General features: G+C 45.5%; 2 protein-coding genes and 1 long non-coding RNA gene across 11 annotated transcripts in view; 1 reads left to right on the top strand and 2 right to left on the bottom strand.

Moving 5' to 3' along the window:
* Positions 1-7,068, bottom strand: part of Xrcc2 (X-ray repair cross complementing 2) — an 18,344-nt gene extending 11,276 nt beyond the window's left edge. For all 3 annotated transcript variants that reach the window (XR_009588171.1, XR_009588172.1, XM_021636890.2), the window contains exon 1: positions 6,930-7,068. Coding sequence is in view for 1 of the 3 variants with exons in the window: in XM_021636890.2 (XP_021492565.1) it covers positions 6,930-6,968 (39 nt within the window). In the remaining 2 variants the exon portion in view is untranslated. The remainder of the gene's footprint in view (positions 1-6,929) is intronic.
* Positions 7,069-36,530: 29,462 nt separating this feature from the next.
* LOC132649671 (uncharacterized) lies at positions 36,531-50,704 on the bottom strand. 3 transcript variants are annotated; one of them, XR_009588151.1, is made up of 5 exons: positions 50,576-50,704; positions 49,014-49,114; positions 47,944-48,052; positions 47,066-47,167; positions 36,531-37,774 (listed from the first exon to the last, which is right to left on the bottom strand). It is a non-coding gene; the product is annotated as an uncharacterized LOC132649671 (long non-coding RNA). The 3 variants fall into 3 exon arrangements; XR_009588149.1 differs by having other exon boundaries at positions 47,944-48,049; positions 50,576-50,701; XR_009588150.1 differs by lacking the exon at positions 47,066-47,167 and having other exon boundaries at positions 47,944-48,049; positions 50,576-50,702.
* A 10-nt stretch (positions 50,705-50,714) lies between these two features.
* Actr3b (actin related protein 3B) lies at positions 50,715-142,773 on the top strand. 5 transcript variants are annotated; one of them, XM_021636891.2, is made up of 12 exons: positions 50,717-50,892; positions 86,730-86,785; positions 98,981-99,105; positions 100,552-100,662; positions 110,618-110,713; positions 112,434-112,541; positions 116,691-116,834; positions 118,679-118,852; positions 120,178-120,270; positions 139,777-139,902; positions 140,964-141,047; positions 141,909-142,773. In XM_021636891.2, the coding sequence occupies exons 1-12, from the start codon at positions 50,849-50,851 to the stop codon at positions 142,002-142,004; spliced, it is 1,257 nt and encodes a 418-aa protein (XP_021492566.1). In that variant the 5' UTR covers positions 50,717-50,848; the 3' UTR covers positions 142,005-142,773. The 5 variants fall into 5 exon arrangements, with proteins under 5 accessions (XP_060229756.1, XP_021492566.1, XP_021492567.1 ...); XM_060373774.1 differs by lacking the exon at positions 50,717-50,892 and adding an exon at positions 86,506-86,524; XM_060373773.1 differs by lacking the exon at positions 110,618-110,713 and having other exon boundaries at positions 50,715-50,892.
* Positions 142,774-143,193: the final 420 nt, after the last annotated feature.

Below are 143,193 nucleotides of genomic sequence, written 5' to 3'. Positions count from 1 at the left end.
GTGTGCTGCAGGCCAGAGCTGAAATGAAGAGGCTTCCCCATGTCCTTTGGAGTTATAGGAACATGAGAGGCAGCTGTAACCTGAGGGCACTGTGTTTTTACCTGCCCAGAATGAACTACTCTATCCCACTCATTCAAGTGTTCAGACCTGAGTAATAATTTACACAGGTCCCCTGTGATGACTAAACAAACTTACTATGGAGCCAGGCATCCTTAAGGGTCATTGACCTTTTGCTCTGGAATGCCTGGGAGAACGTAGTGGCCTGCAGATGAGATAAGAATAGGATGATGGCTGGTAGCACACGCCTTTGATCTAAGCATTGGGGAGGCAGAGGCAGGTGGATCTCTGAGTTGGAGGCCAGCCTGCTCTACAAAGCAAGTCTAGAACAGCCAGGGCTACACAGAGAAACCCTGTCTTGAGATAAATAAAGAATAGGATAATGAGCTATTATTATTATATATTGGGAAAGAAACAAATGAAGGAGGTAAAACCATTTTCCTTCCCAGTGGATTCCATGGCTAGTTGTAATACACACCTTTCTGATGTCTACTTTAAACCCCCCCCAACCTTCCTTTTGCACAGCTGTTTGACTTTAAGGCTGCTGTCCTTAGCAATAGGAACATTTAATCGAAATTTGATTCATGCCTGTCTTAGGTTTCCCCTGGAGGATTCGAATGCCATACCAGAGCCCCATTCCAACAAGAGTGCCAGGTGCTAAATACGGGGCTACAGGTTTAACATTTGTGCAGCTGGGTTTCGGCCTTGCTTTGTACTACCTGCCAGTCATTGATGTCACTGTGAAAGTAGCTTATTTGCTCTTTACAGACCACAAGAGCATGGATTTTGGGTTTTAACATGGTTTCTAGTGTCAGCACAGACCACGAACAGGGCTCCTGGTTGCTGTAGAGCCACAGACCCAGATAAGACCCTCGGATGCAGCTGGGACCGTGGACATCAACATGGCTTCTGGATGTAGCATAAACCATGGATACTGCCTGACATTCAGTGGCAGCATAGGTCATGGACATCAACACAGACCCAGACATGGCTCTCTGCAGCACCACAGACCTGGACATTATGATGGCCTTGGGTTCAGGTTCCCAGCAGCAACATGGCCGACGAACATCAACATGGCTTCAGGTTGCAATATGGACCACAGACATCCGCATAGCCTTTAGTGGTAGCATCGACAGATATCGACATAGATCTGTCCTCAGTGGCAGCACAGGCCTCAACATCACCATGGACCAGGTAGCAGCGCAGGCCACCCACATGGCATGGCCCCTGGTGGCCAGCCAGCATTTCTTAACTGGAAAGCTCCAGGTCCCAGTGACAGACTTTGTCTCAAGAAACAATGTGGGCAGCTCCTGAGGAGAAGACTGAAACTGACCTCTTGCTTGCTTGAATGTCCTCATTGAAAGAAAGGCAGGCAGGCAGACAGGCAGCCGGAATGGGCAGTGGGAAGGCTAAGAAGCAGTTGCCCTGATGTCTGTATGATTAATGTGGACATCTGGCTCTATCACAGATATTCCCTAAAAGCAGAGGACGCGCTGGCTGGCTCGTTTTTATGTCACTTTGATACGGTCTAGAATCATCCGGGAAAACAGAGCCTCAATTAAGAAACTGTTACCACCAGACTGCCTGTAAGGATGCCTGTGGGGCATTTTCCTAATGTGACTGACGTGGGAGGCCCAGGCCATTGTACAGGGTACCATCCCTGGTCTGGTGGTCCTATGTGGTATAAGAAAGCAGGCTGAGAAAGCCAGTCAGCCACACTCCTCTGTGGCCTGTGCTTTTTCTGCTTTGATTTCCCTGGATCATGAGCTAGAAGATGAAATAAACCTTTTTCTTCCCAAGTTGCTTTTGGGTGCAGTTTTATCATAGGACAGAAGACTAGAGCGAGGCCCATGACTATAGTTTCTGATGCTAGGGGGGTTTAGGCTGGGGGATCTCAAGTTTCAGTGTTGCCTGGACAATACACTGAAATTCTATCTCAAAAATGTTAAATATAATGTAATAAAATCAGAAGACTAATTCTTTCCACATGTGAAATTAGACTCCTCAGCTACTTCCAAAATTCAATTGCCCTTTACGGCATAGACCCAGGCTTGGATCTTGAACAAAGCATTTGTCTATATTACACAGAAAGACAACTGTTACTCCAGTATGATATAGTTAATCCCAGGGTTCTAAATTTATTCCCAGAAGGGCTGCTGCTTTATAATTACTTTTTTTTAAAAGCCATCATTCTATAAGAATAAAAGACAAATGCATAAAAGTCAAATGAAGCTATAAGATATGCCTATTTAAGCATTATTTTCACAAGCAATTAATGGAGGCTAGAATTTCAACTTAATAAATTAGTATTTCATTAGGTATATGATTAAGTTTTAATTGAGAAGGGTACTTCAGAGGTGGCTCCGTAGGTAAAGTGCTTGCTGTGCAAGCCTGAAGACTTCAGTTCAGATCCCCAGACCCATGTAAAGCCAGGCAAGTACAGTAGTGTATATGTGTCGCTTGGGAGGGTAGAGAGAGGAGGACCCCTGTAGCTTGCTCGCCCATCAGCCTACCTAACGGACTTCTGCATGCAGCATGGGATAGGTACCTGTACACACAAACACACAGATGTTATTGGGCAGTTACAGCAGACTCTGCTGAGAAAACACGGCATCGATTTTTTTTTAACCCCGTTGGTGATTATTGAACCCAGGACCTTGTGCATGCTAGGTGTGCTGGTTAGTTCTTTGTTGCCTTGACACATCTAGAGTCACCGGGAAGCTTCAGCTGATGTCTCTAGTGGGAAACTCTGTGAGACGTTTTCTTGGTTAACGAGGGAGGGCCTAACCCACTGCAGATGGCACCCACGTCCCACCACGCCTCTGCGGGTAGGCCTACGAGGTATCCCCTCCACTGCCTCTGCCTTGGTTTCCCTCAATGATGGGCTGTGATTGCAAAGTGTAAGCCGAACAAACCCTCTCCTTCCCCGTTGCTTTGTCATGTAGTTAGCACAACAAACAGAAAAGCAAGACAGTAGACAGTGCTGTCGGAGCCACACTGAGCCATTATTGTGTGACAGGGCTAGGCAGTGCAAAGGTTCCCCCATCTTGTATTCTTGCTGAGGCTATTTCAGGTTTAACTAGAATCTGATCTCCTTGATGGAGAATCCCATGGAAAACAACCCAGATCTACCTAGGAACCAAAGGTTAGGATGTCCTAGCTAACTTACCTGAGTTTTCGTTAAAACTATCTGTTTGTGCAGGAACCCCCTCTAGCTAACTGTTCACATCTTAGTTGCCTGTTTGTGAGGAGCTTCCTCCAGCTGGCTGAGTATTTTGAAACTGCCTGCCTCAAACTGCTTACTCTTTGAACCCCTTCCCCCCACAGCTGCTAAGAGAGATGCCTCGGTAAGGTCTCAGCCCTTAAAAACTCCATATTCTGGACAATCCTGGGTCCCTGAACACTAGAGTGTAGTGCCAGCCAGCTGGAACAAAGACTTCCAATCGGCTATAAGCTGTCTGAGTGTTCATCTCTGGTGGGCTACCAGCAACAAAAGGAGCCTGAATACTTTTAATGTATGTGAACATATTCACCTTATGTGTGCACGTGCAGCTATGGCATAGCACATGTGGTGAGGTCAGAGATCAGCCTGTGGAAATTAGTTCTACTCTTCTACCAAGTGGGTCCTGGGCAATCAAAGTTGGTTATAAGGCTTCATGGCAAGCCCATTACCTACTAAGGGCCTTGCTAGCCTCTACCCTCCTATTTTGAGACAAAGTCTCATGTAGCCCATGCTGGCCTCAGACTCACTCTGTAACAGGATAGCCTTGAACTCTTGCTACTATGCCTGCTTTTATGTGGTGCTGGAGATCAAACCCAGAACCCCGAGCATGCTAGGCTAGCATTCTACCAATTGGGCGAGTTACAGCACCAGCTTTGCAGGAACTTTGGATGGCAGAATGCCGACCACTTTCATGGGAGGTAAAGTTTGGTGACATTCTCTCATCCTCTCTGTATTAGTTACCTGTCTCATTGCTGAACCAAAAACAGCTGACCAAAGCAGCTTAAGGGAGGAAGAGAAAAAGGGAGGAGGGAGGGCCACTTTATTTTGTTTACAGTTTAGGAGACACAGACCACCATGGCGGAGAAGGTATAGTGGCTGATCACATGGCATCTACGGTCAGGAAGCTGAGAGTGATGAATACATGTGCTCAGCTCGCTTTCTGCTTTTATTCAGTACAGGACCCCAGCCCATGGCAGAGCCTGTCTTCCCACCTCAACGAACCCAACCTAGAAAATCCCTTATACATATGACCAGGGATTTGTTTCCATGGTGACTTAACATCACATCAAATTGACAATCGAAATAAACCATCATGATCTTCTAACTTTCCCTAAGGAAGAAAAGTTCATTTGCACATGCTTCCACTCCCCCATGCTCCTTGCTCCAACACGGCTTTGAGGCAAGGTTACAATAAACCTTAGGTGTCCTGGAATTCACTATGTAGTATAGGCTGGCCTCCCACGCTGGGATGCAGCACTGGCCTGGTTACAGGTCTTCTGACGGGTGTTTTAAGAACAGGGAATACTCTACTGTGTATGGCAGTGTAAAGGTCGCTGATGATGCTGATGGCAGAATTGGGTGCCTGGGAGTTAAAGAAGCAGAGGCAGAGGGCACAGCCCACTCTGTGCAAAGAAATAGGACCAGCGGTGGGAGCACGGCCAGGTAACACCTTCTCGGTTTTGTTTTTATTTAAAGTTGGGAAACATCTTCTTGGTTTTGTACTTTATCTTGTTTTAAGTTGTGATTCTGGCAAAAAAAAAAAAAAAAAAGGCCAGTAGGAAAAAAAAATGCAGAAACCAAACATGGTGGTGCTTGCCTTTAATCCCAGTACTCAGGAGGCAGAGGCATCATGAGTTCAAAGACATCTTTCAGCTATGTAGTACAAGGACAGCCTGGACTATATGAGACCCTGCTTCAGTAAAACAAAAACAACACCAGAAAAAAGTACAAAAGAAAATGACCATAGGAGTAGCATGGTGAAATCCTTTCCTCTTCATTTTAAAAGTGTACTTTAGCCAAGAGGTGGGGTTGTACATCTTCAATTCCAGTGCTGGGGAGGCAGCGGCGGGCAGATCTCTGTGAGTTTGTAGCCAGCTTGGTCTACAGAGCAAGTTCAGGGCAGCCAGGGATACACAGAGAAATTCTGTCTCACAGAAACAAACAAACAAACAAACAAACAAAAAAGTGTATTTCAGGGGCCAGAGCAAATGGCTCACTTGCTGCTCTTGCAGGGGCCCAGGCTCAAGTCTTAGTAACCACACGGTAACTCACAACTATCTGTAACTAATTTTCAGGGAATCTGAAGATAGATCGTTCTGGGTTCTGTGTGCCCAGGCATGTACAAGGTATATACATACACGAGGCAAAAACATTTATATAAATGAAATTTAAAAGTTTATAAGTTTGTGATTAGACAAAACAGTGCCTGTGTGTGCGTGTCTCTGCTTTACAACGAGAGATGCAAACTCCACCTATTTCTTAGAGCTCGCTTCCCAACATTCTGTTTCAGCTCTATAGGACCACTAGCTAGTCCCCTAAATCAGGGGTTCTCAACCTTCCTAATGCTGAAACCCTTTGATACAATTCCTTATGTTGTGGTTACCCCAACCATAACATTATTTTTGATCTTGCCACATAACTGTAATTTTGTTACCATTATGAATCATAATGTATTTTTTGAGATAGAGTTTGCAAAAGGGGCTGTGACCCACAGGTTGAGAACTGCTGCCTTGCATGTTGCCTTCCCTAAATTCAGAGCATACCTGAGCTCCCTCTGCTTAATCTGTCACCACCACTTCCTCTTCCTCCACAAACCACTTCAGATGGTCCTTAAAATTCAAGCGCGGGGCTGGGAATTGTAGCTCTGTTGGTAGATCCCCTGCTTATTCACGCCTATTCACTTGGCAGTGCAGAACCAGGCATGGTGACACACACTTGTAATCCCAGCATTTGGGAGGGAGGAGGATCAGAAGTTGAAGGTCAGGAGCTGGAGAGATGGCTCGGAAGTGAAGAATGGATACTGCACTTACAGAGAACATGAGTTTGGCTCAGGTGACTCAGTTGCTAGCAACTCCAGCTACATCTTTTCCTGCCCTCCTCTGGCCTCCAAATACATCAGCAATCATGGGCACATAACAACCCACAGACACACTTATATAAATGATGCATTTACATCATTTATATAAGTAAATAAATAAATAAATAAAATTCAAGGTTATCCTCAGTTACACAGCAAGTTCAAGGCCAGCTTGAGCTACCTTCATCCTGTCTGAACACATTAAGTCATCGCCTACCAAAATCTGTTTTACAGATCCTCTTTTGGAGAGGCATGCTTTGGCACATACTGTACACTTTAAGGCAGTTTAGATTATTTGTTTGTTTGAGAGGCGGTCTCACTATGTAGCCCTGGCTGGCCTGGAACTACCTAGTAAACCGGGCTAACTTCAAACTCACGGAGACCTGCCTGCCTCTGCCTCTTCGGTGCTGGAATTCAAGGCGTGCACAGCCACGCCTGTCCACTTTTTGTTGTTCCTTAGTATTTAACTCTTGGCAGACACAGTATTTGTGTCAGTAACACACGTGGTTAACGGTTCCATTCCTGAATGAAATGGCTTGCGTGGCTCTGAAGAGAGAAGGCGTGGTACAAGCAGGTTAGGGAGGGGAAGCAAGCTACCTAAACAACACCTATTCCATAACACGTCCACAGCTGCCTCAACGAGTGGTCCTCCCTTTCCTCAGTTCCTGCAGCACAGCTCGCCATCGCGCCACGGTTCCCTGGCGGCTGTCGCGCCGTCCCCACAAGGGCTCCGGGCCGCCGGGAGACCTCCCTCTGTGGTCCGCGGCCTTCCCGCCGCCCCGCGGCTCTCACCTCCGTCCCGGATTCGGCCCTGCGAAAGTCGCTGCACATCGCCCCGCCAGCTCCTCGGATTCAACTTTCCCGCCGCCAAGGCCATTTAGCGAGAGAGGTGACAGTAGGACCAGCGGCCCCGCGTGCGCGTGCGCATCCCGCGGGCTCGGAGCCAGAGAGGCCGGGAGCATGCGCAGTAAAGCGGCGGCGCCCTCTCGGTGACGGCAGACTCCTGCGCCTCCTTAGTCCTTTCGTTTTCGTCTGTTAGTAACCTCCGATTCTTAAATTTCACTTATTTATTTATTTGTTTGTTTGTTTGTTTGTTCGTTCGTTCGTTTGTTTGCTAGTTTGTTTATCGAAACGGGCTTCCTATGTAGCCCAATTCTCCTGGAACTCGCCCTGTAGACCTGGTTGGCCTCGAACTCATAAAAATCCTCCTGCCTCTGCCTCCGGAGTGCTGGGATTAAAGGCCTGCGGCGCCACTCCCTGCGCCTACTTGTTTTAAACAAACTTATTTTTGATTTTTCAAGATAGGGTTTCTCTGTATAAGAGCCTTCGCTGTCCTGGACTTCCTTTGTAGACCAGGCTGTCCTTGAACTCCCTGCCACTGCCTCCCTGAGTGATGGGATTAAAGGCCGGCTGAAACTATTGAACTATTAAAATAAAATTTCCTGCCATGGTGGGGTACGCTTGGTTAGTCTTAGAAATAATAGGGCAAAAGTTTACTGATTTGGGCTGTTGGTTCCTCGTAGTCCCAACAAATTGTGAGTCTGAAGGGGGATGGTCGTTTGAGCACAGGAGACCACCCTGGGTACCGCGGCGGACCCGGACCAAAAGGAAAATTAACACCTTTACTGTGCAAGCAAGCTTTTTTATGTCTTGTTCTTGAGGCAAAGGACTGGTACTGGCTGTGTTATTTATAGGTAATTAACTGGGGTCAGGGATAAGAAATGTATATTGAATTGAAAAGAACTGGAAATATACTGAGCCTGTGAATTTATCAAGCTCTTGGTTAGTTTATTATTATTTGTTTCTTCTTCCTCCTCCTCCTCTTCTTCTTCCTCCTCTTCTTTTTTTTTTAAGAGTGCTAGGAAAACAGGCCAGCACACCTCTGTATGTGTCCAGGTATGTGTCCAGGTATCAACAGCTTTGGTGCATGCTAGGTAAGCATTCTTCCAGTTGAGCTATATTCCCTGGTCCATTTTGTTAAGTTCTTGGGCCAAGGAGGGAGTGGAGGGTACAGTTTTATCACTATTGCCGGTCAAATGCTCATCGATTAAACAATATAGAATATATTTTTGTATATCTACGACTACAAGTCTTATGTACACAGTACACATGAATGTAATGTCTGTACAAGACAGACTTTTTACCATACATCAGATTTGTACGTTTCTAGAAGTATGACAGGAGACACACTTGAATGTAGTTTACAACCTAGTAAGTCAGTTACCGGAACGCTTCTGAAAATTCACTTTCCAGCAGGTGTTAGGTTGCTTCCCGGTGAAAAAGAGTGAGGTTGGCTCTATGTCATTCTTCTGTCTCTTGTCATATTCTTGAAGCTTTGTAATTAACTGCTTATCTGTGCTGGCTAGTTTTGTGTCACCTTGACACAAACTAGAATTACCTGAAAGGAAGGAACCTCAACTAGAAAATGCCTCATAAGATCTGGTTGTAAGGCATTTCTATTTCTTTTTCTTTTTTTTTTCCCCCCTTTTTTTCAGTTTTGGTTTTTTGAGACAGGCTTTGTCTGTGTAGTTCTGGCTGTCCTGAAACTCATTCTGTAAACCAGGCTGTCCTCAAACTTGAGATCTGCCTGCCTCTGTCTCCCAAGTGTTGGGATTAAAGGTGTGTACTGCTACACCACACGGCTAGGACATTTCTTAATCGGTGATCAGTGGGGGTGTGCCAACCCACTGTGGTGCCATCCCTGGGCTAGAGGTTTTGGGTACTAAAAGCAGGCTGTGCCAGGTAGGGTGGTGCGTGCTTGTAATCTCAGCACTCTGGGAGGCAGAGGCAGGTGGATCTCTGTGAGTTAAGTCCAACCTGGTCCTCAAAGCGAGTCCAGGACAGTCAAGGCCACTCAGAGAAACCCTGACTTGAAAAACAACAACCGAAAAAGAAAAGAAAAAGTCTGAGCAAGCCATGATCAGCAAGCCAGTAAATGGCACTCCTCCATGGCCTCTGCCTGAGTCCTACCTCCGGGTTCCTGCCCTGCTTGAGTTGGGCAGGAACTTTGATGATGGACTGCTATATGGAACTGTAAAACCCTCTCCTCCCCGACTTGATTTTGGTCGTGGTGCTCCATCATAGCAGTAGGAACCCTGAGACACGAGAGTGCTTTGTAAATGCCAGTTGCCGTCCTAAGAGCTCTAGATCCACTAACCAGCCATTCCTTAGCTCTGGGGAGCAGGTGCTGTTGCTTTAGCTCCTGTTGCTTTACGATGGTACTCTAATGGGTTGACAGAAAAACGTAAAACCTGAGGTAAATACCACATCTACAAACAGCTGCTTCGAAAAGCCTCAATGTGAAGGAGTTTTTTTTTTTTTCTTCTAATATACATAAGAAACCTGGGTGTGTGTGTGTGTGTGTGTGTTTGCATATTGAAAGTCTAATAGCTAGGCATGGTAGCACATATATGTAATCCAAGCATTTGGTTGGAAGTTTGAGGAAAAAAAAAAAAACATCCTGGACAATATTACCAAACACTTGATAAAATTTTTTTAAAAAGGAAGCCAAGGAGATGGCTGAGGGGTAAGGGTACTTGCTGCTGAGGCTGATGACCTGAGTTCAGTGCCAAGGCTCACCTGGTGAAAGGAGAGAACCAGTTCAACAAGTTGTCCTCTGACCTCCACAGGCATGCTATGGCACACACACATACATCCATACATATACACACATAAATACATACACACATACATTCATATATATGCAAACAAATAAGTGTAAAAATCATTTTAGAAGGAAGGGAAGGAAGGAGAAGGAAGAAAAAGACTCTCTTTTTAAAAATATGTTAAATTGTATTTGTATGACTGTTTGTGTGCATGTAGGTCTCTGCACTACATGAATGCCTGGTGTTCACAGAGGCTACAAAAGGGCATTGGACCCCCTTGGAGCTAGATCTAGAGATGGTTATAAACCACCATGTGGGTGCTGGGAAGTGATCCCCAGTCCTCTGGAAGAGCAACATTCGGTCTTAACCAATGAGCCATCTTTCCAGACCTAAAAGGCCATTCTTGATCCGTTCTACATGCAGAGCAGGGAGTTAAGAAAGACCTGAAGTATTAGGCTAATACAGTGTGTGGCCGAAGTTATTTCACTAGAGAACTGCCCATTGCATGTGTCACCTCATTCATCATACTATCCCATTGTACATCTTTTCTCCTCTCTCGAGCTTTGTAAGGACACTGGTGTTTATGCGGCAGCAAAATTATATCCTACTTTCCTCTCAGACTGTATCCCCAGAGCTAGGCCATGTGTGACTGGATAGCTCTGGCCATGAACCTCAAGATGACAAGCCAGCTTCTGCAATAGAAAAGCCCAGATCTTACATGTCATCTGTCCTTCAGTTTTCATTACAGGCTTATGGTTTTCTTAGTCATCGCTAAAGCTGCTCCATAAGTAAAGTGGGCTTAGTGGCAAGTGACAGAAGATGCTGCTTTTATTTATTTTAACAATAAATGTGCTGGGACATGGCTTGGCACTTAAGGGCACAGGCTGCTCTTCCAGAGAACCTGGGTTTCATTCCCAGCACTGACATGGCAGCTCACAACTGTAAGTCTAGTTCCAGGAAGCTCCTACAGCCTCTTCTGGGCTCTGAAGCACCATGTACATGGGGCACAGACACACAGGCAAAACACCCACACACATAATTTTTAAAAATCTGAAACAATGGGACTTGCTGAGTCACACAGAGGTAAGTCCAGAAAAAGACGGGCTTAGAGTTAGTTAATGAGAAACTCAGTTAAGACAAACAGGGTCACCTAGCAAGATCCTGACTCAGAAAACCAAACAAAGCAAAATGGCAACAATCGCAGTATACATTCTTAGCACCGGCCTTTGTCCCTTGAGTCACCTGGAAGCAAGTCAACGCTAGGAGGCCCAGGGGTCAGCAGTGAGGTAGACCAAAGTTCTGTGGGTTTGGTTTTGAGACAGGGTCTTACCAGTAGCCCAGGGTGGCCCCAGACTTGCCATGATCCTGGTGTCACTGCCTCCTGGGAAGTGATCCCCAGGCCTCCTGGGTAGAGACACCAGGATCGGGCCTGGCGAGACCTGAGTGCTCCTCGGCGCTGACCTTCTCTGAGCTATAGTGTTGTCACAACATAAACTGTAAAAACAAGCCATTGAAGTGGCTTAGGGAAAAAAACGCCTGCAGTGCAAGCCGGAGGACCTGAGTTCAATCCCCAGAAACCACATTAAAAAACGGAAAGAGAGCCAGCTCCACAAAGTTGTGCTGTCCGAAGGATGGCGATGCCCACGGCTCAAACACAGGATACTTTTTACATTAAAAAGTAGAAACTTTGGATACCCTGCAGGAAGGGTGGAGACGAAAGGCAAAATATCTGGCCCGTGGTTCACGTCAAAAATGGTGACTGTCATTTAGTCCAAATGCCTCACTTTACAGAGGAGAAAACAGAGGCCATATTAGTTACTTTTTTTTTTTCCAGAGCTGAGGACAGAACCCAGTGCCTTGCACTTGCTAAGTGAGTGCTCTACCACTGAGCTAAATCCACAACCCCATTAGTTACCTTTCTATTGTTAGGATAAAACACCATGGCTAAGAAAACATAGGAGAAAGAGTCTTCTTGAGCTCCTGATTTCAGAGTGCTACAGCCCATAATGCTAGAACAAAGCCATGGCAGCAGAAGCAGGAAGCTGAGGGCCCACATCTTGAATATAATAAGCAAGAAGCAGAGAGAGTAGGCTGGAAATGAGGAGGCTTCCTTTCTTTTCTTTTCTTTTCTTTTCTTTTCTTTTCTTTTCTTTTCTTTTCTTTTCTTTTCTTTTCTTTTCTTTTCTTTTCTTTTCTTTTCTTTCCTTTTCCTTTTCCTTTCTTTCTTTCTTTCTTTCTTTCTTTCTTTTCTTTTCTTTTCTTTTGCTGTGTTTTTGTGTGTGTATGTGTTTTGCCTGTGTGCATGTATGTACACTGCACCTGTGCCTGATGGATCCCTGGAACTGGGGTTACAGATGTTTGTGAGCCACCATAATGGTTGGTAAGAATCACACCTGGATCCTCTGCAAAAGCAACAGTGCTCTTAACATGTGAGGCTTTTAAACCCAAAAGCCCAGCCTCAGCAATGTGCTTTCTCCATTGAGGCTACCTCTGCTAAACCTCTCCAAACTGAGAACCAAGTGTTCAGCTGTTAGAGCCTATGGGAGACATTTTCATCAAACCACCACAAGGGCTTCAGTGTCCCAGGGGTCTGTCACCTGGCACAGGTCTATAGAGGGACAGCTGAGCTGCTAGCAAGCCTTCTGTCTCTGGCTCATTCCAGGACCATGCTGCTCCTACAGCACCGCTCTTCTTGGTCTGACTGCTGCAAACCTTACAGATGCAAATATCCTCAGGGGGCAAAAAAATCTCCAAAGTTGTCAGTGTTCATTTCCTTGAATCAAAGATTCCTTTCATAATTTTTCTTTTTTCTTTCTGTTTTTTTTTTTTGTTTGTTTTTGTTTTTGTTTTTGTTTTTTGAGACAGGGTTTCTCTGTTGTAGCCCTGACTGTCCTGGAACTCCCTCTGTAGAGCAGGGTGGCCTCAACATCTTCTGCCTCCCAAGTGCTTCGATTAAAGGTGTGCACCACCACACTGGCTTTTCTTCTCATCAAATTTAGAAGATACAGACAAAATATTTAAATTTCACACCTAGGTCTGGCAAGATAAAACATCTGATAAAGGCACCTTCCACCCAAACTAAGAACCTGATTGGACCCCCAGGTCCCACAAGGTGGGAGGAAAGGACAAGCTCCTGAAAGTTGCCTTCTGACCACTTGTGAACTGTGGCTTGGGTGCACACACCCTGCAGACATACCCTTAAAATTTGTCCTCTGACCTCCACGCATCTGCACTCCCTCAACCTTAGTTACTTTTCTACTGTTATGACAAAACAGCTCGACTGAGACAACTCCTAACAGAAAGCATTTACTGAGCTTACAGATCGAGAGGGTTAGAGTCCATGATGGCAGAGCAAAGATACGGTGACATGAACCACTGAGAGCTCACATCTTGATCCTCAAGCAGTAGGAAGGAAGCACACTGGGAATGACCTGGGTTTTTTGAAACCTCCAAGCCCATTCCCAGTGACACACCTCCTCCAACAAGGCCACACCTCCTAATCTACCAAACAGTTACACCAACTAGAGACCAAATATTTAAACAAAAGAGCCTAGGGGGACCATTCTCATTCAAATCACCTTCTCCTCTCTTTCTCTCTCTGTTTCTTTGTCTGTCTGTCTGTCTGTCTGTCTCTCCCTCTCTCTCTCTCTCACACACACACACACACACAATATGTATTAGACCTTTTATGTGAGCAAAAACAAGCTAAAAAGAAATATAGAGTGTGACAAGATGGCTCAGCTGGTGAAGGCACCTGCCGCCCAGCCTGAAGACCCAGGTTTAATCATCGAGCCCCCACAGTGGACGGAGAAAACCAACAGACTCCTGCAAGGTGTCTTCTCACTTCCACATGCTTGCTGCAGCAAGCACACCCAGACAGACAATGAATAAATAAATGTAATTTAAAAAGTTAAAGTCAAATGCCCACAAATTGTCGATTGGCCTGCTTACTGTTTTGTGGTGACTGCACAGCTGAAGATGATGCTAGCACTCTCTGTAGAAGGCAGACAGAGGCTTGGAGCTGAAAAAAGAGAAGCATCGTTCATTGTTCAGTAAAACAAATGCTCCCGAGAGAATGCTGCTGACCTAGGACAGAGAACTGAGACCAGCAGCCTCGACCACACCCTCATCACACTCAGGATGAAGGGTGTGGCTTCGTCAGAGTGAGTCTGGAGTCTGAGACAGAAGTCAGCACCACGGAGGCCCTGAGTTTCAGGCCACCTCTGAAACTGATGGACAAGCTCAGCAGCGTCTGAGCCACAGTGCTCACAGGAGCAGCCAACATAAATTTTGCTTTGCTTTTAATTGTAAGTCAAAATGAAAAGAAAAATTTAGACTAGGTATGGCAATGCAGGCATCTGTAGTCCCGGACTTGGGAGGTAAAGGCAGGAGGGTACAGGAGTTCATCCTTGGCTATACACTGTGAAGAGCCTGTCTACAAAGAACAACCTCCCCCAAACCACAACCAAACCCTTGGTAGGCTGGCTTATTGGGTGGGGCCCTTCCTGAAGAACTGAATTGGATCTCTGAAGCCCACACCCATGTCCACACATAAACAAACAATACATACACACACATACATGTTTTGTTTCTAATCTATGCATAGTAAATATACATGTTATAGGGTACAGTGTGATGTGCCAATAGATGTATACAATGTCAAAAAAAAAAAAAAACCCACTCAGGCTGGGTACTGTAGGGCTCACCTTTCATCTCAGTATTCGTGAAGCAGAGGCAGCTGGATCTCTGTGAGTACCGGACCAGCTGGGCCTACTTCGTAAGATCCCAAACAAAAACAAAACTAAACAAAGAACCCTCAACACACACATACATGCCACGTGGTCACTGTCCTTTATCTGGATGCTTGCATCTGCTATAACTGGGCCTGAAGGTTGATGAACAACCGGGCTCCCTGTGGAGCTAAAGTCTCATTTCCTGTTTAACAATTTACTGGCAGGCCCTCAGAACCGTGATTCAGGATTTTTTTTTTTTTTTTGACATTACGATGTATGTGTATAATAAAGAGGAAAGCCAGTCTTCGGTGATTTACGGACTATACCAGAAGTGTGCGAAAGGAGCTCAGAGCATCTTCTGGTTATAATAGGAAATGAAGTGTTTGAAGCAAAACAAAACAAAAATCCCAACAACCAAAGCTTCTCAGTGATGGGAGTATATAGCAAAGGTACACAAGAGCCAATTGACATGGCCCCAAATGGCAGAGCTTGGATGATTTAATCAGCATGAGTGTGCTGGATTATGGCCCAAAGGGGAAACTAAATATACATGATATCATACTGATAATAAGTGCCTGAATAAATGAATTATTGGGGTGATAGACAAGTCATCACACAGAGGGCTTTCAGATAGTGTATGTAGATTCTCAACAGGGAGTGCTCATCACCAGGTTCACAGCAGTAAACCATCCTGATGTGTGAATCTTCAATAAGACGGCATGGGATTCTGCCTAATCTCCATGGGCTCCTTCTCCATACCCTTGACCCCAACCTAATCATGAGAAAACCCTTCACACAAATTCCAGGGGAGAGCCATGCTACCAAACACCTGACGGTGTTGTGAAAATGCTCTGTAAAGGGAAATCTGGACAGAAATACTCCTGTAACCCCAGCAGTCACCACTCGGTGACCCTTGAACCAACGCTAAGCTACATTGCAAGTATCAGACCAGTCTGAACAAAACCTATATCAAAACAAACATGAACAAAAACAAACAAACAAAAAAAAAATAGAGAAGGGCTTTGCAGGCATCACAGCCAAGAGAAGATTGTAACACAATTTGACACGATTTCCAGGCGAGGAACCAACAGACATGGAGCCATTAGGAGAAATTCAAGGGACTCAGAATAAAGAACAGACTTCGATGACAATAATGAGGTAGGCGTGGCAGTGCACACAGGGGGCTGAGGCAGGGGCTTGGTCAGCCTGGACTGCACTGTGAGACTCTGTCTCAAGAAAAAAAAAAGTATTAAGAGTTGACAAATATAGCACACAAAGATGTCAATATATAAAATTGGGTGCCTGATATCTGGGAATGCTTTGTGCTGTTTTCTAAGTTTTTCTTTGAATAAAAATTGTTTTTGTTTATTTATATATTATTAATTTAAAAAAAAAGACTTATTTATGTATGTATTTTATGTGAATGAGTGCTCTAGTTGCATGTATGGCTACAGGCCAGAAGAGAGCATCAGACAGAAGAGGGCATCAGATCTCATTACAGATAGTTGTGAGCCACCATGTGGTTGGTGGGAATTGAACTCAGAACCTCTGGAAGAGCAGCCAGTGCTTTTAACCGCTGAGTCTCTCCAGCACCTTTATTTTTAATTTTTATCCTTTATTTTTATTTTATCTGTATGGGTATTTTGCCTTTATGTACATATGTGCACCATGAGGCCAGAAGAGGACATCAAAATCCCTGGGGCTGCCAATGTAGGTGCTAGGATTAGAACCCAGGTCCTTTGCAAGAGCAGCTGATACTTTTAACCACTGAGCCATCTCTGCAGCCCCGTAAAATTGCTCCTTGTAAAACTTATCAGGAAGTTCTGGGTTTGCTTGAGATCCTAACTTAATAAGGTAGACGAGCACTTGAGGGTTTTTGTCAACAGCAACCTTGGGCTTACACTGCATTCGCTCCCGTGTGTGCTAACATGTACACACATGTACATCACACATGTATGAAAAATAAAGTCTATTAGAATGTATGCACATAAGCAGCACTGTAATTCTAGCACTGGTGATGCAGAGATAAGAGAAGACAGGTTATCCACAGCTACATAACAAGTTGAAGGTCAGCCTGTGCCTTGAAAAGCCAAGAATAAAAACAAAGGACCTGGCTGTGGTGACGCTCACCTGTAGTCCCAGAACTTGAGGAGTAACTGACAGGAGGATCAGTAGTTCAAGGTTATCCGTGGATGTGTAATGACTTTGTGGCCAGCCTGAGCAACATTGAGATGCTGTCTGAAAATATGAAAGATGACTCCACCTCATACTGCTTTTGCAGAGGACTTGAGTTCAGTTCCCAGCACCCACGTGGGGCAGCTCACAACTGCCTGAAACTCCAGCTTCATTTATTAAAATAAAAAAATAAAGCTTTAAAAATACCCAATGGAACAAAAATAACAACCCCTCCTCGAGTATGCATATAAATATAGGAAGCTTAAAGTTATAAGGATGCTATTTATAGTGGTAATTTGGTGTGTTTTTCATCCTTTTTATTAAACAGAAGTCAGGGTGCACATGTCACAGAAACCATAGCATGTTTATGGCTGTGTTGGAGAATCCTGATGATGCTTCTGCGAAATAACTAAAGCCTTCTGTCCATATGAATTATAAAATCTTTATACATTACACATTTTAACCACTGGTGGCAAAGGACTATTCTCCGTCTTGTTTGGAAACCTCATAACAGAATCAGGAAGCTTGTTTTTACCCGTTTGACTCACTTTAGACCTAAAAGTTTGTAGTTCCTGCTAATCTCCCCCCACCTCTTGTCAAGTTGAAATAGATAACTTCTCTCCTTGTTTGATCTTAGCATTTGTGACGGGTAAATAATTGATCAACACAGGAATTCTGGCAATATATTTCGCTTCTGCTCAGCACTACACTGTTTTTAAATGTCCTCAGGCATCAGCCCAGAATGCTCGCCTTTGGCTGTTAGCTACAACCTGAGAGGTGAAGTGACAGCGCTGCATTAGGATCACGAGATGTGGCACCCCACGCGAGCAGTGACAGCTGTCAGTTTCACCACTGCTTAAAGAGGTGGTCTACTTTGTTTTATTTTTTAAAAATCCCACATATGTATCTCTCATAAAACTGTAATCTCTTTCAGGACAAAACCTTCCCAATTTCAACAGAATCCAACTAGGAACAGAACCTTCAAAATTAAGTTGAAAAAAATACAATTTAAATATTCAAATTTTGTTGTAGGCTCAAGGGGGTAAATCAGTTGCGTGCACAAAGCATGATAACCTAAGTTCGAATCCTCAGGACCACTATAAAGCCAGGCGTGGTAGTGCCCAGTCTATCATCTTACGGAGAGAAGAATCTTCAGAAACTCCTCGGCCAGCTAGCCTGGTGCACACAAGTGAATACCAGGAGAGAACTTGTCTCAAAATGATGTAAATAACGAAGATCAGCACCAGCGGTTGTCTGTCGACTGACCGCCACCCATGTACCAGGTGGCCAAACTCTCACACACAGACATGTGCACATATGTACATACCATACCTACACATATACATGAGATAAATAATGCATACATACATATAATTTTATTGTGAGCTGGGTGTGGTGAAATACTGCCTGTGATCCCAGCATTTTGAAGGTGGGAGCAAGAAGATCCACGTCAGGGTTGTTCAAAGCTAAAATGAGTTCAAGGCCAGCTTGTGTTGCATGGGACCTTCTTATGACCCCACACACACCAAAAATAAATGAATTTAAACCAAAACAACACAAAATCAAATTGGGGTAAAAATACTTAACATGAGATCTAGCCTGTTAATAGAATGTAACATACTATTCAGCATTAACTATGGGACAGCGTTTCACAGTCACTCTTTGGAATTTATCTTGCACAATTGAGACTTCATACTTATTAATTAATAACTTCCTACTTCACTTATATCCAGCCCTTTGAAGCCACCGTGCTATTTTGATTCTTGAGTATTTTAGATGCCTCATTTTATCAGTTACTTGCCTTGTTGATGTGACAAATACCTGGCAAAAGAAACCTAAGGAAGGAAGTATTTATTCAGAATTACTGTTCTAGAGTACAGTCTGTCATGGCAGACAGGGAATAAGGACAAGAGCTTTAGGGAACCGGTCAGGTCACATTGTATGTGTCCTAAGTCAGGAAGCAGAGAGACATGAATGATGGTGCCTCCTGCACCTTCCTCTTTTATTCAGTTCAGGATCCCAGCCTGTGGAATAGAGCCACCTAAATTTATGGTGAGTCTTCACACTTCAGCTAACCTAATCTACACAATCCCTACTGATATTCCTGGAGGCTGGTAAACAGGCCTCAAATGCAATAAAAAATTAGTGGTTGTCCCCATAACCTTTACGCCACTATGTCTGCTTGTGGGCACAACTTGCCTGGCAGGCTGGTTTTAGCATTCACTGTTTGCTATTGGATAATAGCATTGATGATTACCCCACTGGCCTTTATAGCCCCTTCCAACAAAAGCTGCCAAGAAGGGAGGCAGTTTTCAGGTCAGGTCCAGTTTGGTTTGTCTGTGTCCTGCATTCAAGATGTTTTATGTCTTCAACTGTAGGCTCTTAACCATGGAGTTCTTGTAGACAACCATGAACAACAGCCTATGGTTTGGGTACATTTGGGCCCTCCTCAACCAATAGCTCATAGAGAGGTATCCCACTCCCTGGCCCTGGGATTTTTAGTTGCTAGCACACGTCTTCTGAAGAGTTTACCTTGTGACATTCAGATTTGTTCATAAAGGCACACACCGCATGGCGATCTCTCAATGATGGACTGCACACACAGTGTGTACCATGTGGCCTAGAGGTGGGGAAAACTGTATCGTAACGGTTTGTCTAAGTGCTCTGCTACAGCAGCGCAACAAAAGTGTCTAATGGTACCTCAGAACATAGCCCACTGTTAGTGTAGGCTTCCCAGTGTCTATGAAAGAATAAATGAAACTTTCGTTCTGACTCAGGGAGAACCGGAACAAAAGTAAGAATTGCTGGAGGTGCCTCTGTTCACAGTTACCCATGAGTCAATGCAGCTTCCTTTATAAGCCTCTCCCAAGAGCAAAACAGCTTCTTTGACAGCACATTCCCCCAGGCACGTCTGGTGCTCTCTTGGTTTCGTCACAGAGGCTTTCCAGCAGGAGTTCCCTCAGGACCTGTGTCCAGCTTCCTCACTGAGGGATGTGCCCTGGCCTCTCTTCTGGTGCCCTGCTGAGGGTGCAGCTTGCCTGGGCCTAGATATTCTTCACAAGAGGTGATGCAGAACACTTGGAGCCAAGCGTACAGACTGTCTCAGTCATTGTTCTATTGCTGTGAGGAGGCACCATGACCACACAACTCTCATAGAAAACAAACAAACAAACAAACAAAAAACATTTGATTGGGGCTGGCTTACAATTTCAGAAGTTTAGTCCATTACCATCATAGTATGGAAGATGGTGGCGCAGGCAGACATGGTGTTGGAGGGGTAGCTGAGCGTTCTACATCTGGATCAGCAGGCAGCAGGAAGACAGACATACTCTGGACCTGACATGGCTTTTGACACCTCAAAGTCCACCCCACCCCACCCCCCACCCCCCGGTGACACACTTCCTCCAACAAGGCCACACTTCCTAATCTTTTTAATCCTTTTGAATAGTGCTGCTCCCTGGTGGCTAAGCATTCAAATATTTGTTCCATAGGGACCATTCTTATTCGAACAACCACACAGGTGTAGGGGTGAATGTCTCAGCCATGCTGTGGACACATTCTCCTTAGAGAAGGCTGGGGGCCCTCTGAGCTACACACACAGCATCCTGGTCCATGTCTGTCCCAGAACTCCCCTCCCTCACAGTGACTGCCACACCTGAGCCATGTCCCCATCTCTGAAACTACTCTGTACATTGTAGGGATGCTGTAGTAACTGTATTTGTTTTAACTGATCTCACTGAATCAGTCAGGCTGCAAATGACTGACCGACCCAGCCAGGGTCAGTCAGAGCTTCTTTGCTCTATAAGGTTACCTCTCTGTCCCTGTGTGGGGATGGGCCACAGAGCATAGATTCAAGGATGGAGTGAGGAAAGTGGCCTTGTGCCTGGAAAAGAAGATCAAGTCTTTGGAAAGTTTCAGAAACCAGAATCTTAGGCCATACCATACCTGAGGAGGCCTAACAACCACTCTCCTGATGCTGTTTTTACTCTCTGCTTTCAAGGCAGCATCTATTATTTAGCAGTCACTCAACACGCCAGGCTCTGGGCTGCACTGTTTTTTCTTGTATGCGTTTAAACTTTAAACTTTAAACTTTCCACAGTTTTGAGGGGGTCTTCTTTGTTATTCTGAGTCTTGAAGAATATTAACTAGAAAGTTCTGTGCTGTACTTAGGGATTTCTCTCAGCTGTCTTACTGCTTGGAAATACTGGCTGTGGTAGTTTGAATGAGAAATGTCCCCCCCACCCCCATGTATTTAAATTCATGCTTTTGAACACCTGGGCCCTTGATGGCACCATCTGAAGAGATTTCCTCCCTGGAGGAAGCAGTCACTCAGGGCAGGCCAGGTTTGAGAGCCTGTAGCTTTACCCCTCATGCAGTCTCTCTCCACTGCTCCTCTGCTCCCACTCCTGCCATGCCTCCCCAGCCTTTATGGAGTCTCACTTTGGAACCATAAGCCAAAATAAATGATTTCTTCCAGAAGTTGCTTTTGGTCGTGTTGTTTTACCACAGCAACAGAGAAAGTAACTAATGTACTTGCTTATGCTTTTATTGTTGTTGTCAGAAGCACAAGGGCAATTTTATTAGCATTTAAAAGAAAAAGCTCAGGGCAAGCGAGCAGTAAAACCCCAGCTGCTTTGCTGAGGAGGACAGTGGAGTAGAGAAAGGAAAAAGCCATGCAATTTAAATTGGCACAGAGGTCGGACACATGGTGAACAAGCCGCCACACGACAGGGAGGGAAGCTTTAGAGAGAAAATAAGGAAGCCTGGATTGTTGGGGAAAGAGCACAAAGTGTTAAGGAGCACACTTGAAAAGGTGACAGAAGAAACATTGTGTTTTTTTCTGAGTGACTCAGAGGCTGGCTTGGGACTCCCTATGTGGTCGAATTTGGTCTTTAACTGACAACTGAGGCTGTGTCTCTGCCTCCAGAGTGCTGGATGACAGGCCTACCCAGTCGTAACCAGTTTTTATCTGCTTTGCTCCAAACAGGGTTTGTTCCGAAGGTTGCTGGCCACCTTGGAGGTGCTGGGGGGGTGGGGCCTTTGCAATGTGTTTGGCTTGGTCAAGGGCTCAGTGGCTCCTTGCTGGGCTGCATCAGGTGCTGGGAAGTGAATTGTTGTAAAAGTGGCTAAGTGTGAGGTCACTCCATGTTGGAGAACCTCTGCCTGGCCTTCTGCTTTTCTGCTATGCATGTTGCAGTACACAGCCTTGACAAAGTGGCTGTCCTGTCTTGGGACTCCAGCATCTAGAGCCAGGAACTAAATGGGCTTCTTTCCTCTCTGAGTGATGGGGGATCTGATATTCTTAAGTCTTAGTGGCTTAGAATATGGCTTAGTCACTGCCGTGGTGAGGCCCCCAGCTGCTGGTGGTGTTTGGGAGCTGGGGTGGTTAGAAGGTTTGGCCTTGCTGGAGGAAGTGTATCACTGGAAGTGGCTTGAGAGTTTCTAGCCTCACCCCACTTCCTGTTCACTCGCTCTGCTTTGTGCCTGAGATGTGATCTTTCAGCTTCTCGCTCACTCCACCATGCCTGCCACTTGTCGACATGCTTCCTCACCGTGACAGACTCGCTTTCTCTCTCTTTAATATTTTTTGTTAATTTAGTCTCTCATGTCTTACACCCCAGCAGCAGTTTCCCATCCCTTCTCTCCCCCCAGTCCCTCACCTCCTCCTTTCTCCTCATCCTCTCCTCCTCAGTTTCCCTTCAGAAAAGGGCAGGCCTCCAGGGATAGCAACCAAACAAGGCACATCAAGTCGCAACAAGACTAGGCACCTCCCCTCATTTTAAGGCTGAACTAGAAAACCCAGTAGGAGAAAAAGGGTCCCGAAAGCAGGTAAAAGCATCAGAAAGAGCTCCCGCTCCCTCTGTTAGGAGTTTCACAAAAACACCAAGGTACACAACTGTAACATATATGTAGAGGGCCTAGGTTACACTGCAGACTCCCTGATGGTTGGTTCAGTCTCTGTGAGCCTCTGTGAGTTCAGGTTAGTTGATTCTGTGGGTTTTCTTGTGGTGTCTTTGACCCCTCTGGCCCCTACAATCCTTCCTCCCACTCTTCCTCAGGATCCACTGAGTTCTGCCTAATGTTTGGTTGTGGGTCTCTACATGTGATAGACTTATCCCTCTGGAATTGTAAAACCAAATAAATTCTTTATTCCATACATTGCTTTTGGTCATGGTGTTTTATCACAGCAACAAAAAAGTGACCTCATACGTACAGCAGTTGGTGGCAGAGTGGGCTGCTGCCCTGAGGAGCCTGACCTTGCTGCCTTTTGGAGGAATGTGGAAGACTTCGGAACTGGGGGCTAGAAAAGTGGCTAAGTGCTGTAAGTGAAAGGGCTGTTCTGGTAAGAGCCCAGAAGACAGTTGTGCTGAGATTCACATCAACGCTGGAAGCCCAGCTTACGAGGTTTCAGAGGGGAGCAAAGACAATTTCAGCAACTGGGCTAGAGGCCATTTCTGCGATGTCAGCAAATAATTTGGCTTTGTTTTCATACCACCATGCCAAACGAATGGGCATAAACCATTGCTTATAGACTCCCTTGCTATGCCATAGGGCAATGGTTTCCTCCTTTTCTGTGGTATCAGCTGTTTTCCAGTCCTCTACAGCTAGAGAGAAACGGCATGTCATTGGAGATGTCTTCCAAGGGCCTTTGTTCGAATGGTGCCTTCCATTCTTTCCACCCTTGGGGGGGCGGACTCCGTGGGGAAACTCTTCCGCAATGCAGGCATGTCGTCCAGTCAGGACACCATGAGGACTGTTACTGAGCTTTGTGAGTCAAGCACCACAACCCGCCTCTTTCGCCCCGAATCCCCTGCCTCGCAGTGTCTTGCGTGTAAGGATGTAGAGTAAATACTGGTTGAAGGCCTGGGAGATGGCTCAGCAGGTGCAGCCTGCAACCTGAAACCCTGAAGCCGTACGTTCGATCCCTGGACCCTACGTAAAGGTAGAAGGAGAGAACAGACTCCACAGAGCTGTTCTTTGACCTCCAGAGGTGACGGTGGCGTGCGCACCCATACATGCATGATAATAAATAAATTAAATATTGAGTGAATAACTAAAGGCTTGGATTTATCAGGGTTCTTCTCACTGTGGGTCCACTCACAAGGCTGTGAAAATGTCCCCTCAGTTTTTTGACCTTTGGTTCACCTCAGTAGGAATTAGAAGACACCTGGGAAAGCAGTGACCCTGAAGTCAGACATGACATTGCTTTCATGGTTTGTTCCCCAGACTTCAGTGTGCTATTCTGTGTGCACAAGCTTGTGCAGGCCTGAGGTCAGCCTCCGGTGTCTTCCTCGGTCACCAGCCACCTTGTTTTTTTTTAAACAAGGTTTCTCACTTAGCCCGGAACTCTCCAAGTAGGCTAGGCTAGCTGGCCATTGAGCTTCAGGGAAGGCATGCCTGCCTGTTTTCCCAGCACTGGGACTATCATGCTCCGTACTTTGTGGGGGAGGGGGGAAGTTGGGATCTAAGGCAGGTCCTCATGTTGGTGTGGTAGGCACTTTATCACCTCAGCCATCTCCCCAGCTTAGCCCTGTAATTTTTTACTATGTTATATTTCCCTCCAATACCTTCAAAAATTTTCCTTCCATTTTGTTGTTTTTCCAACTGTTCCTACTTACAGGGTGGCTCTGCCACTTTCAGAAGTTGTGTAACTCAGGCCCTATTAAATTTTTATTCCTTTAAGAAAAGCACGGTAAACAAGGTGTAGGCTTTTAGAAAGAGTAATGCTACTTTCTGTTTATTTTTTATTTATTGGCAAAGATGTTGTTAAAGTACTTACTAAATGACTGAGAAGGGAGGCAGATGGCCGGTGAGGATAAAGGGAAAGGATGGGCGATCCACAAGCTGCACAGTTAACCCCGAACAATGGAGATGAAAGGAACACTCAGCAGATTAGGTTGGGCATCCGCTCCCTTGCTCCCTCGGAAGGGCAATACCATTTTCACCATTTACGTGTTGTTTGTTCCCTGAAGCAAATTTCTCTTTATGCAGAGAATAAAGTAATCAGGCTCCTCATCAGGTAGGATGGCGTTTGTCTTTCACTTCTTCCAGGTCCTGGGGTTGTGGACCATCTGCCACAGCAGGAGTGCGGGCAAGACAAAGCTGACAGTACAAAGAAGGCAGGCAACACGAAGAAGGCCTAGAGCAGTGGTTCTCAACCCGAGCATAGCGACCCTTTAGGGTGGACAGACCCTTTCATAGGGGTTGCTAAAGACCACTGGAAAACACAGGTCGTTACAGATATGAGGTAGAACCACAACATGAGGAATTGTACTAGAAGGTTGAAAACCACTGGGGGAATGTAATAAGCATAGTAAAAACAAAATGCCTTTTAGACATGTAAGGATAGCTTATCCAGGACCTCGCCACACCCCTGGCTGCTCCTGACAACCAGAACTCAGTGACATCACTCAAGATAACCAGACACAGTCCTAGTGTGTCATGACATCCGCTGGGCAGTATATAAGCAGATGCCAAGAGCAACTCTCTGCTCCGCACATCTGGAGAGATGCCGCTTTGATCTGCCCTGTGAGTGTCCCCCAGGATCCGGACCCTCAATCAGAGACTGCTGTCAGAGACTGGATCTGACCTTCAGCTAAGATGCATCACGCAGCTGCGCAGCCTTGGGGAAATAGGTTTAGGACTGTGATTAGGAATTTAGAGTGTGAACCTTACGTGATGACTCTCAGCATAATAAAATACAACTTGTTATACTACATGGATCTACCTTCTTGCTCGCAACATGGGATTACTCAGTTGGTAAAACACTTGCCTTGTGAGTACCAAGACCCGAGTTTGATCTTCAGAGCAGACTTGCCAAAAACAAAACAGAGCCCAGCCAGGCACGGAGGCATGTGGCTCTAATCCCAGTGCTGGAGAAACAATGACAGGAGAGCTTCTGGGGTTTGCTGGCTAGGCAGTGGGACCTAATTGGTTAGCTCCAGGGCAATGGGAGACTTTCTCAATGGGGGGGTGGGGGGGTGGACTCCATTCTTGAGGACACCGTTGAGACTGTCTTCCAGCCCTCATGGGCACACACGGGTGCACCTCCATCCAGATAAACCTGCATTCACATGCCTGAGTGTTAGAGATGAGTCAGGGATCCAGACTGAACACTGCTGTGTGCCTGGGCCAGGGTGAGCCAGCCAGAGTGGGTACCTCTAGGGGTCTCAAAGACCCCTGCTGGTAGTTTAGCAGGTTATAGCACCCAAAAGAGGCTAGCCCGCTGGGCAGGGCAACAGTAGCTAGCAGGGTTTGAGAAGATACTGAAACTGGGGCATTCTGCTTTCTTTCTTTCTTTCTTTTTTTTTTTTTTTCTTGTTTAGGGCTGGCTGCATTTTGGAGGTGACCAGTCCACAGGAATGCAAGGGCTGAGCAGTTCACACTGGGTTCTGTGGGCAGAAGGGGAAGCAAGACTGCACACCTTCCTGCTGCTACCAAGCCTACTGCATATTTCCTCAGGGTTACCCTACTTCTCTGCCTTGGCTGACAGCTTCTTCAGGGCAGGGAGAAGGCTTGTTGAAAATATCTCCAGGGACAGGGGTGGGACGCGAACATGATCAAACTATGCTGAATGAGACTTTCACACACGCACGCGCACGCACGCACCCATGTGTGCGCATGAGCACAGGTGCACAAGTAGACCTCTGACGGAAGAAGCTTCACACCACTCGGCAGCATCTCTGAGTCCAAGGAGGCTGAGTGTTCCTGGCAAAACACTCCTCTCCACTGGCTGGCAAGATCGCTGGTGAGGTCAGGCATTCCTTTTATCTCACCTTATTGTGCATTAAAATAACCACCGACTGGTATGGTGGCTCGGGGCTGTAGCTCAGAACTCTGGAGGCTGAGGCAGGAGGACTGGGAATTTCAGACCATGGTGAGTTACACAGAGAGGCTTCTCAAAACACAAAACAAAACAAAACAACAAAACCCCTTCAAAAACTCCAAAAGGAGGAGAGAGGGGCGGGGCAGCGTGGGGAAGCTGGGGAAGGGGAGGGTGTCAGCAGAGTCGGGGAGGAGGAGAGACTCTAACACCAGGGTAACAAGCTGGGTTCCCTGCAAACACTGAAACCTCAGCTCTGAGGGGGCAGAGACAGAAAGGTGGCCGGGGCTTGCTGTTTTCCTGCTTAGCTGAGAAGACACCTCCCTACTGCCTCACATCCCTGGGTTCAGAGGCAGGCTCTGCAGAGAGCAATAGGGGACACCCAGCACAGAGAGGCGTGTGCCCCTGGTCATGTGTGTGTGAGACACACACACACACACACACACACACACACACACACACACACACACACACGTACACTCACGCAGACACAAATGTCCACATACAGTTTTACTGTAAAATAAAAAAGACCCAACCAAGTCTGGTGATATAACTCAGTGGCCAGAGTATTTGCCTGGCATATGCAAATCCCTGGGGTTGAAACTCAATCCTGAAAAAAAGAGAAATACATTAAATCTTTCTCTATATGAACTATTAACTGGAAGTCAAGGAACTACCAAAATTAATTAGGCTTTCTTCCTCAGAGTACTGCAAATGCAGCTGCTTGGAGATTTATATTCATCAAATAATTTGTGTTTTGACATAAGGATCAAAGCAGAATAACTCAAGGATGAGAGAACAATTTATTAAAATGCATGTAGGAGGCAGGAGAGGTGGCTCAGTGCTTTAGAGCACCTCGAAGAGGCCCGGAGTTTGCTTTCCAGCATTCACGGCAGGCCACTGCCCTGGAACTCCAGCTCTAGGGGACATGACATCCTCTTCTGGCTTCTTGGGCATTGTGCTCCCACGCACATGTACACACATAAACAATAAAATGAAACGAAATTCCCAAACAAGCAAACGAACAAATGCCTGAGCTGCAGCCGTCGGGTGGGGTTCTAGAATTGCCTCTTGTTGGTTTTCGACTCCTTTGAGTGTTGGTTCCCTCACAACATCACACTGGTATTTAGCAAGCATCTCTCACATGCCTGTTGCTATGGTAAAGGCTATGTACTGGTGATCTGCATCACCTACACATTGACCCCGCTTTAGAGATGAGTTAGAATTCTGATGCAAATGCCCTGAGCTTCACATCTTCAAATGTGCTGGGTTTGTCATTTTAGCTACTCCTCTCCTCTCTTGACCTCAAACTCAAGGGCAGCCTCCTGCCTCAGCCTCTGAAGTGCTGGGATTTCAGGTAGCTCTAACTCAGACAGAAAAATGGAGATTTACCCAAGGTCCCTGGAACTGCCTGAAATGCCATGGGTACCACCGTGTAGGGCAGCTGGATTATTCCTGTCTGGAGGGGTCTCCACCTCCCCCACCTGGAGATCCCATGGCATGGACTGACATTTATGTTACTTTCTCAAATACAGCACCTTGGAGTTGTCTGTGTGCATAAATGCGTTCCCCTCATGTCCCTCATAGCCTGCTGACTACAGGGGCTAGTGTAGCTCTTCTCTGCCCATCTTAGGGTGTCTCTAGAAGACCTGGCTTTCTCCAAAATCGAGACCCAAAGGTCTGGTGGCACAAAACTGCTCCTGAGATCTGCACTAAGTTCAGGTGGAAGGACCCAGTGAGCACCGCCCTTGAGAGCTCCCTTCGTTTTCACTCCTGCTTTCTTTTTTACCAGAAAAGGAAAGCTGCTGAGCCCCAGTCCAAAGGACTCGAACGGAAGAGGCTGGCCTACCATCTAGTCAAAGCCAGTGACCAAGGCTGTGTTGCCCCTGGATCAATCAGTCAGTCAATCAATCACAGCAATGAAGCTCTTCTTCAGGCCACACACTGGCCTTACTTTTAGTCTGTTTTGTGACCAGAATTTGACCCTGGGCTTGATGGTTGAATGATGGCAATTAGAAGTCTCCTTTTCTTTTACTGCTTTTCCTAAAGCTAATGAATGTATGGACAATAAGAAGTGTCCCTTTCACGCTTCCCCAGGGCCTTAAGAACAGACAACTGGCCAACACTGCCTCCTAGTGTCTCAGGTAGATGCTGCCCAGAAGGGCGCATGTGAAGTTCTGGCTGTTTGGGTTCCAAAGCTTAGGGATAAGTACATACCCTCCATGCAAACCTATAGATTTAAAAGTTAAATCATCAAATAGGTGCCATGAGCCCAAGCAATGACTGACTGACTTTTCATAACCAGGATTAAAATCAAGTGCCAGAAGCCCATCGAGGTAGCGTACACCTGTAGTGTCAGTACTGGCAAGGGCAGAGGCCGGAGCATCTCTGTGAGTTCGAGGCCAATCTACACAGTGAGTCCAGGAGAGCCAAGGCTGCACAGAGAAATCCTGCCAAAAAAAAAAAAAAAAAAAAAAAAAAAATCATGTGCCAAAGCTCATCACCTTCCACCAGCCTGGAGGCAGGAGTAGGAGACCAAGTGGGGAGGAGACACTCCTTGAGAAAGCATCTCTTTAAAATGTCACGTGTGCCCTTGAATGCTTCTGAGGACAACACCAGGATCTAAGGGGCCAGTCTGCGTTTATACAGTTTATGTGGGGGTGGGGACAAGGAGGGTGCTGGGGATGTAGCTCAGTTGCTCAAGTGCTTGCTTGGCATACTTGGAGTATCGGGTTCCATCATCACACCACAAATCTGCTGTGGGGGTGCACAGCTGTAAACCCGGCATGTGGAAGCAGGAGGATCAGAGGCTCAAGGCTGTCCTCAAGCTCAGGGTCATCCTCACCAAATGGCTACTTTGAGATACATGAAGTCTTATCCGCTGATGAATGAATGAGGAAAGAAGAGATATTTTTTGTTTGTTTGTTGGGTGGAGATGTTTTGACTATTCTGAGTAGACTGTTCGGCCAAATTGCAAATCCAGCCTGCTTTTATCTCCTGAGTGAAAGCATGCATGCCCTAGCTGGACCAGAGGTCTTGTAAGTGGAGCTGTCTTTAGGGCCCTGTGGTTTGAGGTACAGTGTCTTACATCAGGGACTCTCAACCTGTGGGTCGAGACCCCGTTGGGTGTCAAATATCAGGTATCCTGCATATCAGATATTTACATTAAGATTCATAACAGCAGCAAAATTACAGTTACAGAGTAGCAACAAAATGCTTTTATGGTTGGGGGGCGGGGTCACCACAACATGAAGAGCTGTATTAGAGGGTCACAGCATCAGGAAGGTTGAGAACTGCTGTCTCAACCGGGTCACACTTGGCTGAAGACAGCTTTCTTTCTTTCTTTCTTTCTTTCTTTCTTTCTTTCTTTCTTTCTTTCTTTCTTTCTTTCTTTCTTTCAGAATTTTTATTATTTATACAGTGTTCTGCCTGCATGTAAGCCTGCAGGTCAGAAGAGGGTAGCAGATCTCATTATAGATGGTTTTAAGCCACCATGTGGTTGCTGGGAATTGAACTCAGGAGCTTCGGAAGAGCAGCCAGTGCTCTTAACCTCTGAGCCATCTCACCAGACCTGAAGACAGCTTTCTTGAGATCCATCATGGATCTTTGTTTTGCCCTGAGACTAAGTCATGTGGCTGGTCCTTTGGTGATAGAATTTCCACCTTTTCCTTCTTCTCTTCTGTCTGTTTCCTCCCACACTCCGGGTTTGCTGCTGTGTTAGGCATTGAGCCTGGCTGGAACCCGAGTGTGGGAGGGAGACAGAAGAGAGGTGAAGGTGGCAGTTCAGATGCATCTTTTGCTTGCGCCACAGTGCCTGAGACCAGGCCTGTGTGCTACCTTGTGGGATCCTCCTGCTTGGGCCCCATCAGTTATGAAAAAAAATATTACTTATGTATTTATTTGGGGACAGCTGTTGGTACGTGTGCCTCAGTAAGTCTGTGAAGATCAGAGGGCAGCCTGCGGGAGTCTCTCTATCCATTCCTTCTACCACGTGCATTCATGGGTGGAAACAGCCGAGCCATTCCGCCAGCTCCCAATTTTATTCTTGCTGCTAGGTGTATCTGTTTTATTATTTATTTTGGCCCCTCAGCTGAAGCATGTCCCCTTCACTCCTTTTTCTACCAGAGCACGTCCCTTGCAGTGGGCATGATTTCCGTCTTTGGTCTCTTACCTAGTTCCCTACCTGCTTCTTTAAATAGCATGTCCTCAGCCCAAGCTGAAACATGCCATCCCTCCATCTCCTTGAGTCTAAGATTTCTCCATCCACATGCCCAAGCCGAAAAACAAGGTTGTCACTGTGTCTTGTTTCTTTTTGCTACAGTGTAGGGCATCTTAAAAGCATCCTTCATGGGTACGGGAGCTATGGCTCAGTGGTTAAGAGTTCTGGCTTCCCTTCCAGAGGACCTGGGTTTGATTCCCAGCACCTTCACAGTGACTCACAAACATCAGTAACTCCAGCACCTCAGTTTCTAATACCCTTGTCTGATCTCTGAGGTCACTGCACACAAATGATGCACAGACACACATGTAGGCAAAACACCCATACACACAATAAAACTAAATGAATCTTTGAAGGAAAAAAAACCCAAAAAACATCCTTTGTGAATCTATTCTGTTCCAGAGCTCACAGCACAGATTTTGTGGACTCATGTCTCCCCTTGAGACAGGGTCTCATGTAGCCCAAGCTGCTTAGAACTTGCTGGGCAGCAAAGACTGAGCTTGAATTTGCTGTCTTTCCTGTCTCCTTTCACGTGCTGGGCTAACAGATGTGTGCCACCACATCTGGTTTAGGTGGCGCTGGAGCTCATAGTCAGGGTGTCGTGCAAGTTAGGCAAGCACTCTGCCAACCGAGTGGCACCCCAGGCTAGATCATTGCTATTGCTAACCTTCGCCTTCCTGAAGAATGGCTCCTGAACCCACCACCAGATTAAAAAAAAAAAAAATCACAGTGTTTGGTCTTCCCCTCCCCAGCCCATTATGCTTTAATCACAGAACCCTCCTTGAAAGGGAACAGGACCTGGGAGAGTGTGAATGCTTGGCTGGTGGATTTCACAAGTTTTTCCATATAGCTAAACACACACACACACACACACACACACACACAAAAGCTAGCTCATTGGACATCTGCCCTTGGCTAGAATTTGAGGTGCATTACTGACATTTTTGCAGGCCAATAATGAACATTTCCTATGACCCGCAAAAAAAAACACCCAGTAACCCAGAAACAACCTCTCAGTCTCTGCAATGAGAAAAACCCTGCATCCAAGAGCAGGAAGCTTTTTAATGACCACATAACCATTAGAGAAGTTGCCTTAGGGCCCATGTGAGAAGTAGACAGACCTTTGGTAATAGAGCCTTAACGGTACAGTCACTGCTGCCCTCCTTATTTGGTTGGATTCGTTAAGCCCGTGGTTTCCAGCCCTTTTGTTGGTGGTTGAGGTAATACACACTGAATGGCACCTTTCTCCTGCCACCCGTCTGATTAGCTTGAGATGACCTCATGCGGTTTTGACTCACAGTGAGACTCATGCTGATGTCATCAGATCCTGCTGGATGCCTTGATGCCTCCTGGCAATCAGCACCTGCCCAGGGCACCGGCAGAGCTGCTCTCGGGAGCTTTTCATTCTAATAATGCCCTTTCTGGATCTTGTACAAGGGGCTTTGGATTTACGTTAATTGTCTGCGTTGATGTAGTAAGCCTTTAATTCTTAGTGTCTTGGTTACAAACAACTTGTTGGGAATGAACCACCCCCTTCTCTTCCAAGTGGAATTAAGGAAAAAAAAACAGCTAAATCTCAGAACCAATTTGTGCTGCTTAGAGAATGCAATTCAATTCTGTCATTGCTTTCAGCTTTATTTTAATTGTGTGTGTGTGCACATAAGCACAGGTGTTCTTTGAGATTCCCTGCATCTGCAGTTATAGATGGTTGTGAGCCACTTGGTGTGGATCCTGGGAATCGAACTTGGGTCCTCTGGAAGAGCAGCAGCACTCTTAACCACTGAGCATCTCTCCAGACCTGCTTATAGTTTTTTGGGATAAGGTCTCTGTCTGTAGCCCATGCTGGTCTTGAACATGCAGCAGTCTTCCTGTCCCCGCCTCCCGAGTGCTAGGATTACATATGTGAGCCACAGTGTTCTGCACCAGACAGGTTCCATTATGAGTTGTTGCCAATACCTGCATGTCTCTCCTCATCCCATCAAAGTACTTCCACACTTCCCATCTTGTTTGATCATGTGCACTGCCCCTGGTATATGTCCATATGTTCACGCAGAAACATAAATATACAAAAGAACAAGTAAAAATGCAAAGCTAAAAGCTATCGGGAAGAGGCTATAGCTTAGCTGGTAGAGTGCTTGCTTAGGTTGCCCAAAGCTTTGGATTTGACACCCAGCTGTGCATAAAGTGGGAGTGTGGTTTAATCCTGGGTTTAATGCCCAGCAAGGTATAAAACAGTCATTAGTGGGCCAGGGGGAGGGGTGGTGCATGCCTTTGATCCCAGCACTTGGGAGGCAGAGGCAAATGAGTTTCTGAGTTCAAGGTCAGCCTGGTCTACAGAGCAAGTTCTAGGACAGCCAGGGGTGAGAAACTTTGTCTTGAAAAACCAGAACCACACACACGCACAGGCACAAGCACACGCACATACACATAGAGTCATGGTGGTATATATCTTTCATTTAAGAACTGGGGAAGCAGAGGCAGAAGGATCAGAAATATAAGGTCAGTTAGCTAAATAGTAAAATAGAGGCCAACCCAGACTGTGTGAGATCCTGTCTTGGAAACAAAACAAAACAAAACAAAACAAAACAAAACAAAACAAAACAGCACTCGGAAGTGCTAATAAATGAAAATAAACTGAAGGAATTAAGAACTGTTGATTTGAGATGAAAACACACAGCTTATGGTGGAGAAGAGACCCTGAAGAACAAAGATGTTCGTGGTCTGTCTGCTGACATTAGTCTGTCCCTGAGTCCTCCTAGTTTAAGGCTGTTTATTTATCTTGCCTCAATTGGGCCCAGCCAGAGCCATCATCCAGGAACACAGAGCCACTGAGAACTTGGATTTCATGTAAACAGTTATTCTGTTACAGACCAGGTAAGAACGTTACAGACTACCATGCATATATGGCCAAATTAAAAGTCCTTGAGTTAAGTGGGCAACCAAGCTCAGGCGCTTGCTACAAAGAACTCTTGTCCCAAAGCCTAGGATACAGTGTTGCTAAAGTAAAATACCACAAACTCTGCAATGACACAAAAGTGTAGGTCAGGGGAACCTGGTAACATTTGTTCTGACTATACATTCAGCAGCTATTTTGTTATACATATGGGCCATGTCAGGGTCATGGAAAGTCCCCAGTGTGTTGCCAAAGTGGACCTGACTTTCCAGGGGGTTAGGGGCTGAAAAGCACCTGAGCAGACACAAAATGTAGTTAGGGCAAGATCAGGACAAGATGGTGTTATCTTGGTCTCTTCAACTCAAAATTTGATATGGAAATGTAACAAGATCAAGATTTTGATTTTGGTGTTCCTGACTCAGGGGATTGGTTAAAGTACTTCCCATGCAAGCCTGGTGACCTGAGCTTGGTCCCTGGGACCCCCTGACAGGAGAGAACCAACTCCCAAAAGTTGCCCTCTGACCTCCTTATAGGTACTATGGCACACTTGTGCTCCTCCTAATAATATCAAACAAATAAAGTAAAAACAGTATGTACTGCTAGAGTATGGTGTCTAACGTCTGTGATTCTAGCATTTGGGACAGTGAGACAGGATGATAAGCTTAGGCCACACAGTGAGTTCCAGGCCAGCCTGGTATAGACCTTCTTAAAACAACAACAACAAACCAATAACAGCAACACCCCCACCCCAATAAAAACAAAACAAAACAAAACAGAGGTTGGAGATAGAGTTCAGTTGGCAGAATACATGCCTACATGTTGGGTTTGATCCTTAACCCTGAAAAAAATGTGGTATAGTTGTTCATGCCTCTAGTCCCACTTGGGAGATGGAGGAAGGAGGATCAGAAGTTCAAAGCCATCCTGAGCTATATAGTGAATTTGAAGAAAACCTGAGCTCCATGAAACCCTGTCTCAAAACAAACAAATGAGCAAACAAACAAATGGGCAAACCAGAAACTACAAAGACAAAAATCCTGACAAGAAACCCAAGTAAAACCAACCAACCAACCTGAAGTATGACAAAAATGCAAAAAATTTTTTTTTAAAATAGTAGAGACTGGTTCTGTGCCCTTTTGGGGCCCTCAACACAGCTGTGCTGGCTACAGCGTAATAATTAGTCACCTCCGCTGCTTACTGAGCATTGGTGTTCATTGTGCACTGTAATCGGTGCCAGCAATGGAAGCTTACATTGGACAAGTGAGTCATTGATTCCCAAAGCCTGCTCGTAATCATTTCCCCACTTAACCTCACGACCTCCAAAGATATATTGACGGCAAAGGTACTGTTCTCTCTTTCTGGCATGTGACGAGAGGCAATCAGTATGAAAGGCCTTGGCTAATGCCTGCTTCCCAGTTAATGATCCAGATATGCCAAGATACAATCGTTTCTGTCACCTACAGTACTCTGCCTGGGGAGGTTTTGTTTGTTTGTTATAGAATCTTTATATTTGGTCCTGTGCACCATAGACACAGGGTGTGTGGGGCTCGGGAGGTAGCTCAGTTGGCAGGGTGTTTGCCTAGGGTGCATCAGTCCCCAGCCACTGTGTAAACTGGGCATGGTGGCATACTCCTGTGAGCTTCATACTTGGGAAGGGAGCCTGGAGGCTCAGAGGTTCAGGGTAATCCTTGGTTATCTAGAGAGTTAGAGGCCAGCCTGGGATACATGAGACCTATCAGAAAGAGAGAGGGAAAGAGAGGGAGGGAGGGAGGGAGGGAGGGAGGGAGGGAGGGAGGGAGGGAGGAAAAAAGGAGAAGAGGAAGAAAGTTTGCAAGATAGTTTAAAGGTTTCTGTAGGAGCTGGCAAGATGGCTCGGTGGGTTAAGTCAACTGTTGCCAAGCCTGATGATCTGAGTTCTATTCCAGGGACATGATCAAAGGAAAGAACCACCTTCTGAAAGCTGTCCTCTGACCTCCACTGTATGTCTCCCTTTTTTTTTTTTTAAAGAGAGGATCTTATGTGTCCCAGGCTGGCCTATATAGCTCCCTATGTATGAAGCTGAGTTTGAATTCTTGATTCTCCTGCCTCTACCTCCTAAGTACTGGAACTACAGGCATATGATATCATGCCCCAACATAAGGCATTATAATAAATTGCTATTAAATTGTTATTATATTTATTTTATTTCTCTGTGTATGTATGTGTGGGTGTATGTGTGTATCAACACGATCGTGGAGGTCAGATAACAGTTTGTGGGAGTCAGTTCTCTCCTTCCACCCTGTGGGCTCAGGGGATGGAACTTGGCTCATCGGGGCTTGATGGCAAGTGCCTTTACCTGCTGAGCCATCTGGCTGGCTCCTAATGACATTGTGCAATACCACACACTTTAGTCTCCAGTTATAAGGTATCTTTTTTCCCACCACAAATTATTGTAAGGTATCTTTTGTTTACAAATTAATTTTCTAAGAACTCTACTAAAATCACTATTCTTTTTTCAAACACTGTTGGGGTAGGCGGAGTGGCTTCCAGTAGGAAACACCGGAAGATTAGTTGAGTGTTCTTTCTCTCCTGAAAGACTTCTCATTAATTAATCAAGTGTTTGACTTTTTTGTTTGTTCATCTAAGCCTATGGTCATCCCACGTTGGCACAATGGCTGACAGCCATCAGTCAGGCACCTATCAGCACAGCTGTGAGGACAATGCTTGCAAGTTGCTATTTTTAGCTTTCTTTTCCAGTAGACTGACTGTCTGGATTGTTAGTAAAGGAAAAAGACATCTAATATTTTGATTTTAGTTGAGTATTTAAATTTCCTGTTTTGAATTTCACAATCCTCCACAGCTATTAACTTAAAAATAGTTGTAAATGATTAAGCGCCTTCAGGATGCCTCTAGATGTTCTCATAAAATAAAGAGGATCCACAGTCCCCTGATAGTTACATCTTGGTTCTGAGGCTTATTAAGTGGAGTGATGTCTGAAATTATTAGGAATTTCCCTTGAAGGTGAAGCTGAGACATAGTAATAAAAGAAATGGGAAATTAACCTGGGGACATAGCTCAGTGCAGGAGTACTTGCTTTAGCACGCACAAGGCTCTGGGTTCCATCCCAGCTCTGAGAACAAAAGAAAAGGGAAAAAGGAAAGAAAATCTAGTTCACTTGCTGCTTTTTAATATCTCTAAAAGCAGATTATTATAATAAATGGCCAGTTAAGAGAAATGGTTCCCCCACCCCAGACAATAACTGGCTGGAATTAGTTAGATACCTGCCAGCCTTCTTTTGTAGAAAGGGATACCTGAGGGCTAGGATGTGCTACATTGATACTGTGCTCAAGTGGCAAGCACAAAATTTCAGCTTTGATCCCCAGCACCACATAAGCCAAGTGTGCTGGCACAAGACTGTAATCTCAGCTCTTAGGAACAGGAAGCGAGAAAACCAGAAGTTCACAGGAGTCTGAAGTCAGCTGTGGTTGCATAAAGCCTTGTATTAAAAACAAAAACAGGAGAAAAAAAAAGAAAAAGGAAAATAAAAAGGACGTTATAAATGAAAGGGACTCAAGCAAAAACCTGTAGTCCTTGGTCCCTGCTGACAGGCAGGAAGGAGAAGTTGGAAGGTTCCTATTGGTGCAGGGGACATGAAACTTATTGAACATCTTTGACCACGTTGTGTCCAGGAGCTTTTGCTCTTGTTTTGCTTTGTTTTTTGTCAGTATAAGAAATCTGTGCTTCCTCCTGACAAGGTCTGTGTTGGAGCAGCTCCATATGAACTCGTGCTGGGAACCTGCGGCAGATAAAATGCTGAAGGACCCTCATGACTGGAAAGTGAAGAGGCATGTTGGTGTCTGTGTGTAAAAAAATGGGAAAGAGTAGATGCAGGGATTCTGGTCCATTCTACTTAGTCATAAGCTTGAACATGTTTGGAAAGTGGTCTGACAGTCTCAAATGCTGGCTTATAAAGGGCAGCCTTAGTCACACTGTACCTTTCCTTGAGGATGGAGTGAGGCATGGATTTAGAGTGGTGTGGAGTACTGCTGGGCCTTCCCGATTTTCCTGAGACTTGGCTGCTGTCTTCTGAGTAACACAGTAGGTTGTGGAGTCTTTAGAACATATTATTGGGCTGATATTCACCCTGAGAAATGGTGCTGCGGGGTGTAGCATGAGTCAGGACCCTCACAGGTCCACTTTTCCCACAGCAGAGCTGAAAGAAAAAGAAATCTCTGAAAACACAAGATTTTGGGTCAAGTGTGTGACTGTACACAGATCTCGTGAAACACTGAAAGCTAATCACAAAGCAAGTGAGTCCTTGGTCCATTAACATGTGAGATACAATGGACATTATTTCAAAATACTAATTATTTCATTCTTTGGCATTTTACCACTTGTATGTGTTTTTGAACAATACATATAATTATGTATATGTTATACATGGCGTATGCCTTTGTGTATAAATATACAGTGGAAACTCAAAAGTGCTCTTTTGAGTGGACACTCAAAGCGTCTGTGGTGAGCCTTTGAAGAATGACTGGTGACTGTCTGGCGCTCCCTTCATTCCAGGAGCTGACTCTGAGTACCTACGACTGGCTTTTGGTTCCTCCATCATTATCTACCTTACACTGTGACATGCACACTGAACCCGGAGGTCCAGGGTTCTGACCTGCAAGCCCCAAGGCCCTGCCTGTCTCTGCCTCCTGTCCAGGATTACAGGAGCACGCTACTGGGCTTGGCTCGCTACATGAATGCGGCGACCTGAGCTGAGGCCCTTACCCTTCACTAGGGAATACTTTGCCCATGAGTCATCTCCCCAGCCCCCTGGGTTATTTGGTGTTAGAGGTTTTGGTGTTAGAGGCAGGATCTTTGTAAGTTTGCCCAGGGTGGCCTTGATGTCCTGGATTCAAACGATCCTTCTGCCTCAGTCTCGCAAGCAGCTGGGATGGCAGATGTCAGCCTGTAAGCCTCTACACTGGACTTCAGACATTTTACTAGTGTCAGCATGAAATTTGGGGGAGAATGGCAAAGCATCCCTTGCGAAAGCCACTAATTCACACGTGTCGAACAGGCATTAATGTCCAAAGCTTGGTGCCAGTTCCCATCCTGTTGCCCGCCTGTCTTGGGATCTTAAGGCAGTTCTGAAACCTCTCTGGGGACATGGTTCTCTTGGCTATGAATTGGCCCCATGGCCAACCACAAAGAGGCCTTTTATCCTTCAGGTTCAGACCAAGCCAGCTTTACATACTGACAGGAGTGTGCACCTCAACCTTGCACCTCTCCACAAGCCCACCCCTGACCTTTCTCTCTGTGTGTAAGGCACTCGAATGCACATCTAGAGCAGCAGCAAGCTCACTGTTAATGAACATGGCCTCTTTTTATCCATCCTGGCCTCATGGAGCACAGCTCAGGCTGTGCCTCCCATTTCATGCTGACTATAAGCAAACCAGACCGGAGATTAGGTGCCTTGTACCTAACAGATAACACAGCTTTAGGCACTGCTGTGGCATATTTAATTAACAAATTACTTTAGATTTCTTTCTTTTCTTTTCTTTTCCTTCCTTCCTTCCTTCCTTCCTTCCTTCCTTCCTTCCTTCCTTCCTTCCTTCCTTCCTTTCTTTTTGACAGTGTTTCTTTGTGTAGCCCTGGCTGTCTTAGATAGAATTCCCTTGGTAGACCAGGGTGGCCCCGAACTCACAGAGACCCGCCTGCCTCTGCCTTATGAGTGCTGGGATTAAAGACATGTGTCACCACCACCTAGCCGAGTTTTCTTTTTCAATGAAGTTTCACTCTGAAGTCTAGGCTGATCTGGAACTTGCATGTAGCTGAGGCTGGACTGGAACCTGTGTCAAGCATTGTGCCTCTGCCTCCAGAGTGCTGGGATTGTAGGCATAAGCCACCACGCCCAGGTCTCTGGAGAGGTTTAGATAAGTGCCTCTAGCAAATAATTAGAACTAATATCTAGGCCACTTTATAGGCCACTTTTGTGTTTGCGTTCATGTATTCCAGAACCTTTTAACAGACAACTGGAAAACATTTCAAAGAAAGAGGTGTTTTTTTTGTTTTTTTTTTTTTGTGTGTGTGTGTGTGGAGAGAGAGAGAGAGAGAGAGAGAGAGAGAGGGAGGGAGAGGGAGAGGGAGAGGGAGAGGGAGAGGGAGAGGGAGAGGGAGAGGGAGAGGGAGAGGGAGAGGGAGAGGGAGAGGGAGAGGGAGAGGGAGAGGGAGAGGGAGAGAAAGAGACTGATGTTACAAACCTGTCCAATTTAGCCTGGGAGCTTTTAGTTTTCTTTTTGTCAGCTGCAACCCCAATGGGGGCTGTAAATGCAAATGTAACTGAACCACAATGAGGAGCCTACTTTTTAGGCTGGAGGAAAATTTGGGGGGTGATTTTTCTGCTTGTATATTGTCTAGGGGAAACCCCCTTTAATATCTCAGAATAAAGTTCCTGAGGTTTGAAAGAATCAGAAGAAGGCATCACCTGGCTCCGCTGTTTGGGTACAGACATATCTATTTGTGTGTGGTAGGCTCTCATTCTGTAGCCCAGGCTGGCCTGGAACTTGTAGGGATTTCAGATGAGCACTGTCACACACTCACTTCCATCCTCATTGAAAACATTTTGTTTTTGTTAGTTATTTCGTGTCACCGCCTGCTCACTCCAGTGCTGAACTACAGCCACCAATGCAGGGACAGACAAGGAGCAGCTGGTACTCGAGGCAGGCTGTCACATGTTGCACACCTGGGTCTGCTCAGTGTTTCTGCCGTGTCTACAGGGCCAGCATCCTCCAGCCCCTAGTTTTGCAGATAGATGGACTGCATGGCCAACAGAACGAGAATGGTGGCTAGGGAAGCTCAGTGACAATCTTTGCTTCTTTCTGGACAGAAAATAAGAGATTAGCCCTGAGCACCACCAGTCCTTATGGTGTCTGGGGAGCGTGTGGTATGTGTGGGCTTGTTGGTAAATTTTAAATACTGACTCCAATACGAGTTTCTAAACTTGCCTTCTCTGTAAAAACAAATAATAGTGCTGGTCTCAGAGGAACTATGGGACTTCATGAAGTCACCCATAGAAAACATTGAATGGAGTCATGAGTAAATTTAAAACTCACATGTTAGAGCCCTTACTTAGTACCTGTCTCACCATGTATGTAAGCACCTGTGAACAGACACACAAGTTACCCTGACCTAAACATGAACATGACCTAAACCTTAGGTCATGACCTAAGCCTTAGACTATGCCTACTCATACACAAGTGTGCTGGCCTAGCATGCAGGGAACACTGGACTGACAACCAGCCGGCTCTGCATAAACCAGGTGTTGTGGCATTGTCCTATGATCCCGGTCTTGAGGGCGTGGAGGCAGAAGGATCAGAAGTTCATACAGGCTAGCCTGGGCTACAGACCCTGTCTTTTATGCTTGTCCTGTAGCTGTTTTCCCCATTTTGGGTGTACCATGGTGATCTTAAATTAGAGCATCTGTGTTCACGTTCCTCATGGGGAGAGAATGGGGCTCACAGAGCTCAGACGCCATCATGGATCCCCTCCTGAGGTTTTGTGAGAGAAAGAGTCACCCTGGGTGGGGGACTCTTCAGTGCTGCTGAGTCCCTCACGCACCTGTGAGTAATGACTCCCGTAAACTGGACCTGGGTGGAATCCTTTCTTTGTCTGTTGGTGCCGTCTCCCCAGGAAGGGTCATTCAGCAGCACACTGCTACTTACCCACAACTGCTGCTGTGTTTTAGGCAGATGCCAAGGACTGAACACAGGGCGTGATGCAGGCTTGTCACATGCTCTACCATTCTGCCATGCCCTGGCCTACCCCTGACTACTGAAACAGCATGGCTACACGCGCTGTCTAGCCTGCATCTCAGCCTGACAGCTGCAAGCAAGGTGGAAATGGGGAGCTGCCGGCCACCGTGCCGTAGGGCTTTCTCCTCAGGAGCCCCTCAGCTGCCTTAAACTTCTGGGCCATAGGTTTCCTGCTTCAAAAATTTAATAACTCTTCTGCAGCAGTAATTAAATTTTCAACACCACTGGCAGTTGCCCAAACTTAAAAAAAAAAAAAAAAACCAAACCAAAAAAAAAAAAAAACCACCCCCTCTTCTTTCACGTAGCACTGTGTGCTTACTTACTGGCTCAGGAAATAGCAATTAATTTACAATGCAGTGTGTAAGCCCTGCAGCCCCTGACCTTCCCAGAGCTGTTTATGTTTTTAAAGGATGGAATCTAGAGTTTCAGCAATGACCCAGAGAGCAATTCCAAAACCTGTCTCAGTGGCGTGTTAATCTTGACTTTTTTTTTTTTTTTTTTTTGAGACAGGGTCTTGCTGTGTAGCTCTGGCTGTCCTGGTAGTCACTCTGTGGACCAGGCTGGCCTCCAATTCAGAGATCTGCTGCCTCTGGCGCCTGAGTGCTGGGATTAAGGGCATATGGCACCATGCCAGACAATTTACAGCATCCTGATGGGAATAACCCCTTTTCATTCCAGGCTGATGTATTTTGGGACTGACAAGAAGTTCAACTGGACCATTTTCTTCATCAATTCTGTCCTTTTCCATTGATATTCCCTCTCTTTCTTTCTGTCTCTGTCTCTCTGTCTTTCTGTTATCTCTGTTTCCCTGTCAAGACAGGGCAGCTTCACTCTGTAGCTCAGGCTGGCCTAGACATCATGAAATCCTCCCATCTTAGCCTCCCAAGTAGAGGAATCATAAGCACGGAGGTACCATGCCTCTTTTGTGTGGTGCTGGGGAGGAACTAAGGGCTTCTTGCTAGCTAAGCAAACACTAGATCAACTGAGATACATCCCTAGCTCCATTTTTCATTCCTTGAGGCGAATTTTCTATATAAGAGACCTGTGAGGTGGCTACTGGATAAAGGACACTTGCTCCTAAGCCTGATGACCTGATTTGAATTCCTGGAACCCACATGGTAGAAGGAGAGGACCAAGTTTCAAAAATTGTTTTTTGATGGGGACAGGAATATCCCCCTAAATACATATATATAATAAAAAATTTTAAAGTCCTGGAATGCTTGTCAGTGAATTATAAGGCAAGGGAACGCTTAAACACCAGGAACCTGACAGGCCATGCTTGTTGGGAGACTGGGTCTGGGTTAGCATCTGTGGACTACGAAAAGGACATTCAAGCCATTGGCAGGAGTGAGGCTCTGGATAGCTGATGACTAAGGGACATAGGCCGTCCAAGCCCTAAACTGGGACACCAATTCTGAAAAGTACAAACAAAATCTGGGGACAATGGAATGAATAATTAAATTGGGAAGCCTGCCAAGGTCCTGGAAGCTGGCAGAGCTCTGAGGAAGATTGGGAGAGAAAGTCAAGGAGCTGAGAGAAGACAGTTGGCATTTCTGCATCTCTCTCTGTCAAGCATTGACAGGGATGAATAACCTACTGCTTGCCTCTCCCAATTCAGGGTCAGGTAGGCCCTGGGGGTGGGGGATTAGAGCCATGAATAATGCCTGCCTTCTTCTCCACAGCCCAACCATTCTGAGTGTCTCTCTGTGGCCATTTCCTCCCAGGAAATGCCTCTCTCTATCCAAGACCATATATTTTGTGTCTCTCTGTCCCTCATTTTCAATCTAACAGCTTCAGAGATCTTTGTACCTGTTAATCCTAAAACAGATTAATCTGTCTGAACCCCACCCTGTGGCTCTCTAGTTAATATCTTTGTAGCCACTCTTCACACTCCTGTCTGGTAAACACATGAACTATATATGAGACCCATATGAATGCACAGAGACACACAGGTGTGTACAGATGCACAGAGAAATACTAACACACGTATAGATACACAGGCAGAAAGAAGCACACACAAATGCATAGATACAGACATGCACACACACACACAGGGACACATGCATTGATACACACAAATACACTCAGACATATGCAAACTGACACTGGTATTTTATCACAGCATGGAACCTATAAAATTAAGAATGTATTGTAAAAAAAAAAAAAAAGAATGTATTGTAATCTGGGTATGGGCCCATCTTTAATCGCAGCCCTCAGGAGACCCCCAGAATCGTTTTGTCTAGACCTCCACAGAACTGACAGGACAGATGTGCACCCCCATATCTGACTTTTTATGTGGGTTCTGGGGATCTGAACTCAAGTCCTCATGGTTTACCCACTGAGCCATCTCCTCAGCCTCCATGCTAACTTCTTAAAGTGTTCTAGAATGAACATCTGCAAAGAGGGGAGGAGCAATGATCTATGTGGACACTCTCTAACTTGAAAGTAAGTTGGATTTGCCCCAACAATGGTCTTTGCTCATTGCCCATCCTCCTTTTTGAGTGTGACCCCCCCAACTTACCTTATAATAAGCTTTACCTGGCTTCTACACTGATTAAAAAAAAAAAATGGGTGTGGTGTCACATTTCTGTAGTCCAAGCACTTGAGAGGCTGAGACAGGAGGCTTGCTTTAAGTTTGAGGCTCCTCTGCTATACCTCAAACTCCAGGCTAGTCAGAACTGCATGGTGAGACATTGTCTCAGACAAAACAGGAAAAATAAAAAAGAGGAAAGAAGAGAGAAGGAAGGTTGCCTACTCATCCAAACCTGTCACTTGTGTGACTGAGCAATGGCCAGAAACCCAGGCCCCAGCCTTTGGCAGCACACACTGTCCAGATCTCTTGGAGCCCAATTACACCACTCAGCAGTTTCACTCCATATTGGCAAAATGATTTTTCAGTTGGATACTACTCAGTATAGAGCATACAAAGATTGCCCTGTGGGAATTCATGGGCATTTCTTACTGGCAATAGAGAACATTAAAGAGCTCAAGAGCAGTAAAGTGCATCTGAAATCCCAGAGGGGCTGGGGCCACACTGCAGGCTGAGTCTTTCTGGCCCCAACATGCTTTATACCTGAGCATACCAGATGCTGATTTTTGTAAGGATTCAGTGCTTTCCTTCTTTCTCAAGGGAGCAGAGCAAAGGTGCTTAGAAGGAAATGAAATTTTAATCTATGCTAATTTAAAACTTGAACTATGCGCTGGTATTCTTATTTGATTAAAATGCTATTTGTAATCAGTATCTTGTGGGAATGTTCTAAAGATTCAACATGAAATGTACTGAAAGTGCTTTGTAAAGAAGATACTGTTGTAATAGGACTCTCCTCATGAACTGGGAACAGAAGTGCCAGTTGGTACCTCTGAGCATCTTATTAAGATGCAGACCTCAGGTTTCACCTCTGGATACTGAACAGGGTAGCTCAGCAACTGGTGCTAAGGAGGGTCTGAGGAAACATCAGAGTGTTTTGTTGAATGAATACAGAGGATGGAAGTGAATTAAAGGTGGAAGGGTGAGTGAGCTTCAAAAGTCTTTAAAGACAAAGAGGATAAAGTAGGTGAAGAAGGTTCCAGACTGGGGGAGGAAGGGTGGGGTTGCATAACACTTCAGAGGGTTTAGAAAGCAGAGAGAGGCTTTTTCTGTACAGACATCTCCAGGGTCATGATATTAGGCAAGATTAAGATGGTAACTTATAGCAGATCACAGGACCATGGTTATTATATCTCTGGTTTGGACCAAATTCTATAATAATAGTGTATTGCAGAAGGTTTGGGGGAAGAAAACTGACATGATATATGAACTTTCTGTGTTTGGTAATGACGTCTAGCATACCAAAATATAGCATATTTTCAGGTAGTCCAGTCTACCTGAAAATAGGGAGGCAAAAGCCCAGAGACAGCAAAGGTGATAGGAGTAAGAAGGACAAAGGCTGGGATGTAGCTCAGCTGGCGGGGAGCGCTTGCCTAGCATGCATAAGACTCCTGGTTTGATTCCTGGCACTGCATTAAGGAGGCATGCCTATAATTGCAGAACTTGGGGAGTGGAGGCAAGGAGGGTCAGGAGTGCAAGTCGTCTTCTGACACATAATGGGTTCAATGCCAGCTAGCCGGGGTTACATGAGACCCTACTTCAGTGAAAGAAGAGAAGGAAACGACAAGAGTAGATGAGAAGGAACTGGCAGGGGACTGAAAGAGCAAGACTCTGCAGCTGGGTGGCTGAGGAAGAGAGAGAGGGGAGCACCAGGTTTCTGCCCAGAATGGAGAAAGAAACAAAGCAGAGCTGTGAACACGCTCAGATCTCTGGACTATTTCCTGAAGTCTTGTGGCTTTGCTCTGTTATCAACTCTCTCACATACTCTGAACACTTAGCCAATCAATTCCTGCTTGGATCATTTTCTCCTGCCACTGCCAAGACAGCAGGGAGGTCCATTGAGAGGAGTGACAGGCCCTTCCTCTTAAAGGAGAATGCCAGGCACTTTCAAAGGAACTGGGTTCTAAGTTTTTGGTCCTCTTTTCTCTCTTTGCATCCTCATGGCAACAGAGAACACCCAGCTCGATTCTGCCTACAGCTTTGAGATTTAAGGTTTATAGAGCTGCTGGGTGGGCAGTTTTTGAAGAGAGGATTTGCTTTTTCTTTCTTGGCTCTTCCCAACTGGCTAAATACAGGAAGTAAGATCACATTATTATTATTCACTAAGTTCCATGCGTCAGGCAATTTCTAAGACCCGATTATTTCGTTCTTGCTGTGTTCATATGCATACATGCACAAAGTTGAAAGATGTTTATCAATAGCTCCTTTGAGAGAGCTGCTTCAGCGCTCAGGATGGTAGGTGTGACATCTTATATAGCACGGAGGCCACGCACTATTCTATCTATAGCGGAGCTGCTTTTCTCTCAGTTTGAAGCCACTGCCAGGGAGAAGCACAAATAGAGATGCCTTCTCTGCACAGCTCCTTCACACATTTCTCTCATTGCCAGTTGAATTCAGGTTACAAATGAGGGAGGCAGGCCAAGCGCTCGCAGGAAAATGCACTCTGGGCTAATAGGCATTTAGTAGCCAGAGTTTCACGTGCATTGAAGGGCACACACCTCCTTGGTAATACAATTATCAAAGATTGTGCTTTGCTTCTTACAGAATGTGGGTGTTTTGCCCGAGGCATGATCAAAGCAGGGGCAATGGTACCTGACTTACAGGAGCTTTCAATCTAAGAAGACAGGAGGTACTCGGAGCAGTTTTTTAGTGTTCTCAGGCTTCCAGGGCACAGTACTCTAGCTTGCCCGCTGAACAACATAACTTCATTTTCTTACAGTTCTAGAGCGTGGAGGTCAGGTCAGGATAGTGAGGTTGGGTCCTGATGGGGCCTCGTCTTCGCTTGTAGGCAGCTGCCTTTCTTTGCATCCTGACACAGTGCGTTTTGGGAATCAGGGAAACAGCTATCTCACTTTTCTTTTTTGTAAATTGAAGCACACTTTAGGTAGCTATTGGCTACTGAAGGCATCAAAGGTCACGAGGCTCATCTCCAGACAGAGGGGTTATCTCCAGTCAGCACAGCACTCATGATTACTTTTGGCATAGCTGGTGTTATGGGTTGATCAGCATCTCCTAAGAGGGCACGTTCAACCATTAACTCTGGTATCTGTAAATGTGATCTTATTTGGAACACATCTGCACGCGTGAGGTGATTATATATGACTCAACATACCTGGCTTCCTTAGAAGGAGAGACCATCAGGGGCTGGGGAGATGGCTGAGTGAGTGAGGTACTCTCTGGGCAAGCTCAAGGTCTTGAGTTGGATTCCTAGAACCTGTGTGAAAAATTCAAGGATGGTGTACGGTTGTCATCTCAGTGCTGGGAGGTGGTGACAGGTTCTTGGGGTTCATTGGTCAGCCAGCCTGGCCTACTAGAAGAATTACAGGCCAGTGAGAAACCGTGATTAAAAAAAAATGATGTCTGAGGTATGATACCTAAGGTTGATCCAGATCTGGCCTCTACATGTATACACACAGATTTGCATGAACATACACACACACAGAGAGAGAGAGAGAATCCCAAAGAAGACACAGATAAACACACATGCTTGGTGATGCAGGCAGAGATGAGAGTGATACATGTATAAGCCAAGGGACCCAAGAGTGCCAGCTGCTCCTGGTAGTGGGTAAAAGGCACAGAACTTCCTACAGTCTTTAGAGAACATAGCTCCACCTACACTTGGCATTGGCTTCTAGGCCTCCTGGATGGTGAAAGCACATGTATTAAGCCACTCCATTTGTGGTAATTTCTTGTGGCCCATCCACTAGGAAAAAGTCATTGGTTAGTGCAATGGTTCTCAACCTATGCATGGCAACCCATTTTGTGGTTGATTGACTCTTTAGCATTATGATTTATATTTAGCATTATGATTCATAACAGTAGCAAGATTACAGTTATGAAGTAGCAACGAAAACAATTTAATGCTTGGGGGTCACTACAACATGAGAAACTGTATTAAAGGGTCACAGCATTAGGAAAGATGAGAACTACTGGGTTAGTGAAACAAAAGGGGAAGCAGCTGGGGATGCTGCATCTTCCGAGCTTACTCACCATCCCTCTCAGAAGGGAATTTATCATAGTTCTGCAGCACGGAATTGCTGAAGCCATGTTGAAAGTGAAGAAGCTAATCCTGAGGACCAAGGCCAGTGTGGAGGGCCTGCTGGGACAGAATGTATAGGCTAATGATGACACCAGCAGACTGCTGAGCTGAGTTACACAATAAGATAACACAATTTGCACACTCTAGGGAGTTTAGTTACATTTGTGTTCTCCTGGCTGTCTATTTTTTTTTTTTTTTTTTGATTATTTGTTTGAGACAGGGCTGTAGCTCAGGATGGCCTTGAATGTTTCACCTTCAAGCGAGGGACAAATCAGGCACACCCCTGGCACAAAAACATCTTTGATAATCTTTAGGACCAGTGGTGTGGAGAGGAAATTGCTGAAGTCAGAAAAATCTTTCTCCCGTCAGTGACCTAGTGGCCATCATTTCCAATAAGTCCTATGCAGAGGAGACGATCCCTGGAAAGGCATACCGTGACTAGCCAGCCTCGGGTTTCTGTAAAAGCTCCTTCCTGGTAGAGTGGTTAGGACATTTGGGCTCTGGGGTTGTCCTGGCGTTATGTGCTTCCTCTCTCAGAAGTACACACAGTCCATCTTCCTGCTCTGCCTAGCGGCTCTCTCTGCTTATACTCTGGGATCCCCATGGCTTTGGGAGAAGTCTACTTGATCTGAAAGTCGGGGTCAGGGCTGCTCTCAGGGCTTTCTGGGCACCTTGCCCTCGTGCATCCAGCATTTGTATCACAACATCCTGACGACTGGTGCTACCTCTCACTAGACTCCAAGGTGGCTGTTCTCAATCTTCGGGTTGAGATGCCCTTTGGGATTGCAGATCAGATATCCTACATATCAGATGTTTATATCGTGACTCGGAACAGCGGCAACATTAGCTATGAGGTAGCAATGAGATACTCTTATGGTTGGGGGTCACCACAGCACGAGGAAGTGGATCAAAGGGTCGCAGCACTGGGAAGCTGAGGATCACTGCATGAGGGCCAGATGCTGGGAACAAACATCTTGTTTATGGTTTGTACTGGTTACTTTCTGCTGCTGTGACAAATTACCTCACAAAGGCGGCACCAGGGAGGTTTCATTTCGGCTTACAGTTTTAGCATGACACCCTTGTTGTGGCAACAGACGTGTGGGGCCTTTCATCATACTGTGCCTGCAGTCAGGAAACAGAGAGATGAATCCTAGTGCTCAGTTGGCTTTAAAAAACATTTTTTTTTTTTTAAATTCACCCTGGGATCCCAGCCACATTTAGCGTGGGTCTTTCCATCTCAATTAATACACACTGTAGAAACTCCCTCACAGGCACTCCCAGAGGTTTGTTCCTAGGTGTGCGAGGTTCTGTCAGGTTGATGTCAGTAATAACCGCAAATCACACTGTTAAAAGCATGATCAACATAATACATGCATATCAAGTAAGTGAAGCTAAAATACATGGCAATTGCAGCAGCCGGTAGTAGGCACTTGGTTGCTTTGGCCCAGGACTTGGGCAGAGCACTAGTAACGCACAGAGAAGAAAAGACAGTCTTGTCTCTGGTTCTGGGTGCCATTTGGAATTTTCCATATTCTTTACCTTTCTTCTACTCTAGTTCCCTTGAATATTTTCTGGGTCTAGGATTTATTTTCTCCCTTGCATGCAGAAAAACAACAACAAAACGAGTTACTTAAGAGTGGTCAGCTAATCTAATTATTCTCCTGTGGAAAAAAACACGGGGCTTTAAATCCTAGTAAAGACCAAGTGAACTAATGTCTCTAGCAAGTCCCTCAGGTATTACAGGGGAGAACTTTAGAGGGTAAGAAGCAGGGTACAAATGGGGTTTTCGGTACCTTTAAACCACCGTAGTCGTTGTTTTCCTTCTTTAGTCTCTGGTTTCCGGATAGTCACCCTATCTTTGATATTGGATAATATCTTTGATATTAGAAAAATATTTCCTAGTAAAAATGATGGTGTGGTGTTGACTTGACCTAAGGTCATTTATTCCTCAAGACTCGCTATGCATTTGTTGATTTTCTTTCGGGATAAATCATGCAATGTTCCATCAGATAGAAAGTTTAAAGCCTTTTTTTTTTTTTCCTACTGTGAAGGTCAGTATTCATTGAACACGCGGGTGATTTCTATCTGAGCACCAAATGTGTTAGCATGAGGTCCCATTCTAGGAGAACCTATTGTCCAGCAGAGGTGCACATCTGCGAATAGATTAGTACCTCAAACAACTTCAAGTGTTAGGAATCAAATCAAGAGACTGTTGGGTAGAGAATGAAGTGAACACTTGGAGTGAGAATTAAGAGAAGAGAAGAAGGAATGAGAAGAGATGGCTCAGCGATGAAGAACACGTGCTGCTCTTCCAGGGGACCCAAGTCCGGTTCCTAGCTCTCACTCACCGCTGTCTGTAACTCCAGCTCCGGCAGATACTAAGCCTCCGGCCCCCAAGAGCACCTGCACTCACAAGTACATACCAACACAGGAGGCAGAGGCAGGAAGCAGGAAGCAAGTTTCAGGACAGGCAGGGTTACACAGAGAAACCCTGTCTTGAAACAACAACAAAAGCAACTTGCAAAAAAGAGAGAAAAGAGAAAAAAAACAACCTTCAGGCCGCGTAAATGGGGTCATATTCACCTTATGCCAGCTAAAAATAAACTCCAATCTCTTCCACCGCAGGACGGATGCGGAGGCTGAACCGCCTCTCTGCCAGCACTAAGGATGGCTAAGGAGAGGGCGGAGCGTGCGCGTCCCCGATTGGCCAGCCACAGGATGACGTCACGCGACGACGGTGCCTCCTGGCTCCGGTGACTCCCAGGGAAGAGCGGCGCCGGCGAAGAACCGGCAGCCGGGCACTGGGCGGCCGGGCGCAGACGGGGCCGGTGGGGACCGGGCGCCTCGTGGCCGAGCATGGCGGGCTCGCTGCCTCCCTGCGTGGTTGACTGCGGCACCGGGTAAGAGCCGCGCCCCATCGCGCCCACTCACGCCTCGCCCGGCTTCCGAGCCATTTCCCCGCGGGGTCACACGGCGGGAGGAGCGCGGAGGGATGGAGCTCAGCTTGAGGGCGTGAGGAGTTTGAGGGGTAGGGCTCGGCCTGGGGGATGGGGAGCTGGGGGGACGGTTCTCAGCCTCGGGGAGGGACCGCTGAGGGGATGCTGCTGCGGATGCTCTCTCGGCAGGCCTTGCCCCCGGGAGCTCACGTTGGGCCCCCGCCCCCCTCCACCGTGGTGCCTGTCACCTGTCCTGATCCTGGGCGCTCACGCGCATGTCACCTTTCCCTGCTGCTGTACCAACCACCTACTCGCGGAGACGTTTACACGTGCCCTGCCAACTTGACACCCTGTCCCCCTTCCCACTCTGCTCTTCTCCACTCCGAAGTGGCACAGCCAAGCTCAGCCCCTGCTTTGGTTTGCATACCTTCGCCTTTGCCCTTAAAACACAGCACCAACAACGCATTGAAAAAAGACTTCCATTTTGAAAAAAAAAAACAGTTTAAATTTGGGGATTCTGTTCTCCATTTTTTTTTGGGGGGTGGGGGCGGGGTAGCTCTTTTCTTTTTTGAAGATGTTACTTTTTCAGAAGAGACCTCAAGAAATGTTTTGCGCTGTCAGCGGCCAGGCTTAGCTGACTTTAGGAACGGTGGCAGCAGAACCGTCCAACCTGGGAGTTTTGGGAATATTTGCTGGCATTGCCGACTTCATAAATAGCTTGCAAATAAATTTAGCCTCCTAAAGTGTTTTCCAAGAGATGGTAGCACCTTGTCACCAGATATTCTGTTGCATGTTCTCTTTACCTGCAGTTCTTTTTCTGTAGGAAAATATACTTGGTTTGGTTTCCTTGGCAACCTTGTGGGGGTGTCTTCTAATTTGCTACAGCCCATCTCCTACTGATATGTCTTTCCTTTTGTTGCTCGGGGACCAGCAGTGGTTACAGATTGGAAAACATTTTTTTTTTTTTATTTGTGCTAATTTTTCTTTTGGAAATAAACGTTTTTTAGAGAAGTTTTGTGGCCATATATTGGAGGATTTGCTTAGTACTCCAAACACAAGCTTAAATCAGCCCCACTCTTCATTTGCTGGCTCCCCTTGGCGCTGTCTCATGCTACAACTGGCAGTCCCTGGTAGTGTCAGGAATGAGGGCAAAATGTAAAAGTTGATCTCATTTTAATGTCCGCATGTGAGATTTTTGTTTTTGTCTTTTTGTTGTTGTTGCCCAGACTGCTGAAATATAAAGCATTGCATAGTCATAGCAGTAAAGCAAAGCTCCTTGAGTCTCTCTGTGCTTTGTTTCGTATTAGGAAGCAGAGATCTTATCCATTGTTTTTGCTGTAGATATGTGAATTGTGCTCAGTGTTGACCTTCTGAAGTGAGTGATTAATGTTACTTTCACCTTCAGTAGAACATCATGGCCCAGAGCTGTGCTGCAGGCTCTCATAGGTTTTGGACACAGTGATGGGGAATCCTGGGGGTTTCCTGGGGGTGTTTTCTGCCATAGAAGTCCCTGTGCTCCCTAGGGCCCAGTGTGTGAGCAGAAGGAAGACTGCATACCCTAAACTTACAAGCTTCCATGCATTAGTAATAATTTCTCATGTTTCTTAGAGAGCTTAGTCATTTTGCAAGGAGATGTAAAATGCAGCTAAAAATAACAAGAATTGAGGAATAAAATAGACTCAGGAGATCGCGGTTGGCACTGTGAAATGGACAGGTTCTTTGTTTTGTGTTTTTGATGGTGGTTTCCGTTGAAGCCTCTCTATCTCCCCCGCCCCCCCATAGAGTCTTCTCATTTCATAACCCAAACTGGCACTGATTTGGGAAATCCTCCTGTCTCAGTCTCCCAAGTGTTAGGATTACAGGTGTGAGCCACCATGGCCATCTGGCCTGTGTTTTATAGCAAATATGTTTCTTCTGGCGTCCTAAAATCTGAGAAACCCTCAGAACGACTGAGTGTGCACGGGGTCAGGGTAGCAATAGACAAAGGGACCTTTGCGATCCAGAAATTAAGTTTCAGCTCTTTAAAGGATGACCAGGCTTGCTGCTCTCCCAGAGAAAACACCTCAAATCCAGCCTCATAGCTCAACCAAACGTTTAAAGTAGTTTCACACAGTTAAGCCAATTTTGAAATAATTCCAAGTCTGCTGAAGACTGGGAGAGAACAAAATCCAGTATGTGCTCTTCCGTTTTAGCAGCTCTTAACATTTGTTGTGCCATTTTATGTTCCTGTGTGCGTTGTTAGTTCTCTGAGCTGTTTAAGAGAAGGGTGTAGGCAACATCCTCTTATGCATTTCAGTGCCTACTTTTTGAGTGAGAGTAAGGATTTATAAATAACCACAGACCAGATACTAAGGTCAGAGAAATTAACATTTATGAGGTAGGACTGTTCTGTCTGCAATCTGGACTCATGAACAGTTTCATTTCTTTTTCTTTTCTTTTTGGAGTCTAACCCTGTCTACTCTTGCATCATGCATTGCATTTGGTGATTTGGTGGTCATCCCCTCCCCCTTTTTTTAAAGGGGTGAGGTGAGGGTGCTGTTATGTTGCCCCTGCTTCAGCCTCCGGAGTGCTAGGATTATAGGCATGTGCTGCCACACCTAGTCATTATGCCATTTATGTTCCATGTTTTTTGGAATAGTTCCTCAATCATTTTTTTTGTCTCTCAAGATATTGTCATTTTGATAGTTATGTATTGTGTCCTTCAGTTTTGGCAGTCTCATGTTCCTTGTAGATAGAGGTTATGCAGTCTAAGGGCTGCTATAGAATACCATTGCTTTTTCCTATCGTATCCCATCAGAAATCTTAGGACAGTCATATGCCACCACCTCCGCCTTCTCCTCCTCCTCCTTTTCCTCCTCTTCTTCTTTTGGTTTTTCTAGACTGTGTGGCTTTGGTTGTCCCGGACTCGCTTTGCAGACCAGGCTGGCTGCCTCTTTTTTTGTAGATCCGCCTGCCTCTGCCTCCCAGAGTGCTAGGATTAAAGGCATGTGCCACCACGCCCGGCTTACCTCATTCTTTTAAAAGTGGCCTGTTAGTTAGGGTCTCATTGCTGTGAAGAGATACCATGACCATGGCAACTCTTATAAAGGAAAACATTTAATCGGGGCTGGCTTCCAGTTTCCAAGGTTTAGTGCGTTATCATCATGGCAAGAAGCATGGCAGCCTATGTAGGAAGACCCGGTGCTGGGGAAGGGCTGAACAGGTTCTGCATCTTGATCCAGAGTCAGCAAAAGGAGTCTAAGCCACACATATAGTGTGAGCATATGATACCTCAAAGCCCACAACCATACTTCCTCCAACAAGGCCACACCTCCTAATAGTGCCACTCCTTATGGGCCAAGCAGATGAGTCTGTGGGGGGCCATTCCTATTCAAACCACCACAAGTGGTGGATTTAAAAAAAATTGTTTGAGACAGGGTTTCTCTATGTAGCCTTGGCTGTTTGGCTGTCCTGGACTCATTTTGTAGACCAGGCTGGCCTCGAATTCAGAGATCCACAAGCCTCCGCCTCCTGAGTGCTGGGATTAAAGGCATGTGCCACCAACATCCAGCTTAAAAGTGTTTTTTTTTAAATTAGTATATACTAACTGCACATAATAATTAGTTTTATTATGGTATTTTCATACATCTACAGAATGGATTTTAGGGCTGAAGAGTTGGCTCAGCCTTTAAAGGCTAGGCTCACAACCAGAAAGACAAGAGTTTGGCTTCCAGAATGTGTTTGAATCATATTCACCTCCCCTGGTAACCCTCTCTTGTCCCCTTGGCACTCCTTCCTGCTAGTCCCCTTGGTCTCCCCAAATCGCCCCACTTTTACATTCATGCATTTTGTGGTGGCAAAGGGTGGGGGGGGGACAGTGAGTTTCATAAAGTTGTTTAGAGAAGCCTGGCACCTTACTAGTGCTACACCACTACAGAAAATGTCTCCCCCACCCCCGCCCCCGCCCCCCACCGCTGACCACCTCAACCAAAGAAGCTCCTGAGCAAAACTGGCAGCAGGCCGCATTGTCTGGACGCAGACAAGTCATGAGATGATTCCAGCAGACAAACAGCCGGCGGTGGTGGACAACCAGTGGCTGTGTGACTGCCTGTGTCGCTTAGGGAACCTCAGGCACTCATCCCAGCCCTGAGATTTTCATTCAGTAACGGATGGTTTCTGGCAGGAGTTTTATCTACAAATGTGGGTTGCCTCTGGGTTTCATACTCTTTTCAAATTAATTTTTAGTTTTAAAAAAGATTTAGTTCTTTTTATTTTTATCACGTGTGTGAGTGTTTTGTCTGCATGTAGGTATGTGTTCCACATGTATGCCTGGGGGCTGTGGAGCCCTGAGAGGGTGTTTCATTCCCTGGAGCCAATAACAGATGGTTCTGAGCCTTTATGTGGGTGCTGAGAATTATACCCTGGCCCTCTGGAAGAGCAGCAAGTGCTCTTAACCAATGAACAAGGCCCAAATTTTGTAAATGTTTTTTGGGACAGGGTCTCACTCTGTAGCCCAGGTTTCCCTCTAACTCACGGAGATCCAGATGCCACTGGCTGACTCCCAATGCTGGGATTATAAGGCGGGTGTCACTGCACCCAGCTGTTTTTAATTTGTCAAATATTAGATTTTCTTGGGGGCATTTTCACACATCCATAGTTTTGGTTGGCCCTATCCTTCCTCTCCTATCTCTCTGCCTCTCCTCCCTGAGTAACCCGTTGGGCACCCTGGCGTTCTTCCTCTGTATCACACGAGTTCCTCTGCCCGTCTCACCATGTAGTTCTTTTTTCCCTTCTTATGGTTCCCCTTCTGATTTTTTGGGCTTTATACATACTCCCATATAAATACGTATATAAAAGTTAGAAGCTAGGACCAGCATTTTAGAGATCGTGTGTTATTTGTCATTCTGAGCCTGGATTGTTTCACTTAATAGTTTTCAGTTCCATACATTTTAAGGCAAATTCCATCTTTCTTTATGGTTGAATAAAATTTCATTGTTATATGTACCACCTTTCCTTGTCCATTCATTAGTTGATGGTAACCTAGGCTGTTTTTCTTAGCGGTTCTGAATACAGTGGCAGTAAACAGGTGTGTATGAATCCCTGTGCTAAGACTCAGAGTTCTTTCGGTGTATACCCAGGGGCAGTATAGCTAGGCCATGGAAGTTCTGTTTTTAGTTTTGGGGGAAACCTCCACACTGATTTTCATAGTGGCTGGATAAATTTATACTCCTACAAGTAATGAATAAGGGTTCTCCTTTCCTCACATCCTTGTTGGCGTTTGTATCACGTTTTCTTGTTAACAACTATTCTGACTGGAGTGAGTGGAATATCAAAGAAGTTAAAAATCTTTTAGACCTGTAAAATTTTGTATATACGTGTTTTGCCTGCATGTTTGTGTGTGTACTACGTGTGTGACATACCTGTGGAGGTCAGAAGAGGGCATTGGATCTCATAGGACTGGAGTCATGGATGGCTGTGGGCTACATGAGGTTGCCGGGAACCAAACCTGGGTCCGCTGCAAGAGCAGCAGGTGCTCTTGCTGCAGAGCCAATGTTCCAGCCTTCTGTATGAATTTTAATATGTTCTGGAATTTTGCTAGAGATCGTAGCAAATTCATAGCTTACTTCTGGTGTTCTTTCAGTGAACATGGGAAGTCTGTCCATTTTTTATTGTCTTCCTCAGTTTTCTTCACTTCTCTACAGTTCTCTTCGTAGAGATCTTTCTCTTCTTTGGTTAAGCGTATTCCCAGGTTTATTATTATTATTATTATTATTATTATTATTATTTTTGTGGACATGGTGAATAGAATTGTTTTCCTGATTTCATTCTCAGTATGTTTGTCACTGGTATATAGGAAAGCCTTTATTATGTTTGTATCTGGTCTCTCCAATTTTGGTACCTTTGTGGTTTTTATCATGAAGGGATATTCTATTTTGTCCAAATCCCTTTCTGCCTCTGCTGAGGTGATTGTGTGATTTCAGTCTTTGAGTTCATTTGTGTGATCTGTTTATTGGTTTGCATATATTAAACCATCTATTCTGTCTCTGGAATGGAGCCAACACCATTCATCCTTGTGGTGAATGATTTTTTTAATGTGATCTTGATTTCTGTTTGCAAGTATTTTATTGAATTTTTTTAAGTCTAATTTTATCATGGAGGTTGGTCTGTAATTTTTTTTTATCTGCTTTTGGCATTTGCCTTCATAAAATTAATTTGGAAGTGTTCCTTCTTTATTTTATGGGATAATTTGAGAAGGTTTGATGTTAGTTTTTCTTTAAAGGTCTGATATAATTAATTATAATTAATGTACTCCTTTAGGCCTAGACTTTTTTCTCCCCATCCCTGAGACTGTTTTCTGTGTAGCCCTGGCTGCCCTGGAACTCACTTTGTAGACCAAGCTGGCCTCAAACTCAGAGATCTGCCTGCTTCTGCCTCCTGAGTGCTGGATCCAAAGATGTGCGCCTCCATGACCAGCCCCAACTAAGAGATTTCTAATTATTTACTTTTTATCTTATTGTTTATCATAGATCTGTTTAAATTGTCTTATCTTGGTTTAACTTTGGTTGGCCATATGCAATGGAAGTTTTTGTTGTTATTGTTGTTTTAAGTTTTCCACTTTAGTGGAATACAAGTTTTTAAGGTGTATCCTTAGGTTTTTTTTCTAGTTTCATTGGTATGTTATATTATTTTTCATCTCTAATTGTATTAATTAGTTTGGCTAAGGATTTGTTGATCTTTTTTAAATTTTTGAAGAATCATGTTTTATCAGTTCTTTGTATTTTTTGTTTCTGTCTTGATTTTTAAAAACATTTAAAAAGATAACAAAGTCACGGTTATTTATTTGGATCTCTCTGTTGTGTGGTGTGCACACGTGTGCACACATAGTCATGCTCATGTGTCATGCATCACAACACACATATAGAAGTCAGAGGGTAGTTTGCAGGAGTCTGCTGTCTCCTCCTGTTGTGTGTCCCAGGGCATTAAACTCAGGTGGTCATTTTTGGTGCTAAACGCCTTTACTGGCTGAACTATCTAGCGCTTTCTGCTCCGACCGGGGCTCTTTCTTTGTATCTGCTGCTTATGACTGTGACTTTACTCCTATTTTCCAAGGCTCTATGGCACATAACTGAGCGCTTGCTTGAGATTGCTCTGATGTTTTTAAGTGTAGGTGTTTATAGCTGTGGAGCTCCTGCTTAGGACTGGTTTCATTGCACTGCAGGGGTTTTTAGTATGCTGTTTTCATTTTTGTCCAGTTCCAGGAATTTAAAAATTTTATTCTTGATTTCTTCAGTAAACTGTTTATTATTAAATAGTGTATTGTTCAATTTCTGTGAGTTTGTGAATTTTCTTTAGTTTTTCTTGCTGTTGATCTCTAGCTTTTTCCATTGTGGTCAGAGAGGATAAAAAAAGTTATTTTAATTGAATATTACATGGGCTGCTGAAGAGGATGTGTATTTTGCAGTGTTGGGATGAACTGTTCTATAGACCTGTCTGTTAAGTCCCTTTGATCCATGATGCCATTTAGCTATGGTGTTTATTATTTTTTATTAGGATGACCTGTAGGTTGGTAGGAATCGAGTCATGAAGTTACTGTTACTGTGTTGGGGTTAACTTCTAATTTCATATCTAATAGTATTTGTTCTATGTGTGCTCCCATGTTCAGTGAGTATATGTTTAGAATTATAATGCGCTCTTGATGGTTTGTTTCATTAGTTAGCATGAAATGACCTTTTTTGAAAATCTCCAGTGATGGTGCTGGAGAGATGACTCGGCAGTTAAGAGAATGTATGAAAGCCAGGCAGTGGTGGCTCATGCCTTTAATCCCAGCACTCAGGAGGCAGAGGCAGGTGGATCTCTGAGTCTGAGGCCAGTCTGGTCTACAGAGTGAGTTCCAGGATGGCCAGGGCTTTAGAAAAAACCTGTCTCAAAAAACAAAACAAAACAAAACACACAGGCACACACAGACACACACAGACAGACACACAGACAAACACACACAGACATACACACAGACTCACACACACACCACACTACACCATACCACACAGTGAGAGACAGACAGACAGACAGAGACACAGAGACGAGAGAATGTACTATTCTTGGAGAGAACCTGAGTTCAGTTCCCAGCTTATAATCACCTGTAACTGATGCTCTCTTCTGGCCTTGTCAGGAACTGCATTCACATGAACACCTCCCTTTCCCACATATGTGTAATTAAAAATAGAATAAAATCTTGGGCTGGAAAGATTGGCTGAGTGGTTAAGAGCACATACTGCTGGTGCACAGGACTGGAGTTCAAGTCCCAACAGCCACATGGTGGCTTATAACAGCCTGTAGCTAGCTAGCTGGGTACCCACACACACACACACACACATACACACACACTTTTTAAAAAATCTTAAAGAAAAATCCCTACTGACTAGTTTTGGTTTGACGTCTATTTTGTCAGACGCTAGAACGGAAACTCCTGCTTCTTTCCGGGCTCCATTTGCTTGGATAACTTTTCCATCCTTTCCCCCTAAGATAGTGTCTATTTTTGATGTTGTTTACTGGAGGCAGCAAACAGATGGATCTTGCTTTTAAATCCAGTCTCCTAGTCTGCTCTTTTGACTGATTGATAAGACATTAGTATTGATAAGACCTTAGTACTCAGTACTGTTATTGAAAAGTATATATTTATCCTTAGGATTTTACTGATTTTATAGTAGTTAATGTTCTCCTAATTCTCATTTTGTTAAACTACTATTCTGGCATATTTAATTATTTCCCTGTAGCCATTTTGATGTGTTCATCTCTCAGCTCAAATAATTTCTTTTGGAATTCTCCGTAGAGCCTGCTTAATGATCACAAATCCTTTTAGTCTGCTTTTATTGTAGAATGTTTCCTCCTCAATTATGATAGTTTTATAGTGGTTAGTTGGGTTAGCAGCTGTGGCCTTTCATAACTTGAAATACATCATTACAAGCCCCTTTGTCTTTTAAATTTTATGTTGAGAAATTTGTTATTCTGATGGGCCTGTCTTGGTGTTTCTCTCTTGTAGCTTCTAATACTTGTTCTGTACATTTGGTATTTTAACTTTACTATGACGTAGAGTATCTTTTCTGGTCCTTCCTATTTGGAGATGTATGTGTTTTTGTACTTGGATGGGTTTCTCTTTACCTAAACTTGGGGAAATTTTCTGCTATAGTTGTATTGAAAATATTTTTTATGCCTTTGGCATGGAGTTCTTCTATGCTTATAATTCATAGATTTAGTCTTTTTTAGGATGTCCAAAAGACCTTGGATGTTCCACTCACATATTTTTAAAGATTTATTTTTTTAGAGAGAGTAGGAGAGAATGAAAGTGAGTGAGAGAAAGTGAGAGAGAGAGAGAGAGAGAGAGAGAGAGAGAGAGAGAGAAAGGTTTGCAGGTGCCATAGAGTCAAGAGGAGGGCATCAGACCCCCTGGAGCTGGAGTTACAGATGATCGTGAGCCACCTGAGCCAAACCCCATCCTCCGCAGTAGCAGCAAGCACTCCTAACGGCGAGCCAACTCTCCAGCCCAGTTTGTACATTTTTAAAAATACATTTTGGTCCTTGACCGAATATACCAATTTTCATACCTTGTCTTCAAGCCTTGAAATTCTATCCTCTCTCTGACCCATTCTGTTGGTTAGACTTTGCACTGCTCTTTTTATTTTACTTTATTCCTGGCCTCATTTCACACACACATGCACACAGAAGGAGGAGTTAGGAGGTAAAGATGTGCTGTCAGAGAGCAGAACAGTGCCTGTCTCAGGCAGCTGAAGCACAGGGACTCTGCAAACTAGGGCAGACTTTGTTCCTTGGGAGTAGAAAGTACAGATGGAAAGAAAGAGGAAAGAGAGGGGAAAGGCAATCTAGAACAAGAAGAGAGCGGGGCCAAGCTGGCCTTCCGAAGTGACACCGGGTTGGGGTAGAGTTAGAAGGGGCTTGTGTGTGTGTGTGTGTACCTTTGGTCTTTTGTGCGCTTGTGTCTACATGTATCTGGAATAAGCTTCTAGGAGCAGGATCTCTGGGGGGAAGGGCAAGCTGGGTGCTCTCCGCAGTGACGCACGTGGGAGCTGCCGCCTGTGCCTGCACACTCACTGTCCCAGCCCGCTGCCAGCGTTTTTGATTTTTACCAACCTTGAAGATAAGTAGCGCTATCTCAGAATACTTTTAACTTGAATTTCTTGTTAGGTGGAGGAGCTTAAAAGTTTTTTGTGTTTCTTTTTATCTCCACGTCTGTAACTGTTTTTCTCTGGGCTTTGGTTTTTTATTTTATTTTTAGAAGTTCTTCATGTATTAGGACGCGTGTGGGGGCGGGGTTCCGTAGACATGCTCAGATTCAGCGATTTGCAAGGAAGACTGGGAACAGACCCGGAGCAGTCTGGGGAGGAAGCGTGGGAAGGGATCCGGCGGAGCCCAGGTGCAGGCTTCTGAGGCCTCTCCCCTTCGCCTGTGCAGAGCAGGAACTGTGCGTGCAGCTCTTTCTGCTGTCCTGGCAGCACACTGCAGGGTTGCTCACAGAAGATCCAGCCGGACACCACGTGCCCAAGGCTGTCTCTGGAGCTGGCCACCGAGTCCTTTTCCAGGGACCTGGGTTTGATTCCCGGCACCCACATGGTGACTTACAACTGTTAACTGCAGCCGAAGGGGATCCAACTTTCTTCCCTGGCCTCCAGGCACCCTTGGCCCACAAGTGGTGCAGACAAAACACCCAAGTACATAAGATAAAGATAAACGGAGGTTAAGATAGCAAATATCCAAGCCCCAGAAGGGCTCCTTGTAAACTGAGTTGTTGGCTCCTTGTAGCCATCATTATGGTTTATGGAATAGTAGGGATCTTCCTGAAGTCTCTGTCATTTCTTAGATACTGGCAAGCAGGCCTATCTAAGGAGTGCTCAGATCTGGTCACCATTTACACACACACACACACACACACACACACACACACGAGCTGTTGACTGTGCCTGCAGACTCAATGTCATAGCATGCTGCCACCATTTATTTATTTATTTATGTATTTATTTTGGCTGCTCCGGAAGGCAAGTAGCACTATTTCAGCGCAGACTTAACTTGAATTAAGTAGTTACATTGATCCATCTTTTCCTTCTTGATTTTTGAGTCAAATAAGAAAGGTTTCATGTTTTCATTTCCAGGTCTTATTTTTTTAAATGTTGTTATTTGGACCAGTTGATAGATTGCTTGCCTAGCATGCATGAGGCCCTGGGTCTGATCCCCAGCATTGCATAATCAGCCATGGTGACAATCCCAGCACTCAGAATGTAGAGATAGGGAGGTTCCGAAGTTTAAGGTCATCCATAACCATGTAGAGAGTTTAAGGTTGGTCTGGACTACATGAGACCCTGTGTAATTTTTTTTTCTTTCGCTTAAACCTATAGTTCACATTGGTGTTTATTCTATAGTTTGGTGTGAGGAGTAGACCCATTTGGCACAGTTTCTTCTCTTCCTTTTGGCTATCCTGCACATCTCAACATTATTTATGAAACAAAACAAAAGCCAGTGGCAGGCCAGGTTGCCTTTACCTCACGTCTTCAGTTGTTTATTCTTCTGTCGATATCTGTTGTTTTGGTCCTGTTGGTCTACTTAGACAGCGGGACTGGGAGCCTTTGAGGCTGTTGAAGGTTTGACATCTGCTGGCACAGCTTCCCTGCCCTACCAAGTCTTTCAGGGCTTTTCCTTCTATTCTTGCTTCTTAGTCCAAATCAGTCTTATGTTCAACTTCTTCAGGTCCTGGATAAGGTGCTTGATGGATTTTTTTTTTTTTTAAGATATTAACTTTCCTTGAATGACTGTCATCCATGTTGAGTCTTATCAAGAACATAGAATATCTTCCTATTCCAACTCTGTTTTGTCTTTTAGGAAGGCTGTGGAGTTTTCAGATAGAATCCCGCTCATCCTAGCTATGTAGTCCAGGCTTCTCACTCAAGATGTTTGTGCTTTAGCCTCCTAAGTGCTAGGATCTTGCCTTTGCCTAAGCACGAGTTTGAGGCTAGTCTGGGCTACATGGCATGAACCTGTTTCAGAAGGGAAAAAAAAAACCCCAAGTGCTAGAATTACAGGCATATACTGTCATGCCTAATTTATTTCTTAAATTTACACCTAAGAGTTTGATCCTTCCCACACTCTTGTCTTCATACATGATAGTTAAGCACTGTACCATTTAGCTGCTCCTGATATTTTTTATTTTCTTTTTGTCATAAATAGCATCTTCTGTTTTGTTTTTATCCTTTTTCCATGTCCTGGTTATGTTATGTATTTCTGTACACTGAGTTGGGCTTTTGCTTCCTTTTTTTCTTGATACATGAAGGCCAGTCTTGAACTAATTGTCCTGCCTCAGTCGCTTAAGTTTTGCGATGTGTGATACCATGCCTGACTAGCATCTGGTGTTTCTTTTCTTTTCGAGACAAATCTCACCATTTAGTACACTATCTTGTAACTCACTATGTAGATCAGGTTTGCCCTGCATCACAGAGATCCACCTGCCTTTGCTTCCTGAGTGCTGGGATTAAAAACATGCACCACTATGTCCAACAGCAACTGGTATTTCTAAAATAAGTAGAGTGCTTTTGGGCAACTCTGTTTGCTTGTGTGTGCACACATATATATGTCTGTAAATACTTGTATTTACATATATGTATATATATATAATGTCATGTTAGAAAATTCAATTTTTTTTCAGAATATTTTTATCTTGAATGAGCAGTAGATGTTAGATCTTTATCCTAAACGGAGACAGTTAATGGGATGATTACGTGAATGTGTTTTTAAAATCCATTAGTGTTGCATTTGAGAATAATTCCCACTTCTTCATGATGCAGTATATATACACACAGATGGGCCATTCTCAGTAACCCAGGATGTCCTTGAATTCTTGTAGTTGCTGAAGATGACCTTGAATTTCTGATCCTGGTACCTCTATCTTCCAAAGGCTAAGAGTGCAGCTGTCTGTCAGTTTAGCCAGTGTATGCACTACTGGGGGTCAAACCAGGGCCTCATACATTCGAGGCAAGCATTCTCCCAACTAAGCCGCATCATTCTAGGCTGCAAGATATTTTGATGTGAAGCTATGTCCTGTTGTTAGCATTTTATTTAGATTATTATAGAAGTCCAAATGTAGTTTATTTGGTAGGTATTTTTTCCCTGCAGTTTGTCAGTGTTGGTGATCAGTATTGCATTGTCTTCATGAAACACTTTGGGCTGTTTGTTCTTTCTGTGTGCTCTGCAGTGTGTGACTACCTGAGTGAAAGGCTTGGCAGGATTCTGCAGGGACTCCCCAGGCTTGGGGGCTTAAGGAGGAGGGCTACACCTCTATTTTTGAAGTCTGCATAATTATTTGTTTTCTCCAGTAGAATAAATTTTGGTATATTTCATTTATCTAAAAAGACTATCTCATCTATACTTTTCAATTATATGTATAGTATCTTTTTAAAATTAAAAAATCTGATTTTTTTCCTGTTCATCATTTATATTTGGACATTTCATTTTTAGCCCTTTTTGTTGATAATTAGTCATAAAGATTACTATCAGTCCTTTAAGATTTTCTGACTTTTTTTTTTTTAAAGACAAACTTTGGGATTTATTCTGTTATTTTTCTGTCTCTTTTTGAGGATTCTTCTGTGCATTTATTGTTATTAGTCCCTTGCTGTTGCCTTTCTCATTCCAGACAGAGTTTGTGGCTGGCCTTGAACTTGCAATCCTCCTGCTTCATTCTCCTGGTGCTGGAACCCCACAGGTGTGCACTTTATGCCTGGTCCTGTTGCTGTTTTGTTTTGTTGGTTTTGAGTATGTTGTTAAATTAGTTTTTCCTTTACATTGAAAAGCTATTTAATAGTATACAGTTCTGGAAGAGATGTTTCTTATATATCTGAATTCTTAGACTTGGATATTTTGGTTATCACTTTCAAGAAATTTTTCCTGTTTTTGGCTTTTTAAAAATTATTTATTTATTTTTATTTTTAATATTAATTACAGTTTATTTACTTTGTAGCCCCCTCTATCATTCCCTCCTAATCCCACCCACTCTCCCTCCTCTTCTATGCCCCTCCCCCAGTCCACTGATAGGGGAGGTCCTCTTCCCCTTCCATCTGACTCTAGTCTATCAGGTCTCATCAGGACTGGCTGCAATGTCCTCCTCTGTGGCCTAGCAAGGCTGCTCTTCCCTCGGGGGAAGGGGAAGTGTCAAAGATCCAGCCACTGAGTTCATGTCAGAGACTGTCCTTGTTCCCCTTACTAGGGAAACCCATTTGGATGCTAAGCTGCCATGGGCTACGTCTGAGCAGGGGTTCTAGGTTATATCCATACATGGTCCTTGGTTGTAGAATCAGTCTCAGAAAAGACCCCTGTGCCCAGTTATATTTGGTCCTTGTGGAGCTCCTGTCCTCTCCAGGTCTTACTAACTCCCCCTTCTTTCATATGATTCCCTGCACTCTGCCCACGGTTTAGTTATGAGTCTTAGCATCTGCTTTGATACACTGCTAGGTAGAGTCTTTCAAAGTCCCTCTGTGGTAGGCTGTTTTTGGCTTTGACATTCTCACTTGATACAATATTTGAATGCTACTATGTGTACCAAATTTTCCTTTAGTAAGCTTTTTTTGTTTTGTGATTTTGTTTTTAATTATATTTTTATTCCATTTTGTCTAAAGAATGCTGTTCATGTTATTTCTGTTCTTGGGACTTCATGTTTCCGTCAGGGCTGGTTTGTTAATGATTTTGAAAAGCAAGTATTAATTACCTCTGCGCTCAGAGGTCAGCATGTATCAGCTTCCAGATTCATGATATTCTCTAGATATCCCAGCTTTTGATGGTTTGGGGCCTGCTAAAATGATCTTGGATTAAGAGTGGTGTGGCAAGGTGTCCTGGTGATCTGTGTTTCTTTTTTCTCCTTGTTTCTGCTAAATGAAGTTGTTGTTCCCTTATTCCGTGCTAACACATCACTTGTGTTTTCCTGAAGTGCCTTAGCACGGAAAAGCAGCCTTCTCCCTACTCTTTTCCTGCCTGAATTCTGCGTCATTGTGTATGAAGACAGATGATTCTTGCTTGCTTCGCATTGTGACTGCTTGCTAAAGCACATATTTTTGCCCATTCTTTTGTTATTACTTCTGAATTGTTTTAGTTCTGTCGTTTATACCCATCTGTACCATTAGATTTTGCTGTGTTAGTCAGCATGAAAAGATTTTTATATAATGGGTCACTTAAGCTCATTTACACTCATTGACAGCCAAATTAAACACATTTGTACTTACTGATATGATCAATAAGTTTCTCCATATATATATATATATACATATATATATACAATACATAATATTTTGACTTATGGTCAATTTATTTGATTTATACATTTTAAGAGGAAATTCGGGGTTATTTCCTTTTTCTTCTGGTACTGGGGGTTAATTTAAAGGGCTCATGTGTATTGATAAGCACTCCGCCATTGAGTTATATTCTCAATCATTTTAAAAGTTTTGTTTTGAGACAGGGTCCTGCCAAATGGTTGTCACACTCACTGTGTAGTCCAGAAGGGCCTCCAGCTTGTGCTTTCTCTACCTTTGTCCCTAGAGCTGGGGTTACAGGCGTCTACACCGTGCTTGATGTAGGTTGTATTGTACTCGAATGGCCACTGTGACTTTGGGGACTTCTCAGCAGTGAGTGGCGATGGGATGACTCACTACCTCTTCTCCGCTCTCTTCCGAGCATTTGATTTGGAGGGAAAAAAAAATCCTTCTACTTCTAACTAATAACTACAGAGCCATCAACATACTTAAAGAAATGTGTTCTCTGTTGTAGATGTGTCTGTTGGAGAGATGTCTCAGTGGTTAAGAGCATTTATTTCTCATCCACAAGACCAGAGTTCTGTTCCCAGCACCCACATGACATGGCTCCCTCTCTATGGCACTCACAACTTAGCTCCAGGGCATGCCCTCTTCTGGCTTCTGTAGGCACCTGCACTCGTGTGCATTCTCTCTCTGTCTCTCTCTTTCACACACACACACACACACACACACACACACACACACACTCACAGTTAAAATAAAAATTAAACAGTGTCCTTTTGGACCTTTGTTATCAGAGGACGGAACTGTTCATTTTAGTTTCTCCCTTAACCACCTTTAAAAATATCTTCATTATGAAAGTTAACTGAATCACTAGTAGCTTTGGTTTTTTTTCTTAAAGCACACATCATAAAATCCTTACCAGACCAAAGGTTTTAAATATTCTGTTGTCCATATGGTGTTAGAGATATATATTCACACCACAGTCCTTGGAACTTTCCAAAATGACCAACACCCTCCTTCCCCCCACCAGAAAATAGAGATAAAAACATTTGAAATTCATATGTATTTTATGACGTTTATAGTAAATGTGCACCCACCTAGGGGACACTGAGATGTGACATCTTGTCCACCTCTGGCTGGCTACGAGTGTCTTAGTATTAGTGACAGATCTCCGGAGACAACACCCACACAGCCCATGACGGAGATCTGGGATGTGACTCATGAAGAGGCCGTTGCCTCGCCAAAGAAAATGTGTGCTTGCCCAAGTTTGTTTCCACAGTGCCCAGTGGCAAAGCATGCTGGCCTGACGGCAGGATCACGCACCCCACCACCCACACAAAGGACTTCGTGCTTCTTGAGCCTAGGCCTCCTGTGAGGAAGACCTGCTTCTTCCTTAGCAGGAATGGCTGATGTCCGGACAGTTGTTACCGTAGACTCTTTAGACCACACCATGAACCTTGGACTCTGTTTAGACAGAGGGTATGGTGAAATTACAGAGGGAGTGTGACGTACCTGTGGTTCCAGTGAGCTCCTGCCTTCTTTCTCTAAAGGATTGCTCAGAGATTGCAGAACACTGCACTTCACAGCTGTGTAAGTGAGGAGGACAGTGGTTTTGTTAGACAAGTAACAGGCCCAGGACAACTGTTCTCTTCAAAGCTGAGTATCAAGTGGAAAAGACCCAACATGAGACCTGTAAGGGCACCATGCCTATAATCCTAGCACTCAGGGAGGCAGAGACAGGCGGATCTCTGTGAGTTCGAGGCTAGCCTGGTCTACAAAGTGAGTGGTATACATCTTTAATCTCAGCACTCAGGAGGCAGAGGCAGTTAGATCTCTGTGAGTTCAAGGCCAGCCTGGTCTACATCTTGAGCTCCAGGACAGCCAGGACTACATAGAGAGAACTTGTCTCAAAATGAATGAATGAATGAATTTAAGATTAGATTCTGAGTTTGAGGACAGTTTTATTCACATTTAAAAGAAAAACCCCAGGGAAGGCAAGCTCATCATCTGCCCAGAGGTGGAAGATGGAGACTAGGAAGGGAAAAAGCCATGCCATTGGAGTTGAGCAAGCATGGAAGTCAGCCGCATAGGCTCAGGCAGCCATGCTCATAGGAGTGGGGCTTCAAAGAAAGAATGAAAAAGCCCTGAGTACCAGAGAAAGCAGATTTCGTCTTGTTTTTCTGGGCCGGAGCCTCATTATTAGTTAAGTAGCTTTGACTAGCCTGGAACTTGCTGTGTAGACCAGGCTGGCCTGGAACTCGTGGAAATCCACCTGCCTCTGTCTCGTGGAAACCCACCTGCCTCTGTCTCACAGCTACTGGGCTAAAGGTGTAAATCACCACTCTCAGCTCAGGGAAGCCTGATTCAATTCTGGTCAACATCCAAAGACACTGAAAAGAAGAAGAATGAGAAGTTAGGCTTTTCAGAGTAACTCAGAAAAGTGGGCAGGCTTATGCCAGCTTCATGCCTGCACCTCTGTACATGCCTGTATTAGGCTGGTCTGTCTGGAAAGGAGAAGTACATCCCCTCATTAAAGGGATGAACATCACTCCTGTTTCTTTAGCATGTTTAAGGTGGATCTATCTTCCGGAGGGCTGGGCCCAGCTAGAATGTTAGCTCGTCACCCAGGCTAGGGGTTCCTTCCCTTGACTAGAAGGAAATAGCTTTTCCTCAATGGGCCTTCCCTGTTGGAAATGCCAAGAAATAGCACCATGCCTCTGAAGTCTCAGTTCCATGAGGACAAGCTTTGAAAAAGAGGCTCCGAGAGCTTCTGTATGGTCTGAAGAATGAGCTGCTGAAGCAATACTTTTTTTATTAAGTACTTAGAAAGCCAAAGCAAAAGAATAAATAGCAAGTGATAGGTAGATGATAGATAGACAGCAGAACATGATCAAATAGATACTTAAAACATTCCCGGAAATTGACTGTGAAGCCCCTTTCAGGCGGCCAGCTGGAGTTGCTGACTCAGAGTCTACGTGATGATTCCAAGTAGAAGAACAAGCAGTAACAGACAGAGATGCATCATCACATCAGTTGCTCACAACGTACAATAGAAGCCAACCCAGAGAAATTGAGGCAGTCAGCTGGAATTCCCAGTGAGCGTTCTTTCCATGGCTGCACCTCCCCTGGCTCAACTTCCTGCTTCTCTTTCCCATTGACAGGCTCTTTATAAACAATCCTCACATCTGTTGGAAATCGTTTACTTTTAAGCTGTTCTCAAGGACAAATATTTTTATTCTTGAGCAGTTTTACTGTTTTCTTCTCTCTTTGTGTGTGGTTAGGGAAGCCTGTCTATCCCCAGACAAGAGGCCTTAAGAGCACATTTTAGACAGACATGCTTGGGTCATCTGCTCAAACAGCACACAGACATCTCCCAATATAATGTACGAGCTAAAGACCCGTGTCACAGTCAGAGACAGTGTGCTCAAGAGACTGGAATAAGAAGAAAGGATGGAACATCCGTGTAATTGTTGTCATACTTTCTCTGATATGATGGACTCTTGTACTGCGGACCTAAATAAAACCTTCCTTAACTTGCTTCTGTTAGTTATTTTCTTGGAGCCCAGCAGGAGTAACTGGTATACATGCAGATGGGCTACCTCGAGTGGAATTCATAAAATCAGCTTCGTCTCAACTTCTGAGCAGTGTGACTTGCTTGAAGGTGATGGAGCAGCGTGCTGGAGTGACAATGTGATCTGATTGGAATGTCATTAAGGTGCAGCATAATGACACCCTCAGATGTGCAAAAGCTGAGGAATTGTAGCATTCACACACCTCACTGAAGAGTCTACTTGTAGGTCTAACCCAGCCAATGGAAGATGAAGCAGCGAGGATTCTGCAAATGGAGGAGCTGAAGTGTGAACATGCCACCTTTAAAAGCTGAATAAACACTGACAGGATCGACATATGGAGAGAGGAAGAGGGTTAGTGTAGTGGGAGGGGTATGAGAGGGTAATGAGGGCGATGAATATCTAAATACATTATGTACAAGTATGAAAATGTCATGATGACACTCATTATGTATAATACATGCTAATGAAGGACTTTAAAAAAGTATTAGCAAGTTAACAGGACAGCAGGAATCCCTGAAAGGCCAACATATGAAGAACTAGGTTAAGACTGGGCAGGAAGTGTGGACAAGAGATACCTGCCTTGTGCTTCCTCCGTTACAACGGATCAAGGAAGACTGAGTTTTTATTTTGGTCTGTTGAGAAGGCTCTTATTACATTTACACATAAAACAAAATAATTATAAAGCTAGACAAACAAATTCAGACTAAAAAAGAGCGGGAGTATTATTTGATGCAAAGCTGAAGCTTTGAAAGAGTGCTTCATAATTAAAAATTGTTAATTGATTGATTGATTAAGTTGCCAGAGCTCAGTTCCAAGGCCTTCTGACAAGTACTCTACCATTAAGCTTTGATCCATTTCTAAAATGATTGAGAGAATATTTGATAACATACCATTAGTCCTGTCACTGGTTCCAGAGACCCTTTTCTTCAGACACTGCAGAGAATCACCTAGCAGGCAGAGCTGCATCTGGAGAGTAGCCAGCATTTGTATGGGGAAGTGTTCTCACCAAAGCCCAAGGACAGAAATGCCCTAGTGTATTGCTTTTCCTGGAGCTTCTCTCCCAACCTCCACAGGTGTTTGTGTAGTTGCTGAGGCCAGAGCTGCTGAGGATCTGGGGTGAATATGGGTCTGCTTTGCAGCCTTTGCTGCTGCTAGCTTTCAGTTTTAGTGAGTGTTCTATTGTTGTGAAGAGATACCATGACCATGGCAACTCTTACAAAGGAAAGCATTTAACAGGGGCTGGCGTACAGTTTCAGAGGTTTAGTCCATCATTGTCATGGTGGAGAGCCTGATGGCACACAGGAAGCCATGAGGTTTGGGAAGGAGCTGAGAGTTCCAGCTCTACAGGCAGAAGGAAGAGAGTCTCTGGGCCTGGCTTGAACTTTTGAAACCTCAAAGCCTACCCCGAATGACACACTTCTTCTAACAAGAACACACCTACTCCAACAAGGCCACACTGCCTGATCCTTCTCAAGTAGTACCATTCCCTAATGATTCAGCATTCAAATCTTTGAGTCTATGGGGCCATTCTCATGAAAACCATACTTCCTCAACGGCCAGAGCTGATCAGCTCTCCAGGGCAGGATTTTGCTATTGTTTCTTTCTCGTTGTGGCTTCATACAGAGTAAGAAAAAAAGTATGTTGTAAGTATTTTACATGAATAGCACTCATTTAAAAAACTCTACTCTATTTGGGCTGTTTAGGCCTCTACCTCCCTTCTACCAGTGCCCCAACCCTATGTAGAGAGAGAGAAGGTTAATGTAGAGAGGGGGCAGAGACCCCTTTTCTTCTCCCGGCTGTTTAGGGTCGATGGGTACTTGGGGGATAGACCATTCTCCATCAACATCAAACTCAGTCAGCAGTCTCCTCCAAGCTGCTGTGTCCCAGAGCATTTCTCTGTGTCTGTATGCTCCAAACTGCCACACGGTCCATCTCTTGGGTCTCTCCAAACTGCTACAAGCCACACACTGACACCGAACGCCACGCTTCTGCTTTCGGGGCTCTCAAATTTCATCTCCTAGTGTTCTAGAACTCCATGCCCCACTCCATGCCCCGAGAGACACAAGGTATGCTGTTACCAGCTGGCAAAAGCCACACCCTGCACAAGATAACTATCAGATGCGGACAAACTAAAGCCCGAGCTAAAATTCCACACTTGGGATTAAAGCAAAAACATATTTACATAATATAACTTGAGTTTTCAAAGAAGCCAAAACTTCCATTACACATGTATGTATACTACATGTATGCTTGGTGTCCATGGAGGTCAGATGAAGGCCTAGGGTCGTCTGCAACTAGAGTTACAAATGGTTGCTTTCTTTTTTTTTTTAATTTTTTATTTAACTTTTATTAATTACACTTTATTCATTTTGTATCCCCCCACAAGCCCCCCCTCCTCCCCTCCCGATCCCACCCTCCCTCCCTCTTCTGCATGCATGCCCCTCCCCAAGTCCACTGATAGGGGAGGTCCTCTTCTCCCTCTTTCTGATCTTAGTCTATCAGTTCTCATCAGAAGTGGCTGCATTGTCATCTTCTGTGGCCTGGTAAGGCTCCTCCCCCTGGGTTTCTATTGTTGTGAAGGGACACTGTGACCATGGCAAGCCTTAATAAGGGAAGCATTTAACTGGGGCTGGCTTATGGTTTCAGAGTCCATTATCTTTGTGGTGAGAAGCATGGCAGGCAGACGTGATGCCGGAGAAGTAGCTCCAGTTCTACATCCTGATCTGCAGGCAGCAGGAAGAGAGAGCAGAGCAGCATTGGGTTTTGAAATGTTCCAAACGGACTTAGGAGCCATTTTCCTTTAGTTCTAGGGAACTTTGGGAAAGAATGAAGTTAGCTCGTGTTTACCTCGCCATGCAAACAGTTAAACTATTGTTTTAATGATTAAAATATTGTCTTTTAATATTGAGAATCCACAAGTGAGTCCTTCATTACATTACTTTTACCAAATACCATAGAGAGGAAAAAGAAGCACTTGGGGAGAGAAGAATACAAGTATGCTAGGTAATTTAATAAGGCAGATTAAGTAGATTAAAAGATTAACGTAGGTGTGTTGGTGCACGCCTTTAATCCTAGCATTTGAGAACAGAGGCAGGCAGATCTCTGCGAGTTCAAGGCCAGCCTGGTCTAGATAGTGAGTTCCAGGACAGCCAGGGCTATGTAGTGAGACCCTGTCTTGAAAAACAAAAACAAACAAACAAACAAACAAACAAACAAAAAACCACAAAAGAAATAAATTTAGATAAAATTAATAAATTTGAACAGAAAGCAAGTCTTTGTTTCATCAACAGACACCGTGGTTTTCTATAAAGCAAGGTAAGGAACATTTAAAAAATTGGTTGTGTGTTTTTAGTGCACAGTGTGAAGATTTGGTGTTATTTAAGGACTATACCATTAAGATCAGGTAACAGTTTTTTGTGACATTTTGGGGTTAGATCAGTTCTGGTTGAAATTTAAGGACCGAGACAGGAGTTTGGAAGGCTGTCACTCAAAAGAACCTTCTTCAGGGTACAGTTTCAGAGTGCCATATAAAGATGGGAAACAGTTTTAAGATGTAACATTTCTACTTTGGAACATAAAATAATTGAGCTTACATTGTCACCTTCTGCTCAAGACACATGGTTGTAGGAGGAATTTTGATTATATAGACGTATGTTCAGTCAGCTAATTCTCCTGACTTAGCAGAATTAAGTCTCCATGTGCTGTTGAAAGATAGTGGCATTTCCAAGGAAGAGGCAGAGTCTGTTCTAGGACTGTTTAAAATGTATGGGGCAGATAAGGATACGGTGCAGATACGGAAGAGATATGGAAAAGGCAAGAATGGAAAGCACAGTTGGGGGCAGGAGAGGGAGTGAGACCTCAGTGGATACTTTTTTAAAAAATGTATTTATGGAGAAAGGGAGCTACAGGGGGAGAAACAAAGTGAATAAACTGTAATTTTTATCCCAGTTGTAGCCCCTTTCCTTGTCCCCTCCCAGTCCCACCTTTCCTCCCTCTGCTTCTCCTATGCCCCTCCCCCAGTCCACTGATAGGGGAGGTCCTCCTCCCCTTCCATCTGACCCTAGCCTCTCACGTCTCATCAGGACTGTCTGCATTGTCAAGGCTGTGCCCCCCTCAGGGGGGTTCAAGAGCCAGTCACTGAGTTCATGTCAGAGACAGTCCCTGTTCTCCTTACTAGGGAACCCACTTGGATACTGAGCTGCCATGGGCTACATCTGTGCAGGGGTTCTAAGTTATCTCCATGAGTGGTCCTCGTTTGGAGTATCAGTCTGAGAAAAGACCCCTGTGCCCAGATTTTTTTTGGTTTTGTTGCTCTCCTTATGGAACTCCTGTCCCCTCCAGGTCTTTCTATCTCCCCCTTCTTTTGTGTAAATGTACCACAATTTATTTTTTTCCCTTTTGAGACACGGCCTCATTATATAGACTGTGCTGGCTTGGGACCTATTGCTTAGACCATCTGGCCTAGAACTCTCAAGATCTTCTTCCCTCTGCCATTTCAGTGCTGGGATTAGAGTGTGCTACCATGCCCAGCCAGTACCTCAGTGAATACCTTTGTTTTTGATTTTGAACCTGGAGGGCACAGTCTTTAAGAAAGCAGAGGTGTGACATTGTCCTTGCGTTCAGAAGCTGTTGGGTGTGTTACCCACCCTTCCTTCCTTCCTTCCTTCCTTCCTTCCTTCCTTCCTTCCTTCCTTCCTTCCTTCCTTCCTTCCCTCTCTCTCTCACAGTAAGTCTAGACTGGAATTTACTGTGTAGCCCAGGCTGGCCTCAAACCCATCAGTCTTCCTGTCTCAGTCACCTAAGTGCTGATTATAAGAATGGCCCATTTTATCCAGTGAAAGTGATAGACTTTCATGCTTCTAAGATGTTTGGGAAAACTGGTTAGCATGGTTCTTCTCATGGGATTCAAAACACATATGAAACCAGAGGAAAAATACAGAATTCAGTATGGGAGGGGCTTTCAACATTAAAACATGATAAAGTGCCTTAAGGAAGAGATGTGGTAGATATGATCACCTAGGTTGTTTAACTGATTACAGTTCAGAAAATGTATGTTTCAGTGCACTGCATGAATGCTGGTGGTTCTGTTATGTCAGTGTGGGCGGTGATGGTTACCTTAATGATAGGTTTGTGGAAGTATGGCCCATGATATTCACACACATGACAAATGCACCTGATAGTGCATTCTCAGGATATATCTTTGCTAAGTGACTCGTGACTGTGTAACTCAAGATAAGCAACAGGGAGGAAATCTTCAATGTACACAAGCAGATGTTAATATCAGTGTGTAAATTCAGAGACTGTGTCTAAGCCACGGAGGAAAGTACATATCAAATACTATTCAGCAAAAGTAACATTGTTGATGAGATCATGTTTGCTTTTTGAATTAGGAAATAGTTTCAAAAATTAAGTCTAAATATTGAGAGGCTGAGAGAGGCTTCGGATGAAGGAAACACATCTAGAGGGAATAATTTGTTTGCCTGAAGTCATGTGGCTGGTTCTGAGACTTGAACTCAGTTTTGTGGTGCTATGTGTATCCCTTTATGACAGTAATGACAAGTACTCCTTTTGGATTGCTCTTTACTGTTTTATTGAATGGATGCAATTTATTTAGTGTGCCCTCTGCTGTGCCAGTTGGTTGTCTTGCTCTTATAGTACTGAGGTGGACTTTTTTTTTTCCTGTGCATGTCTTTGTAGGCATTCGTAATGCTCTCGTGATGGCAAATTCCTAGACACTTGCTGTTTCTATAATAGGTTCTACACACTGAACATTTTGATAGATATGTGAAGTTGATTGCTACTGGTACAGAACCCACTCCAGATTCAATATCAGCCACATTTGAATGGTTTGTAATACATGTACACATGGGTTTAGTGACATTTGATGTTTCCTTAAAAACACTGACTCTTTCTGTGTCAGTGTCTACTTGTGTGTATGGAGAGATCATCACACACGTAGTTCAGTGTTAAGGCTGGCGCTCAGTGATTGAGGCATTCTGAGTGAGACCTTCATTCAGCAAGTGTTCTTGTTGGTTTTTGTCTGTTTAGTAGCTGTCATTTTATTGAATTCCTTATTGCTTTTTGTTTGTTACTTAATTTTCCTCATATATAATATATTCTATTATGTAATATTTTCTAAAAATTCCAATATCTAATTTACATATTATATATAAATTTAATATAATAAAAATTTATTAATTTTATGCAATTTACATATAATACTTTATATATAATTATAGAAAATATTATATAATATTCACTTAAAATATTTTGGTAGAAATTGGAGGGATTACTCAGAGGTTCAGAACAGTCTGCTAGAGGACTCAGGTTTTGTTTCCAGCACTTACATGGTCTACAACTCCAGTTCCATAGGATTTGATGTTTTTTTTTTTCTGACCTCTGCAAAACATGTGGTGCACAGACCTACATGCAGCCAAAATACTTGTACACATTTAATAAACATAAATAAAATTTAAAATTATTTTTGTTTTCTCTTCCCCAATATTTATTTGTTAGGTTTTTGTTAGTTTGTTTTAGTTTTGGTTTTTCATGTGATTTGTAGTATCTGATTTTCCCCGGACAAAGTTAAACCAAAGCAGCAGCGATAGTGTTCTTGGCCGAATCTTGACTTCAGGAGAAAAGTGTCTAGACTCCTTTTGTCCCAGTTTGAGAGATCCCAGCTCTAGTTACTTTGTTTAGTGTTTTATTGCTGTGGAGAGACACCATAACCATGACAGCTCTTACAAAGGAAAGCATTATTACAGCTTCAGATTTAGTCCATTATCATCATGGCAGGAAGCATGGTAGCATACAGGCAGACATGGTGCTGGAGAGGTAGCTAAGAGTTCTGTATCTGGATCTGTAGGCAGCAGGAAGTGACTGCCACACTGGGTGTAGCTTGAGCATCTGAAATCTCAAGGCCCACCCCCTAGTGATGCACTTACTCCAACAAAGCCACACCTGCTCCAACAAGGCCACACCTGTTAATAGTGTTACCCCTTATGGACCTATGGGAGCCATTTTTATTCAGTCCACCACATTGTAATCCCTAGCCCCCAATGCCATATCATAATGCAAAATGCACTTATTCTAACTTCAAAAGTCCCCATAGACTTTATAACAGTCTCAAGCTTGTTTAAAGTCTCTTCTCAGATTGATGCAATCTCTTAACTGTAATCCCCTGTAAAATCAAGGTAAAAAAGCAGATCACATACTTCTAACATAGAATGGCATAGGATATACATTGCCATTTGAAAAGGGAGCATAGTGAGGAAATACTAGACCAAAGCAGCACCAAAAACCAGCTGGGCAAACTCCAAACTCTTAATCTCTATGTCTAATGTCAAAGTGCTCATCAGATCTCCAACTTCTTTCAGTTTTGTTTTATTTTGTTCACACTGCTTCCTCTTGGGCTGTTTTTCCTCCTGGTTAGCAGGTCTCCTCAGCAGGTATCCCATGGCTCTGGCATCTCCACCATCTTGGGGTCTCCAAGGCAATTCAGGCCTCACCTTCACAGTTTCACAAAATGGCCTCTCTAGGCCTCCATGCAGGAACACCCCTGACACATGCCTGGCCTCAGCAGCTTTCCTTAGCTATGGAGGGAGATTCACAACTGCTTTCTTGTATCCTTGACTCTAAAGTCAGAACCACGTGGCCGAGGCTTCCAAGTTGGAACAGCAAGCAATTACATCTTTATTAGCTTTCTGTTGTCCATGATTTTCTTCATTGCTTAAGCTTGGCCAACCTAAAACTCAATCTGTAGACCAGGCTGGCCTCGAACTCAGAAATCTGCCTGGAATGCCTAAGCTTGCCTTTAATTTCTTTTTACAAGTTGGAATATTAGCTGAGAAGGACCTTGCCTTGAGGTCACCATTTCCTTTATTCCATTTAACATTAGGCTTTCCTTTAACCTGTTATCTCCTTGAACACAGGACTTGGCTCCATTCCACTTTCTGGTGCCCCCTTTTTCCTTGAACTGTACATTTTGTATTCCCTTCCTCAGCTGCTCCTTTTCATTACAGATCTTCATTAAGAGTGAGCACTAATAACCACACAACAGAGTCAATGCTAGGCTGTTTGGAAATTTCCTCTGTTAAGGCAACAAATCCAAAACTCTTCAATTTAGCCTTAGGCAGACTTTTCAGACAAGGGCAAAAAGCAGCCACATTTTTTTTTTCGCCAAAATATTACAAGAATAATCTCTCGGCCATATATTAACATTCTTCTCCTTTGAGACCTCTTGATCCAGACCTCACAGTTCAGATCACCCTCAGCACCACTGTCCCCCATGTTTCTACTAGGATGGCCCATTAAGCCCCACTTAAAGTGTTCAACTGCTTTTTTAATCCAAAGTCTCAAAGTCCACCTTCCTCCAGACAAAAGCATGGTCAGGCCTATGACAGCAATACCCACTTCCCTGGTACAAACGTCTTTCTTAGTTAGGTTTCTATTTCTGTGAAGAGACACCAGGACCACAGCAACGCTTATAAAGGAAAACATTTAACTGGAGTTGGTTTACAGTTTCAGAGGTTTAGTCCATTATTTTCATGATGGAAAGCATGGTATTATACAGGCAGACATGGTGCTGGAGAGGCAGCCTAGAGTTCTACATCTGGATCCACAGGCAGCAGGAAGTAACTGCCATACTGGGTATGGCTTGAGCATTTGAGACATCAAAGCCTACCCCACTAGTGATGCTCTTCCTCCAACAAAGCCACACCCACTCCAACAAGGCCACACCTCCTAATAGTGCCATTGCCAATGGGCCTATGGGGTCCTTCTTATTCAAACCACCACATCTTGTAAGGATTAAATGCTTCTGTCATGAGCTTATGTTCTTTTTCTTGCTAGTTTGCCCTAGTTTGTTTTTTTTTTACTTGTAAATTATGCAATATTTTTTCTTTATTAATTACACTTTTATTCACTTTGTATCCCCCCTATGGTTCTCTCCCTCCTCCTGTCCCAACCTCTCCCTTCCTCCACCCTCTGCATGCATTCCTCTCTTCAAGTCCACTGATAGGGGAGGTCTTCTTTTCCTTCCTTCTGACCCTAGTCAATTAGGTCTCATCAGAAATGGCTGCATTGTCTTCTGTGGCCTGGTAATGCTGCTTCCCCCTCAGGGGGAGGTAATTAAAGAGCAGGCCAATCAGTTCATGTCAGAGACAGTCCCTGTTCCTATTACAATAGAACCCACTTGGATACTGAACTGCCATGGGCTACATCTGTGCAGGGGTCTTAGGTTATCTCCGTGCATAGTCCTTGGTTGGAGTATCAGTCTCAGGAAAGACTCCTGTGCTCAGATTTTTTCATTCTGTTGCTCTCCTTGTGGAGTTCCTGCCCTCTCCAGATCTTACTGTTTCCCACTTCTTTCATAAGATTCCCTGCACTCTGCCCAAAGGTTGCCCATAAGTCTCAGCATCTGCATTGATAGTCCACAGGGCAGAGCCTTTCAGAGGTCCTCTGTGTCAGGCTCCCGGCTTGTTCCCTCTTTTCTCCTTCTTCTGATGTCCATCTTCTTTGCCTTTCTGGATAGGAACTGAACATTTAGGAAGAGTCCTCCCTCTTGATTAGTTTCTTTAGGTGTACAGATTTTAGTAGGTTTATCCTATATTATATGTCTATATGAGTGAGTATATACCATGTGCATCTTTCTGCTTCTGGGATAGCTCTCTCAGGATGATCTTTTCCAGATCCCACCATTTACCTGCAAATTTCAGGATTTCCTTGTTTTTTATTGCTGAGTAATATTCCATTGTGTAGATATACCACAATTTGTGCATCCATTCCTCCACTGAGGGACATCTTGGTTGTTTCCAGCTTCTGGCTATTACAAATAAGGTTGCTACAAACATGGTTGAGCAAATGACCTTATTGTGTACTTGAGACTCTTTTGGGTATATGCCTAGGAGTGGTATGGCTGGATCTTGAGGAAGCGCTATTCCTAGTGGTCTAAGAAAGCGCCAGATTGCTTTCCAGAGTGGTTGTACAAGTTTACATTCCCACAAGCAGTGGAGGAGGGTTCCCCTTTCTCCACAACCTCTCCAGCATGTGTTGTCTCTTGAGTTTTTGATCTTAGCCATTCTGATGGGTATAAGCCATTCTTAGGGTCGTTTTGATTTGCATTTTCCTGATGGCTAATGAGGTTGAGCATTTCTTTAAGTGTTTCTCTACCATTCAATATTCCTCTATTGGGAATTCTCTGTTTAGCTCTCTACTCCATTTTTTTTTTTTTAATTGGATTACTTGATTTTTTTGCTGTTTAACTTCTTTAGTTCTTTATATATTCTGGATATTAGCCCTCTGTCAGATATAGGGTTGGTGAAGATCCTTTCCCAATCTGTAGGCTGTCGTTTTGTTCTGATGACAGTGTCCTTGCTTACAGAAGCTTTTCAGTTTCATGAGGTCCCATTTATTGATTGTTGCTCTTAGATCCTGTGCTGTTGGTATTCTGTTCAGGAAGTTGTCTCCTGGGCCAATGAGTTCAAGGCTCTTCCCCACTTTTTCTTCTAAGCAGTTTAGTGTGTCTGGTTTTATGTTGAGGTCTTTGATCCACTTGGACTTTAGTTTTGTGCAGGGTGATAAATATGGATCTATTTGCATTTTTCTACATGTAGACAATCCAGTTATACCAGCACCATTTGTTGAAGATGCTGTCTTTTTTCCATTGAATAGTTTTGGCATCTTTGTCAAAAATCAGGTGTCCATAGTATGTGGATTTATGTCAGGGTCTTCTATTCGATTCCATTGATCCACCAGTCTATTTCTATGCCAGTACCATGCAGTTTTTAGTATTGTTGCTCCATAGTACAGCTTGAGATCAGGGATGGAGATACCTCCTGAAGATCTTTTACTGTAGAGAATTGTTTTAGCAATTCTGGGTTTCTTGTTGTTCCATATGAAGGTGAGAATTTTTCTTTCAAGGTCTGTAAAGAATTGTGTTGTTAATTTGATGGGAATTGCATTGAATCTGTAGATAGCCTTTGGTAAGATGGCCATTTTTACTATGTTAATCCTGTCAAGCCATGAGCATGGGAGATCTTTCCATCTTCTGATATCTTCTTCTAATTCTTTCTTCAGAGACTGGAAATTTCCAATTTTAAATAGAAATTTATTTTTTTTCATTGAATGCCTAAGAAGTGTGCCTGGGTCCTTTCATCTGGACTTTTGGTCAATATTAAACTTCAGTGTGTAGATGTAGTTTATCGGTGGTTGTGGTGAGTCGTGAGTTACTTTGTTAGAATATGACCATGAGGTTGGGGAAAGGTGATTCCATGTGATGTAGGTCTGGGAATTACTTCTAGGCTGGCTGATAGTTAGAACCTTTGGGGGCAAAGGGAATAGGATTTTGAAATACAGGTGCCAGGTTCTTTCTGGAGTCTTGTTCTGGGCCTGGGAACTTGTGTGGTAGGTTTTGTCATGAATGGCTGATTCTTTTCAGGTGTCTGCTCAGATGATCTTAAACTCGCTTGTGGTTATAAAGCAGACAAGGCAGCCACATAAAACCTCAATTTGAAGTCATGTGTCTAGTAGACAAACATTTTGCGGACCATTGTGAAGATTTTTGGGTTGTTTCCCCTTTCCCCTATCAGTGTTCTCGGTGACACAACAGTGTGAGACACCTTGACTGTAGTTAGGAAACTGATGCCCATGGAAGCTTGGGTTGTAAAAGGGAATTTGAATGCATTCTATTGTTCCCACTCCACACCCAGTCCCCTGATAGCATGATTGCCTGTAATCAGACTGGTGGCCTGAAAGGGAAATGGAGGCAGGAACGGCCAGCTGGCCAGGGGTGATGGAGACCTTAAGGCATCAGGTGAGTGGGATGAGAAAGGACTCTTGGTAAGCAGGCTTCATTGAGCAACTCATTTAACTGGGCATGGGGAGTTGGCAGGGTAAGCAAAGGCTACTTACATTTGGGGGGAGTGGGTAGAGGCTTTTGGGGTGAGTGTACCTCATTGGCTGAGGCTAAGAGGCTATGAATGCCTTATTTGCATGAAAAATTCCAGGCACTTGCTGGACGTGACCTTATAAGGAGTTGGGAAGTTCAAGGTGCCAGGACTGTGTGGCCTCATCTGATGTGGACAGAGGTGGGATAAGCAGGACTTTACCAGAACATGCAGGCCTAGCATAGGGAAGGGAGTGGTCCCCACTTCTACCCTCTCAAGAAGAGATTTCAGGGGTTGGACGGGAATCAACCCCACATCTGATCTGGATGGGCTCCTGTAATCCCAGCACTCAGGGAGGCAGAGGCAGGTGGTTCTCTGGTCTACAAAGTGAGTCCAGGACAGCCAAGGCTACACAGAGAAACCATGTCTCAAAAAATAAAATAAAATAAAATAAAATAAAATAAAATAAAATAAAATAAAATAAAATAAAAAGAATATGGTAGTTTGCCTCAGGCTATAGGTGTTAATGGATGTTGTGTAACTTCAAAATGTCAGTCCGGATATTCTGAATAGCATTGGAAGTTTTGGTTGAAGTTTGGAGCATGGGTCATAAGGGTTCTTGTCCATTTCTGTAATCTGATCTTTTGTTGCTGTGGCAGGGAGATGAGATGGAGCTGTTTAAGAATCTTTGGTGTCTACTAAAGTCACCATTAAGGACCATTTCATCCTTACTAGTCCTCAAGTCAGACTGTCTCTGGTGGTACAAAGAGTGACCATTGTGGCTTAAGGCAAAGCTGAGCCACTTTTTTTTTTTTTTAATAAAACATTTAAAAAATTCTCACCAGCTGCAGTACTTGGGAGAAGGGACCCTGTACCTCCCCTGGGCAGCACAGTAGAACTGACCCAGGTAGTGGGGTGTGGGCGAGCTGGCCTGAGGGTGTGAGTGTGGGAGAGCTGGCCCCTCCACTTGTCTGCTGAGTTGGTGTTAGCAAGGGAGAGATGCCCCCCCTTTTGCCATTGCCACCTAAGGCAGGGAGGAGAACTGGCCTCAAAGAGGGTCATGAGAACAGGAGAGCTGGCCCTGTCCCTCACCTGCTGCAGCACCTGGGAGAGCAGGCCCTTCACCTCACCTGGGCAGCAGAGTAGGGCCTGCCCTGGATGTAGGGTTGTGGGAGAGCTGGCCCTGAGGGTGTTAGCTCAGGAGAGCCACCCCTGCCTCTTGTCTGCTGGGCAGTGGCCTCAATAAGGGAGAGAGGCCTTCTTCTCTTCCCTTGTTCCTTTACACCTATGGCAGGTGAGAGAGCTGGCCTCTGAGTCATGAGAATGGGAGAGTTAGCCATGCTCCTCACCAGCTGCTACACTTGGAAGAGCTTGCCCTGCACCCCACCTGGACAGCATGGTAGAGCTGGCCCTGGTTGCGTGGTTGCTGGTGAGTCACCCTTGGGCATGAGAGTGAGAGAGCTGGTGGGCTGACCATCTCAGATACCTTTTAGGCCCAGATCCAGAGCTTTGAATTGGCCCACCCCCAATATCTACCCATCTATGATCTGCTGAAGTGCACGAAGGGGCTGGTCCTATAGCTCCAAAACTACAGGATTTCCACAACGCAGCACAACAACAGGGTATCAGAGAGGAGTCTCAGTGAGGTTCCAGCACACACAGAGTAGCAGAAGCCAGAGATCTTGTACCAGACCAATGACTCATTGCAATGAGCATTTGCAAGCAGAGAAGTGTGTACAGAAGGGCATACTGTGGAACACACTGTAGCTTCCACAAAGAATTTTTTTCTCTCCGTTGGAGGAGAGGTTGCAAGGGTGGAGAATGGGTATGAAGGGAGGGAGAATGAGTGGCTTTGGGGTGCATGATGTAAAATCCATAAAGAACTGATAAAAACGTTTTAAAAAAGAAATAAAAAAAAAGAAACAAAGATATTTTTGCTGGAGGGTGTCATGTAGCCCAGGCTGGCCTCAGACTTGTTGTGCTGTACAGCTGAGGCTGACCTTGAGCTCTCAGTGTTTCTGACTCTACCTCCCAAGTGCCAGGATTGTAAGTGTGTGCACCACACCTGGCTACCTTTCAGAATTTAATGTAATGATATACTTCAGACATCTGGAAAGATGATAGTACAGTAATAAACGAAACTTACAAGCACATCATCGTTTCATTTTCATGTGTGTTACCTCCATCGTATTATTGCCTCAACTGTAATGAAGGGGGTGGGGAAGTCAGCATACAGAGAGGTAAAGCGGTTCCCTCAGATTTGGCAAATAACAGAGATAGGATTTGAATCCAGGCCATGTGGTGCCATAGGGTATGGTCTTTTTGTGTGTGTTTGCTTGTTTTTGAGATGAGGTCTCACTGTGTAGCCCTGGCTGTCTTAGAATTCCCTGTGTAAATCAGGCTGGCCTCTGCCTCCTAAGGACTTGGGCACAGTCCTAAGTGGCCCATTCTGCACCACTACAGAATGGCATCATCTTAAATAACAACAACAACAAAATGCTTGATTAAAAATATAGCAAACATGAATGTTCCTTAGCACCTGCTATTAATAAATGCCTACATATTACCGTATTTTGAACCCATTATACATAGATCTTCTCTTCTGAACAGAAAAAAAATCTGATGTTTAAAAAAATTATATATTCACTTTACATCCTGATTACATCCCCTCCTCTCCCCCAGTCCCCCCTTTTATATGCCCCTCCCCCATTTCCCCCTCTCCTCCTCAGAGAAGGGGGATGTCCCCATGGGTACCAGCCTGTCCTGGTACACTAGGCGCATCCTCTCCCACTGAGGCCGGACAAGGCATTCCTGTTAGGGGAACAGGATCCAAAGGGAGGCATCAGAGTCAGAGAGAGCTCCTACTCCAGTTGTTGTTGGATCCGTATGAAGAGCTGCACATCTGCTACAAATGTGCAGGGGGCCTAGGACCAGCCCATGCACGCTCTTTGCTTGATGGTTCAGTCTCTGTGAGGCCCCATGGGCCCAAGTTAGTTGGCTCTGTAGGTCTTCTTGTGGTATCTTTGATCCCTCTGGCTCCCTCAATTTTTTCCCCAACTCTTCCATGTGACTCCCAGAGCTCTGTCTTAACATTTGGCTGTGGATCTCTGCATCTGTTTCCATGAGCTTCTGGGTAAAGCCTCTCGGAGAAGTTATGCTAGGCTCCTGTCTATAAGCATAGCAGAATAACATTAATAGCGTCAGGGGTCGGTCCTCTCCCATGGGATAGGTAGAGTCTAATTTTTTTTTCCTGATTTCATTACTTTTTCTTCCCATGACCTTCAGCATCTCCCCATTAAACATCAGTTGTGCTCCTAGTACCTCAGCATCTGGCAAGAATGCAATCATCAGGTACTTAGGAAATTCTGCTACATGCCCAGGTACTGCCCCAGGGAGCAGCGGCAGGGCCATAAACACCAAGAGCTCATAAAGGAACCGCGTGGAAGAATGGGTTTGTTGAGGTGACTTATGTGCAAGGGCATAGTTTTGGGGAGTAGGAGGTGAGTGAAGGACTTGTCTTGTTCTAAAACATATAATTAGACTTGATGATTTAGTGAAACCTGTCCTGCTCATTGGCTCAGTAATCTTTTCAGCCTTGGGCCAGTAGCTCAGTTCATTAGGGCATGCCTCCAGGATGATATCAGGCCCTATCGGGATGATGGCTGTCTTTGTTTGAGTCTCACTGTGGCCTTGAACTTGCTGTTTTCCTGCCTCGGCCTCCCTAGTTTTGGGACTACAGGCTGTGTCACCATACAGTGCTCGTCTTGGGTTCTCAAGCTCAATCCATGTTGCCATAATTCTCCAAGGCCTCCAGGCTCTGGACGGCCTGGAAACTTTCTCTCCTTTGGGTCTGTGATCCCTGACACGGGAGACCATGGATCCACTTGGTTATTAATTCCTGTTCCCAGATCTGAAGTGTGCAGACTGGTTGGGGCCTCAGATGGGCCTTGTCCTGTAGGGCCTACGAGTCTCAGAGTCTGGCTTTCTCCTCCCCTGTCATGAAAAGCCCATGGAGCATGTTCAGTAGGTGTGGTATAAGGGCAGCTGGCTTGCTTGTTTCACTCACTATGCTTTCAGAAATACCAAAGCCAGCATATGGTAAAGTATATTTTTAAAAAATCATAATATAAGAGGAGTTAGAAATATCAAGTGGAAGCATTTAATATCAGTATCTCGAAACAACATGTAAATTAGAACAAATTCATTGTTCGTTCTAGTCCTGGGGAGTGTTGTGCCCACTGTAATCAAAGGCTGGCTGCCGACTGCCTGACTGCGGTGATCAGCCCCTCAGAGAGAGGGGGTACTGATCTTCAGCTCCCAAGACCGCTTTTCTGTGCTCCCTTCCAGCAGATGGTCTGAGTGATGTTTCACCCTCCCCCCTTTATATTTAGGAGATTATCGAATGCTCTTGGAACAGAAAGTAGTATTTTGGCATTTGTTTTCGTAAAGACTTTTGGAAGCTACCAGAGTTTCTTGACAGAAAGTGGGCTTCTTCTGAGATGGAAAAGAGATGCCCCCATCGGATGCTCCTCAGGAGACGGCAGGAGCTGTGTCTAGACATATGCCATGGCATTTTAAGAAAATTACATAATCAGTCTCTAATGCTCCAAAAATCAGGAAGTGAGGAAGGAAGTACTCTACAGAGCCCTCACTGGCGTTGGCTGCAGGGTTAGACCTGGGCTCATTTCTCATTTCACCAGCTTAGTCTGGGCAGCTTAACCTTTCAGTGACCCAGTGCAGGACCAGGGCAATTGCATCTTTGTGTTCTCGTGAGGGTCGGAAGAGTATGGCAGCTTGGTGAGAGTCAGGACACGGAGAGTCAGACGAGGGTCAACTTCCAGTCTGCTACCAAGCCGATACTGTAAGCTTTGCAACCACTTTGAAATGACTCTCACTGAGCACAGTTTGTTTCTTATTCTCTGTCTCTATTTTTTATTTTTTAAATTTCAAGGGAGTGTTCTAGGCTAGGCATTTTAGGGCTTGGCATGGCTATAATGAAAGACATGAGCGGGATGTGGTCGAGAGCATTGCCGTCTAAACCTGTGTTGATGACTTTGTGCTTTTAGGTATACCAAGCTTGGCTACGCAGGCAACACTGAGCCACAGTTCATTATTCCATCATGTAAGTAAAGCTCTTCCTTGGGTTCTAAAGGCTTGTGTTTCTCAGCATTTTAAAGCATTCCAGTTCTGTGTATCAAGGTGTTTTAATGTTCTTAGTGTCTTCTTTTAGACCACTCCACTTCCTGGGAAGGGCTGCTTACTTTGAATGTTGCTCTAGGAGTTGGCTATGACCTGAACCTCCTTATCACACACTTGTCCTTGATTCCCTCAACTCCATTTCTTGTCATTGCCTTTATAGTTTCACCTCAGGAGGCTGCCAGGGGCCTTTCATTGTGTCCTAAATGTCTCAACTGCCTGCAACAGTCACTCTGGTCCTTTAAGGCTCATCACAGTTCTGCTGGCCTGGCCGAGTGTCTGTTGCATGGCACCAATCACTGTTGAGCTCGTTCTTTCTCTCTCTCTCTCTCTCTCTGTTTTGTGGAAATGAGAGATCTATTGATTGCATTCATTATTCAGAAGTGCTCTGTTTTGTGTAAATTTTCATCAGCAAAGGGTGATGCACTTAGGTGTTATACATTGGGTATGAGCTCATCCTTCCTGGTCTTTACTGCCCATGGAAGTCTCTCTGAGGGCTGGTTGGGCTTAAGAAGTATAATTCTCTGGTTTGAATCCCAGAGACAGTTTGCCCAAGGGAAAGACGAATGAACCCAGCACCAAGGGGAAGCCTGTCTTCCCATATGTTAGTGCTGAGCTGCTAGGACCCAGATTGGACATCACGGAAGGAGAGTTTGGTTAGAATGTATTTGGGTCAAGGCCAAGGGCTTTATGTGGTTAGTGTGAGTGTCAGGTCACTAGACAGTGCACCCCAGATTCCTTGAGGAGATTTAAGCCACACGCTCCAGTTCTGGGCCTGCTGGTTAGTAACAGTTCTGACTTATTTGGGGGGTGTAGATGCCACATGTGGGTATCCCTGGTGATGGCTGTTCGTTTGCTGTGTCCTCATTTTACATTCCATAAAGTGGAGTGTTTGACTGGTAAGGCTGCCTAATAAATAACAGACAAGGGACTTCTTCCGCAGAAGCCAGAGTCCAAGTTCAAGGTGCTGCATGGTTGGTGTCTGGTGTCTCTTTCTGGGCTTGCAAGGGGTCTGTCTCCTTTCTCATTGTGCCATCATGTCACCTTTTCTCTATGTGAGAATGTGTGTGTGTGTGTGTGTGTGTGTGTGTGAGAACCAGTGTTCTTTGTTAGCAGGCCACCGCTCTGAGTGCATTAGGACCCTGCCCTCGTGACCTTTCAGAATACACTTAGGTTCATAAAAGTCCTGTCTCCAAATACAGTCCTAATGGGGCTGGGTTTCATTTTGTGGAGGCACAGTTAGGTCTATGACCTTTGACGTCTGTACAGCAATCAGTCACTGTGAATTTCATCAGGATGAGGGATCATTCTATGCTGAGTTGACAAATTGGGCCTTCTGGTTTTTCGAAACAGAGATTAGGTTTTTAACCTTGTTAAGTTCTTCAGACAAAAAAGAACTGACTGTAGCCCCTTTGCTGTGCTGTGCTGCCATCACTCAGTTGGCCACACCACTTAACCTGTCATCATTCATAGAGCGGAATTCTCTGTCAAAAGACAAGTGGGCTCTCAGATTGGGGCTGTTGGGACCTGGGAAGTGGCAAAAGCTAGAAGACAATAAAAATGTCAAAGAATGGGGAGTAAAAAGATGGTAATATTAGAAAAAAGTTACTTGTTTAAATTTTTACCTATTTACTTTTATGTATATGGATGTTTTGTTGGCATGCATATTTCTGTGTGTGTGTGTGTGTGTGTGTGTGTGTGTGTGTGTGCAGTACCTGCAGAGGCCAGAAGAGGGCACTGGATCCTCTGGGGCTTGAGTTACACAGATGGTTTTGGGCCACAATATGGGTGCTGGGAATTGAACCCAGCTTCTCTGGAAGAGGGGACATGCTCTTAACTACTGTGTCATCTTTTTGTCCTCACCATTTTATTTTGTAACTTATGTGTGTATGTGATATGTTGTGCATGTGGATATGCAGATGCCTGCATAGTCCAGAAGAGAACATCAGGTCCCTTGGAGCTGGAGTTATAGGCAGTTCTGAGCCACCTGAAATGGGTGCTGGGAGATGAGTTCAAGTCCTCTATAAGAGTAGTTTGTGCTCCGAGCACTGAGCCATCGCTCCAGCTCCAAGAATGGCGACACTGTTGGCTGAATCGCTTTAGGCAGAACCCTGCAGGATGCACAGTTGAAGATGTTGGAGCAGGTGTGGGGATGTTGAGGTAGGTGCAGGGCTTCGGTTACCCTGGATGATTGACCCACTGCTTGTCTGGGTGCTGAGAGTGGAATTGCTTTTCTGTTTGCAAAGGTCTCATTTACAAGACAAGTTCAAGGATGTGTATCCTGAAATGGCTTCAGGAGAGGTGGATCTGGAGCTCACCAGTAGAGCTTGGATGGAATGCACCAGACCCACGTTCCATAGTGCAGGAGGGGGGGGGGGCGGGGTGGAGAGAAGTGACGAGGATGGACAAGCAGAGGAGCAGAGGGAGGGAAGGAGGGTGTGTATTGAGGGCTGGGGCGAGACTTTGATGCCGAGGGCCGGAAAGCCAGATGCGGGTGTGGAGAAGTGGAAGCTCCTGTTCAGCTCCTTGCACCCTGGCAGGATTGAAGTTTGGAGAACAGCCTTGTGATAAAGACTGCCTTGTCTCCCTAGAGAACTTCACTTTGCTCCTTGGTTGCAGAGTCCCGAGGGCTTCCCTCAGGGCCTGAGTACTGGAACTAGACTGGTACATCTGTCCAGTTTGTTGTTTGTGTCTGCGTGTGTCTGTTTGTTGAAGAGTCTACATAGACTTGGCCTTACTGTTTGGCGGAAGTTTATTCTTTTTAATATATTTTTGTTTCGAGATTGTTGGAGACTATTGGGAGCTGCTGCAAGGTTTAAGCAGAGGAGGGTGTGGTGACCACAACAGTAGAAAGAGGACAGTGGAGCAGGGACTGGCGTGAGAGAGCAGGTTTCCTGTGGTCACTGCATCACAGGAGATGCAGCGGGTGACTAGGCGAGAGGCCGGAAGCTTGGGGTGAGAGCTTTACTGCAGAAGGGGCAGGGTTTTGTTGTTGTTTTTTTCATGAGATGGATCTCACTGTGTGGCCCTGGCTGGACTGGAACTCACTGTGTAGACCAGGCTGGTCTCAGACTCCCATAGATCTACCTCCTCTGCTTCTCTGCCTGCTGAGATTAAACATGTGTGCCACTGCTCCTGGCTGTTTTTTTTTTTTTTTTTTTTTTTTTTAATTACATGAAATTAAATATAGCCTTCAAAGTTTGGTTTGGGTAATAATATGCAAAAGAAGATATAGGAAAGATCCCTGGACCCACTACCCACAATAAGCACACTAACATTCCATCCTCTTGTCAGAGGAAATCCATACTGTCATATGCTGCGCGAGGAAGTGCTGGCCAGCGTGTGACAGGGGCCCTGGGACATGTTTTAATTGGTGTAGGCACACCTGCTCCGAGACCACCCAGCTGACAGCAGTCTGTGACAGACACCTTCCAGGGTGAGTCTCAGCCCCTCTCTCTTCTCAGCCCCTTCCCTCTCTTGCCTTGCTCAGTTCCTCTGGCGGCGATTTTCTGTCTAGGTTTCTAGTCTTGTCTCAGCTTTACATCCTATATACAAGGGTCCACTGTTCTGTGAATTTTTAAAATCGATTTCATGCAAACTTTCAGCATTATCTTGAAACCAACCAACCAACCAACCAACCAACCAACCAACCAACCAACCAACCAACTCTTCAGTGTTGTTTTTAGAATCCATCATTGCTAATGTATGCAGGCAGGCTTAAAGCCAGAGTCTGATGTGAATATACAACTTAATTTCCTTTTGTCAACCAGATCTTAAACTCACAATGCTCTTGCCGCAGCCTCCCTGTGCTGGGATTAGACATAAGCCATTATGTCCAGCTAACTTTTTAACAACACGAGTATTTTCCAACTACACAAAACAGCGTAGTGAACTTCTTTACACACATGCCATTTCCCTAAGAGGGGACTGGGGCGCTCTGGGTGCTCTGGGACGCTCTGGGACGCTCTGGGGCGCTCTGGGGCGCTCTGGGACGCTCTGGGACGCTCTGGGGTGCTCTGGGACGCTCTGGGACGCTCTGGGACGCTCTGGGCGCTCTGGGACGCTCTGGGCGCTCTGGGGCGCTCTGGGACGCTCTGGGACGCTCTGGGCGCTCTGGGACGCTCTGGGACGCTCTGGGCGCTCTGGGGCGCTCTGGGACGCTCTGGGACGCTCTGGGCGCTCTGGGACGCTCTGGGGCGCTCTGGGACGCTCTGGGCGCTCTGGGCGCTCTGGGCGCTCTGGGGCGCTCTGGGACGCTCTGGGCGCTCTGGGACGCTCTGGGCGCTCTGGGCGCTCTGGGCGCTCTGGGCGCTCTGGGGCGCTCTGGGGTACTCTGGGACGCTCTGGGGCGCTCTGGGCGCTCTGGACGCTCTGGGGCGCTCTGGTTGCACGGCAGCTACCCAGTTGTCACCTTGTGGGTTGACCTCAGCCCAGTGGCAACTCGAGAGAGGGTCTGCTTTCCCTCATTAGCTTCAAGTTCAGTGAATGTGAACTACACTGCTTCTAGAATTTTAGTTTTCCGATTAGTGGTAAGTCTGAGCATCATCCATTGCCTGTCCGTGATTTGTCCATTTTTAAAGTTGCATTTTTGGCCATTTTTGGTGTCATAGGGACACTAGGTATCATGTGCTGATTTGTTTCAGATATTGTCCCTGTTATGTGATTATTTGTTTATTTTTATGGCGCTTGACCAAACCTAGTGTGTGCTAAACACTAAGCTACATTCCTAGTGCACTGTGACATTTTTAAAGTGGTTTTTTTTTGTTTTGTTTTGTTTTTTTGGCATCCAGAAATTTTAAATTTTGATAGAGTCAAAAATTTCAGTGTTTCTATTTTTAAAAGTGCGTTCCCATTCCAAAGAACTTGTAAGGAATTTCATTTTTTTTGAGTTAAATTTTGAATATATATGTAAGATAGTTGATTTTATTTTCCAAGTACAAGCCAGCTGCCCCAGCACCAGTGATTGAAAAGTACATTCCAATTTGATATTCCTTTGCTGTCACATTAAAGTAACATTTATGCTCGGGAATATTCTTCTTGATACAGGAGTTTACCATAGAGCTCAGAACTTTTAATCTTCAATCAGCCTCCAGAATGCTAGGATTACAGATGTGTACCCCATTGTGCTCTGTGCTTAGGACAATTTTGTTTGGCCTTTATTTTGCTTTGCTTCATTGATGTGTTTATCTGCCTCTGCTCCAAGTATGCAATTTGAATCCCGTTGCCATGTCATACATTTTTTTCTTTAGTGGGTTTGATTTTTCTTTCTTCTTTTTGAATGATCTGGCTCTTCCTTTAGAATGTAAATTTTAAAATCAGTTAATTTAAAAAAAAACATAATGAGGTGTTGATTTGAGACACTCTTATAGACTAATTAAAAAATTTTACATTTAATTTGATATTTCATGGACAAGAATTGAATACTTGGTTACTGTTCCTGAATGCAGTATAGGTATTCTATTGGTCATTCATGTCTTGTAGATTTTCAGTAATGTTTTATAATGTTCTTTAAATTCTTTTGCATTCTTTTTGATGGATTTATTTTTAGGGATTTTTATGCTTTATAATGTATGAATTTATTTTTAAAATTGAGTTTCCTACTTAGTTATTGCTAGCCACATCAGGACACTCTTGGGGCTGGAGCAGCTGACAGTGTGTGCGATGGTTTCCGAGGATCTGAGTTTAGTTCCCAGTACTAACTTTAGGCGGATCACAACTGTTTGTAATTCCAGCTCTAGGGAATCCTATGCCCTCTTCTGGACTACGTGAGCATCTGCATATTCCCACGCACAAATGCAGACAAAGGCGTAATTTAAAATAAAAATAACATTCTTGAGATTTGTTAGGTTGTTTTTCCATCCAGCAACATTTGTTTGATAGCCTGCAGATAAACCCTCCCCCTCTCAGTCCCTCCCTCTTTCTGCCTCCCCCTCTGTGTTCCCGGCATGTGTACTTGTTCATGTGGGTGTGAGCACGTGTGAATGCCTGTGTATGGAGGCTAGAGGTTGATGTTGTCTCCACCTTAATTTTCGAGACAGGATCTCTCTCTTAACTTAGAGCTCACCAACTCTGCTGGGCTGGCTGGCCCGCCAGTGCATTCCTGATCCTGCCTTCCCATCACTGGGATTCTGGATGCACAAGTCTCTGCTTGGCCTTTGCGTGGGTGCTGGGGATCCACACACGGATCCTCTTGCCTGCACAGCTAACACTCTACTGATTGAGCCACCTCCCAGCCTCATCTGCAGGCAGGCCATTGAACTGCCGGCAAGGAATGGTTGTGTTTTGCTTCCAGTTCTGATCTTAATTGTGTTTCCTTAGTGTGGCTGTTTTTTTTTTTTTTTTTTTTAATTTGTTTGTTCTTTTGGAACGTTAATTTACTTATTGTATGTGGGGCGCACACGCCACAGTATGCATGTGGAAGAAGGGGACAGCTTCCAAGAATCAGTTCTCTGCTTCTACCAAGTGGGATCCAGGGTTTGACTCAGGTCACCAGGCTTGGTGGCAGGCACCTTTACTCCCCAAGCCATCCTGTTAGCCTTTGGGGCTGTTGCATTGCTAGAACGGCTGGTAATATAGTAATTAGACTTGGGGCTAGCAGGTCTTACTGACTTGAAAGACAGCATGGTTTTAGTATTTCATTAGTGGTTCCATATAGGCTTTGAGGGCCGTGCTATTTAAACAGTGTCCAAAGAGCCTGGTGACACATGCCTGTAACTAGCGCTTGAGAGGTGGAGGCTAGAGGGTCAGGAGTGTTTGTTTGCTTCATGTCCATTGTATTCAGAATTTTTATTTCCTGAACAAAACGATTAAGAGAATGATTTTAAATACTAAACCATGAACTATTCTAGATACTTAATTGTTTTTCTAAAGACAGTTTACTATAAATTTGGACTCCTGCAGTTTTGCTGTGCTGCTTTCACAGTATTTCTTACTATTTTATCTTCATTCCAAACTTGCTAAACAGAGTTACTCTCTGTGTGCTTGAAGCCTCACGTTAAGGAAATACTTCATGACTACATAAACACACACACACACAGAGAACATGTTTTTTTCTTTTTAAATTTTTTATTTTTTATATTAGTCATAGGTTATTTACTTTGTATCCCAGATGTAGCCCCCTCCCTCATTCCCTCCCAATTCCACCCTCCCTCCCTCTTCTCCTCCCTGCCCCTTTCCAAGTCCACTGATAGGGGAGGACCTCCTCCCCTTTCATCTGACCCTAGCTTATCAGGTCTCTTCAGGACTGGCTGCAATATCCTCTTCTGTGGCCTAGCAAGGCTGTTTCTCCCTTGGGGGGAGGGTCGAAGAGCTTGCCATTAAGAGAACATGTTTTTAATCTTTACAGAGCACAAGAAGTCTGTCCAGACATTTGGATTCTGTTTCTTTGCCTATATTGAGATCCACAGAAAAGCTAAATAAGTCAAGCAAGATTTCAGTTCAGCAGTACAGAAGATAGTGCCCGCCAAACTCTCCCAAATAGACTGACAAGTTACAAATGTGCTCAGTGAAACTCAACTCCTGGAAACGTGATTGAAAAAAACAAACATGTAGCGGGTCATAACTAAACTGGCTTTTACTGTGCAGCTTTCCTCAGGGGACAATATTACCCATTTTACAGGGGAAAAAAGGGAGCTGGGTGGAATGTGCATTCAAGCCTTTGCTCATGAAGAAAATGCCTTTCAGGAAATTCATCATAAGGCAAGAAAGAACAGGGGAGGGGAGAGAGAGATGGAGGAGAGAGAGAGAAAGAGAAAGATGATGCAGTTTGTTTTAGAAAAATGTAAGTTTGGTGTGTATTCTATCTATCTATCTATCTCTCTCTCTCTCTCTCTCTCTCTCTCTCTCTCTCTCTATATATATATATATATATATATATATATATATATATATATCTAGTGTCGTTAGAAAATGTACTGGCTCAGTAGGAGGAGACCTGTTCTCTATTAATAGGAAGTTACTGAGTTTAAGGTTATTTTTAGTTACATAGTGAGTTCAAAGCCAGTGTGGGGGAACATCAGACTGACTGTCTTAAACAAAAACTAAAAAGAGAAGTAACAACAAAGTAGAAACAAAGAAACGATCTGTGATCTGGGCAGGATGACCCAGTACTGTATTCCTAGCTTTCAGGAGGTTGAGGCAGAAGGATGGAGCGCTTGGGACCAGCCTGGACCACATAGGGAGAAGAGCTTGTTTCAAAAGGCAAAGCCAAACCAAACAAACACTGAAATAATATTTTGTTCCAGGGAACTGACTTTGATGGAATGTGTGTGCACAGTTCTTTGACACTTCATGTGAGGAATGTTATGATCTTGTTCTAGGGACCTTGCTCGGTAATTTAATATCTGTGCCATCTCCATCTTATCTGCCAGTTGTCTTATTTGAGTTGATGTTTCTTATGTTTGCTATGGTGAGAATTTCTTTTTCTAAAAATTAAGTCCAGAAATTTGGTTTATTATGCTATAAGATTATCTTATTTTAAGGGGGATGCCTCTTTGTTTCTGGCAGTTTGGGGTCAAAGTGCAGGTTTTCCACTTGGCCTTTCTTGACGTCTAGGTGGAAAGGGTCTCTGTGTTAGTGCTGGGTAGGGAGGACCTAGGGCCCTGTAGCTTGCTGGGGTAGCTGGGTGACCTAGGTTAGACCAGCTCTGTCGCTGAGCATCACTTCCAGCCCAAGGTCTGTGTGTCTTTATTGCTTAGATTCCATTGCCTGTCACATTATTGTTAAAAGAAGTACCATCTCTCCCCCCTACTTCTTTCCTCTCTCCTACCTCTCTATCCCCCCCTGACCCCACTTCCTCCCTGCCACCAAAATTTAGCTCTGTTATGACCTGGGCTCACAGTACTTAGAGTTAATTTTCTGGGAGAGGTAAGACTTACTCTGTTGTCATTTATTGTCCTCCTTTATTTCCTGTTAAGTCTTAGGCTTTGTGTGTGTGTGGTGGGGAGCAGACATGGCTTTTCTTTCTTTCTTTTTTTTCTTTTTTTTTTGGCTTTTTTTTTTCTTTTGGTTCATGTTTTGTCCTCAGATTCTTGGCAAACGAGTGATGTCATGAGTTGTAGGATCTTTTTTCCTTCACCACTCACAGTCTGTTATATTGGCTTGACAGTTTAATCTGAAATTTATACATAATTAAGCTCGTTCTTGCCAGAGGATAAAATAACTCTGTATCGTTTTCTTTTTTTAGAAAAATATCTTATGTGGCGGGTATCTTGCTTGCAATGTATACCTGTGTACCACATTCATTTCTTGCTCACAGAGGTCAGAAGAGGGTGCCAGATTGCCCTGGATCTGTAGTGACAGGTGCTTGTGAGCCACCCTAATGGGTGCTGGGAGTAAAACCTAAGTCCTCCGCAAGAGCAACAAGTACTCTTAACCACTGAGCCATCTTTCCAGGCCCTTCTTGTGTCTTCTGTTTTTATCATTACTTCATGATGCTCTTCTGAGGAAAATAAATAAAAATAAAAAAGACACCCCATTCACTCCTAATATGCTGTTTTAATTCTGTCCCTGTAGTAATTTGAGATGTCGGAAGATCTACTTTTAGTAACAATTTATATGCACACTTACTTCTTTTGAAATAATGTTTTACACTTATTTATTATTACTAGTATTATTGGTGTGTGTGTGTACTTGTGCCACGGTGTGTATGGAAATCAGAGGACACGCTGATGGTGTCAGTTTTCTCCTCGTACCGCATTGGTCCTGGAGGTTAAACTCATGTCATCAGGGCTTGGTGGGAGGCACCTTCACCATGGAGCCATCTTGCCAGTCCTGGAATAATTTTTAAGATAAATCTGCAGCAAAGCTAGTATCTTACAATTTGAGAGAGGTCTGCAGTCGTGTTCACTTAGGTGTCTGCTGTGGAAGTGATGGCTGTTCAGACTGCAGCCGACAGGCTTCATGCAGCTGCCTGCTGCTTAGGAAGGCAAGGCTGACTGACACGAAGTCACAGACGCGCTTATCTCAGCCATGCAGTTCGAAACTGTGAGCTTTGTCAAGGACAGCTTTGTGTAGCAGCGTCAAAAGCTACAACCTGCTGGGGTAAATGGATCTGCGAATAACAGGCCAGAATGCTTTTGCTTGAATTTGTTCTGTTCCCTTCCTTCCCACCCCCGTAACTGAAAAGCCAATGCTTAGTAGCTGAAAACAACAGCCGCTGTGGTCCGGCTGCCCAGGGTTTTGCTGTGCCCTGCTTTGGCTGACTGTCTCAGGCCCAAACATGGGGTGGTCCATAAAGCTTTGACTGGAGCTGCTGCTTGGGGTTCTGAAAGGCCGCTTAGTAGGTCTGTGTTAGGCTTTGGTACAGTTTCACCACCTCTGACTTGATGGGTTAGGGCCCTGCCTGCGCCTTGTTGCTCTTATGACTTGTTCTACAGAGCATTATTAAATCTGTACCTTTATTTTCTCTGGTGCTCCTTTAGAGTGACTTCTGAAAGATGACTTATTGGATGAATCCCTTGTCACAGTGTCTCTGGATTTCTCCCCAGAGTGGTTCCACCTTGCTGCCTCTTAAATGTTCAGGCATGTTTTCAGTGTGGCGTTCCCTGTGCTTAATGTTACTACCAGGTCCTGCTGTGTCCCTGTTGAGTGTCCATGTGCGTTATACAGCCCTGCAGCCCTTCGTGGGAGCTGGTGGGATGTGTCCCTTCCTTTCATGGTGAGAATACTTCCTGCAGGGCAGCTGGCTGGGAAGTACTCAGCTCCACGTGCAAAGGGGACTTCACTTTGTGACGTTGACACACTCCTGGGATGGTTAGGTCATAGCAGAAAGATCATGTGCCCTCCCTTTTGAGGGACACACAGGATTTTTATGGTGGGATTCTGAGGAGCTTCAGTTGGCACTCCTGTTAATTTGCAGTGGTGACTGTGGCTTCACCAAATATATATTAAATTCCTCAGGAGGTTCTGTTGGTATAGTTACAGAATCAGGCTTACGTTAGAGTGATGTGACATAGTTTGAATACTTTCCGAATTCACAGTAAGTATCAGTAGAGTAGAGTATTAACAGGACACACATTTCTCTGGAGCTCATTGGTGACAGCTGCTAGGGTGCAGAGCCTGGCTCTGTCTCTGGGAAGCAGCATGACCTTGATTGAGGTAGTAGTACCTACCTGATAGGCTTCTATGAGGACTCAGTGACTCTGCTCACGAAAAGCAGCCAGAGTGATCAGTAACTCTATGTGCTTCTTATTTTAGTGATTTGCATGTCCCTTCCCCTAGAGAAGAAGAAGATTTACATTTTCTGACCTGGGAGCTGTTGCCAGTTCTGTTGGTGGACTGGTTCGAATTCTTTGTGAAAAATGCATCAATGCAAGTATGAAGGGCCGGTGGACATTGAGAACATGTCCCCACCTTTGCCTGGTAGTCAGAGAACGTTTCCAAGGAGGGGATGTTATTCCACAGAGGCCTGATGATGATGAGGAGTTGAAGGGAGCCCCAAGGGTAACAAGGCATTAGGAGCATCAGTGCAAATGGAATCTTTGTTAAGTGTTTCAAAGTTACTGGATGTTAAATTCTGAGTGATTATTTATTTTTTAAGTAAAGTTGCAAATATGTACTGTTGAGATCTTCTGTGATATGGTTGTTTGAATATTGTATTTCTCTTTTTGCAACAGATGCTGGTCCATAAGCTTGCAGCTTTTCATTTTAATTGGAAGTTACAGTCCCCGACTCTATAATTAGACTATGTATCTAAGAACTATTTGATGTCACTTTATTAAAATGACTTGGGAGCACAGACACATTATTTTTTCCATTTCCCTTCCTCGTCTCTGTTGTTTGCTCCTCCTATGATGTATTTTGCAGTCGACATGTGGGTGTGGTCCATAACATCAGCTGGTTTTCCTAAGGGCTTTCTCCAGGTGAGGCCGCTTAATGCCATTGCTTCTGTGCAGAGTTAAAAGCAGTTCCCTTCCATTACGCTGAGATGATATGGGAGAAGAGTTGTTTGTTTCTCTGTTACCTCGTGTGCTCATCACGTCCTCTGTGGACGTCCCCACTCCAGGTATAACCTTAGCAGTCACCAATGACTTGTACAAACATACAGATCCTGTTAACTGTTCCTGCCAACTCAGATAACACAAGGAGAGTGAAAGAAACAAATTTTTTTTTTTCCCTTCAGGTATCGCCATCAGAGAATCTGCAAAGGTAGTTGATCAAGCCCAGAGGAGGGTGTTGAGAGGCGTTGATGACCTTGACTTTTTCATAGGGGATGAAGCCATTGACAAACCTACCTATGCTACCAAGGTAAAGTTGTGCCAGGCGGTGTGCTTGTGTAAGTGCACAGCCAAGGAGAGAGCCCAGAATGACTGAGGAAAACGATAGGCTGTCTGGAAACTGTGCCTGTGGGTTGTGGCATGTGGCTTCGTTCTAAGGCTTGGGTGGTCAGGTGATCAGAGGGGGTTGTTTTTGAAGAGGTGGATTTTTGAGTGGAGAAGCAAGGGGGTTAACACAGCCCTGAGTCGCACAGTTGTCAGCAGTGTGAGCAAGATCTGCCCTTCCGGAAGTTGCAGGTTGACTAATGTACCTGTCAGACCTGGAAACTTGCAGACTGTATAATGTAGAGGAAGCACTAATATTAAAGCAGGTAATTCTTCTAAAAATAATCTAAATTCATACAAAGTGATGGATTGATTGCATTATGACATTTTCACACACACATGTCGTTTTACTTTGTTCTTATTCACCTACACTTCCTCTGATGACCTCATGACCTCTCTTATCTACCTGCCCACCCTTGCTGGTTCCCCTGCTCCCTCCAAAGAGTCCTCCTTCTGCCTCGTGACATTTGTATTCCATTGTATTCCATTGTTCTCTTTTTCTCCTTCCTCCCTTAAGATTACTTCCTCCCCACTCATGGTATCCTTTTTGCTTTCATTCAGCACACATATACACACATGCAGAAAAAGAAAGAGAGATAAAGGGAGTGACTGATTTAAATCTAGGTTCCAAATATGAGAGAAAATATGCCGTATTTGTCTTTCTGAGTCTGGCTTATTTTATTTACTATAATAGTCTCCATTTGCATCTATTTTTCCTGCAGTTGTCATGATATCAGTTTTTTAATGGCTAAATAAATTTCCATTTGTGTGTGTGTGTTTATATATATGTGTGTGTGTATATATATATATATATATACACATTTAAAATATATATATTACATTTAAAAAGAATCCATTCATCTGTTGATAGACATCTAGCCTGGCTCCATTTCTTAGCCACTGTGAACACACAGCAGTCACCGTGGATGTGCCTGTATCTCCGTGATTTATTGACTCGGAGTCCTTCAGGTTTATACCCTGTGTGATCTTCCTGGGCTATGCAGAAGTTCTGCTTTTAGCTCTTTTTAGGACCCTTCACACTGACCTCTATGATAGTTGCATCAGTTCCATCAGCCGTGTGTAATAGTTCCTGTCTCTCCACCTCTTCACCAGCAAAGCAAGTCTTTCTTCTGTAGAAAACAAACGGACCAGAGGGAGTTGCGTGGCAGATGAGTCCTGTCTGCCTGCCGCCATCCAGGTAGTCCTGTGTACTTAGAGGTGACGCATAGCACAGAACTAGTTTTCTGTTAAAGTATGCTTTTCATATGAGAGTCCCCTTGAGCTTCCCACCAGGAGGCTTTTATCCTGTCGGGCCACGCAGCCTCCTTTGTGCTTGTGCGGTGAAGCTGTTGCTTGTATCCTTTTGCTGCAGTGGCCTATACGTCATGGCATCGTTGAAGACTGGGATCTTATGGAGAGGTTCATGGAACAAGTGGTCTTTAAGTATCTTCGTGCTGAGCCCGAAGACCACTATTTTTTAATGGTGAGTAGTTGGAACCAAGAGGATATACTCCTGTGAATTCCAAATTACTTAGATTTTTACACACAGAGTCCTTCTAAAAGCTTTGGCATGATTCAGTCTGCTTTGGGAGCAAATATCAGAAGGATCAATAAAAGTATCTGGAACCTAAAAGGCTTCCCACCCTGCAGAGCAGGAAGGCCAGAGCCTAGCTGCCCTGGGCTGCTTGCTTCAGCAGCTTGGAGGTAGATGCATCTTTTAGTGTGACATCTTCTGCTGGCTCTCTGGTGTCCCAGGATGGTTGTACAGCTTTCTGTGCCACCTCTTCAGAGTCTTCATGTATTTCTGCTCAGTAGTAGAGGGAAAGGATTTCCTGTAACTGAGAAGCCACTCTGAGGAACCTCCCCAGTGGCTTTGCCCCATGTGTCTGAGCTGTCCATGGGTCTCTCAGACTTGGAGGAGGGTTAGTGCTGTAACTGCCGGCACAGTGTCCAGAGAAGGAGGCTTGGTGGGGAAGTCCTGGTGTCCTCTCGTATCCTTGAGAAGTAACTGGACACTGTGACTATTATTCTGTTATAGCAGAGAAACCTCAGCCAAGAGGTCATTTTCTCAGTGTTTAGACCTTATTGTAAAAGGAAACTGAGCTGAGTAAGGGCTTTAATTATGGTATTAAGTATCGTGTCAAACAAAAGAGCGTAGAGAAATGAGAAGAAATACCTCCTGGGATCTATGAGATATAATTGTTCTATTTAGCAGAATTTTTCCTTCCGTGGAATATTCTTTTCACATTAAAACTAGTCTAATGTTTAAAATGCTTGCTTCTTAAGTAACAACTCTATACAACACAAGATGCATATTAAAACTTACATGAATTAGCTTTGGGTTTTTCTATCAAGCATATTGTCAAATGGTTCTGTATCTGATTATAATTTTTTCTAATGTTACTACATATGCTTTTTAGAATTGTCTGGTTTAGAAGGTGGTAACTACAAGGCTAATAGCTATGGAGTCTATATATTTACTGTCTATCAAGGAAATTCTTTGAAGGTGCTCTGACCTCTCCCTCAGGTGTATTTTTGAATTCAGAATGTTAAGTGTGGCTTCTGTGTTTCACAGGCCTCAGTATTCCCTCTCCCGAACACGGGCAGTGGTTGTATTAAATAAACGAAGCCAGGAAACTGACAGCGTGTGAGTTATTCTGTCTGTGTGGCCAAAACACGTCTGAGATCCCACCTGCCAGGGCTGGCACTTTTCCTGCTCTAGCTTATCACCAACTACCTGTTGGATAGATTTTAGGGCCAGGCACCGCGCCCAGCTGCTTCCTTCTGCCTGCTTCAGCTTACGGTGCCAGGACCTCTCCTCTGCCTAGTGGGCATCTAATCTAAGGCCTGTGGAGGAAGTGCAGGGACATGCCACAGGACATGCTTCCTGGAAACAAAATGACAACAGCAGCAACAACAAAACCCTCCAATCCCAAAACAGAAAGCCACCCAGCCACCCAGATTTTCTCTGTCTCTTGGTCTCTATTTTCTTCCACCTCTTTTCTTCTTCATCCCCCTCCTTCTCCATCCTCTCTTTCTCACATACACACCCTTTCCCGGTTTAGCTGGCACACACACACACACACACACATATATATATATGTATGAAAAATTATCATTTGCCAGGAAGAAATAGGAGGTAGTGTTTTAGAAAAGCCCATTTGCTAAAAATGGGCACCTATGGTGAATTTATAAAAATTCAACTTTATTATTAAAATATAAAAAAATATTGTGTTACACACACTACACTTTGAATTCTGTAGGTTAGTTTGTTGTTCTGTAAGTTAGTATGGTTGAGTTACGTGTTTTTGTATGTAGGTATGGATGTGTGTGTGTGTGTGTGTATGTGTGTGTGTGTGTGTGTGTGTGTGTGTGTATGTGTAGGTGCCCACAGAGGCCAGAAGAGGAACTTGAATCCCCTGGAGCTAGAGTTGCAGGCCTTGTGAACTGCCAGACAAGTGTGCTGGGAAACAGACTTGGGTCCTCTATGAGATCTTAACCGCTGAGATAACTTTCTAGCCTCTCCACCTCATTTTTAGTGTGAAATATTACACTTACGTATTTGCTGTGGGGGTGTGGGGGTGTGTCTGTGTAGGTCACAGAGCAGCTTACCAGAGCTGGTTTTCTCTTTTTTACCATGTAGACCCTAAGTCAAGGTGTTAGTCTTTGTCAAGTGCTAGCCATTTTGCTGGCTCTCACCGTTAGTTTTGAGACGGCCTCTCCCAAGTGATCTGCTTTCCACTCGGCTACATGGCTGTCCAGAAAGCAGCATGGATCCTGTGTCTTGCCTCTCAGGTGTGTTTGCTCACATACCTGACCTTTTACGTGAGTGCTGGGGGTCTGAACTCAGGACAGGTGTGGCAAGCGCTTCACCAGCGGAGCCATCCCCCAGCCTCAGGCCTCTGTTCTTCGCCATCAGTTGTTGGAATTGAGAGGATGGGAGCAGATGTAGAAGGGAGTGGAGACATCTATCTGCTGTCTTAGGTGAGGACTTTTGGGTTTAGTGTGCTTTAGACTTCAGCGTGTGCAAGCCCTAAGTGACTCATATTACCAGCTCTTAGGGACTGTCCCTATGACTGTTGTACATAATACAGAGTGAGAACAAGCTGCTGACGCCATGTTTTCTACATGGTTTAGAGACTCACACTGGCCTCGTGATCCGAGCTGGTGGTAGATGGGAATCCTGTGCCCATCCAAACACTGAACTGCCCAGACCTCAACGCACAACTATATCTTTTGAGATACCCTGTATCCCAGACTGGCCTGGACTCACTTCATAGTGCAGGCTGGCTTCCACTCATGGCAATCCTTCTGCCTCACTCCCCTGCTGTTGAGAGAAGGAGTGTGAGCCACAAGCCACCACATTTGCCAGAACGATGCTTTAAAGAGTTTTGGTGTTGGTATTCTGGGAGTTGAACCTCAGGCCCTGAGGCTTGCACAGCAAGCAGCCCATGGCCTCAGTGTGTCGTAGTGCCCACATACCCTGCTTTTTTCTCATTTTGCAACAGGGCCTAAAGTTGCTGAGATTGGGCTTGAACTCTATGAGACCTTGTCAGGCCTCAAAATTGTGATCCTCCTGCCTTAGCCTCAGAAGCAGCTGGGACCACAGTCATGTGCGGCTGGCCTGGTCACAGTGATCTGGAGTGGAAATCTAGTTGGAACTTGAGAAGGGCTCTTTCAGACTCTACGAATTCAGTTCACACAAGAGCAAGCAACACCAGCAGCAGTGAGACTCCATGGTGACCTTAAGGTGTGGTGACTCATGTGATGGTGGTGGGGGGTCAGGAAGGGTGATGTGTGGCCACGGTGTGGTGTAGGAGGTGGAGCTGTGTGACTGGGATGGTGATTTTGAGAGTGGAGAGACCAGTAGGACAGGCATTGACTCTGTGTGGGCATACTCTTGTGTAACACCTATTTGTGTGTGTGTGTGTGTGTGTGTCTGAGAAAGATAGATAGATGGAGGGAGGGAGAGAGAGATTGATTGATTCTGTTACTGTTCTGAAACTTACCAAGTAGCCCAGGCTTGGCCATCAAGTTCAAGAGATCACTTGTCTCCATGTTCCCAGCGCTGGGATTACAGGCACTTGCCACTGCACACACCTGCTTCTGCTTCCACTTCTGCTTCTGCTTCCTTCTCCTTCTCCTCCTCCTCTTCCTCCCCCTCTTCTGTTAGATTTTTGGTTAGCAAACAAAGAAAGGGATGTTTCATACATCTGTGCCACGCTCTGGAATTCCTTGGATTGTCAATGTTCTTAGTTAGGGTTTCTATTGCTGTGAGGAAACACTGTGACTAAAAAGCAGGTTGAGAAGGAAAGAGTTTATTCGGTTTACACCCCCACAGGACTGTTGGTCACTGAAGGAAGTCAGGACAGGAACTCACACAGGGCAGGAACTTGGAGGCAGGAACTGTTGTAGAAGCCATGGAGGGTTGTTCTTATTTATTGGCTTGCTCATCATGCTGTTCTCAGCCTGCTTTCTTTTCTCTTTTTGGGTTTTTTATTCTTCTTTCATATATTACACTCTGACCCCAGTTTCCCCTCCCTTCCCTCTCTCCCCTTCTTCCAGTCTCTTCCCCCACTCCCCCAGATCCAACCTCCCTCACCTCTCCTCAGAAAAGAGCAGGCCTCCCAGGGACATCAACTAAACATGGCGTAACAAGCGACAATAAGACCAGGCACAGACCATCACATGAAGGATGGAAGAGGCAATCCAGTAGGGGAAAAAGGATCCCACAAGTAGGCAAAAGAGTCAGTGACAACCCCCCTGCCCTCGTCACTCCCCTGCCACTGTCAGGATTTCCTCAAGAACACTAAGCTACTTAACTATAATATATGCTAAGGACCTAGGTCAGACCCCCACAGGCTCCCTGATCTCTGAGTCACCATGAGTCCCTGTTAGTTGCTCCTGGTGTGTCCATGACCCCTCTGGTTCTTCCAGTTCTTTCTCCCTCTTATTCGAAGAACTTGCTGAGTGTCACCTGATGTTTGGCTGTGGTACTCTGCATCTGCTCCCATCAGTTGTTGGATGAAGTGTCTCTGGTCTCTTTGATGATGATTCTGCTAGGCTCCAGTCCCAGAACAGTCTGCAGGCAGGACAGATTTTAGGTGGAAGGTTTTGTGGCTGGGTTGGTGTAAGCATTACTTTTTTACACTATTTTATTTTGGTTTCTTATTCCTCTTCCTCCCTTCTTCACCCTAATCCCCTCCAACACTCTTAACACCAGGTAAGGGAGAAGGAATGTTAATGGGGAGAGGGGTGTACTTATTGTAGGCTACTTCCTGCTGGTTAGGGTCATTGGGTTCCTTAGGACAAGTCCAGTCTTCGTTTCAAGATATTTCCAACTTCTTTTCATCCAGCTGCATCAACAGCATCCAGGGCAGCAGGGGGGAAGCACCAGCAGCCTTCTTCCTTTTTTGGAGCCCCCTTTCTCTCTCTGCGCTTTGGAGTTTATTCCCTCTCAGAGTCCTCAGAATTAAACTATCTACAGCTGGCAAAGAGCCCCTCTCAGGGCCCGCATGAGGCGAAGGGTTGGCTGCTGTGGACCTTCTGAATCTGTCCTACATCCCACACCTGGGATTAAAACAAAAACATGTTTACACATCAGAAACCAAAAATTCTACAACAGGTTGGTGTCCTAATCCCCCCACTTGAGGCCTTGCTGGTTACAGAAGATGACTGGTCCATCAGCCTACTTTCTTATAGAACCCAGAACCACAAGAGGAAGGTCCCTCCCCCATCTATATTAATTAAGAAAACACACTACAGTTGGAGTCCATAGAGGCATTTCTTACATCGAAGTCCCTTCCTTTCAGGTAACCCTAGCTTGTGTCAAGTTGACATAAAAGTAACCAGCACATTAATGGTGGTTTAGGCAAGCCCTCACCCAGTTCAGTGGCCACTAGCCAGCACACAGATGGGCTGTATGGGTTTACTTTTGCTGTTCTGGTCCACCCGCCTTCAAACTTATAGCATGCCATCACCGCCTCACCTGCTCTCTTTTCATTGCGTGTTTATATTTTAAAATTTGCTTCTTGGGTAGTTGAGGTGTCTCAGTAGGTAAAAGTGCATTCTGTGCAAGCTTGATGACCTGAGTTTGGTTCCCAGGACCCACAGTGAGAGAAGAACAATGATTCCCAAGAGTTATCCTCTGACCTACACTGGGGTGTGTGACACTTGTGTGCTTGTGCTCATGCACACACATACACCAGTAATCACAAACATTCCTTTACTGCAGTTACAGAGGGGTTTGAGGGTAGAACTAATTCTACAGACGTGCATTTAATTTTCTAACTCATGGAGAAATATAGGTTATTTATTAATTATTCATTCTACATCAGCACCAGTTGATACTTTAATTATTGCTATAATTACAATGCCCATGTAACTTGCTTTTATATGATGTTACAATCATATGCTTTACTATTAAGACAATAAGAAAACTTTGATCTTGTGTAATGGTTTGGGAATGTTTTAGTTAAGTGTGTCTTGCAAAGGAACACTTCCTGTACCTTTGGTGATGGACACAGAAGAAGTGGAAGGCCAAGGAGGAAATGGGTTATGAGGACATGGCCTTAGGAATACCGACTTTGATTCTGGAGCCAAGAGAATCTGACTACGTAACAGATATTGCCTGAAGTAGAAATAGAGAGTTTAATTCTTCAAAGCTGGTAAAACACTGTGACCAAAGGCCACTTAAGGAAAAAAAGCATATTTTGTCCTAAGGTTCCAAAGAGTCTGTCGCTGGCTGGGAGGCATGGCAGCAAGCTCCAGGCATGGTGACAGCTGCAGGAAGCTGAGAGGTCACATCTTCAATTACAGCCTCGAAGCAGAGAGCGAACAGGAAGTGGGACGAGGCTGTGAAATCTCAAGGCCCACTCCCAGTTGATGTATTTCCTTCTGCAAGGCCACGTCTCCTAAAAGCCAAAAAGCATCACCTATGGGGTCCAGGTGTTCAAATGCATGAGCCTACGGGAGACATTTCTCCTTTGAACCACCAGCACCCATAGTCATTATCATAGCAGCTGGAGTGGGCTCGCACACCCAGCAGCCGGTTCCTGTGTGTTTTGTTCCTGTTTTCAGACACTGCCTGCTGCTTCTGCTTTCTAAGAAACAGTATAACCCTTGTGGGTACAGGTACACAGGCTGTTTGGTTGTTGTTTTGAGACAGGGTCTCACCATGTATGTAGCTCTCGCTGGCTTGGAACTCTCTATGTAGACCAGGCTGCCCTCAAACTCACAGACTGTCTGGGTCTGCTCCTGAGTGCTGGGATAAAAGGTGTGTGCCACCATGTGCATGGCTCTAGGTACCATTTTATCCTATGTATAGAGCATTCTTTTCTTCATGTAAAATTTTTAATTAAAATATACCTGTTTCCCTCTATTCTTTTCCTCCCTCCAACCCTTTTTGTGTTCTTTTGCTCCAGCCCTTTAAAGTACCCCTCACTCCCTCTCAAATTCATTACTTCTTTTATTATTATTATTACTACTGCTACCACCTATGTAAACACACAGATAAATAAACATAACCCACTGAGTCCGTTCAGTGCTGCGTGTGTGTACATGATTTTAGGGCTGACCGCATGGCATTGTATACCCGTTGGGGGACTCACCACTGGGAAAATCTAATTTTTTTCTCGCTCTCAGCAGTGGCGCGTTGCTCATCGGGAGGTGCAGCCTCATGAAATTTCCCCTTCCACATCGGCCTGTGTCCTGGTGTTGTCCGTTTTGTTTAGGCAGCCGCATTGTCTCAGTGTCCTGGGTGAAAACACTTTCCTGTCCTTTCTAGGAGATTGTTTTGCAACTTCAAAGCGGCCTTCCTGGCCTGGCTCTTATAATCTTTCTGTCCCTTCTTTGATGTTCCCTGAGCCTTAGGTTGCAGGTATACTTGTTGTGGCCGGGCACCCCCTGAGCTGGTGTTTTTGTCTGTGTATGTTTTGACCAGTTGTGGTTTTCTGTCATGGTCTCTGTCTCCTGCAATGGACCAGCCTCTGGTGAGAGACAGATGATGTCTTGTTAGGGTTTCTGTTGCTGAGGTGAAACAGCGTGACCAGAAAGCAAGTTGGGGAGGAAAGGGTAATTCTGCTTACACTTCACAGCACTGTTCATCAAAGTCAGGACAGGAACTCAAACAGGGCAGGAACCTGGAGGCAGGAGCTGATGCAGAGGTGCAGCTTACTGGCTTGCTTTCCATGGCTTGCTCAGCCTGCTTTCTTACAGAACCCAGGCCCACTAGCCAGGCACTCCCCACAATGGGCTGGGCCCTTCCCCATCCATAACTAATGAAGAAAATGCTGTACAGCTACATCTTATGGAAGCATTAATCTCGTATAAGGTTTGTTTCTTTCATCTATCTCTAGTTTGTGTGTCAAACTGAAATAAGACCAGCCAGTACAGATGAGATTGACACAGATGAGATCGATGGATATAAGAATACGCATTCAGAATGCAGTTGGGAGTTATGCTGGTCTAGGAAAGTGGTGTTAGTGGGTTCTCCTCTAAGATCCATGACCTCTCTAGTCCCAGGAGGTTGTCTGGGTGTTCAGTACCAGGCTGTTGAGGAGGCCTCAGGTCTGATTAGAGCGCTGTTGGTCACCAAGTCTGAGTACCACTGTTTAGTGCTGTCTTGCAGGGCTTGTCATTGTTGTGGTTCACGGATGGCACAGTTGGGTAGCACCTTCTCTGAAAGCTAGTCCTCGGCGAGGAGGCTTCGTCCGAGCATTCCTTATTTAAAGATAATTAGGGTTTAATTTTGGGGTCAGGAGCAGTGTTGTAATTGTGCTCATTATAACACTCACCTCACTCTAAGCAATATATAAAAGGCTTTCTTAGCATTCATATTAACTTTCTGAGTTTATATACACCTAAAGATATTTTGGTTTTGCAAAATTCTGGATTGACATTGTGGTCAGATACCAAATTATTAGGCTGCCCTTTTTGCCATGGTGACTGTTAAGTATGTCCCAGTGTGCCTTGGAGTTAAGGTAGCCGTATGGAAGCCAGAGGCTCTGTTTTCCTCTTTGAAGTGTTAGTGGTATGCTCTCCTGCCTTGACAGAACACCACAGACAAAGCGGCTTAAACAAGACAAACAGTTTTTACAGTTCTAGAGGCTGCGGTTCAAGGCTAGAGCGGAACTGTTGGGGATGGGCCCTGGTGACAGCCTCTTTCTGGCCTTTCAGTGCTATCTTCTGCTATGTTATTACTTAGACTCTTTTCCCTGCTAATGTGTGTAAGGAAGAAGGGAGGGAGGGAGGCACACAGTAAGAGAGAGCAGAAGAGAGGAAGAAAAGGAGAGAGGGGAGATTTGTGGGTTAGGGTTTTAATGTGTGGATTTCGGGGCAGCCACAGTTGAGTCCATAACAAAGGGTAATGTAGACTTCTTGCCAGAAGGTCTAAAACATGTTCATTTAGTTTTTCAGTTTATGTAAATATAAGATATCAATCTTTATTGTTTTGGAAAAATACAGCACCTTGTTTTAATTTGTCTGTTTTCCGGTGATTTTTGTCCTAATTGGTAATAGTTACTGTTTGAAGGGGCTTTGACTTGTTGAGAATCTCTTTCAGCATTTTCATCTGCTTTGTTTCTATGTCACTCCAGGTGCACACCTACTCTCTCTTACTCAAAATGCAAGTGAGCAGAAGCTTTCAGACTTTGGAATACTTTAATATACATAAAGAGATATCATGGGGTTAGGACTGAGGTCTAAATGCTAAATGTATTTCTGTTTCATAAAGATCTGTACTCATAGCCTGACGGTGATTTTATGCAGTGTTTTCAGTGTACCTGTGTGTTGACTGCTACCTGTTACGTATGATCACTGTGACGTCAGGTGCCCAGCATTTCAGAGTTGGAGCACCGTAGGCTGCTTTCCCTGTGTGTTGTGGCTTTTGTCTCCTTTTGTGTTGTGATCACCTTTCTCTTGCTCTTTATTTTAGAATTTTTACATAATAATGTCTGTTAGCATTTGCTTCCAGTGCATGTGTGAGTGTGGCCTGGGGGACATGGCGGCCATCTTGGAGTGTGGTGGGCGGAGCCTGCCGCTGCTGCTGTGAGGGCCAGGTGGGAGGAAGCTTGAGCTGTGAGTCCTCACTCTTGGCTGTATTCTGCTGCCTTTGGCATCCTGCACCATGGTTCCCAGCTTCACGGTGGTTAAGTCTAATGTAGGTGGTGAGCAAGCTGCTCCTTTTCTGTGAGTTGTTGAACTTTGAACTTTGGGTGAGTCCTGAGAGCAGAGATTCCACAGAGGTCTTCACTCTGCCCTGTCAAAGCTCTTAAGACCCACAGTACAATACCTGTAATTAGTCACCCTCGGTGACCCCTGTCTTTGCAGTGAGGGAATTCTGGAATACCGTGGGCAGGCTCCTTTAGGTCGGCCTTTTTATAGTTCTGATATAGTTATAGGAAATTTGACGGAACACTAAATCTAATGCTCTCTTACAGACAGAACCTCCACTGAACACACCAGAAAACAGAGAATACCTTGCAGAAATCATGTTTGAATCATTTAATGTACCAGGTCTCTACATTGCAGTTCAGGTAAAAAAAAAGTATAATCTGTGATTCTGACAGTGTAAGAAGCAGTAACCCAAAAGCCCTTTCAGCCTAGACTCCTCTCTGCTCTCTTGGTGTGCACCCCATCACCAGGCTCTTTGGGTTTGAGTCAGAGCACCACCAAGAATCTAGTCTGTAATTGATTTTTATTCAATGCCCACGGATACGAAATCAGCCTGGCTCTCCAGTGTTCCTGTGCATAGTCCTGTGTGTTTTTATGTGCACAAGTTAGAGATGTAGGTGTGTTTTTGTTTGCTTGTTTGTTTAGCTTCTTACACTTACTTTGGGTTGTTGGAATTTTGAGGTTGGTTGAAGTTTTGGGGAGTAACTGAGATATATATCTTTCTCCAAAATTTTCCACATAATATTACTTCCTCCTAAGAAAAAAAGAGTTTCACAGGGAAATGCATTTTGGAGGTGCTATGTACTGTTAACACAGAAAAGGCTCCACCTGTTCCCACAGAAGAAATCTGTTAATTATTTTTCTTTTTCGACCTTTTTTGTGTGTGTGGGTTTTTTTTGTTTGTTGTTGTTTTTGTTTTGAGACAAGGTTTCTCTGTGTAGCTTTGGCTGTCCTAGAACTCACTCTGTAGATCAGGCTGGTTCTGAACTCACAGAGATCCATTCTGCCTCCTGAGTGCTGGGATTAAAGGCATGTGCCACCACCACCCAGATGAAATCTATGGTTCTATTCTCTCTCAAGAAAGGGAAGTACTCAGAAACACTGTACTCAGATGATAAGGATGATGATTTAGGCAAAGTCTTACTCTGTAGCCTTCCCTGACCTCAAACTCAGCATGAGCCTCTTGTCCCAACCTCTTGTGTACCCTGATAATGGGTGTGTGTCATCAAACCCCACAAGAACTAATGGTCTGTATGCCAGCTTTACCCACTTGCCTTTTAAAAGTTAAGTTCCTGTGTTCCAGCTTGGCCTGGCTTTGGGCTGGACGGTTGCTTTCTGTGCCGTGTCCTGTGCATTGCAGAGAGTGCAGCAGCAGCCACTCCAAGAATTCTCGCTGTGAGCAATGGCAGAGTGGACAAATGTTTTGTGCCTCTGGCTGAGAACCGCTGTCTTGCATCCAGCAGACTAGAACTTCTGGATGGGAGGCCTCGCGATCTGTTAGAGGAGATGTGTCTCACTTGCCCATCACAGAACCCTGGGTTTCATCCCAAGCACGATATAGACCTGGGTATGGTGCACATCTGCATTCCTCATACTCTGGAGTTAGAGGCAGGGAGATCAGGAGTTCAAGGCTATCCTTGGCTATACGACAAATTTGATGCCAGCCTGGGTTACATGAGACCCAGCCTCCAACCACAAGCAAACTCCCAAACAAACAAACAAACAAACAAACAAAACCTCCATGTGTACCAGCGTGTTGTGTTTGTGGTTGCACGTGGAACATTAGTAGATTAGAAGTTAAATCTTGTGATTTAGCAGTGGAATTCCATTTCATTAGTTTTCGTTTGTAAAACTTTATATGTTCTTTTTGAAAACTCTGCTCCATTTGAAGTGAAAACTTGCACGCCAGTTGGCTAAGTGAGAATTGTAATTTGGAAGATGTGGGGTAGGGAAAAGGAAGTTTCTCAGACTTACTAAGGAAGTAAGAGTTTCCCTGCAGAATGGGAGACCAGCTGAGCAATGGCTGCCAATCTTTCTGGATGCTGTGTCTCTCCTCAGTGTCTGTTCAATGTCTCTCTCCAGGCAGTGCTGGCTCTGGCGGCCTCTTGGACATCCCGGCAAGTTGGTGAACGCACACTGACGGGGATAGTCATAGACAGTGGAGATGGTGTCACTCATGTTATCCCAGTGGTAAGCAGGGGTTCCTACTTTACTCTCTGAGGCTAACATCTGACCTGAGGTAAGGAAAAAGAAAAGAGAGAAAAAGGTGAAACAAAGCTCAACCCCCTCTAATTGAGATGCTATCATCTATGTTATGTACTAGAAAAATGGCAATGCAAACTTCCTTCCTTCCTTCCTTCCTTCCTTCCTTCCTTCCTTCCTTCCTTCCTTCCTTCCTTCCTCCCTCCCTCCCTCCCTCCCTCCCTCCCTCCCTCCCTCCCTCCCTCCCCCCCTCCCTCCCTCCCTCCCTTCCTTCCTTTTCTAACTTTTTTAAAAATCTGAGACAGTGTCTCCTTGGCTGACCTTAAACTTACAGACCTCTATCTGCCTCTGCCTCTCAAGTGCTGGGATTAAAAGTATGTGCCACCATGCCCAGTCTTGGCATTGGGAATTTAGAGAGCCTAAGACGATGAGAAGGAGTTTGAAAGATGGCCATGTGCCTTCAGCAGTCTTGACGCCAGCTTTCTGCTGTATTCCCGTGAGTGTCACACCAGTGTCCTGGCTCACTGTGGTGGCTTGAATGAAAATGGCCCCAAAGGCCCATAGGGAGTGGCACTGTTAGGAAGTATAGCCTTGCTGGAGGAAGTGTGTCACTAGGGGTGGACTTTGAAGTTTCAGATGTTCAAGCCAGGCCCAGTGTCACTCTCGCTGCCTGCTGTCTGAGGATCCAGTTGTGGGATTATCAGCTACCTCTTTAAACCATGTCTGCCTGCATTCAGCCATTCTTTCCACCATGATGACAATGGACTAAACCTCTTGACTAAACCCCGATTAAATGCTTTCCTTTGTAAGAGTTGCTACAGTCATGATGTCTCTCCATAGCATCGAAACCCTGACTAAGACACCATTCTGAGCTGCTGCAGTTAGATACCATTCTGGATGCCAACGTGCATTCCCAGTGAAAGGCTTTGATCAGCTGGGGCTTTGAGGAACTCGCTCTTGCCTCTAAGTGTGTTTAAAAGGCACAAAGGAAAGAGCTCACGTTTTGCCTTGCAGGATTCCTTTTAGTTCCACCTTTGGATTTTAAGATATTAGAGAAATTACTTCTAATCCCAACTTCAGGAGGCTCTCGTCTCTTTCTTTTGGTCCAAGGGACTATTTAAAGGAATTATTTAAAAAAATCATTCTTTTGAAAATCCACTAGTGTCAGTGGAAAGTCAGCCATTCCTGATCATCCTCCTTCAGGTTTCCTCAGTAACCATAGTTACAGTGTTAACTACAGTTATTTAAGTCAACCTAGTTATAAACACACACATATAAATATATGGAGCTTTCTTTTTAAATTTCAAGTTTTTTGATTTTGAAAAGTCGTGTGGGTGTGCATGTGTGTGTGCGTGTGTCTGTATGTGTGTGTGGGTTTCCATGGGAGTGCATGCCAAGATCATAGGACAACTCGTCAGTTCTTTCCTTGTACCATGTGGATTCCAGGGCTCAAACTCAGGTTCAATACCTTTATCTGCTAAACCATTTTACCAGCCCTTAAATAAGTTTTTTTTAAAACAAAATATTTAAAGGTTATTTAATTATATGTATGTGTCTCTGTATGAGTTTGTGCATGTGAATACAGGTGCCCCAGAGGTCAGAGGCATCCGAAGCCCTGGAACTGGAGTTACAGGTGGTTTCATGCTGTCCGATGCCTCAGTCTGCTGCATTCTGGGCCATTTCTCCAGCCCCTACATCTAATTTTAAAATGCAAATTAGGGTATTAAGAAAATCCAAAGCCGAGCGGGCGGTACATCCTGTTAATGGTAGCGTTTGAGGGGTGAAGGCAGGAGGTTCAGAAGCTAAAGGCAATTCTTGGCTGTATACTGAGTTTAAGGCCAGTCTAGGGTACATGAGACCCTGTCCCAACCAGCTCCACAGACATTAACACCTTCTGCCTTCATTGGCACTTGACTGTACATGTTGTGTGTGTGCACAAACAAACAAGCTGAAAACAACAACAACTAAGCCAAAGCCAAGCAAAACGGGTACATTCCCTTTCTTCGAAAACTGATAGTCAAGATTTTGTTTCAGTAACCGAAATGACACCTTGCTGCTTTTGCATCTGGCAAAAGGCCAAAGTCATGCAGGACTTCATGGTCAGGAAGGACAGTCTCTGTCAAGTCTTGTCACCCTTGCACCCCTGCCCGAGTTTCCTCTCTGTGGGAGGAATGGACCCTTCTCCCTCCAGCACGTGGGCCAGGGCCCTTCAGAGCAGGCTCAGACCCTGGCTCTTAGTGATGCCGTAATGGCCTTGGGCTTTCTTCTTGACATGGTGCCTTGAAGAGAGCAGGTCTCAGCTCCAGGGGTCGTAGCCCCCGAGCTGCTGAGTTTGCTTCTCCACCATCTGCACACTGTAGATGAGGGAGAGGCAGAAGCCCGCTCTTTGATCACTTTGCCCAGGGTCACTCAGCTTCCAATATGATAGGAAAAGAAGACATTTCACAAAGAACCTGGGTGCAGCAAGAAAGGTTTTTTGTTGTTGTTGTTGTTGTTTGTTTTAATTTTCATGGTGCATTAGTTTAGTTTCTTCTCCAATTTATAAAAATTAATTTGTTACTGAAAAATTGGGTAAAATAATAATCAACAAAATTACCCATAAAGCTCTCTAGACAACCACATTATATACTGCACAGCCTTTCAGGCTTTAAGACACACACACACACACACACACACACACACACACACAACGTCCCCATTTTAAATTGGAACAGCCTATGTCTAGTTTGTGTTCTAACCGTATAAATAATACTAAAGTTATATTTTGCACATTAATTTAATGATGCTGTTACGGTCAAATAGTCTGTGAAAAATAATTACCTAAAACCGTGGGGGTGATGCTAAAGTGGCATGGTGCTGACTTTCCTGCTGCTGGCTAGGTGGCGTGCTGCAGCCTTCCGTAATGCTCATTCTAGGAAGTGGTGCACGTGAGGCTCACAGCGTGACGGCGAGGCGCCCAGTGCTGTTAGAAATTAACCTAATCACTCTCACATACCTTTGATCTCCATCTGAAAATTTTTTTTACAAATACTTGCACCTTGCAGAAAGGCCTAATCTTCGGTCTAGAAGTCAGGAACACGAGCGGCAAGCCCAGGAGGACTTGGGGGAGCTGTCCTGGCGGCCTATCTGTGCCTGTACTGAGAGTGCTTGCCCGCAGCAAGGGGCAGAGCCATGGTGCAGTTCCACGCCCTCTCTTGCCCCTGGGCCTGTGGCCCAGAAGCCATGGAGTGCTAGAGTGTGAGACCCAACCACCGGCGTCCCGTCTGTATGTTTGCAGGCAGGCTGGATGGGTGGCCAGGCTTGTGGCTTCTGTGGCAAGTGTGTGCCCACAGAAGCTCCATGAGGGGACTGTGGACTCCTGGCATTAGCCCTGCTAGTTGATAGCAGTCATGGTGGACTCCCTGTGGGCCCCTCCCAGGCATGGCTTTGGTAGCTCAGGAAGGCACCAGGGAGAATTCGGAGTCTAAGCCACCCTGGTCTTCAGTGGCACAGCCGGTTAGCTTCTCTGAGTCACTTTCAGTGTGTTGGATGGAACCATTTCTTGAATACTTAGTATCTTCCATAAAGTACATGTCTGGCAAGCAGGGTTTTATTTCATATACACTATAAATGCCCCCAGGGTATTTGCTCCACACCAAGGATGGAGATCGGAAGTCCGTGGACTCCAGAGTTTGGATTCAGGCTGTTTTGGGATCACAGTACCCCTGCTTTTCCACATTGCTAACTTTGAATTGGGAGGAGATTTATAGCTGGTTTAACGGTGCATAGACAAAGCCTTCCCTGTTTAGTTAGAGGCAGCATTGCTGTTGAGTTTACTGTTCTCCGGGGCAGCAGCTGCGTGTAGAAGCCAACTATCCTGTGCAGTTTTCCCCATGCTCCCAATGAAAACATTTTGGCTGCTTATGGAGCTTCAGGTTACTGGAGCTGTTCAGAATTTTACATAGTGAATTTTACATAGTAACGAAAGTACAGATGCAGTCATTTAAAAATACCTTAGGTACCGGCCCTCGTGAGTGAGAGCTGTTAAATTCGAGTCCAGAGGGGCGGTTGGGAAGGTGAGGCCGGAGAGTTTCTGAGTCCCCCTGGCTCTGGACTGCGGTCACTGACACAGCTGTCCCGTCTCCTCTTCCTCTCCAGGCGGAAGGTTATGTAATTGGAAGCTGCATCAAACACATCCCCATTGCAGGTAGAGATATTACGTATTTCATTCAACAGCTGCTAAGGGAGAGGGAGGTGGGAATCCCTCCTGAGCAGTCGCTGGAGACAGCAAAAGCCATTAAGGTAAAAACAGAAGGGACCCTGGCTGGTTTGGGGGTGAGAGGGAAATGGTGCTTGGATGTCCCCCTTCCATGCCATTGTCCCCCTCCTGCTCCCCTCCTGCTCCCGTCCTGCCCCCTCCCCTCTCCCCGAGAGCATGGATCTTGGTTGTGTCACCATCGAATTCAGTGTGCTGGGGACCTGAGGCTCACAGTGCGCTCTTCCTCACAGAGAGCAGCTTGCTAACTGGTGTTGAGCCACCAGCCTGTAGAGCAGAGCACCGTTTAATTGGGGCCTAATTAAACAAAACCTTCAGTTAGCTGCACGCCGCTTCCACATCTCCCTTCATGCTTCCTTTTAGAGTCAGGAGGGTGGCAGAAGCAGTCAGGAATCCAGTGGTGTCTGCCCACCTTGCACCCTGCCAATACACCCCAGAAGCCTGCCAGTCTAGGTCTCGGAGTCCTTAAACAGAGCCCACCTGCACGTCTCCAGACCTCAGTCACATGCTAGAAGAGTGGCAGGAAAATCCGAGCTTAGTAACAAAGCGCCTCTCAGGTTATTATTTAGAGTGTCTACTTGACCTCACCTGCCTTTGCATTGCTGTGGGTATGGCTGTTACAGTCCTTTTTAAAGCAATTTTTTTCCTTCTCAGCTGGCAAAACCAAAACACACTTTAAAAAATAAAAATGCAAGAGATTCCTAGGAGTGAGAGGCTGGTCTTTATGTAGCGAGAGGAGAAAGGATTTTGTTTGGCTCTGGAGAAGGGTCTGAGGTGGGATGTGACCTGTGGCCTTGAACATCTCCTTCCTCGCAAGGCTCTGGTTGCAAGCCGCAGGAGGGAGGTTAATTCCCCCGCTGTTTAGCTCTTAGCTGAGGTCTGCTGAGGCTGGTTGAGTACGAGGAACCACGAGACAAGATTTCCAAATTTTGGCTGATAACAGTTGAAAACAATCTTTTGGAGATGGGGCAGATATAAAGCAGGCCCCTATAAAAAGAGTGCTGCTTAGCCCATCCTCCTGTGCCTAGACTTTCCTTAGGGCTACAGCAAAAGGGAAGAGCTAGTCCCTTCCCCACTGGGGAGAGGTTTGCAAAGATGTCCTCAGACTTTCTTTGTAGGTTAAAATATTCCCAAGGTTTCCCCCTCAGCCTTTGTTTTTCTTCCTTAAGTGGCAGCCATCTGTTGGCAACCCCAGCGTTGCTGCCTGATTCTGTTTTTATTCTATAATCTCTGCGGTCTTATATCAATTTACTTACTGATTTCAGTTGCCTAGTGTCTGACTTTCAGCTAGATTGTCTCTGACAGGGATCTAAGTTGATCAAGCCACTTAAAATACCTGACCAGCAAAGTACATTCTCAGGCACATTGGGATCCCTCTGCAAGTAGCTATCTAACAGGAGGCTAGAGAACACTCCATTATAACCCCCCCCCCCCACACACACACGTCAGGCTGTGCTTGGTCACTGCACTCTAGAGTTCAACAAGCTTGCTTTGCTCATCCAGCCATGGGCAGTAGTGAGGCAGGCGTCTCAGAGGGAGCCTGAGGGCAAGCGAAATCTAGATGGAGAGAAGGTGCTGGTGCTTTATGGGTTAGATACTATTTCAGACAATATGGCAACAAAATCAGGGAGAAGATGGTAGTGATGAATAGCCAAGTTGCGGAGAGGGCAGACTTACCTGCTCACAGGTAGTCACGTCCAAGCTGAAAGATTAGCAGGACACGCGTCTGGACAGTCCAGCCACGCAAGAGTAACAGGGCAGGCTGAGATGAAGTCAGATGTTTGTAAGGTGTGGGTTCCTGTGTGTTTGTTAGAGGGCAGAGACTCCGGCAGTCATTAATGCCTGGCCACGTCTTTTTGTGTGTGCACAGGAGAAGTACTGTTACATTTGCCCTGATATTGTCAAAGAATTTGCCAAGTATGACGTGGATCCCCGGAAGTGGATCAAACAGTACACGGGGATCAATGCGATCAACCAGAAGAGGTTCATTATAGACGTTGGTTATGAACGCTTCCTGGGACCGGAAATATTCTTTCACCCTGAGGTAAGATGTCTGGGCGAGTACCTAGTGCAGTGGCTGTGGAGCAATGCTGCCCCCTGGTGTGCACAAGGAGCATTGCTCGGTAAAGGGTTCCCGGCGAGCGAGCCGGCTGCTTCGCAGGAGGGTTCCGCTGCCCTTGTGGCTGCCTGGTTTGCCTTGCTTCGACTTCCCTGTTCTATCAATTAAGGTTGGGTTATCCTCTTGGAGATGAGGAAGCTCTTTGAAGAGTAATAGAAGAAGATGGGTTTGAAACTGATCTCAGCCTGTGGTAATAAAACAGTCACTAATTTCAAGTTGTGTCTGCACTGGTGTCTGTGTGAAGGTGGGATTATGACAGTGTCCATCCAAAACCGGTGGATGGCAGCTGGTGAACTGGCTCACAGCTCTCAGCAGCTCCAGCTCCAGGGGGTGTGGTACCTTCTTCTGGTCTCTCTGGGCACTGCACTCACACGCACAAACTCACACTCAGACACACACCTACACACAACTAAAAATTAAAATGAAAATAGTGTTATTTGAGACTGGGTGTTGCCTCCTTCCTCTGAGACTGTTGGACATGCGCTGGGTTTTGAAGTATATTTCATATGTGAGGGAGTTGACCTTTTCCTGCTTTAGTTCATTTAACACATGCGGTTGAACCCCAAGGTGCTTGTTCACTGGGACCGGTGCGTGGACCGCCCTGCTCTAAGGTCACCAGCCATATAGCATGCTTTCCCCTCACAGCGTGCCTAACTTCCTTGTGGTATTACTACATAAGGATAATACTCACCGTATGCCACCGAGCGGGTTGTGTGTCCTCCCCTTTCTCTTACGGGCACGAGGTGCTATGTTCTCCTCACCAGGGTTGTCTGTCCTTGTGACTGGTGGATATTTTTTCTTCTCTGAACTCACACACTTCATGCTCACATCACTGCACGCACACGTGGTCAGTCATATGGCATTCCTTTGACATCCTTTCATTTTCATGCGATGGGTTATCAGGTCTAGTGAGTTGTATATTTGCCGGTTACCTTTAAAGAATGTTTCTGAGGAGCCTGGAGACATGACTCCGTGTTAGGAACACGTACTGCTCACGCAGAGGACCTGAGTTCACTTCCGCACCCATGTCTGTGGCTCAGAACTCTCTGCCGCTCCAGCTCCTGGGGGATATGATGCCCTCTTGTGGTCTCTGCGGGCACTGCACTTTCATGCACAAACCCACACTCAGACATACACACCTACACACATAATTAAAAATTAAAAACAAAGACTTAAAATGTTGTTTGAAAACAGTTTGGGTTGCTTGAGAAAAATGTGTAACTCTTCTTTCATATTTCCATGAAATTTAGTTTGCCAATCCAGACTTTATGGAGTCCATCTCGGATGTTGTCGATGAAGTCATACAGAACTGTCCCATAGACGTCCGTCGGCCGCTGTATAAGGTATGAACTGCTTGGGTAAGGTGCTTTCACATCATTCCCACCTTAGAGGCCCGTAGCTGTTAGCAGTTCATGATACGTGCCCTCATCCTGGGACTTACTCTAGCTGTTTTGAGAGCTCTGTTTTGTTCTGCTTTTTGAGACATGGCTGTCCTGGACTCACTTTGTAGAGTGGGCTGGCCTCGAACTCACAGAGATCTGCCTGCCTCTGCCTTCCTAAGTGCTGGGATCACAGGTGTGTGCCACCACACCTAGCTGGTAACTGAGAGTTTTACTGAATGAAGAGGAGTGGAATGTTTGGGAATATGGCACAGCCGACCAAGGGATTCTTAAACCTCTCACCTTCCTCCTCCTCCTTGATTTCAGGCTGGCCTAGGCTGGGAACTTGTGAGTCCCCTGCCTCCACCTTTCTAGCACTGGGGTTTCAGGCCCCGTGTCTACATGCCTGTCCTGAACTCTCCTTCTTGTCTGGCAAGCTAGATTTGGAGTTAGACAGTCTGAGCCATACGCACTGGTTGAAAGAGAAAGATTCGCCTCATTCAGGTTATCTGGGAACTGCTCCTATTCTTCCATGGGTACTTGGGGTCAGTGCTGAGGTGGCATGACAGCTTCAAGTGGGACAGTCAGGTCAAATATGCACATGGAGCATTTTTTCCCCCAGAGTTCTTCAATTGTCTGGAATAGTAAAAGTTGAAATGAGAGGAATCTAGTCATTATTACGTAAAAGGAAACATGGCTGACAGCCAGTTAGCTAGAGCAGACATCACCCCTTCACCTTCAGCTAACATGTGCATGCGTGCATCAAGCCCTTGACCCTCAGCCTCATGATGCCACAGTGCACTCTGCACGTGTAGGCCATCTGCATCGGAAACAGAGGAAGGCGTGTGTTTACAGTGCACTAAGCGTTGCTCCATTCCACGGTGGAGGCCGCACTCCTCTGAAGGAATGTGATGAATGGGCCACATCCCCACGAAGCAGCCGCTGGTGGGAAGGCAGCTTCTGACATTCAGCGCATCCGGATACAGTCACAGTTCTGAGTGACATTTACTGAACAGTTAAAGCCTCTTTGGGGGCGGCTCATGCTTAACTTCCGCCTTTTCCTTTTTGTGTTCTAAAATTGTTTGGAATTTTCTAGTTGATAACCTTTTATCGTTAAAACCCAATTGTGGCTCTATTTTTATTTGTTTTTATGCCCCAGGTCAACCCCCTACCCCTCAAATAAAAAGTACCAGGAAAGATAAGCTAAAGAGTCTGGAGAGTTGCGTAAGGTGGTGTGCGTCCGCTGCGCCACTCTGTAGTCTCACTTGCATGGCTCCGTGCTCTTGCTGGCGAAGGTAGGAACATAACATCGCACAGCTGTGGAAGGGAATGTGGCTTTTGCTTTCGTGTGACTGAATGAGAACTTCCCTAATGCAGCCCACCTATCTCAATGGAATTTACAGACGGTGAGGTGGCAGGGGGGGGCCTTGGAGGTCTGTGGGCACCCTTAATTCATGACGACCCTGTGCTTTACGGAGAGAAGAGGGCAGGGTGGGTTCTTGCGTTCGTTTTATTAGGGAAATTTTCCGTTTCCTAACCTCCTTGATTAGGGGTGTTTGAGTAAGGCCGTGCTCACTGCACGAACCTCCTCTTACTGTAGCTGTGATGCCATTGCCATTCTGGAATTACTCATTTATCAAGCAGCACTGCAGAGTGTGCTAACCCAGAGGTCAAGAAAGCTTTATAAACCAGCGACGTTTATGAGATTTGATGAGCTCTGTAGTACTCTAGGTCACAGTCACTCAGTTACTGTTTCAGGACTGACTGGAGCGATGGGTCACAGGTGGGGAGGAACCTGGCTTATGAAGAAGAGGAGAAAGCGAGTGCTGGGCTAAGAACGAGGATGGTACTGTCGTGCTCCTTTGACCGGAATCGCCTCCTCCCTCACCACTGCTGTCTGGAGAGTTCACTTTAAATTCTCATCTGCTTTTCTTTCTTTTGGTTTTTCTGACAGGGTCTCATACTATAGCTCAGGCTGACCTGGAAATCACTGTGTAGCCCAGTCAGGCTTGAAATTCATGAAGATCACCCTGCCTCAGTCTCCTGAGTGCTGGGACAGGCATGGCCACCAGACCCAGCTTCCATCTGCCTTTTAGGCATGGCTGGCTAACTGTCCTCTAGCCCCTCAGAAGCTGGACAGAGCCATCTCTGTTTACAGTTTTGCCTGCAGTTCTGGTACTCTTGTCCAAGTCACCCTAACTGTGAGTAGGTACTCCAAGGATGTCCCTACTGATATTAATGGTGGCACCTGACACTGGGGGATACGATGAGATGCTGATGAGCTGTAGATATCTCTTTAGAGTCTCTGTCTGTCTCTTCTGCTCTCTGGATCCAGTATATGGTGAACTGCATCCCCGGTGTTTGGCTCTTCAGAAGACGCTGGCCTTGAACTTGTGCCTTCTGGGTATTGGGCTACAGGAACCCACCACCATACCTCAGAGCTGTTCCTACAGTGGTTGTATAATAAACAGTAGAAATGGGGTCCCGGCCATCCACTGTAATTATCTTGGGTAGTGGCAGATGTGCAAGCCAGCGGTTTCTTGTGGATCATGAAGGAGGTGAGACCAGAGTCCATTGTTTTAGGGCCAGGGATGGTGGAACTGCAGGGGGAGCATGCTCTTAGAAGAGGCAGTTTGGGGAAGGACTGGAAAAAAGAGCCTAATGGTTTTATATTTAATATTTCATTATAACAATAACTATCATTATAAAATATTATGTAAATGTTATTTTAAATAATGTTAATTATAATATCATTATAAAAATTATACAATATAACTAAATATATTTAATGTAATTACTTTCGTTTCCTTATTTATTTATTTACAGGATGTTGCTATGTAGCCTAGGTCAACCCTGAACTTGCAGTCATTTGCCTCAGCCCTCTTGTTGCTGGGTTATTTGTATAGCCTTTGCTAATTTTAAAAGTGTCAGTTTTCAATAGTCCTGTGCTGAGAGAAGCCACATGATTATAAGTATATAAAATTCCAGATTTACTTTTTGTGTCTCGCTGCTTTCCAGGTCCTGTTCAAAAGCAACCCTGAACTTCCAGCTGAACAGATGGTCCTTGAAACTACAGTATCAGTTGTAGGCCTCAATCATTTCGTAAAGAGCCGTGAGGCCCTGAGTGTTTATATGAACTGAGTTAAACAGTTGCCTGCAGCCACTCCCGCTGGGCCTGCCGATTCTATCCACATAGCACAGACAAACTGAGCCAAGCCCTTGAGATGCCAGTCCGTGTCCAAGGCCCATCCGTGCCGCTCTGTGTTAGTGGGCATCCTCATGCAGGGTCTACAGTGTGCCGCGTCCCTGAACTTGTATGCGTTTGGGAGAGTCAAGGTTGGGTTTTGAGCCAGTGCCCCATATCTTTGAAAAACTTAGGCCTTTCCCGCTTTGTCGCATGGCACATCCAAGAAGAGAAGGGGACCTTGTCTGCCTCTCCCGGGGGTAACCACTCCTCCGCTGTGGGTTTGAAGAGGCTTCAGCTTGGCTGACCGTCCAGCTTGGGAATGTCACCGCTGTGCCACCGGCCGCATTTGTGTGTGTACGAAGGTAGTAGACACGCAGGTGGTTGTCCTCGTTAGCGTTTCTGTTGCTGTGACGAACAGCGTGACCGGAAGCAACCTGAGGAGGCAAGAGCTGATCGCCTGTGTCCCAGTCCGTCGTGAAGGGGATCCGGGGCAGGTGCTCAGGGCAGGAACCTGCAGGTGGGAGCTCATGCGGAGCACATGGAAGATTGCCCCTTACTGGTTTGCTCCTCCTGGCTTGCACAGCCTGCTTTTTTTATAGCACCTGAGCTGGGCTCGGGTCAGTCAGTCAGTCAGTCAGTCAGTCAGTCAAGGAAGTAAACCACAGGCTGGCCTACAGGCTAGTCTGGTGGGGGATATTTTCTTAATTGAGGTTCCCTCTTCCAAAAAGACTGTCAACTTGTGTCAAGTTGAGGTAAAAACTAGTCATCATGGTGGTAGGGGGTAGGTAGGCTGGTAGGTAGGTATGGGGCTGCTAGTTGTTCCTGTAACCTTGGGATTGGCTTAGAATTCCAGTTCCACCGAGAGTTTGGAAAGGCCGAGTACAGTGGAGTTGGCGACCCTTCTTGTCATTTATCATGGAGCTGAGCTCTCTATCCTGCACGAGAAAGGAGAGTCAAAGGAGGACGCCCTCTCTCCTGTCTCCTGAGACGTTCGTTGGTGTAGACCAGAACTGACTACACCGTGAGGATTTAGCTGTGGAGAATTTTGTCTTTCTTGCGGCCGTGGCCATTGAGGAGGATCCTCAGTGGGTTACCATCGATTTGGGGCTTCTTCAGGAAGCTGTCACTCCTCGGTTGCTGCTACAGCGTGGCCAGCCCTTGGGTCACTTTTCTCTCTCTGGCAGTGTTTGGTGGGTACCCCAGAGCTTCTACTACCACCGCTAGGAAAGGGACTGCTTTCCAAAGCCAGGGGTGCGGTGGGTAAACTGAGATTGAATATTGAGACTTACAAATGCCCACTTTATCTGTGTTAGCCCACCAGGTGCAGCTGCTAGAGGGATTGTTTTTTGTTTTTTGTTTTTTTTTCCCCTCTATGGCAATCTGAAACCAGGAGTTGGCCAACTTTGCCTATAAAGGGCCAGATGGTAAATCTTTTTGGCTTTGCAGAAGCCATATGGTCTTTGTCGTGTTTACTCCATTCTGCCAGTGCTGCTGTAGACAATATGGGCACCCGTAGAAGACACTAGATCCTATGCAGTGTTATTTACAGACGCAGCCAGGGAGCTTGCTACAGACAGTTGAGCTGCTACGTGTAGTGCTTTCTATGTCTTTGAAAGTTGTGTGGGACTCTCTTCTGGCTGGCTGTGTGTACAGGCGTGTCCAGTCAGTTCAACTGTCAGGTCCATGTTTTGAGAAGACTTGATGGGATTCTGGTTGCTGGGCTTCTCAGGGGTGCTTTAAGGTTTGCAGCTTTGGCTGGTGGTTTGGGCTGGCCTTGCCCAGCGAGAGCCGCAGGTTGCTGATGTAGCATTTCTGCTCGAAGGATGTTTGAAGTGGTCAGTCCTTTGCCCAGATGGGCTAACGTTGTGTGGGATGGAAGGAGAATCCTTTGGATGCAGCATCTTGGAGCAATGGTGTTTAACTATCATGTTTTCCTCCTGTGCAAGGCGTACTCTATTCCGGGGCCTCTCTAAGTCCTGTTCCTGAGTGTGCATGTACTGACAAGTCTTTTTCTTTTTTTTTGTAAACACAGAAATACTGTAAGAATACATTTTCATTTTATTCCCAGATGTGGGGATATGGGGAGGGACTATGATTTTCCTCGTGCTCTAGCAGAGGCGTGGTTTTGCCAGCTGCAGACAGTTTCTGCGATTGTGTGACATTTGGAATTCTGGGAACTTTTCAGAGGTTATATAAATGCTAGAGGCCTGATAGGTTGGTGGTTGGTGGTTATTTGGGGGGGGGGCGGTGTTAGTAGTTGTACTCAAAGAAGAAATAAGAAGTTAGATTCTGGGATCTCTGTCTCTCCCCTCTATCCTTCTTTCTTTCCTATCTACTGAAAAGGGGTGAGACCAGGGGGATAAAGGATGGGAAAAAGGAGAATTCAGGAAGTAGCAAAGACCAGCTACAAACAGAAGAAACAAGGGGAAACAAATTAGATTCAATTTTCCTCTCTCTTTCCTCTCTATCCTTCTTTCTCTCCTATTTAGTGATGGGGGTAAAGATGGGGGTAGGTGGTAAAGGGTGAGGAAAAGAGGAACCACGAAGTAGGAAAGACCACTGCATGTGGACATGAACCTGCCGTGGAGAATATCCTTCCACCTCGGGTTCGCCGTGGCTAAATGGACAGATACATAGGTGTGTGAGCATCTGTGCATCGCGGAACACCTGCTGTCTGTAGGGGGCACCTCTGTTTCCATTCTTGTTCCCAGGAACTTCTCCATTACCAGTGTTGGACCCCTCCTTGCTGGGTCCTTTTACACTGAGGTAGCAATCAGTGGGCCAGAATGATTGGAAAATGTGGTCTAGGCCCAGGGAAACTCAGAATGGGGAACTAACACATTTACTGGACCCTGATGGATTACCTGGATGGTGCGGTGCCCTCTCCCATCCAGGGATGAGGATATTGGGTTCCTGACCTCAACCTCTTGTGTGTCCTCTCTCCAGTCTTACACCTTTATCTAGACAGCTATGGTGAACATACTAACAAGAAGGGGAACCCCAGAGAGCTCCTGGGGAGTGTGGAGCAGGCTCCGTGGTACCCTGGTCAGCACCAGAGGGTGTTGTCTCTCTTCCTGTATGGAGCCTTCTCTTCCCTGGAGGAGTCCAGACCTGTAGGGCCGAGGCTGTTACACTTCCCCCGTTCACAGACGTGGTGACCCTCAGCGGGTTCATTGTGATCCAGTGAGTAAGAGGTGGCTTACGTTAGGCTGCTGGGAGAGCCGAGACTTTCCTGGCCGTCGAGCCAACGTCTTGCCCAGGTCTCAGGCAAGAGTTAAAAAACATGTCAGGCAAGAGTTAAAAAACATGGTAAGAATAAAAGATGGCTCTGAAAATTTGGACTGTTCACTCAGCTTCGTGGCGGTGTGGTTGACGTAAAAACGGTGTATGTTTAAGGTGTGCGTATCCACTGGTTGATTTCATGTATGTATCCAATTAATTAACTTAATCCAAGTTAAGCTAATTCACTCTCCATCTCACAGCGTCCTGTGTGTGCCTGTACTGAGACACTTAATACCTACTCTCAGTAAACCTCACCATCAGACAGGAGCCTGCGTCCTGCTCCGCAGACCCTCACATAGCTGGGCCTGGGCTAGGGTGGAGGTGGGCGACTGCTTATTAAAAGCACTTCTAGAGTTTGGCTAAGTAGTCCATTCTTGGATTATCTGGTATTTGGTAGTTTGTCTTCTCTGCCCGAAGGTGGAGCAGTTAGATTGTGCTGTCATGTGACTGGGCGTCTTTTCCTCCAGTTTGTAAAGTGTCTTGGGTACCCGCTGGTCCTAGACTCACTGTTACATTTAAGGAGATTTAATCTGTATGCAGTGGTGTTCTTGTCTTTAGGAATTGATCAAAAAGCAGAAAATACTGAAATAACTAATGGGAGCCACTACAAGCTAAATGTCATTAAAGCGAATCATGCAATTATGGTAATTGAGGGACGAGCAGATTGCATTTAATTAGAGGGAATCAAGAGAGGCTTTGGGAAGGTGCTTTCTAAGCCAGTCAGACATGGCCTGTGGAGCTGGTGTGGGAGAGGCCAGCCCGGTATAGGAGCCTGAGCCTAGGCGTGGGGATCTATGCATGCATAAGGAATTCACCCTTCCTGGAGCCTGGGGTGCAGCACGGCTGGGGGGAGGGGGGAGGTGGCAGTAGGAGGATGTCCGTCATCCTGCCTTGGCACTAGGGTAGAAGTTGGGGAAAGACGCTACTTGTTCTGTTGTCTAGCAGATGTGAATGCATCTTGATGGGCTCGCAGTTGGCGTTCCCGTAACTAGTGGCTTGGAGCTGGTCTACTGTAGTAATTATCTTACTGCCTTTCAAACCAGAACAGCATGATGCAAAACAAGCGAGCTGCCCATATTATTTATTAATGTCAGATAGTTCTGCTGTCTTCTATAGTTGAAACAGAAAATTAGAAAACATACCTCCTAGCGATGTTCTTATCCTTTTACTTTATTTTCTCCCCCTTCACTGCTGGGGATCAAATGCAGGTCACTCTAGGCAGGCCCTCCACTAGTGAGCCACGGCTCAACCCATCATTCTTCTCTGATAGTCCTTTTCCAGGCTGAAGTCTAAGACGTGAGCAGACAGGAGGGCAGCTGCTTAGATTTGGGTTAGGGTCATGGGTGAAACAGGTCCAGAACTTTCAAGCCCATTCCTACAGTATTGACCCGTACTGTTTGCCTTTGCTTCTTGCTAATGTACTCCAAAGCAGTAAGATTTCTTTTTGTCTTAGTGGGAAGGGAAGCCTGTTGTAAAGGTCTGGCCGTGGCTTGCTGAGTTGAGGGATTATTATTGCAGTGATGAGAAGATGTCTCATAGTGCCCAGCTGAGGAGCATCTGCTGGCTACTTTTGCCCATCACGGGCACTCAGGATGCAGGCAACCACCTGCATATAGTGGGTTGATCATGGAGCCCGGGTTGGTCATGGCACACCAGGAGCTCCCTGAAACTCTCACTCCCCTTGCGAGGTTGCACCACAGTGGATGAACCTGTGGCTGGAGCATGCAGGGCAGTGCCACCAGCCACACGTGGCTGCTCCATCCTTCAGACATGTTGTTGCAACAAGGAGGCATTTGAAATCTTGTTTAATTTTAATTGACACAGATACAAATAGCGATATTGGGCTGAGGGCCACACTGTGGGACAGCTCATTCCGGAGTCCCCCAGGCTGGTGTGACCTGCTCAGAACAGGGAATGCAGTGAGGATGAGAACTGAAAATAAACTGTTTGGCTGGGGCTGAGGGGGCAGGGTTTGGCACTCGGGAGGCAGAGGCAGGCAGATCTCTGAGTCTGAGGCCAGCGTGGTCTACAGAGAGAGTTCCAGGATGGCTAGGGCTACACAGAGAACCTTTCTCAAAAACAACAACAAAACAAAAAACAAGACAAACAAACACATCTATTTGGGGCTAGAGAAACGGCTTACTAGTTAAGAGCTTGTGTGCTCTGGCACAGGACCCAGCACCCACATTGGGTGGCTCACAAGAGCTTGCACTCCAGCTCCGGGAGTTCCAATGCCGCCTTCTGCCCTCTGGAGGCGCCTGCACATAGGTGCGAACATGCACACATAAGTACACATAACTGAAAAATAAAATCAGCAAAAGGAGACTATTTTCAGGGCCAGGGGTGGAGTGTGCTCTGGGTGGAGAGGGAGTCAGCACCCCAGGACCTGATTTTAAACAGTGATTGAGGAGCCTGAGGCTCGCCCTGGGTCCGATCACGGGGCGTCTGGAGGAGAGGGGTGTGCCACCATGTGCTGGCCGAGATTCTCAGGGAAGACCTGGCCTTGTATGGCGTTAGAGACTGGGTTGTCCCGAGGGTGCCGAGGACTTTGGACAGGATGCACAGTGACCCGAGCGGAGGGGCAGAAAGGAAGGCACTGCTCTAGCCTGCTCTCCTTCTCTTGTCCCGTCTCTACTCTCTCTCTTCTCCTCCCTTCCTTCCCTCCAGTCTCTCCCTCCTCCCTCCCCACAGTGAAATGACTCCACAGTCGGTGGGAATACAATCCTGCAAACAACGGTGTGGCCTGAGTGGTTTTTGTTTTTGTTCTGTTTTGTTTTGTTTTGTTTTTCGGGATAGGGTTTCTTTGTGTATCTCTGGCTGTCCTGGACTCGGTGTGTAGAACAGGCTGGCCAGGAACTCACAGAGATCCGCCTGCCTGCCTGTGCCTCCCTGAGTGCTGGGATTACAGGCTTGTGCCTGAGTGGTTTTTTTTTTTTTTTTTTTTTTTTTAACAGTATACCTGCAGTTACACATGATGGCTCATAGGTGGCGCCATGTGTTCATCAAACTGAATTAGGAGGGCCTTAAGCATGAGCTGTGGTGCTATTACAGGAGCAGGAAGTGTGGTTACTTTGATATGTTACTTTTTTGAATAGGTACCGGAGGTGGACTTAGTGCTGGCACTTGTCCGGCCCCTCCCACCAAGCCACACCCCCAGCCAGTGCTAAATATTAACAGTGGACTTGTTGGTGGCACAGATCTCATCTTAAACCTTTTCGACTTAAACTTCAGGAGGCTGACAGGTTGTGTGTGTGTGTGTGTGTGTGTGTGTGTGTCTAATGTCGTGCCATGGCATCCTTTACCAGCAGAGAAAAGGGGAAAAGGGACATTTCCTTGTGCAAGGTAACTTAAAATGGAGATTTTTTTTTGGTAGAGATGTAATTGCAGAAAGGCTCTTGGGGGAAAAAAATCTAGACAAGACAGTGGGTTTCATGAATGCTTGACACCCACACCCTGAGCAAAGGGACACCATAGATGCAGCCAGAGCCACTTGGGGTGAGGGCAAAGCAGAGGGAGGAGGAGCTTTAGGATGTAAACATATACTTCATTGTAAGAGGTTTAGATTCTGCCGGTGGGCAAAGCTCATTATTTCTCATTTAAAGCGCTCAGTTAAGTCAGTAAACTTGAGGTGCACCAGAAACTTTTAAAAGAAAGCAGAAGTCAGTTGTATCTGATTCTCAGTTAGCGATGAACTTTTCTTACCGCCCTGAAATGTAAGTGGACGGATGGATGTGTCCTGTCATTCTGCATCCCGAGCATTCACTTAGCCCAGTGGTGTCAAAACCTCCTTAACAAACCAGACTCTTTACAAAACATCATCTTTAGTGACGTCTGCCTCAGTACTGGCCCTTTCCTGTGTTTGGTATTTGGTATTTTTCTATATGTAGGTCACAGTTTTCTTTACTGTTATGTTTTAGGGCATGCTCTACCCCAGATGGGAGCCTCTATCTTAGATGCTTTTGAGTTGAATGGTTCTAACTTGAGAACTTGCTGACAAAGATATCTTTCTACCTCACCGGATCCTTATGTGCTTTTACATTTTCAATGACAATGTTACGTGGGTTTGTGCGAGTTGCTGGGTGTCAGGAAGATGTCTTTTCAGAGGAGTGCTAGAGTCAGAACTGGAGACCATGACTGCCAGTGTGCTGACTGCTAGCGAAGACCACTTGTTTTCTGTCAGACTCCCTGCAGAGTGACACACACTGAGTTCTGGCTCCTGTTGAAGGCTTCTTGAGTAGCACCACCTCCCTGTCTTCATGGTCGGGAGTGGGTGTCCCGGAGCAGACAGCCGAGCCAGGCCCAGGTACCATGACGCCTGTTACAATCCCCAGTTTCATAGCCTTGCTTGCTTGGAGCAGGGCCCACACGGGGCTGCTGTGATGTCAGAGGCTGTGGCTGATGTAAGTAGTTAATACTCATAAAGGCATACAGGAGTATTTGGCACTCAGGAAATAAGTGCAGGGTTAAGTAGTTTAGTTTCTAAGTGAACGTTTGTATTCCCTTTCCCAAGCCCTTGAGTTCTGAGTTGGGCTGTTTGCTGCTTCCTAGCTGTGTGCCTTCAGGCCAGCTCTTTAGCTTAGGTCTCCTTTTAAACTTCGGTGTTTTAAAAGGAGAGGCGGTAAGGAGGCCTTAAGAACGACGTGAGGCTCATGTGGGACAAACAGCATGTAGTATAGTGGCTGGCACATGTCGAGTGTCATCTCTGTGATCAGTGCCTGAAAGAGGCAGCTTGATGGACAAGAGGTTAAGACTTACAGTTTAAGGAGACAGAGTCCACAGTGCCAGGGAAGGCATGGTGGTGGGTGGCTTCGTGACAGTGGGAGTATGTGGCGGTGGGAGGCGTGGGGGGGCCTAATGGTGGGGGTGGGGGTGGCTGTGTGTTTAGTGGGCTTGGGTGGTGGCAGCTGCTTTCTCACGAATCAACAGTCAGATAGCAAAGGTAGAAAAAGAAGCAGGGTCAGGCTATGGACCTCAGGACCATCTCTTAGGAGACCCACTTCTAGACCCCAATTTCCCAAACTTCTATGACCTTCCAAAAACAGTGCCACCAGCTGGGCACGAGTGCTTAAACACAGGAGCCCCGGCGAGAGACATTTCACATGCAAACCGTCTTGCTGGGCTGTTGTTACGGCCGAAGCTGCCCATCACCAGGGAATGAGCCTCACTAATTAAAATGGACAGGTGGAGATAATATGGAGGGATGGGAGGTCACGGAGCAGGCTATGATCAGGTGGGACAGCTGGGGACTTGGAATGACAGAAGATCAGCTTCGATTATGCAGCTTCAAAATGCTGCAGTTATCTTCTCTGATGGGATACCAGTATAAATTGAATTAGCTGAGCTAATTCCACTGTGGGGAGGGGAAATCCTGTGCTGTGACTGTAATAAGTCAGATTCGTTTTGACTTCCAGCAGCTGAGTGCACGCTGAATTTTACGTCCGATTATAAGTCTCTAATGAAGATTGGGTACTGTGACAATGAAGGGGAGAGAAGGCCCCTTCAGCTGAGGCTAGTTTATTGAGGGTCCAGGGCAGGAGGTGGGGGTGAATCGGGGGGCTGGGGTAGTGGTAACACAAGAGGCCTGTCCTGTGACTTCCATTTCCCTCAGTGGCGTTTAGAGGACCTGCTATATGCTATCTCACTGAAGCAGAAGCTGTAGAGGAGTGCTGCTTTCTTGCTTGCTCAGCCTGCATTCCTACAGCACCCAGAGCCACCAGCCAGGCTGACCCCGCCCCCACCCCGTGGGCTGGCTCCTCCCACATCAATATTCAACCAGGACAATGCACCGCAGGCCTGTCCTGTAGGGAAATTTTCTCAGTTGAGGTTTCCTCTTCCCAGAAGGATCTAGCTCGTTTCGGGCTGGCACAGAACTAGCCCGCCCAGGGCTCAGTGTCCTCCTGGAGTGTGGGAAGGGCTTGTGGTCGAGTCCTGGGTGTGACGTCTCTGCATGGCGGCTGAGGAGTACCCCGGGAAGGTGAATGCTGGCTCTCCCATTCATGCTTTACTGATTCGTTTATTACAGAGCTGTAAACATGCTTTCTATGATCTTTAGTTTGGATGTGTGTGTTGCAGGCATGTTTTCCCTAGTCTGTGGATTGTCTTAATTTTCTCCGTTACAGATTTTGAACAAGGACAGAAATGTTTAGTTCAGGAGGTTCAATTTATTGTTATTTTTGTCTGTGCATTTTGCTTTTGCTGTAGTATCTAAAGATTTAATTTACCCTCAGGTCTCGAAGCTTCAAAAATATACACATTTTTATATGTCGTTAATTAGTTTCAGGAAATCTGTGTCTTTAGCTCTTGTATCTAGGTCTGTGGTGTGTTTTGAGTTAACTTGTGTGTCTGACGTAATGAGAGCGATTCCCACGCTCTTTGCGGTTCTTTCCCAGTGAGGCGCCTCAGTGACTGTTTAAGGGCAGTGCTATGTGTAGTCTCTGTGTAGGGCTTCCTCTCTGAAGCTGCAGAGAAGCCATGTGAGCCCCAGGTGTCCCATCTCTGGAGGCAACTCGAGATCTTATGGCACTTCAGGAGTATTCTGGTGAATGTTGGTTTGTATACCCTAGTGAATTATTATTTTTTTGGATCAAGAAATCCGTTGTAAAGACATGACAAGTAATTATAAAATTGAGCTGGATCTTGGACTGGAGGGGAAATAAAAGTTATTTTATTCATTTGATGCTATGAAAGTTATTAAAAGGCAAAGTAACAAGGCAGGAGAGGAGCAGTTTATGAGTGCAGCTGTAAAGATGGCCGCTGTGCTGTGGGGACACCTTTAGTAAGCACATACCTAAAGCGTTTAGGAGGAAACGTGATCTCAGGCGGTTAAAGGTAGGTGGGGACGGTAGCAGGGACATGACTGACCCGGTGTTCATGAAGGGTCCCCCTGCATTACAGGAGTCCCTTGTACTAAGGTTGATGGGCTTTCCAAAGAAACGTTTTCAAATACAAAAGAATGTAACATTCATGATATTAGTTGGGTCAGGTAGCGTGTGCCTATAGTCTCTGAAACAGGAAGCTTGCGAGTTTTGAGCTATGTAACAAGACACTGGGGAGGGGGGCCTGAAAGGGTCATTACATTAACTTGCTGCTCAATATTTGCCCTTTTCTGTGAAAGTGGGATTTAAGCTTACTAAAATAGCTGTTGGCAGTGACTTTCTTTTTTTTTTTTTTGTTTAAGTGAATAGGGATTTATTGTTGTTGCTGCTGGGTTGAGGTCCTGGACTTTGTGCTGGGCAGGCTCTCCACCTTGAGTGACATCCCTGTGAAAAGATGAACAACCACTGTAGGAATGAGGTGTCCTGTATTGCAGTCTGTCTCTGAAGCCAGAGCTGTGTTGGGCAAACTGCAGATTTCTGATGATCAGTGTCTTTTGGATCACTAGCTTGGTGAAGATAATTGTTGAGATTATTACCAGGCCATCTGCATAAACCTTCTCTCCCCCGTTCCCCCCTCCCCAGCGTCCTTCATGAAGAAGATAGAATTGCCATTAAGTTCAGTTGTTGTGCCAGGATCTTTAACGTGAACTGACTTGCATTCTGTGTTTGATCAATATTCTGCCTCAACGAAGTCATCTCACAAGCGAGCCTTCGGGGGCGGGGGGCAGATCCAGATGGCTGTCCACAGGGTGGGAAACTGAGAGGACTGGGGAGGGGGGTCAGGACAACCAGGGGGGCTTCCAAAAACTGGCACTTCTTCGGTGACCCATTGCCATTATCACCTTTCCTCTTGCTGTTTTCAGGGACGTCATTTTCCTAAACTTTACTGCTGCTGCTGCTGCTGCTGCTGCTGTAATATTTGCACACACCATGTGTTTTGTGCAGCTAGATGTCCTTAGAGCCTTCTCTGCCCACTCCCACCTGCCTCCCCTGTTCAGATTCTTAACCTTTGCCAAGTACTTTCTGAGATACAGGACTTAGTGAATTTCCTAACTTCCGAAAGCCTTTCTTAATGGCTTAGGCTGTCTGTATTTTGCCCGTATTTATGCAGCTGTGTTTTCAGTTTTTGTCACACAGTGTGGCTTTTTTTTTTTCAGCCTGTGCTGACCTCTGTGGGGTGAGCATAGACACTGTGCTGAGCTGTGAATGTTTCTCAGTGAGGAAGAAAGCATCTCAGATAGCATACCCGCCGTGTGTGGGAAGGACATCCCGGAGAGTGGGGGACAGCACGCTGCTGCTGACCTCTTTCGTAGAAAGGACATCTCTTATACCCCTCACTGCCCAGTCACCAACTCTTCTGGGCACCTGCTTCCTGACTGGTGGCTGGTTAGGACTAGAGTTTTCTCCGGTCAGTATCCTGACCATGCTGACCCCTGTCACCATGTGAAGGAACCCTTGGGATGAAGTCTGCGAAGTGTGACCGTCAGCAGCCAGACTCATCAGCCACAGTTGTGCTGAGCGCAGGCTGGCTTGTCTGCAGCACTCATGTCAAGTGTCCCCAAAAGGCGGGACAAGTGGCAGTTTTAAGGAATGAGAGTGTCCGGCCCAGCACCTCTCAGACAAGGACCATAACCCAGCACAGCTGTCTGCTGTTAGGAAGACCTTAAAAGTGTTGTTGGCATTTGTGTCCTTAGGAAAAGCTTCAAGGGGCCACTGGCCCCTCTCTCTAACTAGTAAATAAAAGCCAATTCTTCCTAGAGCAACAGATGCTGGATTCTATCCAATTAAGAATTAGCTGAGGATGGGCAAGGATGGAATGTGACCTAACTGCATGATTCTGTACTCTGGCTGGTTGTCTTTTCTCTTTTCTTTTCTGAGCACTATAGATAAGTCCTTCTAGATTCCAGTTACTATAGTATAGCAGAATCTTGGGGCACCGGACCTGTCAGGGGGCATCGCATAGCTTCTGGGGAGCCTGGGCCCTGCTGGGCGCGTGCTTGCTCACCTCCGTATGGAAAGTAGACACCCCAGTGCCAGGTGCTGTGGTTGTTACAGAAAGTCATTATTCCTGCACACGACAGCCAAAGCGAGGTGCCCATATTAGATTCTAACACTGGACACACATATGCATCTCACAAAGAGTTCTGGGCCCTAACCACAGAGCTGTGGGCTCTCTCCCTCTCCGAGATAAAGAGATAAAGATAAAGGCGTGGAGTATGCTCCGCCTATACCTCTTCCTCCTGTCCCAGACACTGCATACCATGAGTCCAGTGGTCTTCTGTGTGTATCCTCACAAGGGAATCTTTTTTGTGCCAAGTAGTCTCCATCATTGCAGAGGCAGATGATGGCGTGACTGAGGAGGGTCTAAAGAACAATGTCCCCCAGTCTCAGTGTCAGGAAAACTGGGCTTCTGAGCAAATATAACTGGCAATATTGCAGTCTCACTTCTCACAGACCCTGCGACTTCCATCACCAATCAGGGACCCTCTTTCCTGACTGCCACAAGGCAGTGCTGGCTATGATAACACAGACCCACTTGCCCTGGGTCCCCAGGCCTGCTGGCCACACTCTTTTTATCCTGATTCTCCCTCTATGCGGTTCATTCTTTTCTACTGGATAAGCTTCCCTGATGGTCTCTGCAAACAGGCAGCCATCTAGCTGGGAAGGTGTGCATTCTAGAGCTAGGCAAACAGAACACGGAAGCAGGATCATCTTCACACAGAATAGGGACAGAGTTCACTAAAGATTGCTTAGTCCACAGGCAACTCAGGACTGCTGAAGATGAGAAAATCAGTGTGCTCCAGGAATGAGGGTACCCAATACCAAGTGGTCAGTCTTGAAATCATCCTATACATATAAACAACACTCAACAAACTGAGCAAGTTGTATTTATACGTGTGTGTGTGTGTGTGTGTGTGTGTGTGTGTGTGTGTGAATAACAATTAAGATAAAGAGGTCATGGAAGGGAGTGGGGAAGGAAGATAGGATGAGTTGGAGGGAGGAAAAGAAGGGGAATAAAATGACATAATTATATTCTAATTTTAAAAATGAGAAGTAAATCTTAAAAAATTAAAAAGAATGGTCTAGTCCTCCAACAGAATTCCTTTCTCCCTTCCCTCTGTCAAGCCTGAAAGCTTGAGCACTAGAATGTGACAGCCAGGGGCACAGCCTCTGCCCTTACCCAGCACTGTCACTGGGCAAAGGGACTAAACTCTGTGAACCAACAGACATCTGTCACGGCACTGGGCTAAGATGGGAGCACACTCTGTCTTGAGGAAGGGCTTCACCCTCTAAATCTAGACATCCTTAAAGGGGCATGTCACCCCAAAGAAGCTTGTTTAAAAAAAATGTAACAATCACATTTTAAGATACAAACTTTCTGTCATTGTAGAGAAAGACATTTTAGAAATACTATTTTGGATCTGTCAACAGTATTCATTTTAGGTTTTCCTGAAATGGTTGAGACAGGAGATTCCCTGGGAGATTATGGGCCAGCCATCCTGGGGTGTGCTGTGGCCAAGGGACAAAGTGCAAGGTCAGGACCAACACCTCTGACCACAAACACCTACACTCACATCTGAAGATGCCCCACCCACCCTCTCTGTTTGTCTCTCTCTCTTTCATCACACATGCATGAAAGAAAAGGCTTCTGTTGTTCTGTTTTGAAGTAAAAGTGAAGTTTAGTTTTCACATGGAAGCTCGTGTGACAGCTTTGAGGGCTGTGAAGCCCAGGCTTGCAAGGTAGGCAGGATTGCAGGACGTCACACTATTTCTGCCAACAAACAGCCCACTGGCACAACTCCATGAAGGACCTCTCCCAGCTGGGGAGCTGTGGGGGGTTGCCTCAGAAGTGTTTCCCATCTGACCAGCAAGCTCCCTCCAGGACTCTCCCAAGGACTTCTGGCTAGAGGTGACAGCCACTCACCAGTCGTTTCTCATGGCTTTGTGGCAGAGTGTTGTCCCCGAAGGCCCTCAGCCTAGCTCCTGCAACAACGAGGGCTTCTTGCAGGCTCTCCCGAGTCTACGGGTAGGCTGCGAGGGCTGAAATTTCTACACAGACTCAGGTTTGAACTAGAATGCGTCCCAGGGCAGAAGAGCAGATCTGAGTGTTGTCACGCAGCTCTGCCCTTCTGTCTCTACTGCCCTACAAATCTCACCTCTGCTGCTGTGGCCATCAGCTTGACAGACTTACCAACAGCAAACAGCAGTGAGCAGAACAGACCTACCATAACCTGGGCTCTCTGGCCTGGCTCTGTAATGATATCCCTTTCCCATAAACTTGTGAGGGGTTGGCTGGCTAAGGGATTGCCTGGCTGCAGAGGCATCCAGGAAGGCAAGTTTGGGGACCCAAGGCTCCTTGAAGGATGATTTTTATTTTCTTTATAGTTTTCTCAAATGATATTTCCTGTCAGAAAGTTAAATGAGGGCAATTTCACTTTCATTGTCCTAAATAATCTTTTGTAGCCTGGGAGAATAGAACTGTCATCTTTCATTGTAACAGCCAAGCGGTTTAATGATTCTCAGCCTTCCTCACCCACCAAATGTCTGATGTAGTCTATGATAGAGGCTGGAGTGCTTGTGGGGCTGTGGGCAGAGGGAGGACTTGTTTGGAAATGTTTCCCAGGTGAATTGAGCAGGATTTCTTCCCACGTTACCCTCTGGAGGGCTTCCTGGAAGGCCCTGTTGATTATCAAGGCAAACTGGTTGAAGATGAATGTTAGTGATTTTGTGTGGAGGCCATGTGTCAGCTAGCGTGACTTCTCTGGCGTCTTGGTTCTTGTGAGGGTTCTGCCTGGGTGGGGGCGGGGCAGCGTGGATTGCTGTGTGCTTTCAGTTGCTTACAGTGGAGGAAAGTACCAAGGGAAATGATTGCTTGCTAGCACAGTGTCACAAGAAAAAAAAATATAATATATGCTTTTGGCTAGGTCTATGGTGAGGGATTCAAGGGGTAGGTAGTTATTAATGCCATGGGCAGTCAGACACATTGGAGACTGAGAGGTTCAGGCTTGGTGTCACACACAGATGGCACGGTGGAGCTCTGGAGAGAAGCAACCCATTCGGCAGGAGTAGGGGCCCGCCTTTATAGGTCTCTGAGGAAGGAGGAACGTTTCTCAGGGAGACTCTGCAGCCAGGCTGTCTCTGATTCCCCTTGAGGATGAAAAAGACAGCTGTCACCTTAAAGGAAGTAAGAGCTTATTCTGGGGGCTGGAGAAATGTCTCAGCAACTGGGAGCACTGAATGCTCTTCCAGAGGACCTGGGTTCAATTTCTAGCACCCACATGGTGGCTCACAACTGTTTAGGAGACCTGACACCCTCATGCATACATACATGTAGACAAAAACACCAGTGCACATAAAATAAAAATAAATAAATAATTTAAAAAAAAAGTTTATTCTGGAGCCCAATTTGAGTGACTGTGGCCCAGAAATTCAGGTTTAGGCTACCCCAGATTCCATGTTCCAATGTGGAAGCAGTTTCAGAGTTTTACAGAACAAAGAAAGGTATAGATCAGAGCCAGTTTAACATACACTGGTAGGCTCATCAGAGATGTGGATGCAGCAAGACGGGGGAAGCCTTTCTACAGTTCTCAGTGCCATTCGGTGACCGTCTTAGCTTTTGGTTTGGTAGAAAATATGGTCTTCTAAGTGAATGGATTACAAAAGGCTTTTATCTTTTAGTCATGAGTTGTTAGTTCTGACTCAGAGGTGGGCAAGGAATGGCTGTTTTGGGACTAAAGTCAGCCTGGGCTAGGCAACTTGCCTCTGGAGCTGCCATGTCCCATCCTTACCCATCCCTGCAGTTCTGATAGTCTCTGCAGACACAACAAACCTGGGCTTTTTGGCTAGTAAGAGGTCTCAGGTGAGGGATTTGCAAGGGGGTGGGGTGGCTTTGCAGACTTCAGGGAAGCAGGGATGGGCGTGCTGCTGGTGGCTCTGTGAGAATGGGGGAGGGGAGGACACTGCAGGTACCATGGCCCAGCGGCAGCCTGGCTTCCGTTTCAACAGCTAGTGTCTTTGTACCTGCTAGGCCCACGAGCAGCCACATATTCTGTGGAGCAGTTACTGGGCCATCATAGGCAGCTCGGTCTCACCCAAGGCTGCTCACTGTCCGCTCCTGTCTTTCAGAACGTCGTTCTTTCTGGAGGCTCTACAATGTTCAGAGATTTTGGACGTCGTCTGCAGAGAGATTTGAAAAGAGTGGTGGACGCCAGGTTGAAGCTGAGCCAAGAGCTCAGTGGAGGCAGGATAAAGGTAGGAGGCCTCAGGCAGGCCGTGTCCTCCAACACGGGCAGAGCGAGGGAAAACCCAGCTCCAGCAGGGGACCGCTGAGATTTGACTCCTGAGTTCATGGGAGGATGGCTTTAAAATTTTTTAAAAGATTTCTCCTTATTTTTTATTTATTCACTTTACATCCTGGTCGTAGCCCCTTCCCTCCTCTCCTCCCGGTCCCTTCCTCCCTCTCTCTTCCCTCTATCTCCCCTCCTCTACTCTTCAGAACAAAGGAATTCCCCTCTCCAACCACCCTGGCACGCCAAGTTGCATCAGGACTGAGCGTATCCTCTTCCACTGAGGCCAGGCAAGGCAGCTCCTCCCTACCCCCCAGGGGATAGGGGCCCAGCAGCAGGCAACAGAATCCATGTCGGATATAATCCCCACTGCACTTGCTAGGGGACCCACATGAAGACCAAGCTGCCCACTGACTACATATGGTAGGGGGCCTAGGTCCTTGCGTGGTCTTTGTTTGGTGCTTCAACGGGAGGACATCATTAAGACCACCCACACCCTCTTTTGCAAGATCAGGCATCAGAGAGAGAGAGAGAGAGAGAGAGAGAGAGAGAGAGAGAGAGAGATATCAGGGTGCTGCAGAGACAAGATGGTTTACGGTGAGGAAATGTTCTCATCAAAGCGAAATAACTGGTGTGTGCAGGGAGCCCAGCCACGTTCGTCCACCACCACGGCTCTGAGCCTCTGGGTGCTGCCGGGGCATCTCCCTAAGGTGGGCTTTTGTAGGGCAGAGTTAGCAGAGAGCTCGATGCGGTGAGGGTGCCCGTTGCATTCGTTTTAGTGTGTGGAGGCTCACTTTGACCTTGGCGGGCCGTGCGGTGCATTTGATGGAAGCCATCAGCGAGGTTGGCTGTGTTTAGTGCTGGAAGGGAGGGTCCCAGCGAGGCACGGGCGGCTTCCTTCCCCCAGGCTCCCGGGGCTGGCGCTGCCGTATGGCGGAGGCCGCTGCTGGAGGAGACCACTGCCAGTCACTGGACGCTGGCGGAAGGACGGGCCGTGCAGACTCAACACGCTTGCTTCCTTTGCAGCCCAAGCCCGTGGAGGTGCAGGTGGTGACACATCACATGCAGCGCTATGCCGTGTGGTTCGGGGGCTCCATGCTGGCCTCAACCGTAAGTCCTTCCAGGGTATTCCGTCCTCATCTATGCCTCTCTGCTGGGCTCGGGTCAGCACTGCCAAGGACTGTTAAGTGGCGTGTGTTCTGTCTGCATGGCTTTAGACAGACAAAATGAAGGCTGCCTGACGTGAAAAATATTTCCCTATTTAAACTGCACGTGTCATTTATTCACAAGCACCCTGCTAATTGTGGGTTGTGGACAAACATGGGTGTGTGAAATGTAAAAGCGATCTAGAACATCCTGGCCTTTTCCAGTGTGTGTGTGTGTGTGTGTGCGCGTGTGTGTGCGTACAAGAAGGGGTGTACAAATTGTGTGAGGAGGCCAGAGGTCAGCGTTGGATATCTTCTTTAATCTTTGCACCTTTTTTCTTTTTGAGACAGGATCCCTCACTAGGATCTGCCTCACCAATTAGCCTCGCATGGCTGGCCAGGGTCCTCCTGTCTCTGTGTTCCCGGCGCTAGGCTTAGCCCGGGCACATGGATGAGCTCAGGTTCTCGTGTTTAAGTGACAAGCCTGCACCAACTGAGCCATCTCCCCAGCACCTCTTTGGGCCCTTCCCAAGTGATTATTTTGTTTATTTATTAAGATCCTCCTGCTGCCTTGAGTTTGATAGCAGCTATTTTTAGCTCAGGTTAACACAGTTTGGATCCCAGTAAGTGGAAACGGAGTAAATTTGCTCTTGTTTTCCAGTGTTGGGAATTGCTGAGTGGATTTTAAAAAGTGAAATAAACGTCACCCAGGTCAGGTCTAGTGCAGTCGTAGGCAGAGGCACCCCTGGATAAGGGTGGCCCCGCCCTTTTCGAAGTGGCTTCCTCTTCCCACCGGCTCGTCTCCCTCCCGCTGCTTCTGCTGCAGCCGGAGTTCTTTCAGGTCTGTCACACCAAGAAGGACTACGAGGAGTATGGCCCCAGCATCTGCCGCCACAACCCCGTCTTTGGAGTCATGTCCTAGTGTCTGCCTCGGAGCCATCATCGATGACGGTGTCTTGCTGGGGAATAAGTGTCCTTCAGAACCCAGAGCAGCCACGGCGCCTGTACATAGCAGTGTGGAATCGGTGTGTGAGCAGCGCCCCCTCATCACCAGGGCATGGGGCTGGGCGCGCTCTTCCCATTAAGCCATTTATTCAGTGCGACTGTTCGTGGCCCTCCACCCATGGCCCTCCTCTCCTTCCCCTTTCACCCTCTCTCCTTTCCACCTGAGCTTCTAGTTGACAAGTAAAGCTCCAAAGGAGTCCATCCTCACAACCTTAGAAACCACTAGAGGAACCCGGATGCAAAGTGGTTTCTCCAGAACAGAATGTAGGGTGGAGGAACCCGGGCCCTCCCAGCCTATTTTTGTAAATAAAATGTTATAAACTTGAAATACAAATTGATGTTTATATTTCCTATCATTTTGTATTTTATGGTATTTGGTATAACCGGCTAATCCTGAGCATGGGTAGGTCTGGACGTCATGGAGTTCTGTACTAAAGTGCTTAATTGTGAGGCATCCTCTGATGTATGTATAGGCCAACAAAGCAGCAGGCTTTCTGCCTCGTGTCTGCTGGGAAGTGATCATGGTTTTGGGGTGCTGTGATGTCTGAGCACTAAGCAGTGTTGTGTGAGAGCTGCTAAAGATGTCCCTGAGCTTCCTGGATCTGTTTTCCAGAAGATGATGACGTACTGTTGCCGAGTGTGGATGAAATGCGATCCGCTGTTGTAATAAAAGCTGCTAGAACCTTTGTAACTGTAGCGCTCTTTTTTAAAACTCTCCTTTCCTTGGGATGTTTAGGCCTCTCCCTCCCTTCCACCAAGCTCCCAACCTTAAGTAGGGGTCTGTCTGCCCAGACCCCTTTGTCTCAGCTAGTTAGGATCAAGGGGTTCTTTCAGGGCTCCACTCCAGTCTCTGGCAACCACAGACGCAGCTAGCAGTCTCCTCCATGCCGCTGCGCCCCGCCCCGAGAAGTGTCTCTCTCCGTCTGTCTGCTCCAAACCACCAAGCTGTCTCTGGTCTCTTGCCTCTGCTATACGCCATACACCAGCATACGCCACCCCGAAAATCACACCTTGTCTTTCTCAGCTCTCGTATTTATACTCTCAGAGTCCTAGACCACGTCCCTCCCCGTGCTGCCTGTGGAAGGCCGTTATCAGATGGCAAAAGT

Source organism: Meriones unguiculatus, chromosome 21 (assembly GCF_030254825.1).
Source record: "Meriones unguiculatus strain TT.TT164.6M chromosome 21, Bangor_MerUng_6.1, whole genome shotgun sequence".
Lineage (NCBI taxonomy): Eukaryota > Metazoa > Chordata > Mammalia > Rodentia > Muridae > Meriones > Meriones unguiculatus.
This window is presented reverse-complemented; position numbering and strand designations above follow the sequence as displayed.

Coding starts and splice junctions, on each gene's coding strand:
- Actr3b (XM_021636891.2), top strand. CDS start 50,849: ATGGCGGGCTCGCTGCCTCCCTGCGTGGTTGACTGCGGCACCGG. Junction 86,786..98,980: donor ACAGTTCATTATTCCATCAT/GTAAGTAAAGCT, acceptor TTTTCCCTTCAG/GTATCGCCATCAGAGAATCT. Junction 141,048..141,908: donor GCTCCATGCTGGCCTCAACC/GTAAGTCCTTCC, acceptor CTTCTGCTGCAG/CCGGAGTTCTTTCAGGTCTG.